This window comes from Mesoplodon mirus (genome assembly GCF_964341445.2).
Source record: "Mesoplodon mirus genome assembly, chromosome: 19".
Taxonomy (NCBI): Eukaryota; Metazoa; Chordata; class Mammalia; order Artiodactyla; family Ziphiidae; genus Mesoplodon; species Mesoplodon mirus.
Genome location: NC_138995.1, coordinates 52,247,180 through 52,369,055, shown reverse-complemented (window position 1 = coordinate 52,369,055; position 121,876 = coordinate 52,247,180). Strand labels below are relative to the sequence as shown.

Genomic DNA, 121,876 nt, shown 5'->3' with positions numbered 1-121,876 from the left:
GTGGACTCAGAGCTGTCCCCTGGTCAGAATCCAGGGCAGGGAGTGGCTTGGAGCCAGAAACCTAAAAAAAAAGCAGCAAGTCTATAGAATGGGGATCAACACCCCTCCTCTGTCTGCACCCCTCCTGCCATGGTGTCCACATTATCTCCCTCCTGGGGTCCTCACCCCCTTCTCTTACACACACACACACACACACACACACACACACACACACATGCCACAGCCAGAGGGGTCTTATGAAAGCTTAAACCCAAGAAATCACTCCCCCACTTAAACCTGCCATGGCTCCCCAGTGCGGGAGAAAAATCCCAGCTGTTTGCCAGCATTAGAGACCCTGGATTTCCGCTCCCTATTCTCCCCCGTCTTAGGGACTTTGCTCAGAAAGTTCTTTCCACCCAGAATGCCCTTCCTTCTCACCCATATCCCCATACTCAGTGGTTCCCAAACTTTAGGGCTCATTCGTTTCACCCAGGGAGCTTATTTTAAATGTTTTTTGTTGTTTTTTTTTTGCGGTACACAGGCCTCTCACTGTTGTGGCCTCTCCCGTTGCTGAGCACAGGCTCCGGACGCGCAGGCTCAGCGGCCATGGCTCACGGGCCCAGCCGCTCCGCGGCATGTGGGATTTTCCCGGACCGGGGCACGAACCCGTGTCCCTTGCATCAGCAGGCGGACTCTCAACCACTGCGCCACCAGGGAAGCCCTTAAATGTGTATTTTCAAGCCCCACTCCCAGGAGTCTAATTCAGTCCCTCTGGGCCCCAGAATCTAAAATTTTAGAAGCACCCACCCCATCATTCCATACTATGAGAAACATTTTTACTTAAATCTGCAGAATCCAGGGGCACAACCAGGGCCATACAAAGCCAAGTGTCTTCAACATTAGATCTCAAACGTCTTCTTCACCTTCTGAGCGGTAAAGGTCCCAGTGTAGGGACTCAAGCTCTGAAAGGCTGTTTTTCAAAAGGGCCAAGGCCTGGATGACCAACACAGCACGCCTCCCCACAGCCACCTCTCATGTGTCATGAAACATTAAAAAGTACGAGCGATGGTGTGACCACTTTGGAAAACAAATTGGCAACCTCTTATAAAACCAGATATGCTCCCACGCTACAACCCAGCCACCCCACTCCTGGGGATTTAGCCATGGCCACCAAAAGATCCACACCCAATGCAGCTTTCCCATGATGACTCCAGAGCAAGCCCACCCAAGTGCCCGTCGACAGGCGAGTGGATAAACCAGCCGTGCTATGTCCACACTGTGGGATGCTCTCAGTAAGAAAATGGAATGACTAGCCAAACATGCAGCCACATGGATGAACCTAAAAATCCTCATACAGACTGACAAAAGCCCCGCAGAAATGAGCACGTACTGTGTGATTCCGTTTCTAGAAATTTCTGGACAAGGCAACAGTAATCTAGAATCAGAGAAACAGGTTGGTGGTTTCCTGGGCTGCGGGGCAGGGGCATGGACTTTCTGGATTGAGAAAAAAAGCCCTATCTTTCTTTTGTGTGTGTATATTTATTTTTTTTATTTTTAATTTTTTTTGGTGGCACCTCAGGGCATGAGGGAACTTAGTTCCCCAACCAGGGATCGAGCCCATGCCCCCTGCAGTGGAGGCGCAGAGTCGTAACCACTGGGCCACCAGGGAAGTTCCCAAAAGTTCTATCTTAATTGTGGTGGTAGTTATATGGGTGTATACATTTGCCCAAACTCATCAAACTGTACCTTTAAAATGGGTGTATTTTCTTGTGTGTAAATTATACCTCAATAAGAAACAAAGCAAAAAGGATATGGTAACTCTCACCACGTACAAACAAGGAAATAGCAACAAGCCTATTGAGTGAAAAAGGCCAGATCTAGAATAGTGGACCTCATAGGCTACTATTTGTGTGAACAAAAAATATATATGAAGAAAACAAGGATCCATAACTTCTCATTGTCCTTTCTACCTTTTATTCTTTTAGCAAATACTTATTAAGCATCCACAGTGGCCAAGCCCTCTGCATTAGGGATATAATGGTGAAAGAACAGATAGATTCCTGTCCCCATGGAGCTTCCTCGTGGGAGGAGGGACAGGCTTCAACAGTTCAACAAGTAACTAATTGACAAGCAGCATGGAATGCTTTGATGGTGAAAAAAGGTTGTGATGACAGGGAAGAGCAGTGGGTGGGAAGCCTGTTTTAGCTGAGGTGGTCAGGGAGGGCTTCTCGGAGGAGGTGACATTTGAGCAGAGACCTGAAGAAGAGGGAACAGCAAGTGCAAAGGCCCTGAGGTGGGACCAGGCATGGTGCATTTGGGGAACAGGAGGGAGGCCAGTGTGGCTGGAATGAAGGGAATGCAGGGAGATGAGATCAGAGAGAGGATGGGGGGGGCAGCTTTGTAGGATTTATCTAAGTGTAATAAATGCAAAGTGAAACTATGGGGAAGTATTTAGCTGGGAAGTGATGAATTAATTGATCTCTGGCTGAGTGAGGGCAGGGAGGGGGCAAGGAAACAATGAGGAAGGAGATGGGGGTGGGCAGGACCAGGGTGGGGCCATAGAGTGACTGGTCGAGGACACATTTAATATCTTTGCTGATTTGACAGAGAGGAAAGGCTTGATTGGACTTGAGGGTTGAGCAATGGGCAGAAGAAGGTGGCACCATTTGCAGAGAGGGGAAAACGAGGTCAGAACAGATTGAGGGTGAAGAGTGGGCAGGAAATCAAGTATTCTGTCTCAGGTGTCAATACTGGACATCTAAAGGGGTGATGTGAGTTCCCTGGCAGTCCAGTGGTTAGGACTCCGAGCTCTCACTGCCGAGGGCCGGGGTTCAGTCCCTGGTTGGGAAACAAAGATCCCACAGGCCGCAACAAAACAAAACAAACAAACAATAGCAATAATGGAGCACTTACTGTGTGCCTGGCACTATGTGCTCTATGTCTGTTAATCAAATGCACCCTCTAAGGTAGGTATTATCATTAAACCTATTTCACAGATGAAGAAACTGAGGCACAGAGAGGTGACGTGTCCTGCCCAAGGTGACACAGCCAGAAAGTGGCAGAGCTGGGATTTGAACCCCCGCTGTCTGGCCCCAGAGTCTGCATCCCCAGGGAGGGGAGGGTGGCCCAGGTTAGGGTCCAAGCTCCTCATGCTAGTGTCCAACTCCCAGCATCATGATCCTTTTCACCAGCCATCTGACCATGGCTCTGCTCTCCCTGAAACCTTTCCCGGCTCCTCAGACCACCCCCCGCCCCAGATCAGATTCTAGTTTGCAGCCCCATTTCTAAGTCATCGAGCTGGTCCCAGTGCACCTCAACCCCACCCCTGCTCCTCTCTTTACATCCCAGCAGCTCTGAATTCCACTCATAAGAAGACTCAGAGCTCTCGGGAAAATGACAGGATGAAGCCAGTGCCGGGCACAGTGACAGGGAAGCCTGGGTGGGCTCAGTCTTCCGCCCGAGGTGGGAAGTCAGGCTGGAGTCCGCTGCTCGGTCTGCCCCATCAGACAGTGGATTCATCTCCTAGGGCTGCTGTGACTAATTAGCACACGCTTGGGGGCTTAAACAACAGAAATGTATTCTCTCATGGTTCTAGAAGCTAAAAGTCTGAAATCAAGTTGGCAGGCAGCTCTCACTCCAGAGGCTCTAGGAGAGAAGCCTTCCTCGCCTCTCCCAGCTCCTGGTGGCAGCCGGCATTCCTTGGTTTGTGGTCGAATCACTCCAGTCTCTGCCTCCGTGGTCACATTGCCTCCTTTGCTCTCAAATTTCCCTCTGTCTCACTCTTATAAGGACACTTATTGAATTTAGGGCTCTTCCGGATAATCCAGGATGATCTCATCTCAAGGTCCCCAACCTAATTATAGCTACAAAGACCCTCTTTCCAAAAAAAGGTAGCACTCACAGGTTCCAGGGATTAGGATGTGAACATATCTTTTGGGGGGACCATCGGTCAACCCACAATGGACAGGGATCCCTCATAGGGCAAGAGCAAAATTGGGGGAGGCAGGAGAGCCTGGTTCAGTGGTTCTCAAGTTTGTGTGTCAGAACAGGAAAAAAAAAAAAAAAAAAAAAAAAGATCGTGTGTTGGAATCCTCTGGAGGGCTTGTTAAATGCAGGCTTCTGGGCTCCACACCCCTGCACTCACACGCGAGGTGATGCTGCTGCAGATCTGGGATCTTGGTGGTGAGAAGCAGAAGGCTGCCTGAGCTCAACAGTCCTCACCCTTACTCCGTGTGTCCTTGGACAAAGGACTTTCCTTCTTTCCAAAGCTTAGTCTATAAAATGGGGCTATCTTCTCCTCCCCACAGTGCTACTTGAGGTGGCCCACGCTTTCCTCCTCACCCACTGTGAGTCCCATATTTTTGTGGGCCTTGACCCTCCAACTTCCTTCTCACCTCAGGACCTTTGCACATGCTGCCCCTTCTGCCTACAAGGCCTTCCACTCAACGCCTCCAGTGGATGCCTTCATCTCCATTCAAATGTCATCTCTTCATAAGGCACACACCCTTCCTTCTTTATTCTACCTAACAATACATTTCGGTAATTGTTCCCTATTGGTTCATATAAAGCAACTTGGGCCCTCCCCAACCAGGTCAATTTTCCACCCCCTGCCACACCCTGTTCTTTCTTTCTTGAACTGAGTGTGGTTTGTAAATACCTGTGAGTACATGGGTATGTTCACTGGGTCATGAACTGTGTCACCCAGTGAGAATGTCAACCTCACCGGGGCAGGGCCTTGGGTGGGTTTGTTTATTATTTGTCCTCAGCTCAGGGTTGACACTGACTGGTTGCTCTATGTGCTGAGCAGGGAGGGCGAGAAGGCCGGTCCCGAACAGGAGGATGAGGCTCTGTCCAGCCCAAGAACCACATCCAACTTGCGCAAGTCTAGCTCCCACGGCTCCTGCTGCAAAACCAGTATCACCCCCGGGAGCATCGGCGCATCCCAGGGCCCAGTCCTGCTGGTACAGAGAAAGAAAGGGGGGGGGGATGTCCTGGAGGGCGGGCATCAGGGCTTGGAGGAGCAGATGGCGGCTTCTCCACCAGGGCTGCAGGGGATGGGAGAGCCCAGCCAGGTCAGGTGTGGGGTGAGGGTGGGAGAAAGGTGTGCTAGGTTGGGTGCCGCATCCCCCAAATATAAACCACTGGGCTCTGAGGAGGCGATATGTGTTGAGCCAGCTTCACCCTGTAGGGGGCGACAGAGAGGTGGGGATGAGTTGGGGTGGAAGGAAGGAAATGAGAAGGGGTGGGAGGAGAGGAGGCGGAGGAGGGACGCTGGTTAGGAGGAAAACAAAGAGACATCGAGACAGAGTGATGACGATGAAGACAGAAGGAAAGAGAGGTAGAGAGATCTAGAGAGGCTGAAGCAGGCAGACAAAAAGAGATGCTTATGGGGACTGGGATGGAGTTGATCAGATCCAGGGAAGGATCCAGAGGGTCAGAGATACCCACAAAACATTACCTGGGACAGAGGGCAGGTGGGAGTCCAGGGGCAAGCAGGGGAGGCGAGGCGTACGCACACCACATAAATTTGCCAAATAGAAAGTACGTGCGAGGTCTCTCCTGTGACATTGTTTAGAACAGCAAACAGCCGCAGGCTGAACGTCCTGAATTCGTCCATCCACAGAGGCTGTTTCAGTGAATCAAGGTTCATATGCGTCACGGAATACTACCCAGCCATTAACAGGAGCGAGGCTGCTTTTTATGTACCAACTGGGATCAACCACTAGAATACATCGTTAGGTCGCAAAAAAACAAGGTGTAGAAGGATGTGTACAGTATGCTAACATTTGCGCAAAGTGGAACATATATCAGTATATGCACGTAGGTATTTCCTGGTATATGCATACATTTCTGAAAGCAGATACAAGAAACTTGCATCAGTGGCTGGCTCTGGGGACGGGGACCGAGAGGCTGGGGATGCAGAGGAAGGGAGGTTGACTTTGCAATTTATTCCCTTTGGAATCTTCTATATTTTGTGCCATGGGCTTCAGTTACCTGTTCAAACACTAAATAAGATTAAATGATAAAATAAGAAAGACAGAGGGAGACAGAAAGTCGGGGATAAAGCTGTGGGGAAGAGAGGGATGGAGGAAGAAAGGGACAGAGAGTTTAACTCTGTTTAATCCAGTGGTCCCCAAACTTCTGTAGATGCCTTTGGTCATCCAGGGAAAGGCTGTGAGGGGTCCTGACCTCCCCAAATGACAGGCCAGGACCCTATTTGCTGCCCCATTTTGTCCCCCTAGGCCTAACACCTCTCAGTCTTCTCCTGGAGTGGCCATCTCTCTTCCAGAGTCTCCTTTTTTGGGGTCTGGCCTAGTTGAGTTGACTGGTAGCCCTGGAAGACAGAGGTTGACCCTTTCCTGTTGAGACCTGTGGTCCCTCAGGTGTGGTTGTAAAGGGAGGTCCTGCTCAGTCTTCAGGAGGCTGTGGCATGGTGATGGCTTTGAACCCTGCCTCTACCACTTTCTTGCTGTGTGACCTCAGGCTGGTGACTTCAAGTCTCTGTTCCTCAGTCTCCCAGCTATAAAATGGGACAAGGAAGGTACTTCCTCGGAGGGCTGCTAGGAGGGTTGTGTTAGTTTCCTGGGGCTGCCATAATGAATTGTCACACACCGGGTTGCTTAAAACAGCAGAAATGTATTCTCTCACAGTTCTGGAAGCCGAAGTCTGAAATCAAGGTGTCAGCAAGGACTTGCTCCCTCTAGAGCGTTAGAGGGAGAAGACTTCTTTGCCTCTTCCTGCTTCTAGTGGCTCCCAGTACGGTTTTGCTCGTGGCCACAGGACTCTAATCTCTGCCTGTCTTCACAAGGTCTTCTCTGGGTGTCAAGTCTACCTCTGCTTTTCTCTTATAAGGACATTTGTCACTGGATTTAGGGCCCACCCAGATAAGCCAGGATGACCTCACCTCAAGGTCCTTAATCACATCTGCAAAGACCCTTTTTCCAAATAAGGTCAGTTACAGGTTCCACGGGGACACGTCTGGTTTTTTTGAGGGGGTGGGGGTGGGGAGGGGACACTAACCCACTATAGGATTAAATGAGGTTAGACTAGGAGCTCAGCAAAGCGCTGGACACAGTAAGGTTTTGATGAATGTTAACTATTCCCTTGATTTTGCTTGGCCCACATGATATTGTTAAATGTTTTTCATAAGTTGCCTACCTTTGAGATTCAGGAGCTTTCACATGAAAATGAGGATCTCTTGAGGAAAATCAGAACATTTTGCATCATTGGACCAAACCCCGCAAGGCCAAGGAGCCCTGAGAAGTGACTGACCTTCGAAGGGGCGTGTGTGTGGCCACTTCCCCAGTCCCCAGTGTCACCTGCCTGGTCCTCGGGCATCAGAGTTGGAGCCTCCTGGACCAGATCTGTCCTGCTCACTGTTGCAGCCCCACAGCCCAGCCTGAGGCCTGGCTCAGAAAGCCAGTGAGGGACCCCGGACTTCAGGCCTGGCCCTCGTAGGATGTGTGACCCTGGGCAGGCCCTTCCCCTCCATGGACCTCAGTCTCCACATCTGTGAAATGGGGGAAGGTGTGAGATGATTACAGGGCCCTTCTCGTTGTGGGGCGTTGGCAGGAGGCAGGCACGAGTTTGAGGTCACCAATGACTTACTGTGGCAGATAAACTGCCATTCTCAATACTGGCTGCATGTTAGAATTGCCTGGATAATTCTCATTTTATATACCTATGACCAGACTCCAATCCGCACCAAAGGGGGTTGGCCTTTGCTCACAGAACAGACCTTCAGCATGGCCTTCAAGGCCTTTATTCCTCCCAAGACCCCTCTCTCATTCTTTCCCTTTAGCCCACTCCTTCTTCCATTCTCCTCACTGCGAGCCATTCTGTTCCGTAAATGAGTCTCTTTTTTTGGTCTTGCCAAATGAGGACTATTCTTTTACGTCCACCAGTTTTGACTTACAGACTTGGTTGGCTTCGCTCCACATTCCCATGGGCACACTTGGTACCTGGCTCCTGATGGCTTCACAGGAGCCCTTGCCTTGCGCCCTCAGATCCTGCATAAATACTGCATGGTCCAGAGGGATAATTTCTTTGGGAAGTCACCCAGGAGCGGAATTACTGAGAGATACGTATGTGCAGCCCTTCATCTGACTAAGCCAGACTTTAATTTTTACCAGATTCGTACTGTTAATATGACAGCTCATCGCTGAATTTGCTTTTCTCTGATTACTAATGGGTTTGAGCACCTGTGCACATCCCTGTTGGCCTTTTAATTTGGTATAATCAAATTGATTTTTTTCTTCATAATTTGTTTCTTTGGGGGAGTTTTCATAAGTCCTTCTCTGCCCCTAGCTCATCAATTAGTTTCCCCTATCAACTTTATAGTTTACCTTTCACGGCGTTTTTTTTTTTTTTTTTAGTATTTGTTTATTTATTTATTTGGCTGCGTCGGGTCTTAGTTGCGGCACGCGGAATCTTCATTGCAGCATACGGGATCTTAAGTTGCGGCGTGCAGGCTTAGTTGCCCTGTGGCATGTGGGATCTTAGTACCCCGATCATGGAACAAACCCACGTCCCCTGCATTGGAAGGCGGATTCTTGACCACTGGACCACCAGGGAAGTCCCCACGGTGATATTTAATCCAGCTAGAGAAAAATACTGTCAAAACAGAACTGAGATAATAGAAGGTTTTCGTATTTCTACTGTCTAATCCTCAGCCGCTGGCCAGAAGCAGCAATTGAACGTGTGAAACGTGGCTAGTGCAACTGTGGGACCAAATGCTTAATTTTATTTCATTTAATTTAAAAGTAAATAGGCACATGTGGCTAGTGGCTACTGTCCCGCATAGCACTGATCTCGGGTTCTCTTTCATTGTATTCTGTAGGGATTGTTTTCTTTTTCTTCATAAAATGAACCAATTTCCTCAACACTATTATTAAACAATCTATTTCCCCCATCAATTTGCTCCTGCATACACTTGGGCCTGCCTCTGGGTTCTCTGGGGTGAAGCCTGGCGAATGTAGTGAATAGCAGGGATGGAGGATCACGATTCTACATAAGTGTTTTTTTGTTTTTGTGGCTTTTCCATGCAGCATGTGGGATATTAGTTCCCCGACCAGGGATCGAACCCGTGTCCCCTGCATTGGGAGCGTGGAGTCTTAACCACTGGACCGCCAAGGAAGTCCCAGTAATAGAAGTTTTAATTAGACACAGAGTCGCCCAGAATAAAGACTACATTTCCCAACCTCCTTTGCTGCTGGGTGTGGCCACGTGACTAAGCTCAGGCCAAAGAGGCAATGGTGAAAGCTTTGGGGTCACATCCTTTAAAAGGAAGGGGTGTGTCCTCCTATTCACGTGGGAGAGGTAACAATCCTAGGATGGAGGAGCAGCAAGATGGAAGGAAGCTGGGACCTTGCTAACTGGGCAGGACTGAGTCCCCCACTCCTTGGCCTCTTACTGAGAGCAACTATAGATCTCAGTGGTTCTCAAACTTGAGGGGGCATCAGAATGAGGCTTCTCACTGCGGTGGCTTCTCTTGCTGCAGAGCACGGGCTCTAGAGCGCAGGCTCAGTAGTCGTGGCGCACCTGCTTAGCTGCTCCGCGGCATGTGGGATCTTCCCGGACCAGGGCTCAAACCTGTGTCCCCTGCATTGGCAGGCAGATTCTTAACCACTGCGCCACCAGGGACGTCCTGCACTATGCTTTAAATCTGTGTTTATCCATCTAGATCATGTGTGTACTTGGCCAGGCTGTCACAGAAACAGTGCCCAGATCCCTGGGGGACTCAGGGCCTGTGGAGAGGGGTGCTGTGGGGTGGGGGCTGACAATGGGGACGAGGCAGGACTAGGTCGGATTCTCTGGCTCCTCTCCACACACTTCCAGCCCACAAACCAGACTGAGGTCCCTGGTGCCGGTGACTCCGGAGGGCTCTGGGAAGGGGGTCCCCTCCTTGGTCTCTCAGTGTCCCCAGGAGGCTGCTGCTGCCCCGACACCTCCCAGGGTGCTGGGAAGGACACACGCCGAGCCCACACTGGCCTGGGGCAGTCACTGCCCAAAATGCAGAAGCAGCGCCGTCTCCTGTCTGGCCGGATTTTCTCCTCTCCCTGAGACCCAGCCTCAGCCTGGAGGGCAGGACATGGCCAGTGGAATATTTCTGAGGCTGGCAGCTCCAGGTCCATCTGTCTTAGCCGACGCCCCAGCAGCCCATCTGCCTGTTGACCAGTTTCCTAACATCAGCTCACCAAGGATCAGTTCCTACCCACTGAACGCACTCCAGACCACCTTTAAAATAGGTTTCCAGCAAACTGGTCATCATGGCACATGGACTGGTAAACTGGCCGCTTCCAGGCCTGGGGGGCATCAATCCAGCCCTGTAACTGGCTGCTTGGACCGGGAACTCCCGCCCACCCACAGACACGGCCCTGGCCCTGAACTGGGCTGGAATCCTGGGGTCAGCCAGGTCTCCCTCCCAACCCTAGAGCCCCTCCCCATCAATTCTCCCCCCAGGACGGCCTGGACGGGGGTTGGGGGGCCTCTATGCACACTGCACACACACAAAACAAGAAACTGGTTTAATTGTAAAACTAAGTTGAGGGAGGGGCGGGCGGGGCTGCGCTGAGGGGGCAGGAACCTGATTCTTCAAGCAGTGGTCCTGTCCCCGGTGCCACCCCGCGGGACAGGGACCATCCGTCCCCAGATGGGGGCTAGAGTGTTATAAAATGACAATATAAATAGACTTCTAGAAAAGAGGAGGCTGTTCCAGGTGCAGTAGTCATGTTCTGCAGAGGCTGGGGGTGGGTGGGAAGCCCTGACCCCCGTCTCTGCATCCAGCCACAGAGAGGGGTGTGGGGCAAAGGGAAAAGGCCACTCTTCAGACATTCATGATCGACCCCCGCAATGGCTCAGGGGGGAGGGGCTGTGGATCAGGCGAGGTCTCAGAGACACGCACTCACAGGCTGGAGGACAGAGGAGCTGGACCTTCTACATGCACACATGCGTGTACACACACACACACACACGTGCGCACGCGCACACACACACACACACACACACACACACACCTCTTTCGTAGTGTTGTCTCCACCCCTGGCGGCCCCCACTGCAGATTTCCAGTGATGGGAAGGCCGCCCGTCCTTCTTGGAGACAGGACAACACTGGGGCGGGCCTGTCCCAGAGGGTTGGCGGGTCCTGGGAGCCTCGTGTGCTCCCACAAGTCCCTGCGTTTTTTTAAAAGTCACAAAATCAAAACGGCAGTTCAGTAGTAGGGTCCCGCACACCCCCCAGCAAGGAGGGCAGTGCCATACAGAGTGTCTCCTGGGCTGGGAGGGGAAGGGGCTGGCCCTCCACTGGCCTCTGGCAGGGCAGGGGTGACCCAAGGGGCTCTTTGGTTCAGGGTCAGGGCGCTGGGCCTCATCTGGTGCGGTTCTGGCGCATGAGGGGCACGATGCTGGCGGGCGGGCCCGCTTTGGCCAGGAATGGGTGCTTGAGCAGCTCAGCCGCCGTGGCCCGCTGTGCCGGGTCACGCACCAGCAGGCGGTCCAGGAAGCCCTTCAGGGATGGCGACACCTGTCAGGAGGAGGACGAGAGGGTCAGGGGGTCTGAGAGCCAGCTCCACTGCTCACTCGCTGTGGGGCCTCAGTTTCCTCCTCTGTCAAATAGGCTGACAACATCTACTGCCTAAGGAGGGGGCAAAGAGGTCCCAGGAGCTTGGCCCCAGGGGCTCATTCCCTCCCCATTTCCAAGGTTCGGCAGGACCCTGGCAGCAGCTGGGCCCTGGAGGCGCCCCTTTCTCACCAGGCAATTCCTCCACCACGAAGGCCCCTCTCCTGGACCTGGCTATGCTGTGTGCGTCTAGCCAGGCCAGCCTAAGCACAACCTCTGGGATGTGGGGTGGTGAGGGCACAGAGCTTACACAGACACTCGAGGCCTGGGGGACACGGGGGCGACCCAGCACACAGCAAGCGCCACCTTGGGAGGGAGCCATCCACACCCCAGTGTGGCCCGCACCCAGCGCTCTGCTTGAGCTCGGGGCTGGGTGGAGCCCTGTCCCCCCACCCCCACCTGCCTGCCGCCTGCGGGAAGGGCCCACCTTGTGCAGGTTCTTCAGTCGGGGTGGCAGGTTGTCCCGAATCATCTTCATGGCTTTGAGGGGCGGCTCATTGAAGTAGGGGGGCTCCCCATCCACCATCTCGATCACCATCACCCCCAGAGACCAGATGTCCACCTGCGGTGGGGAAGGGGCAGCAGGGCTGAGCTGTGCAGCACGGCCAGTGCCCGAGGGACGCCCACAGCGGGACGGCCCTGCTTCTGCCTTTGCCTCTTCGCTCCCGGGATCCTTGGGCCCTGAACACCCTCGCTGATACCCAGCCTGCCGGACGCTATGCACTCCTCACCCAGGGAGCCCTCTGAAGGGTTCTGCCCACCCAGCATCTATCCCCTTCTTTTTTGCTAACCCCCCTCCTCCCCCTGGGTTTCTCTGGAGAACCCCCTCTCCCCTACTTCAGTCCATGGAGCATGACCAGGTAGCCTCATAAGCAAGAGTCCGGACACAGTAATTGGTTCAGGAGCAGGCACAGGACCCAAGCTGAGCCAGTCACAGTCAACCCTGAGACTTCAACCAAAATATTCAGTAAAACAGTAGGGCTCATAGGCAGGGAGATGTGTCCTCGAGTTGCCAGGGTCATGTCTGCTCTGACCAGGGGAGCACCTGCCTGACTGAAGACTACAAGGGGAAAATTCTAGGGACCCACAGCTTTCCATTTTGCTAAATCCGTTTGAGATGGTTTTGTCACTCACAGGCAGTCCTGACTGAGACGGTCCCTCAGAATCTCCTCCCAGCCTCCCCTCCCAGTGTGATCCCACTCCTGCCTGAGGTTCCCCCAAGATATGCTTCCAAGGGTACCTTGGCCAGGCCCTGGGTCAAGCCTTGTTGACTGACTGTGGAGGAATCCTCAGGGCCACAGGCCACAGCTCAAAGACCAGGCAGGTAACGGCAGGGAGTGAAGCAGGTCAGTGTAGGCAATAGAGATGGGTGGGGACTACGGCCAGGACGAAGGCACCCCTGCACTTTCTAATGTGGAGCAGCCCCTCAGCACCTGCTGACTGTTGCCGTGTGGGAATTTGGCCTCCACGTGGCCAGAGCTCTTGGTTTTCTGACAGAGGATAAAATTCAGACTTTCACGTGAGAGCTCTCTTTTTAAAATGCTTCCAAGAGCATCTTCAGAGCACATCGGCCAGTTTGTGGCCTCTGCCCCAGGCTGACAGGCAGGGCCAGGGCCACTTCTGCTCAGCATTCTGTTCCCATTGCTAAGCACTGGCCTGGCTCCAAACTAGAACCCAGTCAGCAACGAGTGCACACAGACATGCCTACTTCTCCCCCAAAACTGACCCCAGGGACTGAGCCCCCTCACCCCCAGCACTCTGGCTGTTCCGGATTGTCACAGCATAAACCAGCGCCGAGAGTGGGATGACCAGCCGCCTCTGACTCACCTCTGGCCCATAGGGGAGGCGGGAGATGAGCTCCGGGGCCATCCAGTAGGGCGTGCCGACCAGGGACTTCCTCCGCGGCACCTCCTTGCTCACCTGGGCACAGAACCCAAAGTCCGACAGCTTCACCTGCAGTAGGACGTAGGCAGTAGGGTCAGAGGTGCTGGTGGGGGCAGGTTGAGCAGAGGCATTTCCTATTTGATTCCTCGGCCTCAGACGCGCCTGGGTCTCCACGATGCTGCCCAGAGGTTAGAGCCTCTGGGGAGCTCTGCCGTCTCCTGGCTGGGGCCCTCAGCCGTGTCACCTGCCCAAGGTCGCACCATCTGCCTCCGTGACAGGGTCTGCGCTGGGGCTCTCGGGGGAAGTGGCCCGAGTCCCAGGGGTACCAAAGGCTGGGCGGGGGCTCAGACTGGGGCTGGCTCCCAATGCTGTGCCCTGGGCCCCTGCTTCCTGGCAGGAAGCACACCTTCAGCTGGCAGGTGTGAGAGGGATGCAACCCTGTCCAAGGTGGATACAAGGGGACACAGCCTGCCTCTGCAACAGCTACGTCCCCAGACCAAGGATTTATACCTTTTTTGGAACTGTGGGCCCTATTCGGACTCTTGAGGATGTCTATGGATCCTCCTACCCCCAGAGAGCATGCTCACACAGTCCCCCAAACACATCTGCAGACATCTTTAGGTGTTTGTGGACCCCAACGGAGACTCCCAGTGAAACTGAGCCTTCCCCCACCCCCGCCTCTGCTGACTGGCTTAATTTTCCTGGGGGAGGGCGGGCAAATCACCAACAAGAATTTGGTGAAAGTCAAGGGCCCCCTCCTACTGAAAATCAAGTTCACTCTTGGAATATAAATGCAGGTTCTGGTTATTGTGAGGCTCATCCATGGACCTCAGACTCAGAACTTCAGTCCAGAAGATGGGAGACAGGACTGGAGTCCACAGCCCACGCCTGGATGCCAGGCTAGCAGCAGGTTCTCACATGGCCGAGAGCTGAGGCTGGTCACCCAAATGGAGTCTCCCCTCTCTGGGCCCAGGGCTAGACTACAGTTCCCAACGGCCTGTGCCGACGGCAGAGCCCCCGCCAGCCTGAGCCCCTGACCGCAGGGGCAGAGGCCCCACTCGCGTGGACCCCCGACTCTGGACTGCTGCACGAGGAACGAAGGAACTTACTGCTCCTCATGAGACTGAACGCGGGGGTCAGAGCGCACCCTACCAGCGGAGGGAGAGCTGGGCAGAGGCGGGGGAAGGCCAAGCCACCCCGTTCCTCACCCTGCCATCGTGGGTCAGCAAGATGGAGTCGCTCTTGATGTCCCGGTGGATGACCCCCTGGGCGTGCAGCACGGACAAGGCCTGCAGCACGGCCAGGCACACGGCGGCGATCTGCTCCTCGTTCATCCTGCGGGGATGGGTGGGTGAGTGATGGGGACAGACAGGGCCCTGCCCTGGGGTTTAAGGGGGACACAACACTGCCCTGGGCTTTGAGGGGGACATGGCGCCACCCTGGGGGCCGGATGGGGACAGAGCCTGTTGGCTCTGAGACACGGCCCCACCCCAAGGGGTCTGGAGGGGGCCAGTCCTATCGTGGGAGAGGTCTGAGGGGACCCAGGTCCACCCTGGGGAGCCGAGGGAGATAGCAGGCCGGCTGTCACACAGTCCAGCTGTCCAGCAGTACCTGGTGTGGGTGACGATGTCGGTGAGGGCGCCTCCCTCCAGGAACTCCATCACCACCCAGAGCTCGTCCCCGACCAGGTAGCTGTTGTACATCTCCACCACGTTCTCATGCTGGTAGTCCCTCATGATCACCACCTGGGCGTGGGAGGCCGGGTCGGCGTGGCGGAGGGAGGACCGCCAGCCCCTGCCACCGGAGCCCTCCCACCTCCCTCTCAGCCTGGGTGTGGGCCCTGCCACACTGCGGGTCCGACTCCTGCTCATCGGGGTCCCCCTGGGCTGTCCTCCCACGGCCAAAGTCAAGAGACCTCAAAGGCAGCGTGGGCCTGACGTCTGCGCTCTATTCCAGGGGTGCTCCCGCCCCGCACACACCCCACACTTCTGACGCTGGTCTCTGACTAGCCCTGAGCTGGGCCGCGAGTGGCTCTGATGGCCAGGCTGGTGTTGGGAGAGGGAGCTGGGACGAGGGCGTCTAAGCACAGGGCTGAGACCAGAAGGCCAAGCAGGTACTAGGCAGGTCAGATAAAAGGCGGTGGTGGGGGGTGGGGGAAGAGAGTTCAGGGGCAGGAAGGCCTAGCAAGGCAAAGCCTCACGGAGCTGGGGGAACACGATGCTCACAGGGGCCACGTTACACTGGGGCAAAGCGGAGTGTGGAGAGGTCAGGAGGCAAGAGCTAGAGTCGGACGACCCGGGTTGTGACATCCTCCTGGGACTCCTGCATCAGAGGCCGGGGGCTGCTCCCAACAGATTCCTCTCGGGAAGGAGCCAGGGGTCTGCCTTTGCAACACGCTCACTGGTAATGAGCCCCCCAAGGGCCAAAGCCTGACGTCAGACAGAAGCGAGGCCTAGATGGGGGCGGATCTCAGATGCACGGCCAAGAGGCCAGGCCTTTGTCTTGAGGGCACCAGGGGGCGCTGCAAAGGGTAGTAAAGGGGTGTGTGACAGCCCTTTGGCTGCGGTGTGCGGAATGCCCAGGGGGCAGGGCCGAGCAGCAAATGGGCTACACGGGGACCTGGATGGGGACGGGGAGGGGGACAGGGACGGGGGAAGGAGTGACAGGCTCAGGGCTGACAAGCCGGGGTGGGGGCCAGGGAGGTCCAGCACTCTGGCCTGGGGACAGGAGTGGCGGGGCCTCTCTGAGACAGGGAACCAGAAGAGGCAGGTTTGGAGTACATGTTTCGGGGCCAAAATGGGACTTGGTGGGTATGAGGGGCCTGGAAGGCACGCAGAGGGTGGGGCTCAGGGGGCTGAGGGAGCCTGGAGCTGGGGCTCGGGGCCTAGCCAGGAACAGGACAGCCGTGGCCGTGGGGACAGAGAAGACAGCCTGGGGAGGTGTGACGCATGAGGACAGGAGCCGGGCCCAGAACCCAGCCCTGGGGAACCCCATCCCCAAAGGCCCTCTCCCCTCCTCACCCCTATGTGCCCTCAAAAACCATGGGGCGGAGGAGCCCCAGGAGGAGAGGTGAAGGGCGGGGGCAGGGGCAGCGGGCCCACCTCATTGAAGAGCAGCTCGCGCCTCTGCTGCTTGCGCAGGTCCATCTTCTTGACGGCCACCAGCCTGCCCGAGCTGCGCACGGTGGCGATGCACACGATGCCCGTGGAGCCCTCGCCGATCTTGATGAAGTTGTCCAGGTAGGAGCGAGGGTCGCCGGGGTCCACCACCAGTTGCAGGGCAGCCCGGAACTGCTCGTGGGACACTCGCTGGGGTTCCCGCTGTGGCGAGCGGGGTCCGGGGGGTCCGGGGGCGGGGGGTGCAGGGTGGGCAGTGAGGGTGCGGGTTGGAGGGGCCAGCTGGGGCTCGGAGGCGTGGGGGCCCAGCACTCCAGGGCTGGGGGGGCCGTGGGCTCGAACGGGGGGCCGGGAGGCGGAGGACGACTGGGGGACGGCCAGGCCCCCCACCGATGGCCCATTGGGGGCCACGTTGTGAGGCTCCCCCTGCAACAGAAAAGAGAGGCGGCTGTCAGTGGAGGGGCCAGAGGGACAGAGACCCCGGCTGTGGGACAGACACATGGTGGTCAGGATGCAGATGGACGGTGGGCTGGGCACGGGTTGGAGTCGGTGGGTGGCAACGGGGAAGCTCCGGGCAAGGGGACAGTGGGGTGGTCCTGGGGCAGGGGGAGCAGTTACCTGGGTGCCCCGGGATGGGTGGTCCGTGTCGGCCCGCGGGTACGTGTTAAAGGGCCGGCCAGCTGCCACTTTCGCCCCGCTGGCCAGACTGACAGGCTGGTGGGGGGTGCCGACGTTGGGCCCAGAGAGGGGGCGCTTGTCCCGGGAGGACTCCTGGGGCCCCCCTGAGCCCTCCCTGGAAGACTTGGGCCTCTTGTCCGGCCCCACCCGCCTCCTGTCTCCACTGCTGCCACCCGCCTCGCTGCGACCAGCGACCCGGCCTTGACCGCCCGCCTTCTCTGGGCCCCCTCTGGCCGTGGCGGCCTGCTCCACGGGAATCCCGTTTTCCTGGCGGGCACGGGCGGGTGGCGGCGGGCTGTCTCTCCGCAGGGAGTTGGAGCGCGTCACCGACATGTTCTCAAACTCGTCGAGCAGCAGCGTGAGGGCCCCATCCTTGGCGCCTTTGCTGCCCCTCACGATGGTCTGGGGTCCGGGGCAATGGCGGGGTGGGGGCCGGGCAAGGAGGAGGGGGACACAGGACGTGTATCCGACACACGAGGACAGGACAACACAACACACACAGAGACAAGACAGAGACGGAATGAAGAAATGCCATGGGTGATGACAGGGTGGGGCGGGGGGGGGCGCAGGAGCAGGGAGGCCCCTGCTGCCCCTCCCCCAGCACCTGGCCATGGGTGGCAGGAGGGGAGCAGGAGGAGAGCCTGCCCATCGGTCAGGCTGTCACCCCCCCACGGGATGCACCCGTCTTTTTCTTGCTCTCCAGACTGGGGGGCGGTCCCTGCCCTGTGGGGTGCAGGGGAGGAAGGGCAGAGACCACGCCACCCCATCATCAGCCCTGGAGAGCTGCAAACTACAGGATGCTGGGGCCAGGGCCCAGCTCGGCACTTCCTCCCCTGCAGCCCGCCAGGGCTGTTAACTCCAAACCATGCTCTCTGTGCCTCTGGAGTCTGAGGGTGGGTTAAAGGGAGAGTCAGAAAAGTTTGGGCCCAAAGTAGAGGGCAGGAGTGCCCCAGGAGCAAGGCTGGCAAATGCGAATGCCTGTGTAAAGCCTGTCCTGAATCCACCCTCACCTGCCATGGCCACCATCCTGATTCAGGTCACAGCCTCCAGGGTTCCCCCTGCCCCTGACTCAGCTCCAGCCACATGGGCCTCCTAACTGCTCCTAAAACACACTGGACACACTCCAACCTCAGGCACTGGCTGTTCACGCCGCCTGGAACGTCTTCTCTCAAGTTTGCCCTGAGCTCCCCTCCCCAGCGCACCCCCCTTTCAGGTCTTTGCTGGAGGCTTTCGCTGACCACCCGTAGTCTGAAACGCCAGCCCCTAACACTCCCTATCCCCCTCCCCTGCTTTCCTTTTCTCTAGAGCACTTAAAACCAGCTGACATAAAGCATGCGTACAGCTGTCCATGGCCTGCTCCCCCAGTGCAATGATCGCGAGGGAGGCCACGGTTTCCTCCTGTCTGTTTCTGTTCTGGCTGCATCCATAGCACCTAGAACAGTGGCTGGTATGCAGAAGGTGCTCAATAAGCATTTGCTGAACCCATGAGTGAGTGAGTAAGGCAGGCAGGCTGGGAGGAGGCTGAGGGGAGCAGAACCCATGCCCCTCAGCCCTGTGCTGTCAATCACTGGCAGGCAGGGACATGGGCTGCAAGACATCCTAAAGCCAGAACCACCTCAAATGTGCAGAAAACACAGATCCCACAAAACCCACCTACAGGCCACCGTACCCGTGGGGCCAGCCCCTGCCCCCTGCCTCTCCTGGGCCTGGCTGCCAGCCTGGAGGCCTGGCCTTGCCCAGGGGCCCAGCCAAGCAAGGGAGACACCTGGTCAGGCTTTGGTGCTGGAAAAAGAGGTTGAGAAGTCCCTGGGGGTTGGGGGAGGGTCTGGGAGGACTAGGGAGTTTCCCAGCCTAGGGCAGCAAAGACGAGCGCCTACAGGGGCCCCAGGAGAGTGCCAGCCTGTGTGGCACCTTTGTGTGACTTAAGGTGCCCCTTCCTCCTGGATAACATAGTCCCAGGTAGGGCTTGTGGCTGGCAGGCCGAGCAGGGGCTAGATTTTAGGAAGCGCCCTAGTGCGGGCATCACCAGCAGACAAGCAGCCACAGGGCCGGGTAGGGGATGGAACTGAGGTGGGCTGGGTGGGGCCTGAGGGCCCAGAAGAGCTGGCAACCCGCCTGCGGTGGCAGCTGCCCCTCCAGTGGCCCCAGCCGATCTGTCAGGAGAAGCCAGAAATAGAGATTTGGATGTGAAGTCTCTTGCTTTTTTAGGCACTGGCAGAGAATTCAAAGTATCCAAAAGCCCCCTGCCTGGGGCACATGAACGCCTCAGTGGGCAGCCAGCTGGAGACCCTGGGGGAGAGCTTCCGCCCACCAGCCCGGGGCAGGGCAGGATGAGTCAGCCCTGGGCCTGCCCCTGGGTGCTGAGCCTGCTGACCAGCCTGCCCATCTCCACCCCTCTGAACAACCCGGGTTGCATTCCCGTGGCCCGTAGCCCTTCCCAGTTCCCACTGCCCTTCGGATAAAGTCCGTGCTCCGAGACAGGAAAGGGGTTAAGAACATGGGCCTTGGAAACGGACCTTGATTCAAATCCCAACTCCGCCCTTTTGCTCAGATGGCAGGGAAAAAACCCAAAGCAAAAAAACCCCAATGCTTCATGTGGGCCGTTTCCTCCACTAAAAGCCCTGACTCTCCACCATTTGCCCCAATGACTCCTCCTCGTCCTCAGTCCTCAGGGCTCAGCTCCGGTGTCCCCAACTCCAAGAAGCTGGCCTGGATCCTGGGGCTGGTCAGGAGCCCCCTCTGGGCTCCCCCAGCCCAGCCCTGAGCACTTGGGGCAGTCACCATGAGGGAACGAGTCTGTGCTTCGCCCTGAGATGGGAGCCCGGTGAAGGCCCAGGACAAGTCTGTGGTGCTGGGGAGCGGAGCACAGAGCTCAGGGCGTGAGGCTCCAGGACAGGAGCACGACTTGGGGCTGGTGTGGGGGACTGTCGGAGGGTCAAGGTCAGTGTAGGGTTCTCAGCAAGGTAAGGGGGGGTCAGCATTGAGGCCAAGTGAGGGATCAGTGGGTGGAGGGGTGAGCGAAAGGTGAGAATTGGGGCGCGGCTGTGTGGAGGTCAGCAAGGGAGGGGGAGGTGTTGGCCGCAGGGTCAAGTGTGGGGTTGAGGGCTGGGGTCACCCCGAGGGGGTAGGCGTGGGTCAGGAGAGGCGGTGGTGGGCGCCAGCATACCTTGGGGGCCCCAGGCTGGATGGAGGTGATGCAGGCAGGGTCGATGAGGGGCTTGGGCCGGCGAGCTGACTCCTCGATCAGGCTCTGCCACTGGCGGGGCAGCCCCGTGAACTTCTGCTCGTGCTGGTCGAAGCCCGTGTGCACGCGGTGCTCGAAGTTAGACGGTGCCGAGATCTCAACCCGCTTCTTCTTCTTCCCAAACATGGCGCCAGGCTCTCAGCGTGGTGAGGGCGCAGATTTGGGCTCCTGCCGGCAGGCCTGTGGGAGGGGATGGCTCGCCAGAACCTGCTATTTCTCCTCGATCCTCCGGCCCAGCCCTGGTGCTATCCATCCTCCTCTCCTCCCTGGTCTCCCCACTCCCCCGCGCCCCCTCCCCAGTCTGTCCCCCACATGCAGCCCAAGGGACCCCGTGAACACCCAAGTCAGGCCCCTTGCTCAGAGTCCTCCTGTGGCTCCACTTCGCTCAGGGGAGAAGCTCAGTCTTCCCGTGGCCCCGCCCCGCCCCATCCCTCCTCTGCTTTCATCTCTCCCTGTCACTCACACTGGCTTCCACACCTCAGGGACTTGCACTGGCTGTTCCCTCTGTGGGGAATACTCTTCCCCGGTATCCACACACATGGTCCCCTCCCTCCCTTCCTTCAGGTGTCAGAGTCGTTGGTGACTCCTTTCCTGAACATCCCAAGAGAAAGAGTCCCCATTCCCCACTGTCCTTCCATCACATTTCATAGCATGTTTAACTTCTGGAAATTCTGCTGCTCAGTCTGTGTTTACTAGTTCAGTGTTTACAACCCCCATCACTAGACTTTCAGTGCCCCAAGCCAGGTCTCACCTGCCCAGTTTCCTGGCGTCCCACTCCCTTGTCTCGGCCACGCCCAGCACACAGTATGTGCTCAGTGACTGGTTCCTAACGGCCGCCGACACTATCCCTGCTTTGCCAGCCTGCACTCTGGGCTGGAAGCACCACATACCTTTGGTTCCTTGTTCAACAAATGGTTACCAAGCCCCTGTCCTATGCGTGACCCGTAGGCAGCCTCACTGCTATATGCCCACTTTACAGATGAGGAGACTGAGGCTCAGAGGAGGGAAGTTCCTCACCAAGATCACAGAGCGGGGAAAGAGCCACTTCATAACAGATACTAACAGACCAAACAGTCCCTGTCTTTAGGGCCTATGGTCTCCAGTCCTGTGCTCAGAACAGTACCAGCACAGAGTAAATGCTCAATAAAAGCGGATTTAAAAACCAAAGGGGCCGAAGAGGACACGTGGGATGGTGGTGTCCCATAGGGGGAACCACAGAAATGATGGGCAGGGGAGCCAGATGGCCAGAGTGCACATCTCTCTCTGTCACCTGCTACGTGTGACCTTGGGCAAGTGACTTAACCTGTCTGTGCCTTGGATCAGCCCCCACAGGGCTGCCGGGAGGATTAATGACTTAGTACAAGCAGAGCTGGGTGCAGGGCTGGGACACGGAGGGGCGGCCCCGTCGGCCTTTGCTCCTCTGATGATTAGGGTGACCGCTGGCCGCGTCTGGGGAAGGGGGCCGGGTGCTGCCCCCCCCGCACGCGGGCCCTGAGTCCCACAGACCTGGTCGGACGCTGGCTGTGCTAAAAGTGCCCGTGGGCACGAGATGTCTCCTCTTGGGGCTTCGGGTTACTCATCTGTAAAGTGGGAAGAAAACATCATGCGTCCATTATGCGTTCGTTCATTCATTCAGCAATAACCCGCTCCTTTGTGCCAGCCTTGCGCTGGCTGGTGCTAGGGGCACTGCGGTGACTGAGACAGCCTCCGACGGCCCAGAGTGCTCGGCGCTGGGGTCACAGAGCGCCAGACCCGGCCTGGAGGGATGGCAGGCTGGGGATAAGGGAGGTTTTCCAGAAGAGGGCCCGTGTGAACTAAGACCCAAAGAACTAGGGGAAATGCACTGGGTGGGGATTTCTGTCTGGTTCATGGCTGGCTCCCCAGAGCCTGGCGCACTGCCCAGCACAGGGTCGGCCCCAAGCTCAGTAAGTCTCGTGACCTAGCGAGGATGCTTGCGTGTGTCTGGGATGCGGCCCCTGCAGCCCCTGGTTCCACTCCCGGCTCCTTTCGCGGAGCAGCTCTGTGAGGTAAGGACGAAGAGGCCGCCATCCCCAGGCCAGAGGTAGGGACATCAGTGGGCAGCGATCCAGGGGAACCGGTTTGGCAGCAGGAGCCGCCCAGTGGGAGGCGGGTGGGGACCCAGCAGCCAACCTGCCTCAACTGGCCTGGGCCTCCCGGCCAGCAGGTGACCAGCGCCAGCGCTCCCCCAGGGTCCAGTTTCCCTGCCTGCTCTGGGGTGGAACAGGCCTGGCCACGGTGAGGGGCCCTCCGCCCCAGCCCCCTCTCTACCCCCCAAGCCAGGAGCCCCTTCAGCGGCGCTCCCGCATGCCAGCCCCCAGAACGCTGCCTATCCCGCCCGCCCAGGCCTCCATTCCTGGCCCACCTGCCAGAGGCCCTGACCTACCCTGTCCTCTCCTCTCTCCAGGTTTCTCTGCCCTCGACTCTCTCCCAGTTCCAGCTCCTAGCCTCATCCCTACAGCCTGACCTTCCCCCGTCTTCCCCGCTCCGCTCTGTCCCTCCAGATGTGTACCCCATGTCTCACCACCTCCGCACTGTCTTCCCAGATTTGCCCCCTTTTGGCACCGGGCCCAGCCTCACTCCTCACCTTGGCCTCTCTCACTCTGCCTGCCCATCCTCCGCCCCCTAGCTCAGGACCTGCGGGCCCCAAGTCAGCTCTAAGCCCTCTGCACGAATAGGGTTAGCCACAGGACCCCTCACTAAACCCAGGAGAGGGAGGGGCTCAGGATCCAGACGGGGTGGGCAGGAGGCAGCCTGGAAGACGCGGCAGCCACCTCTGCACACCGCCCCCGGCCCCGCCCCCAGCTGCCTGTGTGACCTGCAGGGGAAGGGGACAGACGGGCACACCTCCGGATATTTGCCTGGGGCCAGCCCTTCCCTCTGGGCGCTGCATGGAGGGCAGGACAAACAGAGGAACCAACCGTGTTTATAATGATCAGGCGGGAGCCCCACCCTGGGGCACCTCCAAGCACTGCCGGCTCCCCCGACCAGAACCCCCCCTTCCCACCAAGTCCCCAAGCTCCTGACTTTATGGGGGCCACAGAGGGAAGGGAGAGGAGCTGCTACATATAAAGGGGCCTGCGCCAGCAGCAGAGGGGGCGGGCAAAGAGTAGGCGCTGGGGTTCCCAGGCAAGCCCAGAATTTAGGAGTCAGCCCAGGGCCAAGAGCCCAGCTCTCTCTGCCTGTGAAGTGTGGGTGAGCTGACCCACTGTGGGAGCTCACTGCGTGGCCCTGGGCTAGCAGCTCAGCTGCTCTGTGCCTCAGTTTCCTCTTCTGTTAAAAGAGGACCATGACAGCATCTGCTTCCTGGAGTTCTTGTAAGGAGTCACAGAGAACCCAGGCACTGATGGCCTGGCCCCAAGGCCAAGCGCACACAGCCGTCAGTCACCATCACAGCAGCAGCCAACACTTATGGAGCACCTACCGTGCCAGCCCCTCTCCTAAGCACTTGACCTGGAGTCCCTCATTTAATCTGCACGCCCGACCCCAGACAAAGGGGCCCTTTTGGGCTTTGTGTTACAGACAAGGAAGACGAGGCACAGAGAGGGCACCCCACTTGCCCAGGTCACACAGCTTGGGAAGCAGAGTGGACACAAGACTCCAGCCCTGTCTAACACAGAGCCCGGGCCCCGCCAGTTCTCAGAATTACGGCAGGTGCATCCTTGGAGACTTGTGTGTGCCTGGGCCTGCTTGGTGTTCTGTGTCTAATCGCATTCCATCCTCACCGCTAACCTGTGAGACAGGCACGCTCGTCATCCCCAGTTCACGGGTGGGGAGACTGAGGCTCAGAGAGGGGAAATCCTTTGTCCAGGGCACCTAGAATTCGAGGACCAAAGTCCAGGCTCTTACCCACCTGTCCTGAGGTGGTGCTTCGGTTTTTGTCATTGCCATCATGGTCCTGGCCTCCAACCCTTCCTCCCTCCTTCTCCACCCTATCCACACCCAGACCTTGCTCTTCCTCTCCTGCCCTGACCCCACCTGGGGGTGAGGGTCCCCAGCTCCTCCGACCTGCCCAGGCCCCCAGCGGTAGTGTGGGAGGCAGCACAAAGTGGGGCTCCGACCACCCCCACCCCCACCCAGGAATAAGGAATTACTCGCCTTTTCCACGGGCCTTTGGCCTGTCGGTCTGCAGCAGAAAAGCAGTCCAAGAACCAGTCCCCACCACCAAATGTGGTTTACTGAGGCTCAGCCCCAGTACTCACACCCCTACCACCACCACCATCACCACCACCATGGGGGACCCATGACCCTGCGCAGATGCCAATGCTGAGCTCACCAACTCCCTGGCACTTAGGTGGAGTGGCTATGCTATTCTCACTCCCATTTTGCAGATGTGGAAACTGAGGCCCACAAAGGTGAAATCTCTTGCCAAGGTCACCAAGCAGAGGTGGGCTTGGAAGACAGTCTGATCCACTACAGAGTCGACATCCTTAAACTCCTCCCCGTGGCCCACGAGGTCCTGAGAGATCTGCCCATCAGCTCTCCTCCCACACGGCCCCTCCATCACTCTGCCCCAGCCACTCTGGCCTCTTCACTGTTCTTCAAACGTCAGACATGCCCCCACCTCAGGGCCTTTGCACTGGCAGTTTACAACCCCCACCCCCACCCCCCGTGCTGGAACTCTCTTCTCAATGATCTCCATATGGCTCCCTCCCTCCTTCCCTCGACCCTCCCTCCCTCCTTCCCTCGACCCACGTCTGCACACAAATGTCCCTGTTCCTGTCCTGCCACCCTCTATGCCCCTTTCCTTGCTTCATTTTTCCTCATTGCACTCACCATATACTGTGTGTGTATGTGTTTGTGTGTGTGGGATTCTTTAGTGTCTGCTTCTTCCACCAGAATGTCAGCTCCACCAGGGCAGGGCCTGTCCTCTGTCTTGCTGCCCACTGTACCCCAATGCCTACAACACTGCGTGCCAGGCACTCAAGGAACACTTGGTGAATGAACACATTCGCCTGTACCCGCTATGCTACACCCCTGCTCGGACACCTCAGGCTCTGCCCAGGCAGTACCTGTGAAACTCTGGCAGAGAAACCCCTGGAACTCAGAGGCAGAGGGTGAAGCAGTGACCCCAGCGACACGGAACAAAGGAGGACAGGGTGCAGCCTGCAGCCACCAGCCGGGGCACAGATGCCTCTGAAGCCCAGTGTTTGATCTCTCAAATGCAGGCACATTTCCATCCTACTCTAAAATGTTTATTTCAATCAAAAAAAAAGTCTTTTGAATTATTTCACATGTGGGACGGGCAGTTTCCCACCTGTCCTAGCAAAAGCTTCACATTTTCCAGTCACCCCCTATGCTCACGTGTTCTACTATCAGACCTTTCATGAGACAAAAATGGCAGCACCCTCCCCACCAAGGAAATCAGTGGACATGGAAGAGCCAGATCTGCTAGTGTGGTAACACGGTCAAGGGAGTATGTGTGCGTGTGCACGTATATGTGTGCGTGCGTGTGTAGAGAACTCCTTCCCTCCTGCCCTCCACCTGCTCCGGCAGCCCTGAATAAAGCTGCCCCCCTCATCACCCCGGCCGTGGAGGGAGCTGACTCAGCCAGGGCCCCAGGGCGCAGGGGCAGAGCAGAGGATGCGGCAGGGGCCACGGCCACCCCTTCCTAGTCACCAAAATGAAACCAAAGCAGGAAGGGGGCGATGAAGAGGGGCTCACTGGCCCCAGCCCGCAATCAGCGCTTCCACCGCTGGTTCCCGCCCACCCTTCTGCCATGATCTTCACCCACCAGCTCCAGAAGCCCCCTCCCTGCCTCAGTTTACCGCCTATCTCCCTGGGCGGTGCTCTGATGATGGAGGGGGAGTCTGTCTCAACGTGGCGGCCCACGGCAGGCTCTCACTGCCCCCCGAAACCCCACACCGTCCCTCCTTCACTTCCTTTGCTCAGCTCTTGCTGCCCACCTGCGTGTCCCCCCCCCAACCCCCATTCTCCTCCTGCCCTGAGCCTAGTTCCACCAAGGAACCCTCTGGCCCCTTGTCCCCAGACCCTGCCTCACACTTTGGGACTGACACGTGCTCAAGCCCCCTCCTTGGCAAACACCTACTCTACCCACAAATGATCCATCACACTCAGCCCCCCACTCCTCTATCCAATCATCAAAGTCTACCGAGGACTATCTCTGCCAGGCCCGGGGCAGAGCCGACAGCAGAGGCCAGGAGCGTCAGGAATATCCCTGCGCTTGCAGAGCTCACATCCTAGAGGAAGGGAGACAGTCAATAAATGAGATAAATCAGAAAAATAGCTAGTAAGTCAGGTGGTAAGTGCTGAGGAGAAAAATACAGCAGGGATCAGGAGGGTGTGGAGGGTGAGGGGAGGTGGGAATTTTCAATGAAGTGGTCAGGGAGGGCATGGCTGAGGAGGTGACACTTGAGCAGGGACCCGAGTGGAGAGAGGAGAGGGAGCCCTGTGGGTAGCTGGAGGAGGAGCACCCAGGCAGTGGGAACAGCCAGTGCAAATGTCCTGAGGCAGGAACGTGCTTCATGTGGTCAAAGAGCAAAGAGGAGGCCGAGTGGCTGGGGCAGGGTGGGCGAGGGGAGAGAGGAGGGCAGATTGTGTAGGCACTTGTGGGCCATGGGTAGGACTCTGGCTTTTTTTTTTAATTTTTTTTTTTTTTATGTGGACCTTTTTTTTTTTTTTTTTCTTTTTGCGGTACACGGGCCTCTCACTGCTGTGGCCTCTCCCGTTGCAGAGCAAGGCTCCGGACGCGCAGGCTCAGCGGCCATGGCTCACGGGCCCAGCCGCTCCGCGGCATGTGGGATCTTCCCAGACCGGGGCACGAACCCGTGTCCCCTGCATCGGCAGGCAGACTCTCAACCACTGCGCCACCAGGGAAGCCCTATGTGGACCATTTTTAAAGTCTTTATTGAATTTGTTAAAATATTCCTTCTGTTTTACGTTTTGGTTTTTTGGCTGTGAGCCATGTGAGATCTTAGCTCCCCGACCTGGGATCGACCAGGGATCAAACCTGCACCCTCTGCATTGGAAGGTGAAGTCTTAACCACTGGATCACCATGGAAGTCCCCAGGACTCCGGCTTTTACCTGAGTGAGATGGAGCAATAGGAAGGTTCTGAGCAGGGGAGGGATGTGGCCAGACTCAGGTGTTTACAGGCTCCCGGTGGCTGCGTGTGGGGGCAGGGCAGGAGCAGGGACACCTGGGAGGAGGAGGATGCGACAGTCGAGCAGGAGAAGAGGGTGGACAGGACCATGTGGAGCCTATGGAGGCAGAAGGAATAGGCAGGTTCTGGGCACCCTGTAGAGGTTGAGACGGCAGGATTGCTGAGGACTGACACCACCTTTTGCAACAGCTGGAGCGTGAGCTCCACGGGGGCAGGGGCTTGGTCTGGTCTTGCCCATCGCCGCATCCCCCAGAGCCTGGCATCCCGGCATCCAGTCCCTTCTCTCCCAGCCCTTAGCATCACCTAACACGTTACATGGTTACGACTGTGTCCGCTGTCTCCCTGCTAAGTCGGTGGCTCGGCGCACGCAGGAGCGACGCTCTGGCTGGTTACAGGCTGGATCCCAGGTCTCCCCTCAGTGGCTGCTTGGGTGGATGGAGGGGACACACGTGTTTCAGCGCTGACTCTGGCCTATGCCTGCACCAGGCCACAGTGAACCCTCCCAGTGGTTCTTGGGTGTGTGGGTGGAGAGTCCTCTTCCCTCCTGTTTCCCAAACTAGGAAACTGAGGCCCAGAGAGGGGAAGTCACTGCCCAGGGCTGCCCAGCACCAGGGCACAAAAGCGTCGACTCTGACCCACGGAGAAGGCCTGTCACTGCCCCCTTAAGCCTCCTGCTTCCCAGCAGCCCTGGCTCCAGCCAAAGCTTCTACTCCAGACAAAGGACCTCAGAGGTTTATGGGACAGGAACGTGAAGAGAGACAACTCTACTTCCGATGACCAAAACCAAGATCAGAAAGGCTGCTGTGGTTAGCAGGGAATCTGAAGAAATGTTAAACAAAACTCTGCAGGGCTTCCCACCTGGATGAAACTCCCCACTGTGACTCAGCAGTTGGGCCCTGCCACCAAGGGACCCCATCTCCTCCCTGCACTTCACCCCAGCCACGCTGGCCTCCTCCTTTTCAGTCTTGGACACATCAAGCTTCTTCCAGCCTCAGGGCCTTTGCACCCATTGTTCCCTCTGCCCAGAGCTGCATGGCTCCCCTTTCTTGATCTTCAGGTCTCAGTGCAAAGAAAACCTCCTCTGAGAGGCCTTCCCTGACACCCTGACAAAATTTGCACCCCTGCTTTATACTTCTCTGTGGCATTTATTATCATCTGGCATTATATACCTGTTGACTGTTGGTCCCCGCTCCTTCCCCTCCCCCCAGCAGAGTATGGGCTCCCCAGGAACAGGGGCCTTTGTCTGTCTCATTCTTGTCGTACCCCTGGCAGCTAGAGCAGGGCCTGGCACACAGCAGGTACCTGGTAAATATCTGTGCAACGAATGAGTGATGCCATCGCCAAAGTGATGAGGCTGGACCCTGAGGAGGAGCAGGGAAGGGAGGTGGGGCGGAGGGCAGCCAGGAGTCCCCAAGGCCTGTCCACACTGCCTGGAAGTCTGACCTTGATGCCTGTGAAGGAACTGAGCCTCTTGAGAGACTGAATCCGGCTATTTAGTGAATAACCTGGTGTGTGTTCCAAACACAAGGAGCGCCCGGCTGCAAGACCGCTTCCCCAGGCCCTCCCCACCACACGGCCTAGGCTGGGAATTGGAGGAAGTGGTGGTACCTTTTGGCCAGAAGCAAGAAGAACATCATACAGGGGGTGTGCTGCCAGAGATCCGCGTTCCCCACGATGGGTGAAAGCCCGTAAAATGACACAGATCGAGGGCCACCCGAGCCTTGGGGAGCAGGGCCTGGAGTCGGCCATGTGGGAAGTGACGAGCAGCCTCCTCTCTGTGTTCTGGCCACATAAGCGCCATCCTCCCCTCAGCAGGCCTCTGCACTGAGTGTGCCGGACAAGGACTCCGAAGGCAGCCGATGAGTAAGAGCGGACGGCCCAGGCTCGTGCCCGCTCCACCACTGCCAAGCTGTGTGCCCGTGAGCAAGTGACTCTGGGCCTCCGTGTCCTCATCTGCAAACTGGGGGTAATGATAGTCCCTATCTCCTGGGAGTGTTTGGACGATCGAACCAGATGACCCGTGCAAAGCGCTTAGAACAGTGCCTGCCGCCGCGTGGGTCCTCACTACTACAGGCTACCTGCTGTTGTCATTACTGGCTCTGCTGCTGTCGTTCCTGCTGAACGAATAAAGGACAGAGGATGCTGAGCACGGTTTCCCAGAGCAAATGTGCCAGTCTGACTATCTCTGTTTAAGACTTTCCTTCTCCAGGGCTGGGATGGGGGAGCATAATGGGCCCCCATTATGCTCTGATGACCCCTGCCCTCCCAAAGGACAGGGCCTGGGGCCCTCTCAGCCACCCTGTGTCCCCAGCCCTGCCCAGCACAGGGCGAGGCACAGCTCAGAGAGTGTGGCTGAATGCAGAGATGGTGCTTCCTTTACCCCAAGGTGCTCTAAGCCCCCAGGGAGGCCAGGCGGCTCCTGTGGCAGCCCCAGGCTCGGATGCCCCCCTCCCCGCCTGGCCAGGCTCAATAGGGCACAGACACAAAGGGCATTGCTGCTGTCCCTCACCCCCCAGAGGTACCCAGCGTGGGGATGGATGCCACAACAAACCTGAGAGTGTGGGCGAGCCCCCAGGGACTGGGGAAATCAGATTCGACTTCATTCATTCCTCCCCTGAGGTGGGGCAGGAAGGAGGGAGGGGGCAACAGGCAGAAAAGAGGCTCCAGTGGCCTCCCAGGCCCCTCCAACCTAAGTCCTTCCCCACCATACACACACACACACACACACACACACACACACACACACACACACGCCCGAGACACAGAAGCAAATGAAGTCGCTCCACAGTGCACAGCTGTCCTCAGAGACTGACACAGACATGCAACGCAGACGTCCAGCCACATAACCACAGACACACGAGAACACACACACTGGTTGCACGGAAAAGTCCCCAAGCAGCCTGAGACGGAGCAGCCGCTTGCCCCACACTACCCGGGCACCCTGCTGGCGGCTGTACAGGGGCCTGGGCGCAGGAAGGAACATCCCACCCCGAGCCTCAGCTCCCGCCCCAGGAACAAAGGCCCCAGCAAGTGGGCCGGACACAACTGTGAGGTGTCAATGGGAGAAGGTGGGGAAAGCAGTCTTAAGAGGGGCCTGGCTCAGAGGAAGTTCTCAGAACGGAAGGGCTGCAACACTGGGGACCCACGGCTGGGACCCCAAGAAGTCAAGGACCCGGGAGCCCCTCCACAAACAATGTAAAGACCTGTACACCCCAGAGATGGAGGGACTCCGGAGAGACCCAGAGACACATACAAGGATCCTGGGGGAACCAAATGACACAACGATACGGACTTTAGCCACCACCTAGAAACACAGCCACATGCTTGCACACACATAATCCCACAAATGCTCCGTTATGGCTGGACTCACTAGGAAGGCAGACCCCAAGACCCTCCACACACCTAGGAATGCTCCTGAGACACAGTTAAACCATGAGATCCGCACACAGACCCAGGCATGCCCACAGCCAGCTCCAGGGTCACCAGTGGCCCAGGGAGGCACAGCCCCTTGGAAACACCTCCATGCAGACCAGACCCCAGGAATGCGCTCCCACAGAGATGCTCAGGGGAACCCGCGCCGAGGTGTGGGCTAAGCCCCAGCAGAGAGACACCTGCCACCGCCAACACGGACACACACACGGCCACCCCGCCCCTGGCCCTAAGAAAGGTGTGGCCCCTGGCGCACGTGCTTACGCTGGCTCAGGTGGCCGTGTATCTGGACTGCCCTCCCGCACACCCAGGCAGCCCTCCCCCTCCTCCACTCCTCCCCAAGGCCTGGGCCAGCTCACCTCCACCATCCTCTTCCCTCTGTCCTGGGCCACCTGCAGTGGGACAGGCCAGCAGACAGAGGCTTCCAGCTGAAAGATCAGGGAGCTGGGATCAAGGGGTTCCCCTGGCCCACGGAGGAGAGCTGGCTGGACTCTGTGCCCCGGCCTCCCTGGCAGCGGCTGGTGACGACGCGGCCCTGCCCTGGCAGGAGCTGAGCTTGGCTGTGGCTCCAGCCCATAGGAGGGGGAGGGGAAGGGTGGAGGGAGGGAGGGAGGGAGGGAGGGAGGGAGGGAGGCGGGGCTGAGCCTGGAAAGCCCGGGCCACTGGGCCCCCACAACTGTCCCAGCGGAGGGAGGGGCTGGGCAGGGACACAGGAGCAGGGGACCCAACCACAGCCCCTGCTTCGGCAGGGTCAGTCTCCCACCACACACGCACACCCCCATCTCACTCCCTATGCCAGGCCAGGTGCCAGGGGCCAGGGAAGCAGTGGCTCAGCTTGGGGCTGGATGCCCAAGAGTGGCTGGCGGGGCAGCCAGGTGTGAAACACTGGCTGGGGCTGTGGTGCAGGACACAGCGACGCGGGATGAGTGGCCTCTTTGACGGGGAGGGTGGCTGGAGATCCGGGGCTTGCTGTGTCCCCCTCTCCCTGCACACCCAGGCTGCGATGCCAGCAAGAGCCCCAGAGGGTGCGACGAAGGGGGCCCCAGCTGCTCTGCCCGACTCACCCATCAGGATGAACCTGAGACTTGCGGCCTCACCAGGGGAGATCACAGTAAACAGCCGCCACCCCCACGCCACAGCCATACCTAGGCGTGAGAGTGGGGCTGGATGGCGGGAATGTGGAGAGGGAAAGGTGGGGACGGCTGGGACTCCCGTGTCGCTATGCTGGCTGTCTTGCCAGGATGTAACTAACCCTTCTGAAAATAAGTGGCCCAACTTTCCGGAGAACTTCCTCTGGGCCAGGTCCTGCTCTCAGCATCGACACACATTAAGTCACTTTAGCTCACCACTGCCCTAAATGGGCAGGTACTTTATCAGGCCCATTTTACAACAAGGAAACTGAAGCCTGGAGAGGCTGAGTGACTTGCCCAAGTGGGCCGTCTGTCCCACCGCCTGTGTCCTAGACCAGCCGCTCTGAGCAGGAGGCTAGGGGGCCCAGAACCCCTATCGCAGAACAGAGAAAGGGAATCTAGAAGGGGTTGTGCGGGCCCACCCCACCTCCTCCCCGCTTCAGATCTCACTTTCTCTGAGAAGCCTTCCTTGGCCCGGGGCACAGCTCCTGGCACGAAATCTGTTTCTTTCTGTCTCCCCTGTGGGGGGCAGGGGCCGGGGCTGCCCAGTTCATCCCTTTATTGTGGCCCTTCCTGCAGGAAGCTTTCCCTGACACCCCGGGCTCCATCCCCGCGCTGACCCTCAGGCTGTCACCGTCCCTGACCTGTCTGTCTCCCCCATTGGTTCACACATTTGCCCCACTCCTGGCACATACCAGGCAAGCCTGTCGGAGGCCCTGGCAATTCAGCAATGAACAAACCAGACAAAACTCCCTGCCCTGGGGGCGGACGGAAGAGTAGGACTGCTCCCTGACTTGGGTGGGGGGCGGGTGGTCGTGTGAGCGGCGGCAATGACAGGATTCAAGCAGGGTCCTGGGCCCTGGGCAGGTAGTCTGCTGACGGGGAGCCCAGGGAGAACAGTGAGTGAGCAGGTGGCCCGGGCGGCAGGTGGACAGAGGTGCCCGGGTCCTTCCCACTCCCCTGCTCCAGCACCCTACCATGGCTGCTGCCCCAGGCCGACTCCTCCAGGACTTTACCACGGGGACCAGTAGGACTGACTGGCTCCAAGGGCCTGGGAATCCCATCTACCCCCCTTCTGTCTACCACCTGCTCACTAAGCCAGGGGCTTCCAGCCAGGCCTGGGGCTATGGCAGGGCAGGTCTGGCCCCTCCCGCTCCCCCCCCACGCCCCAGATCCCAGGCCACCCCCTCCCCCATCAGGGTGGAGCACCTGTCAGGCAGCCACCCAGAGAAGAGCCAAATGGGGCCGGCTCCCCAAACCGGACCGGCTGGTTTGGGCTCTGGTGAGGGAGGCGGTCAGGACTGGGCAGTTCTGACCAGCCAGGGAAACTAGGTCCCAAGGGAAGGGACAGGGGAGGGGGGGAGGAAGAAGAGAGCACCCCTCCTCCAGGAGGAAGTCTCACTGGAAACATGGGGTCCTCCTGGGGACAGGCCTCAGGGGCAAGGAGAGGTCGGTTCAAGAGCCTCTCACACCGGAACAGATCTTCATTACCAAACTTTATAAACATACCCCAAGCTAGAGACTAAACCAATGAACCCCCATAAAATCCATCGTTTGGATTCTCAACTATTAACATTCTGCCACATTTAGGCTTCGTCTATCCCCTCCCTTTGCTTTCCTTCTCTCCGTCTCAGTCTCTGTCCCTTTATAATATGGAACATAGTTCAAAAGTCAATGGCACCAAAGGGTAAACAGGGACAGGACGATGCCCTCCTGCCCTGCCCCACCCCAGCTCAGCCCTGGAGCCACCTCTACTGGAATTTCTTTGTTTTCTTTCTGAGAGCTTATGCACACGTGTGTGCACACACGCACGCGCACAGAGATGCTTACACACTTTTTAAAAAGCCAGAAATGGCAGCGCACCACACGTACGATGCTTTTGCCAACAGCCTTCCTTGGCCCCTCTGCGCCGCCGGCACCAGGAGGAATTTGGCAGCATCCAGTCGAGGTGAAGACACACTGGGGACCTGGCAAGTGCCCTCCCACGTCTGCTCCCAGGGACACACGTGAGAAGGTTCACACAGTCTGAATGGGGGGGCGAATCGGCGAGGGACTGGAAACAACACAAATGCTCGTCTACAGGAGATGGATGGTGGACTGTGCTCTGCTAGCTCCATGGACTAGTACACGACGGTGAGAATGAATGACCCACAGCTACATGCGGATGGACATCAAAAACAATATGAAACAGAAGAAGCAAAACAAAAACCGATACATCCTAGGACTTTGTTCAGAAATAGTTTAAAACCAGACAAAACGAAATATGCTCTTTAGGGATGCATACAGAGATAGCAAAACCAAAGAGAAAAGCAAGGCAGCGACTGCCTCAAAAGTCAGGGGAGAAGCTGCCTCCGGGGGCCAAAAGGGCTTGGGACGGGCTTCTGGGGGGCTGGAACCTTCTATGTCTTCAACTGGAGGCGGGGGTTATGTGGATCTTCCCTTTAAAGTAACTGGTCATACTATACATTTATGCCTTAGGTAGGCTAATAATTTAAAATTAGGATTAGAAAAAAATGTGTCTAGTGATCTTTCCATGTTTCCATCTCTGCAAAGCACAGCCTTGTTGCTTTAGCAGCTGTGTGGAAGGGCCACGATGTCTTGAGCCAGTCCCCATGGGGCCAGGTCAGTGGTTTCTAGGCATTTGCTCTTACAAACGGTGCAGCAAAGATAAGCGTGTGCAGATGTCACTTCACAGGTGTGCCAGCATGTCTGTGGGCCAAATGCCTACAAGTGGGATTGCCGGGCAAAGCTCAGCACTGCCAAGTTGCCCGTTCTCAGCCCCTCCCTCGGCCTCATGCCCAGGGTGTTGTCAAACTCTCCCATCTTCCCCAGTCAGACAGGTGAAGTCTGGCCCCTCTCAGCCTAGTTTTCATTTGCGTTTTTGTACTTAGTAATTGTGCATCCCTTCATATTTATAAAAGCACCACAATTCCTTTTCTGCTAAGTGTCTCTTCAAAGGCTTTGCCTCCTGCATGCTGCGAGGCGTGGCCAAAAAAAAAAAAGTTTGATTTTGGAACTTTCTGGGTCCGTGCTTCCAGTGCAGGGGGCGCGGGTCTGATCCCTGCTCGGGGAGATCGCACAAGCCATGTGGCATGGCCGAGAAAAAAAAAAAAAGCCTTTGCCTATTTTTCTGCAAGGGTCAGGGAGACCTCTGTAAACCCACCCCAGCTATCCCCACGTCTCCAGCCTCATCGCCCCCCCACCACCCCCAACCATGGGGTCCTTCCCACATTCATGGAGTTTGTCAATAGAAATCCAATGTGCATCCACCAAGTCCAGTCCCGGCTGGTGTGACAGTGCAGCATGGCCCCTGCCCGCTGGGGCCTGCAGTCCAGCATCGCCTGATGAAGTGTGAAATTCCAGCGGAGACGGGTGGCTGGAGGGCTGAGAGTGTTGGGGAGCCAGGCTGGAGCAGGGCAGAAGCCAGGCCACCGGGGAGGCGGGGGAGCAGGGCAGGCGCTGAGGACGGGCTGGTATTTGGGAGATGTAACTCTGGCTGCCTTGTCTGTGGAGGATGGGATCAAGGGGGCCTGAGAGGGTGTGCGGACAAGTGACGAGACGGAAGCAGTGCTCCAGGAGACTGATGAAAGCAGCCAGGATGGCTGGGCACGGAGAGGGGGGCACAGACCAGAGCTATGTCTGCCCCCCAAAAAGCAACGCTTGTTGATGAGTCAGATGCGGGGGCTGAGGGCAAGGCAGGTGTCAGGGGTGACTTTGAAAGTAGGTAAGTCCTGGTGCCATCTTCCACAAAAGGGAGTGTGAGAGGGGCTCCAAAAATGCCAGGCCCAGGCCCTAGAAAAACTCAATTGTGAAAAAGGTGAATAAAATGGGAAGACTCACTTTCCCCAGTAGTTTCCCCGATAGTTTAAGACCAGCTGTACACAGTAATCAAGACAGTGGGGATAAACACAGAGTCCGGTGAACGGAATAGAGAACCCAGAGGCAGACCCTTACAAATACACCCAACTGGTTTTTAAAACATTGATTTTTTTCACTGTGGTAAAATATACATAATATTTATCTTTTAACCATTTGTAAAGTGTACACTTCAGTGGCATTAAATACATTCACAATGCTGTGTAACCACCTTCAAGGCCTATGCCTCAAACTTTTTCATTATCCCCAAAAAAGATCCTTTACCCATTAAACAATAGCTCCCCACTCCCTCCTTCCCCCCAGCCTCTGGTAACCTCTATTCCACTTTCTTTCTCTATGAATCTGCCTACGCTAGGTGGAATACATAAGTGGAATCTCACAATATTTCTCCTATGTCTGGCTTATTTCACTAAGCATGTTTCCAAGGTCCACCCACCTTGTAGCATAAATTAAAACTCCATTCCTTTTTATGGCTGAATAATATTCCCTTGTGTGTATGCACCAAATTTTGTTTATTCATTCATCTGTTGATAGACACTTGGATCGCTTCCACTTTTTAGGTATTGTTAATAACGCATCTATGAACATTAAAGTATACAAATATCTGTTCAAGTCTCTGCTTTCAATTCTTTTGGATATGTACCTAGCAGTCGAATTGCTGGGTCATATAGTAGTTCTATATTTAACCTTTTGAGAAACCACCAAACTGTTTCCCACGGCTGCCGCATCATTTTACATCCCCACCAGCATCCGTAAGGGCTCCAATTTCTCTGCATCCTCACCAATACATGTTATTTTCCTTTCTTCTTTTGATAATAGCCATCCTGGTAGGTGTGAAGTGGTATCTCACTGTGGTAACTTATTTTTGACAAAGAAGCATAAGCAATTCAACGGAGGAAAGACAGCATTTTCAACAAATGGTACAGGAACAATCAGACATCCCTATGCTAAAAAATGAACCTTCATCTAAACCTCACACTTGCACAAACCTTCATTCATAATGGATCACAGGCTTAAACATAAAATGTAAAACTATAAAACTTTTAGAAAACAGACAAATCGTCAGGATCTAGGGCTAAGCACAGAGTTCTTAGACTTGATACCAAAAGCATGACCCATAAAAGGAAAAATTAATAAAGTAGACCTCATCAAAATTTAAAACTTCTGCTCTGCAAAAGTCCATGTGAAGAGGATAAAAAGCCACAGATTGGGAGAAAATATTTGCAAGCCACATATCTGACAAGCGATTAATATCTAGAAGTGATAAAGAACTCTCAATACTCAACAGTAAAAAAAAAAACCAAACAATCCAATTAGAAAATGGGCAGGAGACATGAGACATTTCACCAAAGGGGATACACAGATGGCAGATAAGCTCATGAAAGGATGTTCAACATCATTAGCCATTAGAGAAATGCAAAATAAGCCACAATGAATTATCATTACATGCCTATTAGAACAGCCAAAATAAAAAATAGTGATAACACCAAATGCTGGTGAGGACACAGAAAAACTGATCACTCATACACTGCTGGTGGGAATGCAGAATGGAACAGTCATTCTGGAAAACAGTTTGACAGTTTCTTTAAATATGCATCTACCTTACTTTCCAGCAGTTGCACTTATGGGTGTTTGTCCCAGAAAAATGAAAATTTACATTCACACAAAAACCTGTATGAGACTGTTTATAGCAGCTTTATTTCTAATAGCCCCAAACTGGAAACAACCCAGATGTCCCTCAATGGGTGAATGGTTCAATAAACTATGGCACATCCACTGCTGAGCAAGAAAAAGGAATGAACTATTGACAAAGGCAACAACCTGGATGAATCTCCAGAGAACTATGCTGAGTGAAAAAAAGCCAACACCAAAAGGTGACGTACAGTATGATCCCATTTACATAACGTTGAAATGACAGAATTATAAAAATGGGGAACAGATAGATGAGTGGTTGCCAGAAGTTAGGGACAGGCCAGGGAGGGGATGTGGCTATAAAAAGGCATCAGGGGGGATCCTTGTGATGGAATGTTCTATATCTTGACTGTATCTGTGTCAATATCCTGGTTGTGGTCTTGTGCTAACCATAATTTTGCAAGATGTTGCTATTGGGGGAACTGGGTAAAGGGTACAGGAGCTCTCTCTGTGTTATTTTTTACATGTCCAAGTTAATCTACAATGATCTCACAATGAAAAGCTTAATTAAAAATAATAATTTATTGAAAATGCCAGACCCTTTCCCATCTTAGAAGATGCTATTCATTCTCCTTGGAACGCACAGCTTTCCACACACTAACTCCTACTCCTCTTACAGCCCTCAGCTCAGATGTCTCCTCCTCCAGGAAGCCTTCCCTGATTTCCTAGGGTGGAGCCAGGGCTTGCTTCAAGTTCTCGGGGCCTCCTCCACCAAAGCCATGACACTTGGGCCTGTGCTTTCCTCAGGGTCACTCTGGGCTGTCACTGCTTAGTGCTGTGTCTGTCTCCCATCACTGGACATGAGGGCCGGGCCTCAGGCAGACAGGTCACCATCCTGTCCCAGGCATCAGCCAGCACAGGGCTGGACTCAGAGGAGGCACACGGTGAAAGAGTGAGGGACAATAATGACAATAATACTCTCAGCTAACACTTGTTAAGAGGTTTCTATGTGCTAGCTCTCTTTTGAGTGCTTTACATGGATAAAATAACCTTTATAACAATCTCATTTTACAAATGGGGAAACTGAGGCCGAGGGGGGCTGGAGGGGAGCCATGAGCCCCAGGTCACCCAGCTAGTAGGTGGTGGAGCTGGGCAGCAAACCCAGCCCTTCAGATCCAGAGCCTTTGATAGTCATCTCCACCCCACAGGGCTTCTCCATGAAAGGCAGGATGAGACTGGCTAACAGGGGAAGCAGAGCGGCAGAGGAGGCAGGGGGAGAGAAGAGATCCTCCCTGCACCCAGCCCCCATCCCTTCCCACGTGGAGGGGGGGTCCTCACCCTTCTCCAGGGAAGGCCCCCCTGTGGAACTGACAGACCTGGGATGGTACCAGAACCCCCTTCACACCTTACAGGGGTCAGGGAAGGCCCCTTACAGGTCAAGGGCCTATAGCTAAAACCCAATTGTCAACCTGGGAAGCTGGCAGTGCCCTCCGGACAGGGACTACCCACCTTCATTTGAGGCAGAGGTGTCACACCCAGCTGGAGCAGGGGGTGGCAAGCCGAGAGGAGCCCCAGAGCGCCCTCCTGCGGCTCCACCGGGGCAGGGCTGCTTTCATCTGGCTATGGGGAGAGGCTTCCATCTGACCCATGCTGGGGAGCATTCCCACTGGCATGCGACTTCACTTATCCACCCTATTGAAAGCAAACTGCAGCTGAGTGCTGGCAGTCTGGGACCATTTACAGTTTTAAAACCTGCAGAACAATATGGGATACTATTTATGGAAGCAACAAGGAAGCACAGTGAGTACCTGCGGGAGGGGACCCAGGGGACTTTAACCATGGCAAGCGCTTTTTCTCTCTTAGTTGGGCAACAGGCCCAAGGGAGTCCATCAGGTGATTCTCTGATCTCTTGAGGGCAACTGTGATCTTTCATGATGCACAAATGAACAGGCAACAATTAAAAGGAAGAAAAGAGGGCTGAATTTATTTGATAAACCTGGAAAGAGCACATGAAGGAGGGGGCTTCTAGGGTGCTCGCAATGCTTGTCTTCTTGATCTGGGCGGTTGTGAGAAGGGCGTGTGCTTTATAATTATTCACTAGACTGAACAGGGAGGTCTTACGCGGTTTTCTGTACATGTGTCATATTTTACACTCTGGTGCAGGAAACACCAGGGGTAGCAATTCTGACAGCTGGAAGCTTCCTCCATACCTGCAGGTGTCCACAGACAGTCTCTTTCGCTCTCTGTCTCTGTCTCTGTCTCTGTCTCTGTCTCTCTCTCTCTCTCTCTCTCTCACTCACACACTCCCAAGGCTGTAACTGCTGCCACGATCAGAGCAGTAGCCCTCCTAGGCCCCTTGCAGCTCTTGGCCTGTTTCTTGCAAAGGAGACAAAGGCCTGGAAGCAGCCAGACTCAGCCTCAGCCCCAACACCCAGGTCTCTCCACATGCCCAGCACTTTGGTGTCCTGCGTGGATCACACTCCCCGTGGAGCCTTTCTGGCCAAGGGGAAGTATCTATCCACGGCGTCCCTACCCTGGGGTGCTGCAGCCGGTCACCCAGAGTGGAAGGAGTTAGTCAAGATTTGGTAGAGTCCCCGTGGTGGGGACAGCCCTAGCTGGCTCACCTGTGCCCTGCGCTGGAGACAGAGGACACTAGCGAGGCCAACTACAGAGCCTTACGTGTGCACACCACACTAGTGCAAGACAAGGCAGTGAGCAGGGTGCTGTGGATGCCTCCATGTTGCAGAGGAGGAAAGTGAGGCTCAGAGAGGGGAGGTGCTGGCCCAAGGTCACACAGCATGTATTAGAGCCAGGATTCCATGGCAGGTCTAACCCAGGCCAGAGTCCACTCACTTAACCACGTTCAGGCTCTTATTCGGTCCCGTACTCAACAATTCTTTATTATGCACTCAGTATGTGCCAGGCATTGTTTTAAGCACTGGGGATACAGCAGTGAGTAAGACAGTACCTCCTTCCCAGAGATCACATCCTAGTGAGTGACGGAGTTAAGACAACACACAAGTAAACAAAAAAGTCCGTAACAAGTGGGAGAGGGGACAGTGGGGGGAGGGGTGTCTCTGAGGGGGCGGCATTTGAGCAAGAGCAGAGGAAGTGAGGGAGCCACGTGCGGATCTAGGGAAGAGCTTTCAGGGTGGAAGGAACCACAACTGCAAAGGCCCAAGGACTGAAGCCTGCCTGGCACATTCCAGAATGCCCGAGGAGGCTGGCCAAGGAGGCTGTCGTGGCAGGAAGGGAGGGAGGGTGGAAGGGGAGAGTGGCCCGACTGAGGTCAAAGAGAGTCTACACTAAATGCAGAAGAACAGCAGCTCCTGGCGCCCAGGCCTCTAGACCACAGCCCTCCAAGGGAGGTGTGGTCCCCCTACCAGCATCATGTTACGGAGGAGGAAGCCCGTGGGGGATGGGAAAGCTTCCCAGGGTGGCCCTGCTGGCCAAGGGCAGAGCTGGGGCAGGAGTCCCTAAAGCTTAACCACCAGGCCAGGCTGAAGGATGGGGGTGGGGCTGGGGGTCAGGGATGGCTCTCAGCTGGGGGCCTCTGGTCTCAGCAAAGCAGGAGCCCAAAGCTGTGCACTTATGACGATGGTTCACTGGAAGCCAGGGGCTCACACAGCCCTTTGCTCCCAGGCCCCGGCAGTTCTGGAAGTCAGGCCTTTGGGTTCCTCCCGCTCCGCTCTGCTGTAGCTGGGTACCAGCCTTACTAGGAGTGACTTAAGAACTTTTTTTTCAATCCACTCACTTAAAAAAAAAAAACTTAATTAAATTTAGTTTAAAATAGTCACTCAGACACAAATGTTGGCCTGATGTTCCCACAGAGCACCACCTATGAAATAAGGGAACCTGAATCCAATAGCACCTCTAGGCCTAAGGCCCAACATACAGGAAGTACAGGGGAAAGAGGACCATGTGAAAGGACACCACAAGGATGCATCAGTGAGATCCAGAGTGTGGAAACTTCCAGAGGAGAGAGGACCAGGGTTTTTGATGGATCAGTGACCCAAGAAGCAAGCACAGAAAGAGCCGCCAGGGGAAACCCTATAGACTACAGAAGACTTAAGGGGCCTATCAACCAAACGCAAAGCAGACCTTGTCTGCATGCCAAGTCAAACAAACACACTGAAAAAGGATGATAAGACAACTGGGGAAATGTGAGGACATTAAGGAAGTACTGGTTCTTTTTCTCCTGTGACAATGGTACTGTGTGTGTGTGTGTCTGTGTGTTTTAAAGATTCCTTATCTCTCATAGGCAAAAAAAATCTGAGGTATTTATGGCTGAAGTCTATGATGCTTGAGAACTGCTTCAAAAGAATCAGGGAGGTGGGGATGGGGTACAGATGAGAAAGCCTGGTGGTGACTGATAACTGCTGAAGCTGGGGACGGGGACAGGGACGTGGGGAGGGCATCAGACCATTCTTCAGAGCATGTGTGGACACTTCCATTATACAAAGGTTTTAAATGTTTTGCAAAAGGAAATGTGACCTAGTCATAACAGTGAAGAATTATGGATCGCTCACCCCCTGAACCTTAATTACTAAATCCAAACACATATCCTGCCTCTAATAACTGTAACAGTAATCACGGCAACAGTAACCAGAATGACATAATGATGTCAGCCCTGTGCTGAGTGTTACACATATGCTGACTCACTTAATTCTCCCAGCTACCCTGGGAGGCAACAAGAATCCTTCTCCTCCGGCTCCAAATGGGAACCAGTACAGAGATACCCAGGGCTCAGGGCCTGGCCTCAGGTCACAGAGGAAGCTCTGCTGGAGGTGGGTGAGGCCGGCGGGGGAGCTGCATGCCCAGCCCTTGCTGGGATGGGGTCGGGGAGAGGAGGCCAGGGAGCCCTTGGTGAGTGGGGACACACAGGGGCACTGGACTCTTGGTCCCCCTCGTTCCCATCAAACAATAACGGCTCCTGCAATGCAATATTCACATCTTAGCACAAACCTTTCTGGAAGTTAAACCATGAGCCACCCCACGGGAGCCTGAAATGGTAACCAGCAACAGATGACAACACCAGATCTGGGGCCCACAGGATTTGTTAGGCTCCACCCCCCTGGATGATCCTCCACGCAAGGTTGCAGAGCCAGCCCCAGGAGCCCCCGCCCCTGACCATCAGTGGGATGGGTGCCCTGCTTCCCACCCTCTCCCACACCAGGTGCCAGGAGCAGCAAGGGAGGCTGGAGAGTGGTGACATTAGCATCCTTCCCGTCCTTGTCCTGGGCCTGTAGAAACCATCTCCCCTCTGTGGCTTCAGCAGGATCCTGGCTCTAAACAGGGAAGCTAAGGAAGCCTCTTCAGGGGAGGAGGGAAGCAGAAATTGAGGGAAAGAGGGAGAGAGACAGGAGGCAGGGACACAGGTAGAGAAAGAAAGAAGTGAGGTGGGGAGAGAGATAGCTGCTCAGACAGGGGCCTGGAGGGCCCAGGGATGGGAAGACAGGACAGCGACAGAGGCTGCACTGCCAGGCACGGACGCCTTCTTTGGGCCTCAGCTCCCTTGTCAGTAACATGGGAATAATAATCATATCTTCCTAGTGTGCTTATGGAGGTGACATGACTTAATCACGCCATGTCAGAAACCCAGGAAAGTGCCCAAACCCAGGAAATCGCAAAAGCTAATATATGTTTCCTATCATTCTGTAAGCCAATGGCTCTCATCTCGGTTCAGAATTGCACTAGAGTCACCCAAGGAGTTTTGAAAAAAACCCTCACAAAGTCCAATGCTCAGGCCCCACAGCCAGAGATTCGGATTCAAATGGTCTGACCTTGGACCCCCGCATGGATGCCTGCACCAGGTAACCCTAATGTGTGGCCAGGGGTGAGCATGGGATTAGGGGTGGGGGGCCTGGACACACAGTCCCAGGCCTGTGTCCTCGAGGGGTGGTGTAAAGTGAGACAGACGGAGGGGGGTGTAGGCCTGAGGGGCCGAAAGGGAAAGGGCGGGGCAGGGTGAGCGCCCAGGAGGCCCCCCTCTCTGCCTGCCCACCCTCCCCCACCTTAGCCACCGGGAGTCTGGGGCCTGCTGAAGAATGCAAGGAATGAAGCCAGGCCTGGCACGGCCATCTCCAGGTCCCCGCCCCCTTCACAAACTCCCAAGAGCCCTTCCCTGGTCAGGTCACTGGCCAGATTGCCAACCACCTCCCCCAGGAAGGCCTCAGCAATCACTGGGTCTTCCGGGCCTGAAGCCTGCGCCCAGCCCTCTCCTCAGAGCACCCATCCTGAACCCCTTCTCCTCTTGGGTCCTCCGCAACTCCAATGCTGGACCACAGGGCGCAGCCCAGGCGCGAAGCACTTATCAGTGATGGAGGGAGAGACGCTGACAGCCAGCCTGTGGCTGGCAGAGTTTATCACCTGCTCTGGAGGCAGGAGTGGCCTGAGAAGGCTTCCCAGAGGTGGTAACCTTTAGGCCAGGATCCAAAGAATAAATGAGGTGAGAGCACTAAAAAAAGGCCAGCGAGGCTGAAGTGCAGCCGGCAAGGGAGGGGGGCAGGGCCTTGCTGACCAGAGGAGGGACTGGGTCCCCCACCACCCCAGCAGTGGGAACCATAGAAGGATTTTAAGCAGGGCAGGGACCCACTCTGACCTCACCGGCATCTGCTGTGCTCCACCCCGTTCTCTCCCAGGGATGGAGAACCGCAGCTGGCCTCCTGGGGGTGCCGGGGTATCCCCAGATCCTGCCATGGGGTAAGGGCTGGGCCCTGGCTCCTTCCCGCCATGCTGTAAGGAGACCCCAGCAGTGCTGCTTCCTGCATCCCTGAGCCTGTTTCCCGATAATTAAACCGTAAGCTGATTAGTCAAGGAAAACCTTTAATTAGCCCTTGAAATCATTCAGGAAAATTACAACCTCCTCTCTGGCACCCTGCCTGCCCTCTGCCAGCGCCCAGGGGCGGTGCCAGGGAGAAAGCAGGGAATGGGGGAGGTGGGCTCCTGCCTCTGCTGTGAGAGCCTCACCCAGCAAAGCCAAGCCCAGTGAACAAGGCGCCTCATGGGAGAGGAGGCCACAGGCTCCCCCTGCCACATCACAAAGTGCCTTGGAATAAATCCAGCAAGCGGTGGGCAAGGCCCAGGCTGGAAAAGTGTGATACTTTGCTGAAAGACATCAGAGAAGACATAAGTAAATGGAGAGACAGACCACGTTCATGGACTGGGAGACTCAAAGTCATGTCTGTGTGTGTGGCAAGATGCTCGTCTCATATCTAAATGGAATTATGAAAAGTCAAATGGCCGAGACACTCGGGAAGAAGGACATGTGGAAGGGCTTCCTCTCCACACCATCGAGACTTACTATCAACTACAGAAATTAGGACAGTGGGGTACTGACACAGGAACAGGCAAACCAAGCATGAGAAAGGAAGAAAGTACCCAGAAACAGGCCCACTTATACAGAGAGATAATTTATGACACAGGTGGCCCGGGAGAAACGCTGGTTTGTAATAAATGGTACATGGATGACTGGGGATCCAGATGGAAAATGTGAAACTGGGTACCTATCTCACACCACGCACACACACACACGCACACACACACTCCAATTCTAGCACAAAGGAAGACTAAATGTGAAAAGTAGAACTATAAAACTATAAAGGAAATGGATGATAACTGACTGCATTAAAATTAAAGGCTTCTGGGCTTCCCTGGTGGCGCAGTGGTTGAGAGTCCGCCTGCCAATGCAGGGGACATGGGTTCGTGCCCCGGTCCGGGAAGATCCCACATGCCGTGAAGTGGCTGGGCCCGTGAGCCATGGCCGCTGAGCCTGCGCGTCCGGAGCCTGTGCTCCACAACGGGAGAGGCCACAACAGTGAGAGGTCCGCGTACCACAAAAAAAAAAAAAAAAAAAAATTAAAGGCTTCTGTTCATCAAAAGACACAATAAAAATAGTGAATGGACTTCCCTGGTGGTCCAGCGGTTAAGAATCGGCCTTCCAATGCAGGGGACGCGGGTTCCATCCCTGGTCAGGAAACTAAGATCCCACACGCCACGGGACAACTAAGCCCGCACGCCACAACTACTGAGCCCATGGCCGCAACTAGAGAGCCCATGCGCCACAACTAGAGAGAAGCCTGAGTGCTGCAATGAAGAGCCCGTGTGCTACAAGTAAGACCTGATGCAGCCAAATGAATAAATAAATAAATATATATTTTTTAAAAGTGAAAAGACAGGCCATGGACTGAGAGAAGGCAGGAGTACCATCTAGGAAACACATGTTCTTTACCAGAATCTAGAATTTAACTCACAGAAATTCAAAATAAAAATGCAGACAGGGAATTCCCTGGCGGTCTAGTGGTTAAAAAAAAAAGTACAGACAGCCAGAGGAAAAAGAGGCAAGTGACCCGAACGGGCCCTTCATAGGAGGGGCGCTCCAGATGTTTGAGGAGCATGTGAAAAGATGCTCCAACACCCCAAGGAGATACCACCACATCAGGTTAGCACCAGCCAGCAGGATGGATGCAGCACTCACCACTGGTGCCACCCTCACCTCCCTCATCTCTGAAATGGGTCGAATCCTTCCAGGAAGGACTGAGTAGAAACAGCGTGGGAGTTGTGTGCGGGCACTGGGCCTGGCGTGTGCAAACCCGCGATTAGTTCTCCCTATTAATCAGCCGCAGGAATAAGGACTCCCCAGGCCCAAGGTCTTTTCAGGCCTTCTCTTGCCTGAGCTGGGAGGTTGGGGGTGTGGCCAGAAGGCTAAGAGTCCAAGAGATAGGCTCCATCTGGGTAGCAACTGGGTCTGTTTATCTACCACAGTGTCCCCGGAGGCCACAAAGGGCCAGGCACTCCAGAGTATTTGTTGGAAAAAAGGGTAATAAACCAATCACATTCATATGCCAGGCACTAGGATAAGTATGTTAGGAGCAGAACTTTACACATGCCCTAGGACACGCACAGGAGCCTCAGTTCTACAGGAAGAAACTGAGACATGAAGAGGCCCGAGTGGCTGCCAAGATTGGAATCCAGAGCAGAGGGAGAATGCCAGTCTTCCTTCGACTCCTGGAAGGCGCCTTGCGCTCTCCCGCCTGGGACCTCTGCACAGGCAGCTCCCTCAGCCTCAACTGCTCGTCACCCTCCTCCTCCCTGAGTTCATCCTTCAAGCAGCAATTCCTCCTTAGAAAAGCCTGCCCTGTAACTCTCACGTTGGGGGCGGGGCGGGAGGGTGGGGGAAGGACACCCCCCCACATCATATGCTCTGGCAATGACACTCTCCGCTTATTATGGCTTGTTCATTCATTCCGCCCACCAGTGTTTACTGGGTGACTACTACAAGTCAAGCCCTGAGATATAACAAGGGACGCAAGAATCCCCCCCACCGCCATGAAGCTAAGTTATTCGGGGGGGGGGCGGGCTGAGAGGACACTAACCCACACGCCCACAGTCATAACAGATCAGTAGTGATGGTGAGTGGACCAGGAGAACCAAGCAGGGGAAGGTGGGGAGAGAGAGTGACGGTGCTACTGTAGACAGGAGTCAGGGAGATCTGCCTGGATGCAGGGATGCGAGGTGCTGCAAACACAAGGGAGCAGCATGAACAGAGGGCCTGAGGCAGGACCAGCCTGGAATGTTCCAGGAATAGGGCGGCAGGAGAGGAGTGAAGGTGAGCAGGGAACCTGGGCCAGGATCTTGTGGGGCCTTGGAGGCGTTTCCCAAAAGAGATGAAGCCACGGGAGGGCGCCCAGCAGGGCAGGGAACCCCTGGCTGGGCACGGGGACAGACTGTGGGGGCAGCGGGGGAGTGAGGGGGTGGCCACATGGCCCAGGCAGGAGCAGAGGGCGGCTGGAACCAGGTGGAGATAACAAGGAGTGGGAGGCGCCGGGGTCTAATCAGCCAGCTTTTTTTTTTTTTTTTTTTTTTTTTTTTTGCGGTACGCGGGCCTCTCACTGTTGTGGCCTCTCCCATTGCGGAGCACAGGCTCTGGACGCGCAGGCTCAGCAGCCATGGCTCACGGGCCCAGCTGCTCCGCGGCATGTGGGATCCTCCCAGACCGGGGCACAAACCCGTGTCCCCTGCACCTGCAGGTGGACTCTCAACCACTGTGCCACCAGGGAAGCCCCAGCCGGCTTTCTTGACATCCTGGATGTGGAGGACGAGGACAAGAGGAGCCAGGATGACGCCAGATTCCCGGCCCCATCGAGAGGACGGATGGGGTGCCCGTGAACGAGGCAGGGTTGCTGGGAGGAGATGGGGCTTGGGAGTCTGGTCTATTTTGCCTGTCTCCGTGTCACTCCTTGGTCAAGGTCTGGGTCGCCTGCCAGACTGAGCCCTGCGAGGGAGCCTGCTGTGTTCACCTCCGGGTCCTGGCACCTGGGGCCCCAGCACAGGGCTTATCAAGGAGTAAGCACTTGACGCCCATAGGTGGGATGGGTAAGAGCTGGCATGGATAGGAACCCGGGGAGGAGAAAAGGACAAGAGGACTCATCTCAGCGATAAGAAGCACACGTGTTACTTCTGTAGGAGAAGAGAATATAAAATGTTGCAAGGTCAGTTACAAAGTCTGAGAGACCCAGTGCAGGGGAGGATGAGCAGCCGCTGCTGGACAGGCGCGCAGTTACGGCCACACTGGACAGCTGCGTGGCGGGCTCTGCTAAGGGGGTGAGACTCGACCCTCTGAGCTGAGCACCGCAGCCCGGACGTGATCCCTGGAGAAATGCATGCACACAGGTCCCAGCAGATGCGTTCAAAGAGCACGGTCACCCCCGCGTAGCAGGGGCGGAGAAGTAAGTCATGATTAGAAGGCTGCCCAGCAACGAGGGCGAACGAACCACTCACACCCACAACCACATGGCTGTGCCTCACAGACCAAGGATGAGGGAGGGCAGGCCCAGACGAGGATGTGCTGCAGGAGTCCATTTATGTGAAGTCCCCAGGCAGGCGAGGTGGCAGGCTGTAACTCAGGATGCACACCTGGTAAAACCTCTGGAAAAGTGGGGGCCTGGTGACCCCCAAGGTCAGGGAGGTGGCCTCTACTGGGGTTGTGGTCAAGAGGGCATGGGAGGCTCCTGGGGTGCTGTGTCCGCAGTCTTCGCCTAGGTGTGGTGAAATGCTGCTCACCTCATAATTACATGTTAAACTGACATGGGCACTGATGCACTTTTCTATAGGCATGTTACCCTTCACTACTGTGGAAGGTTTAAAGAGGTGGAATTATCACGGTACATAAATACACAACTAATCTGGGGCCAGATTTGGAGGGAGGGAGAAGGGAGCTGGGGAAGTGGCTGCAGGCAGCAGAGGAGGGGTCCCTAGGGAGAAAGAAAGCGAGAGAAAGAGAGCGCGCGCGCGCGCGCGCGCGCGTGCGTGCGCACAGGACTTGGGGGGTTGTCCTCACCTGGGGGACGGTAGGAGCCCAGCCCTCCCGCAATGCCCTACTTCCTCCCCATTCCCAGCACTCGCGTGGAGGGCTGGCAGGAGGGGCGGGGGAGGGGGAGGAGGCCCAGGCGGCTTCCCCATGTGTGGGAGTGGCTGAAAGCCGCCAGGGGAAGCAAGCCCGAAACTGCCACACAATGCGGCTTTATCAGAGTTTCCAGGGCTGGGCTGGGGCGCTGGGGTGGGAGCAGAGGGCCCAGGAGGGAGGCTCTCTACGTGGGGCCCCTGCCCGGCGTCCCCACCTGCCAAGGTGTGCCCTCCAGAGCTCCGCTGCAGCCGGCTGGGAAGGGAGGAGCCTTCTAATCCCTCTGCTCAGTTAGCGGGTGGCAGAGGGAGCCCGGGGCCAAACCCCAGCCCTAATGGCTCTGACACCAGGCTGGTCTCCCAGGTTCTCCATTTCCTCCCCCTAAAAGCGGGATAATAAGAACATATACATCTAGGACTTCTCTGGTGGTCCACTGGGTAAGACTCTGCGCTTCCACTGCAGGGGGCCCGGGAACTAAGATCCCACATGCTGCTAACAAAAAACAACCACCACCAAAAAAACAAGAACGTCTACATCTTGGGGTTGCTAGGAGGATGTGATAAGTTCGTTCACTCAAAGCACACAAAACAGTGCCTGCTGATACTAATAATATAGAGTAATACTATGAGTAGTAATACTGGCAGCTATCCGTCTTTGAACACTTACTATGCATTTTGTCTGATGAGTATGCATTTATATCCTCAAAACAACCCTATAAAGGAGGTATCATTATCGTCCCCATTTTATAGATGAGGACGCGGAGGCACAGAGAGGTGAACTGACTTGTCTGGGATCACACAGCTAAGAGTGGCAAAGTTGGCTCCAGAGTCTATGCCCTCAGTCTCCACTGCACCCGACAGGTTAAGAGCTCCAGTTGGAGCCACAGGCAGGCCTGGATCTGAGTCCCAAATCTGCCACTCACTCGCTGTGGGGTTTCCAGCCTATGCCTCAGTTTCCTCTTTTTAGGGAAAGCAAAAATATCACAAATAGACAGAAAAGAAGTCCAGATGGCTTTCAACAAACACAAAGATGCTCCCCTTTACTCATATTAAAATCAGGGGACTTCCCTGGTGGTCCAGTGATTGAGACTCTGCGCTTCCATGGCAGGGGGTGTGGTCGGGGGAAATGAGATCCCACGTGGTACGGCCAAAATTAAAATAAAATAAATAACAAGAATGATTTTTAAAAAATCAGAACCACAATAAGGACCACTTATTGTGGCACCTGCCTGACTGGCACCTGCCTGACTGGCAGAGGTCAAAGTATCAGATAACACCCATCCACATGGTAAGAACGTGAGGAGACCGTGGTGCCACCAGACACCGGGGGTGGGGTGCAAACAGGAGCATGCTCTCAGGCAGACTGGGACACTGCCAGCAGAGCTACCGGGGCACACATCTCAGACCCCCGAGCACCTCCAGAGGTGTGCCCACAGCTCACACGCGTGTGGGGGGACACCATGCCATGGAACCTCACACAGCCACAGAAAGCACGAGGAAGCCCTCTACATCCTGACACAGAACTTAAGAGTGAAAAATGCAAGGGGCAGGACAGAATACAAACATGGGAAGTCGGCTCCATGTGAGCAAAAACAAAAGCGGGGGAGAACACGTGCAGGAACAAACACCCAAGAAAGAAAAGAAACCGGGAACAATGCTGTCTCTGGGAAGGGGCCTGACCACTGGGGTGGGAAAGAGACCTTATCGTCGTATATACCCTTCTGTGCTGTGCGTGGTTTCTCAACTGCAAATAGGTAATACATGCAGACAGGGCAAAAATGGGCTTTCTTAAAATTAAAATGCGGTTAATAACACCTCCTCCTCAGAGCTGCGGGCCGAGCCACGGCGGGGTGCTCATAAAGCACACACCTGGCGCCTGGCACTCAGGGACCTGGCGGCCAGCACAGAGCAGGCGAAGAGGAGGCTGCAGCCCAGAGGGGCACACGTACCACGAGCTTTACTACGTACCAGGTAATGTGCTAAGCACTCGACAGCACGGTCTCCAATCCTCCCGATAGCCCATTTAACAGGTGAGGAAGGTGAGGCCCGGGGATGCTCTGGCTCTTCCAGTAGGGGGGGTCAGGCTGAGGGACGTGTGAGCAGAATGTGTGGCCCTGGCAGGGAAGGTGCCATTGGGCAGGACCAGAGGGCCCCGTGAGACGGGCTGCAGTGAGTGGTGGCTTCTGACATATCTGCCGTAGCTGGCTCCCCTGGGACCTGGGAAAGCTCCCCTTCTGACCCTCCCTGCCCCCCTCCACCAGCGTTCCTGTGGGCCAAGGCAGCTGGTAGACAATAAGCCCCAGCCCCGGATGGGTGGCTGGGCCGGGAAGGGTCCCATTTCCCTGGCTGTGACTTGGAAGGAGACTGCTTCCTGCTGGCAGCATCTGTGGCCGCCCGGCTTGGGTGATGGGAGAAACAGCTGCTGGGGACACCCCGACCGGCGTCTGGCCAGGAAGTCTGGCTCAGTGTGAGCCAGCAGGACAAGGAGGGGAAAGGCAGTAGACGAGAAAGGGAAGGGGGCTGTGGGAGGTCCTGAGGGAAGTGGGGATCCAGTGCTCAGAAACCACCCAGGCTGAACAGGCCCCCGAAGAGTTTCTATCTAAACAGGAGCCTGGAAGAACAGGAAGTAGCCTTGTCTTACCAAGACCACTCCCAAAACACTGCAGGGCAACTGCAACAAGCAGTGACTCTGGAGCCCGAAGGCCTGGAGTTCAAGTCCTGCCTCTGCCACTTGCCTGCTGTGTGACCCTAGGCAGGTCACATATCTCTCTGGGTCTCAACTCTCTCATCTCTAAAAAGGGGTTGATAACAGTACCTACCTCGTAGGTTGCTGTGAAGATCAAATGAGTCCATATCGGTAAAGGACTCACAATCTTGGCCAGCACACGGGACCCTCCAACACCGCCACCCTCATGCTACCCACTCTCTTCTGCTTGGACTATCCCAGCAGCCTCCCCCTCAGGTCTCCCGGCCCCCACCCTCCCTGATCTGTGCCCCACATGGCAGCCTGAGCAATCTTTATAAAAGGCAAAGCAGATGTTGCTTAAAGCCCTCTAATGACTCCTATTACACACAGAATGAAGTCCCCACTCCTCACCCCAGCCTGTCACCCCCTGCTGTATCTGCCACACTTCCCCACCTCCTTGACCTCAGTGCCAGCTCTGCCACACTGGCTTCCTTGGTGGGACCTGAACATCCCAAGCTCCTGTGGACCTCAGGGCCTTTGCACTTTCCATATCCACTACCTGTCCTGTTCTTTCCAACTCTTCCCGGGCCTGGCTCCCTCTCGTCAATCAGATGTCTCCTTCTCCAGAAAGCCCTCGTGCTGGCTCCCCAGGCTGGGTCAGACGCCACCTCTGGATTCCTACAGTCCCTGTGCATCCCCCCTCCCAGCCCTAACCATTCTGCTTGTGCATCCCTATCCCAGCCCAACCACTGTGGGCTGTCACTGTCTGGGGACAGGTTTATCTCCTTCACTGTCCTGTAACCCATGAGGGCAGGGCTTTGACTATGTTGGTCACTACTGGGACCAATGATCTGACACACACGAGTGTATCAAGGCTTTGCCCATCCCTTTCCGAGCTGCACCTCCTTCCTCTTTGCCTCCATCCTGAGGAGGTTTAAGTCAGTACCGTTTCCCTTCCCAAATGTCAGCCCTGGGAGATGATCCCCAAGAAGAGTCGGGTCAAAGTTTCAGCCACTGTCCTGGATACCCTAGAGGGCGAAGGTCAAAGCCCAGCCTGCCTTCTCCTCTGGGTGTGAGGGCTCAGCAGGTGTCAGGCCCCAGCTAAGCCCGTCACATGCATGAACCATCCCCGTTTCCAGCCTGGGGTCAGGGCGGCAGGCAGGTGGCGTAAAACCTACCACCTCATGGCTGAGTAAATTGTTTCAGCAAGAGCCGCAGACTTGCCCGAAGCAGGACACGGAGGCAAGGGAACCCTCAAGCACTGCTGGGAAGCACATTGGTACAAATGCTTAGGGGAGCAATTTGGAAGGTCCCGCATTTCCACTGTGAGACATATGGCTAAGACAGACTCTGGCCGTGGTACACAAGGAAACATGTCTAGAATGTTCATTGCAGTGTTGTTTGTTACAGTCCCAGTGGGAACCACCTAAATGGCCGCCGAAAGGTGGACGGGTAACTCCTGTGTGTCACCAATACAAAAAGAAATGCAGAAAGGGAAAACGAATGACCTGCTCTAGACCGACACACGTCCACGTGGAGAAAAAGCCAAACTAACGCAGAGCAGAAGAAGCAGGCTGTTTACTGTGGTACCCTTTATATGACCTGTAAAACTGTAAAACAGTGGGCAACCCTGACTGGCCATCAGAACCACATGCCGATGCTGGCCCCATCCCAGACCAAGGGACTCCAAGCCAGAATCTCTAGGGTGGGCCTGGGCAGCAGTATTTTTGAAAGCTCTCCAGGTGACTGCAATATGTAGCCAGGGTTGAGAGCTATTACTCTATTGTTTGTGAATCCATCGGAGGGCAGGAACAGTAGGAAAACCTTCAGAGGAAGGCTGGACACCAAATCCAGCCCAGCGGCTACCGCTGGGAGGGAGGACGAGCAGGGAGGGCGGGGCAGAGAAGAGGGGCCTTTAACTGTATCCACTGTGTGCTGGACACTGGAAGTGTGGGTGTTTTGCTACATTGAAAGCTCTACTTTTTTCCCTAGTCTGAAGTGTATTCACAGGAACAAAACTGGCAAATAAGAAATCACTTGCCCAAGGTCCCATGGCTGGTAAGTGATGGGGCAGGAACCCGAATGTGGGTGTCTAGTGCCAAAGCCCTATCATTCCCCCATTATCTGTGCCAAGCCCTGAGATGCTGAGCGAGCTGCTGCCGTGAGGGCCTGAGGCTGGCTGGCCTCATAGGGCTGCCTGGCCCTGTACCCACCCAGTGACCCTGCCAGAGCCAGGTAGGGGAGGCGTGGCTGCCAGAGTAAGCCAGGAGGCAGGTGGAGAGAGGCCCGGCCACCACCTCTGAGGCCCTCCTCAGGTAGCAGTAGCAGCAGCAGCCTCAAGACCAGTGCTTACACAGCACCTACGGTGTGCTAGGCCTTGGGCCAAGCGCTTTATGCTCTGCATCCTCACAGCAGTTCTATGAACTAGTCACTATCATTATGCCCATTTTGCAGAGGAGGAAACTGAGGCCCAGAAAAGTTAAGCGACTTGCCCACGGTCACACAGCCTGTGAGTGATGAATGTGAGCCAGGCATCCTTTTTTTTTTTTTTTTTTTTTTTTTTTTTGCAGTACGAGGGCCTCTCACTGTTGTGGTCTCTCCTGTTGTGGAGCACAGGCTCCGGACGCGCAGGCCCAGCGGCTATGGCTCACGGGCCTAGCCGCTCCACGGCATGTGGGATCTTCCCGGACCGGGCACGAACCTGTGTTCCCTGTAACGGCAGGCGGACTCTCAACCACTGTGCCACCAGGGAAGCCCATAGCCAGGCATCCTTGCTCCAGCGTCCTTTCTCTGAACCACTCCCCAGTACTGCCTCGGAGCTCCACACACACAGGGCAGCTACTCATCTGCCCCTGCTCCACTGCCCACCCTCCTCCAAGGCCAGGAACCCTAGGGGTCTCACACAGGCTACATGCTGCCGACAAGCCCCCAACTATGCATCCCTGACCTCCACTCACGCCTTTTCTTCTGCCTGGCACACCCTTTCCCATTCCTCCTATTCATCCTTCAGAGCTTGCCCAGGGGACTTTCCAAGGGACAGAGTACCAGGCCCAGGGTCTGGGCACTCGCCTGGTCCTCTGAGCATGTCCTCGCAGGCCACGTCACTGCTGGTAGAGATGTAGCCATGCAACACTGGCTAGGGGTCTGGTTCCAGTCCGCTCCCACCAAGGGACACTGAGGGCCCTCAGGGGCCAGGGGCTCTGTGTGTCTTGTCCGCTGCTGCAGACCCAGCACCCAGCACCACGCCCAACATTCAACCACCACCCTCCGTGGACCAGGCAGTGATTCAAGTGGGGATTCAGGGAAAGAACAACATGGAGAAATTCCTGCCCGTGAGGGGCCCACATTCTAGTGGGAGGCAGACAAGAAACTGTGTGTTGATAAACAAGTTAAAGACTGAGTGAAAGGCTGGGAGAGAACAATAGTGAGATAAAGAGTGTGTGTGGAGGGCCGCTGGGAGTTCCCTGGTGGCCTAGTGGTTAGGATTCAGCGCTTTCACTGCAGAGGTCTAGGTTTGATCCCTGGTCCGGGAACCATCCCACATGCCACACAGCACGGCCAAATACCACAAAACAGTGTCTGGGGGCAGGGTGGTCCTGGTCAGGCTGTGAGTGAGTGGCTTGTGAGTGAGAGGGTGCAAAGTGGGGAAGGGATTCCAAGCAGAGGGAACACGAAGGTCAAAGACCTGGAGGAGGCATAAGCCTACAGAGCTGAAGAACAGCAAACAGGCCAGTGTGGTTGGACCTCGGGGAGGGATGCGGGAGAGCAGGAGGAAAAGAGGTGGCAGTGACTGAGGATCGTGAGGAGACGCTGGGGTTGTAAGGACAGAGAACACCCAACTTTGTACAGGGTACCACCCAACAACACCCTCCCCAGACAGGAGCCTGCCAGACTCACTTGGACTCCAGGCCACCCACAAACACCCCATCCCATCGGCCCAGGGGACCCTCTCCTCCCAGATCACACCCTTCCACGGAGGCCAAACAGACAATCTGTTCCTGCCCAGGGAGCGGCCCGGCCTTGCCCAGCCCCCTGCTTCCACGAACAGACGTCTGGCAATCTACAGTGTGGCGACCAGGGGCAGAAGCTCTGGAATCATTCAGATCCAGCCTGGAATCTGCCTCCGTCACTTAGCAGAAGCTCTTTGAGCCTCACTTTTTGTGGCTGCAAAGTGGGTGTATCTAGATTGTAGTACAATAAAACCAGGCGCTGAGCACAGGGTCAGCCCTCATTAAGTATTAACCAACATTATGAGTATTTGAGAGGCCGCAGAGCATAGAACTCTGGGCCCAGAACTCCAGAGTTCCAACCTCAGCTGCAAAACTTATTCATGAGGTGGCCCTGGGCAAATCACTTAGCCTTTTAATAATGGCACCAAGCCCATAAGGTTGTGGTCAGGATTAAATACATGGCAAGCGTTTAGAACAGGGCCTGACACATAGTGCTTTATGAGTGCTTGGAATTCTTTTCATTATCTGCGGGAGGGGGGCTTCCTTCTCTCCCACCAGAAAGCACCTTTGATTTCTTTCTTGAATGTCCTACCCCTCCTCTCCAGCAATATGTCCCACTTGGGTTTTAACTTTTGACCCTCGGGAACATCATCTGTCGGGCCATCAGATTCTGATTTTTGCTCGCTTTGGTCACGCCCCACCTTTGATCTCATAAAGATGCCCCCCAACCTAAAACTCCTACATTTGCTCCACTGGCTGCTGCCTTAACTCCAACCCGCCGCCCCCACGGTTGTGACCTCTGACCCTCGTAGGCACATCCTCCCATTAAATTATTAATTTGACCCCCCTTTTTTGACATTCACCCCGTGCCCCTCCAACGAACTCCCACTTCAAATTTCGAATTTTGCGCCCCCCTTCGCCACGCCCCCTTCGTTAGTTTGACCTCTGACCTCCTATACACCTCCCTCCCTCCCGCTCAGCATAGACCCACGACCCCCCGGACGCGACCCTTCCCTCCACAAGTGAACTTTGACCCCAGCGGCCCCGCCCCCTATTCGCCTAAACGCTCTACAACCGCCCGGCGCACCCCAATCCCCTGGCCAGACCGCTTATCCTACCGGCTCGGTACAGCAGTCGCTCGCGGCCTAGCTGCTCGGCCCGGAACTCGGCGCCCTCACGCCGCCCTCAGCTCTCTTGCGCCGCCGCCAGCACGGCCACTGCCGCCGCCATGTTGAATCCCCAACGAACATCCGGGGCTTTCCCCCCTCGCCGTCCACCAGTCCCCATAGCAACGGGGCTGACTGGGCCGGGGGCAGGGCCCGCTCAGGGGCGGAGCTGGGCTTCGGGCAGCGCCGCTCCAGCCTCTGATTGGTGCTGATAGTCCAATCGGAGACCTGCGGGCGGAAAATGCCAAACAGGGATTGGAAAATTTGGAAAGGGTGCGGAGAGGCTGGCTCCCAGCCCACTTGGATTCTTAAAGGGGAAAATGGCTATCCTCTGGTAACAGAGCTTCCCACCTTCCCTCAAAAGGAGTTAGGGGGTGGAAGGCAGTAATGGTAATAATGGCCAGAAACAGTTCGTAAGCATTTACTATGTGTCAGACACCCCGCCAAGTGAAATTTCTCGCTGAATACTCACAACAGCCGTATTGTATATTAATACCCATTTTACAGATAAAACTGAGGTTTAGAGGGGCGAACGAGCTGGTTCGGGATCACAGGAAGTAAATAATGAATTTTGGACGACGTCTGTCAGTCTGTCTGAGTCCGGGAACTTGGCCCGGAATCAAGGCACAGTTTGATTTAATCTTTTTATAAAGTTTTTTTGTTTGTTTTTGTTTTGTTGGTTTTAGTATTTATTTGTAAAAAATTTTTTTGAAAAAAGAAACCTGTAATCTAAACTCGGACATCTTTTTCTGTGATTGCACTTATTGAGCTCCAGCCAGTTTGCTCTTCCATTAAAAAAAAAAAAAAATCAGGTGCTCTCCCACTTCAAGGTCATTGCATTGCCTTTTCCTTCTGTCTGGAATAGACTCTTCCCCCAGGTATCGTCATGGCTACCTCCCTTCTGTCCTTCAGGGTTTTACTCAAATGTCATCTTATCAGTGGGACTGTTCCTGCCCACCCTGACTAATGGAGCAAACATCCCTCTCACATGCGACCAAACCCCTTACCTTGTCGGCTTTTTCTTATTTTCTGTTGCTCAAATCACCTTCTAACATACTAGATGATTAGATAATCATAGTTACTGTTTTTTGGCTCTCTCCCCTGCTGTCGTGTCAGCACCACGAGAGCACTGATTTTTGTCTGTTTTGTTCACTGTACTTGCCCATCTGTTGAATAAACATTTGTTGAATGGATGGTTGGATGAGTTGTAAATCCACCTCCTCAGAGGTACTTTTAAATATTTAGTGCATCTCGCTTGCCCCAGCACAGTATCTAGCACATAGTAGGCAATTAATTAATATCTGCAGAAGCAATGAATGAGTGATTGCCTAATGTCTTTTTTTCTGTGCATTTACCTACCTTTTATTTATTTTTAAAATAAATTTATTTATTTTTAATTTTGGCTGTGTTGTGTCTTCGTTGCTGCGCGCAGGCTTTCTCTAGTTGCGGCAAGCGGGGCCTACTCTTCATTGCGGTGCGCGGGCTTCTCATTGCCGTGGCTTCTATTGTTGCAGAGCACGGGCTCTAGGCGCGTGGCCTTCAGTAGTTGTGGCTTGCAGGCTCTAGAGCACAGGCTCAGCAGTTGTGGCGCCTGGGCCTAGCTGCTCCGTGACATGTGGTATCTTCCCGGACCAGTGCTCGAACCTGTGTCCCCTGCATTGGCAGGTGGATTCTTAAGCACTGCGCCACCAGAGAAGCCCCCTACCTACCTTTTAAAACAGAATTGGAAACACATTTATAAAGAATTTTGTATCTTTTTAAAACAAGATTATAAATATCACCAGTATCTTTCCAGGTCATTAAATATTCTTCAAGAAAATTTGTTTTAATGGCTGCATAAGATGTCATTGTATCAATGAACGCTAATTTGTCTGAACCACTCTTTCTTGTTGAACATCTAAACTGTGATAAATATTTTGCTATTATAAATAATTTATCCCACCCCAAAAATCCAAGCAGTTAAATATTTGTGCACGTCTTTAATTATTTTCTTTGAAAAGATTACCACAGGTGGAACTGCTGGGTCAAAGGAAATGTACATCTTTAAGATTTAATAATAGTAACAGTTCCCATGCTTCAAACATTTCTGTGCACTATACATGGTGCTAAGTTGCATAATTTAATCAGCAGGGGCTGTGATTATCCCTGCTTCACAGAGGAGGAAACTGAGGCTTAGAGAAGTAACTTCATTTGCTCGAAACCACACACTGGGCTCATCCCTAGCTTTGATGCCCAAGTAAGGCTCTCGCTAACTGCCCTCTGCTGCCTCCCCACGGCCTGGGACACACATTGCCAGGTTGTGCTGCAGGGATCCAATACACACACACACCAGTGTTCAGAGGGAATATGCCCTTTAAAGTACCCTTGCCAGCATTAAACATTCTTGTTCTTGTGCTCTTTTGAAGTCTTTCTGCCTTACTGAGTCTCCGTTTTAAAAAAAAAACAACAAGTCTTTGGATTTCCCTGGCGGTCCAGAGGTTAGAACTCCGCCCTTCCACTGCAGGGGACACAGGTTCGATCCCTGGTCCCTGGGCGGGGAACTAAGACTCTGCAACCCCACCTCACCGCCCCCCCAAAAAAACAAGCAAGTCTAGTAGCTGAGACGATGGCACTTTATTCAAGTCACAGTGATGGGAGGATGGCCGGGTACAGCCTTTGTCTCTCTCTTTTTTAAATTTTTATTTTATATTGGACTATAGTTGATTTACAGTGTTGTGTTAGTTTCAGGTGTACAGCAAAGTGATTCACTTACACATATACATATATCTAGTCTTTACCTCTTTAATACCCTGCACCCATTGCAGGGCATCAGGCTCTAGAACCCATGTTTGGGGGAAGCCCTCCTGCAACTTAGTTGGGGATCTCAGTCAGAGATCAGAGTCCTGGAACAAGCCCAGTGGTAGATCTGCTCCAAGGGTTTCCTCAGGATGGGCAATCAGGCCTTTCTACTTCAGGGCCCTGGGAGAGGAAATGGGGCCCAAAGAGCCTCCTATAGCAGGCTTCCTGGAGGGGTTGGTGAGGAGGTGACCCCCAATAGATGGAAACAGGTGAGGAGAGTGAGGAGGATTTGGCCTCATAAAAATGATAAATTTCGGGCTTCCCGGGTGGCACAGTGGTTGGGAGTCCGCCTGCCAATGCAGGAGACACGGGTTCGAGCCCTGGTCCGGGAAGATCCCACATGCTGCAGAGCAGCTAAGCCTGTGCGCCACAACTGCTGAGCCTGCGCTCCAGAGCCCTCGAGCCACAACTCCTGAAGCCCAGGCGCCTAGAGCCCATGCTCTGCAGCAAGAGAAGCCACCGCAGTGCGAAGCCCGCGCACCGCAACGAAGAGGAGCCCCCGTTCGCCACAACTAGAGAAAAGCCTGCGCGCAACAACGAAGACCCAACACAGCCAAAAATAAATAAATAAATAAGTGATAAATGTCAATACATCATGGAAAAAGATCAGTGGCAATATATAGATGGCAAGCAAAGCATCCTGTCCTTTATATGTAAAGAGCATTTACAAATTTGTGGTCCAGTGGTTAAGACTCCACACTCCCAATGCAGGGGGCTCAGGTTCAATCCCTGGTCAGGGAACTAGATCCCACATGCTGCAGATAAGCGTTCACATGCCACAACTAAGGAGCCAGTGAACTGCAACTAAGGAGCGCTCGAGCCACAACTAAGCAGCCCATGTGCCACAACTAAGGAGCCGGTGAGCCGCAACTAAGGAAACTGCCTGCTGCAACTAAGGAACCCGACTGCTGCAACTAAGACCCGGCACAACCAAGTAAATAAAAAAAAAAAAAAAGAAAGAAACTGCAAGGAGCCTTGGGCCTAGTGGAGCCTGGGCGGGAATAAGATGTGAGGAGGCTGAAACTGCATGGCGCAATGGAGGAATACATGTGCCATCACCCTGCAGAGCTAGGGGCTCACAGGCTTCTCTCGGGGGAGCCCTTAGCCCTGGGGCCAGAGCCCAGCCTTTGCCTAGGACTTCTGGAGTCAGATCCTGTCCATCCCCAGCTCAGAGCCCTCCCCTGGTTCCATGTCACTCAGGATAAAGGACAGAGTCCTCCCTGTGACCCACAAGGCCCCACACGATCTGCCCCAGTCACCTCCCTGCCCTCATCCCCACTCTTCCTCTCACTCCCTCTGCCCTCTGACAGGACGGGCGTGCTTCTGTCTCAGGGCCTGTGCATTAGCTGTTCCTCTGCCTGAACTGCTCTGCTCACATGGCTCCCCCTTCAGATTCCTTCAGATCTAAGCATCACCCTCTCAGTGAGGTCTCCCTGACCACCCTCGTGAAAACTGCCACTGCCCCCCACTACTCTCTATCCCCCTTCCTGCTTTTTCTGTGCATTTATCACTATTTACCATTATACGTTTTACTTATTTATTGTGTTTGCTGTCCCACACCCTGGATAGAATGTCGGCTCCATGAGGGCAGACATCTCTGTGTTGTTCACAGCACGGAGAACAGGTCCTGGCACATGACAGGTGCTCAGTAAATACTGATTGAATGCAGGAAAGGAAGAAGGGAAACAGGGGGAGGGGGAAGAATTTAAAAAGGGAGGAAAATGGCAGCTCCGTGAGCTCCTAAGCTTGTCAGCTGCCCCAGTTGGAAGTTAGGAGTGTTCATACTTCCCGCCTTCCAGGATAAGTCAGTGCCAGGTTGGGAAACTGAGGCATGAGGGACACTGGTTACCGCTCCTTGGGCCATTGGAGACAGGCCTCTGATCGGCACTAAGGGCCGGCCTGGAGGAGAAAGTCACCAGCGCCACCTGCTGGACAATAGTGTCATGACAGCCATGCCCACCCTGCTGAGTTGGGGTGGTCAGGAGAGGAGTCGGCCCAGTGGGGCATCCCCAGCAGAAATTCAGAGTCCACGGAGACACAGTCATAAGCCTCTTTATTCCTGAGGCCCTGTGGACACTCTGCCCAGTCAGTGCTATGCAGGAGGGCAGGGCTGTGCCACCCAAGACCTGTCTTGCTTCACTTTGCCTGTACAGCTGCTCTCCCAACACAGCAGGTTGGGACCCCCACCTCTCGGGGAAGGGAGAGCTGCTCCAGCTCCCTCGGGGCTGCATCCACCCGACATGGGACCTAGGAAGGTAGAGGAGTCGAGGACCTCCCTGACCAGCTCCCGGGCCTGGGTACCCCAGCCTAGGTAGCAAGGCCCAGGGTTCCTGATGAGAGCTGTCTCCATCCCCAGAGGTATATCATCCGGCCAAGCAGGGGTCTCACCACCCAGACATCGTCCACAATCTTCCCATCATGCCAGGGACAAAAAAAAAAAAAAAAAGGAGGTAATGAAGGCTGAAAGCCCAGATTCTGGGGCCAAGTGGCCTGAGTTCAAATCCCAGCTCTGCCTCTGATAGGCTGTGTGACCTTGGGTGAGCTATTAGACCTCTCTCGGTGTCCGTTTTCCTCAACTGGAAAGTGAGGATGATAGTAATAGTACCTTCATCATAGATATCGTGAGAATTAAGTGAGATATTTGGAAAAGGCTGAAAAGGGAACCTGGCACAAGGCAAGGACTGGGTAAGTATAGGCTATTATTATTAGAGCACAAACCCTGGAGTCAGACAAAACTCACTTTATATCCCAGGAAAGCCACTCCCTATGTGGCCTTCAGCACATGACCCTACTCTGAGCCTAACTTCCATATTCCATAAAATGGGGAGAACTGAATAGATAACATACACAAGAGCCTGCCTGTGGTATATGGGCTACACGGTAAATAGTAGTTATTTATCATAAAAAGAATATGGTCTTTGGGGTCAGATCTTAGTTCTGCACCCTCTGGCTGTGTGACCCTGGGAAAATTACCTCCCCTTTCTGAGCTGTAAAATGGAAAGAAAATTTGTCGCATGGTATTTTTGTGGTGATTAAAGGGACTAAGTATAAGGTATCCAGTTCAGAGTCTGGAACACAACAGGTGTTCAATCAATCATAGTTATTAGCACCTTTATAAAACTACAATGGCAGAAATAAAGAAAGGTGAGCCATGATTATTTGGGTCCGTCTAACCTTAAGCCATCCCTACTGCACACACATCATATTGCTTTCCCTCTACCTGTCTCCCACAACCTACCTTTTTCTTCCCCTGCTTCATGTTGATAAATACCTATAGAATCGACCGTATCTAAGCACTTTATATATAATATAAATATAATATATAATAAGTAATAAATAAATAGTAAATAAATAATATGTATAATATATATAATATAATATATAATAAGTCATTCAACCCCCATTCAACCCTGTGAGGTAGAAATTATTAACATCCCCATTTTTCAGATGGGAAAACTGTGGCTCAAAGTTGCTTGAGGTCATCCAGCTGGTAAATAGCAGAGACAGGATTTGAACCCAGGATTTCCAGCTCTCACGTCCACTTTTGAAACCACCTGGCTCCAGAGCATGCTAGGCCTGGTTACTCAGGCAGGTGATTGGGCCACTGCTCACTGACCTGGTCATCAGACACCTGCTGGATGTGGACATGGGTTCCATTGAGGATGTGTAGCTGTGTATACCCGTACTCTTTGATGCGCAGGGCACTCCAGGGCTGCGGGAAGAGGGTTAAGGGGGTCAGTCGCTCCTCACAACCCTGCCAGAGAGAATCATTTAGACCCAGGGCTGGTGCAGGTGGAGTACCCACTGGGGAGCAGAAAAGACCTGCCAGGCCGGGACCCTGCCACCCCCAAGGAAGACAAAGTCAATTAAGACTTGACCTTGATAATGCTCACAGTTGAGTGTTTTGACCCAACAAGGCTTCCTGGTTCTTTGACTTCTAGAACAGTGCATGGCTGTACAAAACTGTTCACTGCAGCATTTTCTCAAAAAGCCCTGAGCTGGAAGCCAGCCAAACGGCCATCAGTGGGGGTCAGTTAAATAAATTATAGGGTAGCCATCACAAAGTGGGGCGGTATAGAAAAATGGCCAAGATGTGTGGTTAAGGGGAAAATGCAATTCACAGAACAGAAGAAATTGGTGGCTCTCAACCCTTGCTGCACAGTAGACCCTCCAAGAAAGCTATTAAAATCATCATTGCCTGGGAGAGAGGAAGTGCATATCCTTGCAGTAGAAAGCCAGGTAATGTGAGCAGAAAGGAAGAGGGAGCACCACCCTCAAAAACAAACAAAAAAAATCACCATTTTGCAGCCATCATCATAATAACTAACTGAAGCCAGAACCATCAATCGATGGTCAAAGTAGTGGCGGAAATTTGAGGAATATCAGGATATTTGTGTAGTCTCAAAGTATCTCCAGGAGACACTTGTCAATTTTAAAGGGGAAAATCGTAACTGTGCTGGAGAAGATGTGTAAACTGAGACTTAAAGGGGCTAAAGAGATACCACGCACCTCCTCATAGGGTGCACTGAAAAGAACACAATATCGCTTTTGTCTGTTCTTACCAAAAATGTGTAACTTCAATCTAATCACCAGCAAACATCAGACAAATCCAAACTGAGGGATAGTCTACAAAACAACTTTGCTCTTCAATTTTTTTTTTTTTTTTGCGGTACGCGGGCCTCTCACTGTTGTGGCCTCTCTCGTTGCGGAGCACAGGCTCTGGATGCGCAGGCTCAACGGCCATGGCTCACGGGCCCAGCCGCTCCGCGGCATGTGGGATCTTCCCGGACCGGGACACAAACCTGCGTCCCCTGCATCGGCAGGCGGACTCTCAACCACTGCACCAGCAGGGAAGCCCCTGGCTCTTCAAATTTTTCAAAGTCATGAAGAATGAAGACAGAGTGGGGAAATGTTTCTGATTAAAGGAAGGGAGAGAGAGAAGACACGGAAGTAGAATGCATGATCTTAGCCTAGATTCTGGGCCAGAAAAAAAAATTCTTTAATTTAAAGGACATGGATAGGACAATTGGCTAAATTTGAATGAGATTAGATAATGGTATATTATAAATGTTAACTACTTGAATCTGATTATTATACTGTACTGATGTAAGAGAATGTCCTGTTTTCTTAGGACATACAGATGGAAAGATAAAGGGGCATCATTTCTGCAACATACTCTTCATCGGATCTGAAAGTAATAGTAAAATGTATACACACACACACACTTAGAGAGACAGACAGAGAGACAAAAATAGAGATTGAAACAAGTGTGATTAAATGTTCACATTTGGGAAATCTTGGTAAAGGGGATATGGAACGTCTTTGTATTATTTTTGCTACTTTTCTGTAAGTCTAAAATAATTTCAAAATTTAAAATGAAAGAAAAAAGCTAATCTGCACTGATTAAGGTCAGAATAGTGATCACCTACAGCTCTGAGGAGCCACCTGAACTGATAACATTCTATTTCCTGCTGCAGGTGGTGGCCGCACAGGGGTGGCAATGCCAGGGCCGAGCCCTCAGAGATTCTGGTGTTTGTTCTGGGGTTGGGCCCAGGCACTGGAGTTTTAAAACCTCCCCAGGTAATTCTAACGTGCACCAAGGCTGAGAACTGCTAGGGTATGAAACATGATCCAAGCTGTTTTTAAAAAGTGGGTGATGCCGTAACACATCTCTATTGAGACAATGATTCATTTGCATACATGGAAAATATTCTCAAATGCCACCCGAGATGTAACCATTGAGAGTGGGACTAAGAAGGGTGTGGAGAGTTTTACCTCCTGCCCTCTGTTCTGTTTCAATTTTTATCATGAGAGGTTCTTACTTTGATCTCACTAATTTGTAAGAAACAGCTTAAAAAATAAGCCCTTGCTTCTTGTGGAAGTGACTGATTCCAAGGCTCGGCGGGTGGGGGTAGGGGGACAGAAGATGATCCTGGAGCACCCTGTCAAAAAGTAAGAGAGAGCCCACAAAACGACAGGGACAGGGCTTCCCTGGTGGCGCAGTGGTTGAGAGTCCGCCTGCCGATGCAGGGGACATGGGTTCGTGCCCCGGTCCGGGAAGATCCCACATGCCGCGGAGCGGCTGGGCCCGTGAGCCATGGCTGCTGAGCCTGCGCGTCTGGAGCCTGTGCTCCGCAACGGGAGAGGCCACAACAGTGAGAGGCCCGCGTACAGCAAAAAAAAAAACAAAAACGACAGGGACACATCGAAAGGACACAGGGCTTGATCTGAAGAGTTCCCAGTGGCCAAAGTTAGAGCAATCTAGGCAGCAGCATAAACATCAGGAGTATTGGATTAGAACCCACGGGAGAAGATAATTACCCATGAGTCCATACTAGTATAAATCCATAACTAACTAACCAAATAAATGGGGCAGAAGGGACAACTCTTCCTCATACGAGGAGGAATGAGGGAAATAGAAGATCCCCAGTAGGACACCCCAGTAATCACTGTAACAGACAAGACCCACTGATGGGTTCAAAAATTAGCAGGTGAAAGTTGGAGGAGAAACAGGACATTTGCAGGGTCTAAAAGCATCTCCCCCAAGATGTTTATCAACTAAAAAGGGAAATACAACAACTTTACAGAGGAAGAACCCAGCAGACACTTCCTTAAACAGGTGATTCAGAGAAATCTCTCCAGGAATGAGACACAGTGAGGACAGGGACCCCCCCGGTATGACCCGCTGAGAAGGATAGACCATCATATGTGACTGTGTGGCCCCAAATGTATAACCTGAATCTTGGCAGGAGAAAATATCAGACAAACCCAGATCCAGGGGCATTCTGAAAAAAACAACTGGCCTGAATGAAAGACAAGGGAAGACAGAGGAACCATCACAGTTTGGAGGAGACTAAGGAGACACAATAACTAAATACATTGTGGGATCCTGAAACAGAAAAAGGTCATTAGTGGGAAAGCTAGTGCAATGTGAATAAAGTCTGGAGTTCAGTTACAATGATAATAATAAGCCCTCTGCCCTGGATCCATCCAATAGACCTGGGCAAGCACCCCCTGCCCCCACCACTTACTGATCCTGTGATTCTGAAAGAGTATTTTACTGTCTGAGCCTCTGTTTCCACATCTGTGCAATGGGCATGCTATTGATACTAGGTGTATCTAACCACCTAAGAGATAGCAGCTGTATAAAGGATGAGGCACCCAGGCTGGTACAAGTGCAGCCCTCAATAGATCAGAGGCCAAAGCAGCACCCCCCTTCCCCCCAACCCTGCTCACGGCAGATCCGGTGATGATGTGGACGGGGCCTCGAGGGTGGGTGTAGGGCATCTCTCAGCTGCCGTTAAATACCTGGAGAAGGGACAAAGGGGAGGGGCCTGTCATACCCATCCAGGCCCCGGGCTTCTGACGTTGAGGGGGCGGTCCACTGACACCAGCCACATGGGTCTCAGCCCACCCCAGGCCTCACATGGTAGTTGTAAATTGGCCACAGGTGTTCATAGGAGCGTTCGTGAGCTCACAGCTGCAGGTCCGCCCCGATACAAAGCAAGAGGGGGGTCAGGTCCCTGAATCCAGGAGAGATGGGAGGTGGGGCCTGCGGCTGGGGAGTCCCCTGGGGTCACTCACCGTATTTATAGAAAAGATCCTCCAACTCGTAGAACTTGCCGAGGAGGCCTTTGCGAACCTGGGCCGGATGAGCAAGGAGGTGAGGGGTGACTCGGGCCAACCCCCCCACCTGGATTTCAGCACCTTTTCCCCAGGGAGGGGGTCCTCACCTTGCTTTCATGCCAGGTGCAGTCATCCATATCAGCACTAGAACAGTACATGGGCCAGTGACCCATGGTAATGATCCACGGCGGGGCTGCCGGGTTCTTATTGGCTTTCTGCAGAGAAGGGCGTAGTGTGAGAGGCAGGGGTTGCAGGAGGGGGAGGAGAGGCAGGTCCAAGGGGGACATCCACAGGTTACCTGGAGGTCGCTCTCCAGCCAGCGAAACTGTCTCTCTACCAGGTGGTGCCGTAATGGAGAAAGAAATGTACCTCGGTGGAGAAGGAAATGATGTGTGCCGGGCCCAGCTGGAAGGGTCAAAGGGCAGGGGTCAAATTTGGGGTCTCTCCTGCATCTCCCATCCTTCAGGGGAGGGAGGCCAGTCCCCCAGCTCCCCCAGGTTACCTGTACCACAGGTCTTCACTGTTCCCTGGCATGCAGAAGCGAGCTTTATAGTTGGAGAAGTTGCTGGATAAAAGGAAGTAAAACGGTGGGGGGAGGGTCTGGGTGCCCCCGCCCGCCCCCACCTCCCACTGTCAGGCCAGGCCCAGCTCCCAGCCCAGCCCTCATCTCCTTTCCTTTCACTTCCACAAATGAGCTGCTGCAGCACGAGAGACTAAGGTGAGACACTAGGAAGGACTGTTTTCTTTGGCCAGGCCCTTGCCCACCCCGAAGCCCTCAGGCCTCATTAGTGTTCTTCGTGATTCCCAAGACACGTCACGTATGGCAGGCTGGCGGCCACAGGTTCAATGAGATTCATGAACTTGTCTCTGACGTGAGCATTGTCCTGATCCATGTTGTAGGCAAAGTCTCCTGGGGGGTGGAGGAGAGAATGAGGACCCAGACCTGGCTCTGCTTTCTCCAGATTTGAGAGACCTGGTTGGTCACGTGCAGGCTGAGCAAGTGGTGGTTGCCCCCACCGTGAGGCATCCTGGTTCTCCAATCCCTACCTCACACCCACCCTCATGTGCGCTTGGAACCATTTCCTGAGCCTCTGGCCCCTGAGGACCCCTGCAGGACCTTGCCGGTCTCCTGTGCTCTGAGCACACCAGCCGCCATCTCACCCCTTCTCAGAGTAATAACAACGTTAAGACTGACATAGTCTGGGAACTTCCCTGGCGGTCCAGTGGTTTAAGACTCGGCGCTTCCACTGCAGGGGGCACAAGTTCGATACCTGGTCAGGGAACTAAGATCCCGCATGCCGCTCGGAGGGGCCAAAATAAACAAATAAAATATATAAGGGTGAATTAAAAAAAAAAAAAAAGACTGACATAGTCTAGTCAGGTACTGGTTTTGTACCAGGCACATTTTCAGGTGCTTTACATGCTCGAGCACCTGAATTTTCAAAACGCCCTGTGAGGTGGATGTTATTATCATCCCTGTTTCAGATGGGGAAACTGAGGCCCAGAGGGGTTAAGTGCTCATTTAAGGTCACAGAGCTGGTTAGTGAGAATCCAGGAATCGAACCCTGGGAGCCTGATTCCAGAGTCTACTACGGCTTTGAACTATATCGGCCCCAGTCTCCATCTACCATCTGGTTCCCGTCCTCTCAAATCACAACTGAAATGATCATGACAACAAACACTTATGTAGCACTTACAACAGGACAGGCAATATCGACTTATTTAGTCATCACAAGAGCCCTATGAATTCTAACCTAGTCTTAGCCCTTAAAACAATAATACAGAGGAGAAAACCAACGCACATAGCTCAAAGCGTCAAGACTGATTTAAACCTGGGCAGCCTGGTTGACCACAGCACCGTCTCTGTGGCCAGTCTCATCCCCCATCCTGCAGAGCCACGCTAGCCCCGGCCCAGGTCCCCTCCGCGGTCCTGGCGTTGCCTCCCACCCAAGCTCCCCCTCCCCAACCTCAAACCTCCAGGCGCACCCTGGCCGATGCCTCACCCACGTGAAGAACAGCGTCGTACCTGCCCTGCTGGGTGTCCCTGCACAGTTGGGGTAGGGCCCTAGGATTGTCAGTCCCTATGTCCCCAAACACAGCCAAACAGGAGCTCCAGTGGGGCCCATTCTTCAGGGCCCTGAAGAGGAACCGACGGCTCCAGCCCTGAGTACCGCCTCAGCGGTAAACTGAGGGGAAAGGCAAAGGTCACAGTCGGCTGGGGAGTGGGGTGGGGGGCGCCCCAGGATGTCTCCTTCACCCCCCTCCGTCTTCAGCTGGTGCGGGGATTGAATGGGTCTGCCCTATGCCCCTTCTGTCCACCTCACCCCAGGTCCCCAGCCTTCCATTTTCATCCCAGGGTCTTATACAATAGGCTTGCAGATAAGCAGAAGAGGTACCAGCCCGCCTGAGCCACCTGCCAATAGCAGCTTCTAGCCCACGTGCCACTCCTCTTCCCATTCCCCCCTCAACACCTGGGCCCAGGGCCCATCTCACCATACTGGACCCTGGGCAGCAGCCCCTGCATTGTGACTCAGTCGGTGTATGTATCTCATCCGCCAGAGAATGCCCCCATCCACAAAGGGGCTGAAGGTGCCCTGAGCCCGGAGGGGCAGGGGCCCCCATAGCTGCAGCCCAAACAACTGCACTTCCAAGGGGGTTGGGACCCATGTGGTCCAAGTTACAGTCATGCAGCCTGTCTCACCTGGAGAGAAAGGAAATGGGGGTCGGGCAGTGAGGCCTGGGCAGGGGTGGGGAGGGATGTGCAGAGAGTGAGGGGCAATAACAAGAGACTGAGGGGCTCTTGAATATTTAGTAGTTAAGATCACAGGTTCTGGAGCTTTCTACGTTCAATCCCCGCTCCACCATTTCCAAGCTGTGCTTTCCTTGAGCAAGTCACTTCACCTCTCTGAGCCTCAGTGTCTTTCTCAATAAAATGGAATAATAATAGTATCTTCCCTATAGGGTTCTGTGAGGCTTAGATGAATAAATAAAAGTAAAGTAATAGGTATAACTGATTCACTTTGTTATAAAGCAGAAACTAACACACCACTGTAAAGCAATTATACTCCAATAAAGATGTAAAAAAATAAAAAATAAAATAAAAAAGTAAAGTACTTGAAACAGTGCCTAGTACAGTCAGGGTTACATGAGTGAATGAATATTATGATTAATATCGTTACTGGGTGCAGGCCTGTTCCACATATTTTACACATGACATAGTTTAGGGGTTGTAAACTCAGATGTCTAGAGGCCAGCTAGGTAACATACATGTGGACAAGGGCCAGCTGTAAGGAGTAAGGCAGCAGGGAGACGTGGAGTATGTTGCAAAGCGTAGAGCCTGCCCTGCCTCCGAGAGGAGCCGTCGTTCAGCTCTGGGGATGGCTGCTGTGAATGAAGCAGGCCCGGTACCACTCAATCTGTCAACTTCTAGAGCAAATCCTTATACGGTGTTTTTTTTGTTTTGTTTTGTTTTTTGCGGTATGTGGGCCTCTCACTGTTGTGGCCTCTCCCGTTGCAGAGCACAGGCTCCGGACGCAGAGGCTCAGCGGCCATGGCGCACGGGCCCAGCCGCTCCACGGCATGTGGGATCTTCCCAGACTGGGGCACGAACCCGTGTCCCCTGCATCGGCAGGCGGACTCTCAACCACTGCGCCACCAGGGAAGCCCTATACGGTGGTTTTTATAGCCCCAAAGCATGTAAGAGTAGATATACAAACTTTTAAGTGATAGCTCCTAATTCTTAAACGTCAGCAACCAAATCAAGGTTTTAAAAATACCATGTGGTATAGGATGACATTAAGAGCATGAGCGGGCTTCCCTGGTGGCGCAGTGGTTAAGAATCTGCCTGCCAATGCAGGGGAAATGGGTTCAGTCCCTGGTCCCGGAAGATGCCACAGGCCGTGAAGCAACTAAGCCCGTGCGCCACAACTACTGAGCTTGCGCTCTAGAGCCCGCAAGCCACAACTACTGAGCCGACGTGCCTCAACTACTGAAGCCCGTGCACCTAGAGCCTGGGCTCCACAGCAAGAGAAGCCACCACAATGAGAAGCCTGCGCACCGCAACCAAGAGTAGCCACCGTTTGCCAAAACTAGAGAAAGCTTGCGTGCAGCAATGAAGACCCAATGCAGCCAAAAATAAATAAATAAATTTATTTTTTTAAAAAAAGAGCCTGAGATCTTCCTCCTGCAACATGCGTACAAGAACGCAGGTGCACAGGGTATTCATTGCAGCACTGTTTGTAATTGCAAAATATCGGAAACCACGGAAATGCCCATACATAAGAGAATGACTGAATAAACTAAGTGACATTCATACCATGGAGCACTTCGCAGCTGTCAAAAAGAAAGAGGACAAGTTCTAGGAACTGGTGAATGACGCCCAGGACATAATGTTAAAAGAAGCAAAGTACACAAGAGTATCTACAGTCAGCTACTCCTCACGTAAGAGGATATAAGAAAATACACAAGTACCTGCTTATTTATTTGTACATAAGAAATACAGGAAGAATACACCAGAAACTTAAGAGATGGATTACATGGGATGGATGGGGGACGGGTAGAAAAAAGGGGGAATGGGAATGGAGTAGGTAGTCGGGATGCAGAGGGAGGACACTTCTCTGAGTCTGTCTTTTTCTTATAATCCTGAGTCCTAGAGCTATAGTCCTGTTTCACAGTTCCTCCACACACCCCAAAAAATTAACTAACAAACAATTAAAGCCACCCAGGTTGTGGGGAAAGCCAATATGGAACATAAACACTAACAAATGGCTGTAATTATATTAAAAAACAAATAACCACACTGGAGTGTTGGGGAAGAAAAGTCACAGTGAGCATTAGTGCTTTGACTGGACAGTAAGACTACAGAGAAAAAGGACTGCACATATATGCCATCATCTAGTAATTGTTCCTCACAGGGATACAGGCAAACAATTCTGAAACCACTTTATGCTTATTCTAGCACTGAACGAATAAATAAGTCTATTGTAGATAGGGGGAGCTTGGTTTCTCAATGGTGGAGAAAGAAGTTACAAATAAGGAAAGAAGGCTAAAATAAACCCTTGATGGTGGACTGAAATCAGATGTATCAGTATAATCTCATGGTATTTTATATATAAATATATATATATATACATTCATATATATACAGAAATATAGGTGTGTACAGATGCGTATCCACATACCCACATATACTGTCAAGCTCTGTTTGTGAGCAAGCCTAGGAGCAGCGATGCCTCATAGCAATGAGCACACCTAGCACTCAGATCTTAGTTTCTAAATGCCCATTCTCCCATCAAAGGAACCAGGGCTCCTTGGAGAAGTAGTTGATTCCAGAGATCGGGTAGGAAATACACAAGATGAGTCTGGAATAATTGGTGGTGCCAGAAGGTGAGGCAGTGCCCAAGACATGATGGGAGTGGAGCTGTGGAACGAACACAGAAGCCAAGCTGGAGGATTTCCAAAAGACCAAGTCAGAGACAATTTGAGCCACAAAATAAATAGCATTAGGACTGAGTTTAACTCGTGGGATAAAATAAATATCCGAGAGTCCATACCAAATAAATAAATAATCAAAACAAACAAACAAGTAGAGGGGAGGAGGGATAGCCCCTCCTTATAGTAAAATTTCAATTAGACAGAGAGAGGGAATTAGAAAGTTACAAAATCACAATTAGGCACACACTATGCTAATAATTGTTGCAGACAAGATCCACCAATGAATGCTAAAATTAGTGCACAAGGGCTTCCCTGGTGGCACAGTGGTTGAGAGTCCGCCTGCTGATGCAGGGGACACGGGTTCGTGCCCCGGTCCGGGAAGATCCCACATGCCGCGGAGCGGCTGGGCCCGTGAGCCATGGCCGCTGAGCCTGCGCGTCCGGAGCCTGTGCTCCGCAACGGGAGAGGCCACAACAGAGAGAGGCCCGCGTACCAAAAAAAAAAAAAAAAAGATATAAATCAATGCCTCTCCTCACTATATTCCCTCTCTTTTTTAAAGTGTAGTTATTTTTCATGAAAAATGTCGTCTACCTTACTAATGAATGGGTTTATTTTTGCTCATTTTTAATGATTGAATCAATATTTTTAAATGCCTCCATTTTAGTTTCTGTTATGGCAACTATTATGGTTATAACTCACATAAACTGAAGCTCTCTAAGGTTCTTATAATTTTTTTAGCTGTGCCAAAGCGTCCTGAGACAAAAACGTGTGAGAACCACTGCCACATGCCAAGTTCCCTTTTGCTGCTTCACAGGTGATATTTCACTTCATCGTCACTGTGAGGTCACACTAATATTACCCCATTGTCCAGATGAGGAGGCTGAGGCCAGAGAGGCTAAGTCACTTGTCCAAGTTCACACGGCAGGTAAGCAGCAAAGCTGGGGTTAAAACCCAGGAAGTCTGGGTGCAGGGGGCCCAGAGTCCAAGGTCCTATTACCTCCTTGCACCTCCACCCTAAGATCAAGGACCAGGAGGGAGCTTTGCGGGAACACAATGAGCACTCACACAATGAGCAAGGACAACAGCAGCCCCCTTAGGAGAGCGCTTACTATAGGCTGGGCTCCAGAATCATTTCCCACACAGCCAGATGCACCGCTGCTTAAAATCCCCATTTAACAGAGGTGGACAAATGAGGCTCAGGAAGAACCAGCAACCTAGACTCCCATAGCAATCAGTGTGGGATTCCTGAGCCTCACTGGGAAATGCCCAGGGAGAGGTCGCAGACACTTACCTAGGTAAGACAGGTGGACTTGCTCAGGGGCAACGCTGGGAGCCTTTGGGGACCCCTGGACTCCCAGGGAGAAAAAGAGGAGCAGACAGCAGCAGGACCAGCAGGGACGAGGGAGCACATGGTAGAGGGAAGGTGGGGAGCAGAAAGGGGACGGGGAAGGGTCTGAAGTGTATGAGATCCCATCAGAACAGCAGGAGCGGCTGGGGAGGATGGGGAAAGAATGGGCATCAGGCAGAGTCACACGGAGGGAGGGAGGGCGGCAGGGAGGTCTTCACGGGGACGGTTATCCAGAAGCCGGAGAAAAAACAAAAACAGTCATCACTACTGAGAGGCAAATGCCCTCTGAGCCTCGCTGGCTGCTAAGCACTTTACATAGATTAACTCATGGGAGCCTGACAACATTCCTCTGTGTGGTGGCCACTGTGATCATCAGCCCCATATCACAGATGAGGAAGCTGAGCAACGGAGTGATTCAGTTGCATGGCTCAGCTGTGATGGAGCGGGGATTGGAACGCAGGCGTCCTGGCTCCAGAGCCCTTGCTCTTATCCACCGCTCACTCTCAATGCAAGAGGCTTGGGAGTGGGGCTGGGGGGTCTCAGTGTAGGAAGTTGCCCTTGGCAACCCCATCCCCAGCATTCCACCCTGCCCTCAGAGACCTCATCACCCTCTACTCCATCCTCCAACCTTCCATTTCCATCGTAGTAACCCCAATCCCCCAACTCCATCCCCAGATCGCCCAAGAATTCCATCCCACGTGGAGCAGCCCCGTCCTCCTTGCCCCCTACCCAGCATCCCATTCTGCCTTTAGTGACCCCAATTCCTCTCCATCTCCACCTGTCTCCCCTGGCCCTGCACCTGTATACCCACCCTCCTTCTCCCCAGCCCTCCCCCTCCCGCTCCAGTTCGGTCTCCAGCTCATCGAAGACCTGCCTGTCTGCCTGCTGGGGCAGAGTCAGGCCGGACCGTCAATCTGGGGGCCGGGAGCTGGGGCTGGAGGTTCCCTCCAGGTCCCTGGCTCACCCCTGGGGCGCCAACTCCCAGCATGCGCGTCTTGGGGCACCATTGCGACAGAGGTATTTTATGAGTCTGTAGGCGCTGAGACATCCCGCCGCCCACAGCTATCCCAGCCCCGGAAGAGCCTGCCTTCTCCAGGTGACGGTCTCCCCAGACAGCTGGGGCCCCGGGTTCCACAGGTCCGGCCGGTCTTGGGCGGCCCATGCCCACGCGCCCACCTCCCCACCCCACCCCCCGCTTCCCCGGGCTGGGCGGGGGACCCAGGTAAATTTGATAAGCTGCTGCCACCACCTCCAAGCCGGCCTCCAGGTGAGCGCCGGGACAGGAGGTCTATGCTCGTTCCCCAGGAGCCCCATCCCGCAGCTACGGAGCCCCCAGGGCACTGACACCGGCCCCCAGCTCGGGCCCTGCCGGATCCCGAGGTACCCAGGTGTGCTGGCACCTGCGCCTGCGACCGAGGTGGGTGTGGGGAGATTCTCCCATCCCTTCCCGCGGCGCCTGCTTTGTATTCTTGGTAGTTCCTTCCGCCTTCCTCACTCTGCAAGCTTAGTCCACGCGGGTTCCTCCTCAGGCCCCCGGGAATGCTGAAAACAGAAAATCAAAGTCCACCGAATGACAGTGCTGCTTCCGAGTTGTGCGCCCTAGGCCGGTTACTCGACCTCGCTGGGCCTTGGTTTCTTCACCTGTGAAATGAGGGTGATAATAGTATGGACACTATGGGCTACTGTGAGGATTAAACCAGTTGACACATGAAATTTCACGCTGAGAACAGGGACTGGCCCAGAGTAAGGGCTGGATAAGAATCAGCTGTTATTTTTATTATTATTAATGCATGAGTTCCAGAAATTGCCCTGGGGTCTAGGTGGGAGCAAGTGAGAATTTTCTCTGTAAACCTTTGTGAGCTGTTTGAAGGTTGTGAGTGGCTTGCTGCAAAAATACCCTTGGGTATTTTCCCAGAGCAGCAGGAAAAGTCAGAGGGTCCAGGTTTTAGTTGTTTCGTCTTCCTGTCTGCAGATAAGATGACTCCACGATTTGGCTTTGTCAATTCACGTATAGCAGTGTCTGCAGATTGGGGACACTGATTCCATAGACTGACACTGAGGGTGTAGGGATGGTTCAAGATGGGCTTTTGCACTGTTTGGACTTTTTTCCCCACCTTCTGGAGTCTTCTTTACAGCTTAAAATGTAATAAAAAGCAACTCTCTTGGCTATACTCAAATACCCTTAAGACCCTGCTCACCCTCAGCAATTTTAACTTCCCCTTAGTTCTAGTTTTTCTGGTCGTCTTCCAGGAGCTGTGATTTCGAACATTTTTTTTGCTAAAGTCACCTGTGGCAGGCTGGTGAAGCCCTTCTCCAAATCATGTTTTTACATGCATTAAAAAGAAAAAAAAAACACAGGATACAAAGGAAACGGATGTTATTGCATTACAGATACACGATTTTTTTTGGATATGTAATACAGTAATATATGTACTTCTTTATCAGTGCATTAAACTTCAAGATCTAGGGACAGGTCCAAAAATTATAGTAATTTAGAAATTTTGTTGAGTGTATAGACGATGTTTGAGAGTCTTGTGACGACTACAGTGGGGTTGGAAAACAGCTGTTAATTTCTTCTCTTGACAAAGCCAGAAATCTGCTAACTGTCCTGTGGTTGGCCCTTCCAACACTCGCCCCCGCCCCCCATGGCAGAAGGACCCGGTAAATTTCAATTACAGCAACAGTTCATAAACATTACCCTCGTAAAAATGTTTGAGGACCCCAAAGAGCTTTGGTATGTGTGGGTTATATCTTTTAATACTTACCATGTAAGAAAGTAAATACACATGGCCCTCCCCTACTCTCGGGACAGCCATAGGATCATTTCTAGTTTCTCTTTTTAGATACCTTTGTGTTTTGAGACATATACTCCCATTTCCCTATTTCTTATTCCCTCCTTGGAGAGAAGAATCTTGTGTGGTGAACAGAGCATCTACTCTGGGGCCAGATGGCCTGCATTTAGATCTAGCTCAAGCATTGACCAGCTTAGGGAAATTATTGAGCCTCACTGTGCCTCAGTTTCTCCATCTGTTAAATGGGGATACTAATAGTAACTGTCTTAAAGGGTTGTTGTGAGGATTAAACCAGGTAATAGATATAAACCACTTAGAACAGTGCCCAGCACAGAGCAAGTGCCGCACACATCCCTTCCAATTACTATTATACCTTAGACCTCCAGTCTGCCCAGTTTGTAAGATAAGGCTATGATGAACCTACTTTCCAAGTCATTTTTGACTATTTAAACTTTTTTTATTATGAAATATGACACACATATAGAAAAGTACCTGAAACATAAATGTTCCACTTAATGAATCATGACAAACACACTTGTGTACCCACCACCCAGGTGAGGAAACAATCTTCCCAGGTTTCCACAAACTCCCTCCCGCCTCCTATGGAAGCAAGGACATGGTCAGGGTTGAAAGACTCTAGGAATGCAGGGATTCTGGCCTAAAGGGTGTAAGAAAGAGCTGGTCAGAAGACAAGTTCTACGTCCACCCTATTAATCCCACACATGATCCTTTAACACAAGCAGAGAAATTCCCGCTCACACTTTCTTGCATTCTCTGGTTAAGAACTGCGTTTGTGGTCATGATCAACGAAGCCCAGTCAAACCTTTGAGAGTCACCAGAAGCTGGTGGTCACGATGGCCCAACGGATGAGGCAGTGTCATGAGTACCAGTGTCAGCAGAGCTAAAAAAATGGCCTTTGAGATCAGCAGAGGCAAGAACAGTGAGTAGTAACAGCATCATTGCCTCTTTTGGGTGATGATGAGGGCTATTAAATTAGCCAGGCATGACACATCTGGCAATAGGTACTTGGACATCCCAAAGAATCTCACTGGCAGGGGTTGAAAGATAAGCAAATACCCAAGTACCTCTTCTCTACCTATTATTCTAAATCTTTTTTTTTTTTTTTTTTTTTTGCGGTACGCGGGCCTCTCACTGCTGTGGCCTCTCCCGTTGCGGAGCACAGGCTCCGGACGTGCAGGTTCAGCGGCCATGGCTCACGGGCCCAGCCGCTCCGCCGCATGTGGGATCCTCCCAGACTGGGGCACGAACTCGTGTCCCCTGCATCGGCAGGCGGACTCTCAACCACTGCGCCACCAGAGAAGTCCTGTAAGCATTTACTTTTAAGTCCGTTAAACAGAGCTCTTTTACAAATTAATTTTGATAACACCGTCTGGAGGTAGAGACATAGCATATTTATAACATACACAGACACAGATACATCCAGACAGACACAGAGACCTCATAATTTTCCTGCTTGAACTTAAAAAGCCTCTTTCCCTTTTTTTCCTTCCTTTCAGTTTTAAGTTCTACTAACTGAGCTAAGGCTGTATTCTCAGATGATGTGGGCTGTGCTTACATTTCAAGGATGTAATAAACGTTATAACTTCAAGCTTTCTCCTAGGAATATGTTTTTTTTTTAAACTGGCTCCACCTCACGGCATGCGGGATCTTTGAACCTATGCCCCCAAGCAGTGGGAGCGTGGAGTCTTAACCACTGGACCAACAGGGAAGTCTCTCCTAGGAATACTTTTATTCTCTTGGGGTCAGAACTTTGAAAAGGTGTTTTTTCAAGCTGACTTTCTCTAAAATGTGAAAAGAGCTCCTTCCTGGCCATTTAAGAGTTAAGATAAGTGCTTTTGAGCATTGGCTTTGTTCCAATTGTACATGAAACCAGGCAGAGTTCCTGCGAGTGGCTGCCCATCCAGGAAATGTTTGACCTTTGAGGCATGGTTTCCCATTATTAACTTGGCAGCCTAATTCAGATATGATCTGAACACCTTTCTGAGGGCAGTTGTGATGGAGTGAATGCGTGCTGCTTCTGAGTCTAGTTCACCAGGGGAGTTCTATCCTTGGGTTGGTTCCACTCTCTTACGTGTCTCAGTTTCTCCCTCCGGTGGTCTAAAACTGCCAGGGGTGCTCGGGTCACTAGATGATCAGCCTTTATTACGCCCCAATGACAAGCAGAATTTACTTAATGATTGTAGTGGGAGCCTCTGTGAGACTGCTACAGGTCACGAGGATTGATCCTCAGACACTTCCCCTAGGTTCTCAGTCACCTCAGACCACCTCGTGGCCAGAAGGAGCAGTTGTCCCTTTTTCTTCAGAGCTGTGCAGGCTCAGTCTCTCATTTCACTAGCAAACAGTTTGTTCAGACCATATAACATAATCTTCCCAATTTAAGCCAAATTTTAAAAAAGGACAAGACAACCCAATTCGCTCCAGATTTCCCCCTAGGTCCTTGCCTAGGAAATGTACCTGAACCCCTTCAGGACTCCAAGTCCCAAGAAAAAGAGATGGAGTAAAATTCAGGACAGCATTTAAGCAATGATGTCCAGATATCAGGAGAACTTGGAGAAGCACCTGAGGAATACCAAGAAGCTGGTGGGGCTCAAAGTTTCAGGGTGGGGGGCTCCTGGTGTCCTTCGGTGGGTGTCTCCGATATCCTGCAGACTTCGCCAAGAAAATGTCGATGAAAATTCAATAAACTCTTAAGTTAAAAAAGAAAAAAAAGGGAATTTTCTTCAAGCCAAACAGGGTTATAATGCTGGAAGCAGATTCTCAGAAAGCTCTGAGAACTATTCTGCCTGTTAGAAGTCGAAGGTACAGTCATACATTTTCTAGACAAAGGATTGTACAACAAAATGACATATGCTATTTTACATAAAGTTCACCAAGGATTACCTAGTCCAGGTAAGAATATACAAAACGAGCAGCAAGTCACCATGACCCCCACAGAGCTGGGAAAGAATTCTATTCTTCAGGAAGGTACATTGCAAACGTCAGAAGAAAGGGGAAAGAATGATCTTTACAATTGAGCAGGCACTGCCATCTTTGAGGAGCTCTGGTTGATTGCATAATGCAGGCACACGTTGCATTAGGGAGGGACAGAGGAGGCCCAAAAAAGCACACGGAGAGAATTTTATTTTTAATTTTCTCTCGTCCTGCCTCAAAATATACATTTTATGTCATCACACCACAATCTCACTAACATGGATTTATTGTGATTGTTACTCTTTTCTTCTTGGGGTTTTACTGTTTGTTTAGCCATATGGCTTATCACAGGACACTAAGTACAGTTCTCTGGGCTATACAGTAGGACTTTGTTGTTTATCCATTCTAGATAAAATAGTTTGCATTTGCTAATCCCACACTCCCAATCCTTCCCTCCCCCAACCCCCTCCCCCTTGGCAACCACAAGTCTGATCTCTATATCTGTGAGTCAGTTTCTACTTCGTAGATAAGTTCATTTGTGTCATATTTTAGATTCCATATATAACTGGTATCATATGGTATTTATCTTTCTCTTTCTGACTTATTTCACTTAGTATGATAATCTCTAGGTCCATCCATGTTGCTGTAAATGGCATTATTTCATTCTTTTTTTTATGGTTGAGTAGTATTCCATTGTATATACGTACCACATCTTTATCCTTTATCCGTCCATCTGTGGATGGACATTTAGGTTGGTTCCATGTCTTGGCTATTGTAAATAGTGCTGCAGTGAACATTGGGGTGTATGTATCTTTTGGAATTATAGTTTTCTCTGGATATATGCCCAGCAGTGGGATTGCTGGATCATATGGCAACTCTATTTTTAGTTTTTGAGGAACCTTCATAATGTTTTCCATATTGGCTGCACCAATTTACATTCTGCAGCATGGCCAAAAAAAAAAAAAAAAAAAAAAAGTACAGCTATGGGCAGCAGGGTGTGGTTTCTAAGATTTGCTGCAAATTGCCTGGAGCAGCAAGTGGGTGGGAGAAGAGATGAAACCAGATTGGTCAGGAGTTAACTGCTGGAGCTCCTTACACTATTCCACTTTGGGATATGTTGGAAAACCTCAATAGTAATAATTTTAATGACAGTGTATGTGTCAAAAAGAAATTTGGCCCATATAATAGTCAATCCGTCTCTCAGAATTCAGGATCTCCCCACCCAGATTGCTTATGGACCTTTTCCCCTTGCTTGCTCTGTTTCCCATAGCACTGATCACCTATACTACACACTGCACAATTTCCATGTCACGTCCACTGCTCATCATGGCCCATGTGAATTACAGTCTGATTTAATGTTTATTCCATAATAAAACTCTTTGAATCTTTTCTACAATTGTGAAGAGGATGTTGGGGGTTGGCAGATTTTATTTTTAATGATTTCTCCAACACTATATAACTTGCTTATTCTATCTCCTGTTTACCATGTCTCTCCCCCTTGAAGGTACGTTCCATGTGGGCAAGAAACCATGTCTGGTTTTCCTTGCTGATATTGAAAAATTATATGTGTAGCACACATTTTATTTTTATTGGGTAGAGTTGGTATACAGATTAAAAGCAAGGATTCTAGATGCAGCCTGGTTAGGTTCAACTCCCAGCTCTGTCACCTACTAGCTGTTTGATTTGGGCAGGTCACTTGGCCTCAGTTTTCTCACCTGGGAAGTAGGGACATAGCCATACCTATCTCAGGGGGTTTCTACCCTGACTGGTAGTAAGAGGCTCCATGAAGTTTGGCTGGGGTTATTACTGGTTACAGCACTCATTTAGGGAGTCAGATAGAAATGCATTTGGCTCCTGCTGGAGCCTGCTTTCTCCTGTGCAATGATCTCTGAGTTAGTGATGCTGGATCCTTAAAAGTGATAGGAATTTTTACAGGAACTAAGGAATATTGTTGCAGCAAAAATAGAAATGAAGATTTCCCTCCCCTGAGAACAAGGAAAACAAAGGGAACAGCGAACAGGCTAGAGAAGAAACAAAACCTGGCCTGGAAGAGTTAATCACTCCTTGTTTTACTTTAACTGTCACTAATTCGTAATAACTAGATTTGTACTTTACAAAGCGAACCTCACTCCCTGACACTATGTAATTTACATTCGGCACCTCTCACCCCTAACGCTGTGTGGGTTACATCCCGCGCCCCTCACTCCCTAACCTTATTACGTCGCGGCACTTGTATTCTATACGCCCCTTGTAACAAATCACCTCTTACAGTTTTTGCATTTCAGAGACCAGGTCAGCAGCCGATAAACCGGAGGCAAACGGACGCAATTACCAGGCTGCCGGACCCCAATTACTGCGCGGCCTGACGCCAGCTCTGACCGTTTTGAAATAATGCAAAGGAAAGGAAGAATGCAAGACCTGCACTACTCTGATCCTTATCATATACCCCGGACTTCGAGCCCCACATGTAAAATCTTCCCCGATTCCCAAGGATTCCCACAGTTCTTGAGGCGCTAGCCTGCTGTGTCTTCCCTTCTGCCTGGCCGAAAAATAAAGCTATCCCTCTCTTCCTCTAAAATCCCTGTCTCCGTATTTCTGTTCGGCCTTGGTAAACAGGCAAGCCAATATTTCGGCAACAACATGAGGCCTCCCGTCCGGAGGCCTGACTGAATAACAGCAGTTGTTCAGTACCAAGGGCCTTACAGCCTGGTTAGGGACACTCCAAGGGGCCACTGGGGCGGACGAAGAGCGAGACACTCTGGATCCTGGCGTTCCTACCCCCTCCCTCTTCTGCGGATTCTGTTTGGTAGTTTCCTCGCGATTTGAATACAGCCCAAAGGAGAGGGTGTCTGGAGATTCCTGGAGGCAGGGACGGGAGGTGCTGGCCCGTAAATCGCGGCGAAGCAGAGGGAGGAGGGTGCAGGTCAGTGAGAAGGGAGTGGCGCGCAGAGACTGGCAGTTAGAGGGAGGATGGGGCCGCAGGGTGGTGCCGGCTATTAAGAAGGGAGGGGCGGGTGAATTAAAAGGGGGGAGGAAGAGATAAGGGCACGTGAAGCAAGGTGATGGCCCATCCAGGAGGAGGGCTGGCTGAGATGCAGGGTAGGACTCAGGGGTCCGCGCGGCCCCAGAGCCGGTTGGCTGTCCAGGGCCGTGTTTGGGGCGCATGGTGGAGAGGGGAGGGGATGGGAGCACGGCAAGGACAGGTTGGGAGTCTAGGGACTTGAGGACAAGACTGGGGGTGGTGAAGATGGGGAGGCGGCTGACGGGGTTTGGGGGCTGACAGTCTTGGGATGTGGCTGGCAGGGGCGGGGCTGACGGAGGCTGCAGGTCTCTGACATCTTGGCACTAGTTGTCCCGCAGTCGCAGCGGAGGCTGGCGAGAAGACCTCCTCCAGCCTGTCGGGATCCCCTTGCTAGAGCAGGAACCCGAGGAGCCGCTGGGTCTGGGCCAGCTGCCCACGGAGCTGCTCGAGATGGTGCTGAGCCACGTGCCCCCTCACGTGCTGCTCGGGCGCTGCCGCCGGGTGTGCAGGCGCTGGCACGACCTGGTGGACTGCCAGGCCCTGTGGCTGAGCATCCTGGCCTGGAAACATGGGCACCCTGTGGCCTATCGTCAGCACCTGCCTGCCCCCTGCCGACGACCCCAGGCCCTGCGTCCTGGGCCGCTTCTGCGAGCGCAGACCCATAGGACGCAACCTCCTCCGGAACCCCAGGGGCGAAGGTGGGGAGCCCAGGAAAGGGGTCCTCCTGTGACCTGGTGAGAGGGTGCGGAGGCCTGCGACCGACCTCTAGGGTTTGGAGGGCGGCGATGGACCACAGGGGAACCCCCTGGGACTTATACCTGAGCTGACAGGTGGAGGAAGAACATGGGCACAACATTTTTTTACCACAGCACCATTTTGGGTTTGTATACATGGGAAGGCCGTTCAGGTGGGGGAGGCAGCCCCCCAAAGAGAAAGGGTGGCAGGTCCAGCCTTTAAGGTTTCCCTTCTCCCACAGCTGGATGGAACGAAGAGGCACTAACCGTATACGTATATATCAGCTAATTGTGCAAATTCTGGACGTCAGGCCGTCCTGCATCATTTCTCTTTGAATCCTTTTCCCATCCGGCGGAGGAGGAGAGTCCCCTCTGAGGTCAGTCTCTGTGGGGAAAGGGGTGTGGGGAAAGGATGGTAGGGCCTATGCTGATCTATTGTTGCATAAAAAACTGCCCCCAAATTTAGTGGTTTAATATTGACAGCAGTCATTTTCTCACCTCTCATGAGTTCTATGAGTAGGGCTCTGCTGGGAGTTTCTGGCTCTGGTCTCTCATGTGGCTGCATTTCAGACACTGGCTGGAGCTGAAGGGCAGGGTACGGTGTGAGTGTGTATACAGCAGCTGGTAGCTGGCCAAGCAGCTCTTGGTTTAGTCTCAGAGCTTGGCCTTGGGATCTCTCTGCTTGGTCAAGTTTGGGCTTTCTCATAGCATGGCGGTTTCAGGGCAGTCAGACTGCTTCTTGGTGGCTCAAGCCTCCACCATGAGGCTTCAGGAGAAACCAGCAGAAGCTGCATTGCCTTTCTGACCCAGCCTCGGAAGTCACTTGGCAAAAGTCACTCAGCACCACTTCCACCACACTCTTGGTTACAAGGAAACCCACCCAGACTCAAGGGGATGGGAAGTAGACTCCACCCCTGGAAGAGGAGTGTCGTGATTGTAGAAGTACACGTGGAACTAGAAGTACCTGTGGAGACATTGTCGCAGCCATCTATGGAAAATACCACCTGTCAGGAGGCCCCCAACTCAGTTTTTGAAGGCACAATGAGACTTACCTCTTTTCCTTCCTACAGGTCAACCATGTGTTCTCCAACTTCAAGAAGGGTGTCCGCTTTGTGTCTTGTGAATACTGGGTCCAGGACATGGAGTTCTTGTCCGAACATTATGGAGTCTATCTGCCCAACTCCAGTGTGATTGCGCGGGTCCGTCTGTCCTAGTCGAGGACTGTCCTTGCAAAACTACCTGACTGTGCCTTCCAGGAGCTGGGCCCATTGGCTGGGCCATCTCAATAATCAATGGCTTGTAGCTCCCTGGCATCCTGGGATCTCCTGGGTCCAGTCGAGGGTCTAGATTCTTCTGCATAGGGCAGCAGAGTGGTGACAGTTATGGGCCATGTCAGGAAATTGTTGTCCACCTCTGGGAACAAATGTGACTGCCCACAGAAAATTCAGGAAGAAATTGAGCTTCTGAAAGAAGGCAAGTGACTTGCCCAGCTCAGAGGGGTCTGAACGCCAGAACTGCGCCACCCCTTGGAGAGGTTGGTGTTAGTGGGGATGCGGTTGCCATTTCCCTAGAGAAGTAGACTTCTGATGAGGACTCTGTCTCTGCATGGGATGGGGAGGTCAAGGGCTACGGGGATTCCCCTTGGATGACGGCCAACCTTTCATGACCCTTTCATCCAGGGAACATAATGATAATAACATCAGTAATAACAGTGCCCTCTCCCATCCCAGGCACTTTGCTGCTCATCTTAGGAGCGCTATTTCATCAACTCTTCTCAACTCCCCCTTGATGTAGGCCTTGCTACCAACCCAGTTTACAAAATGAGAAAAAAAGCTTGGGGAGGGCAGCAGCCTGCCCGAAGTCACAGAGCTGAACCCAGGTCCACAGCGGGGAGGCTCCTGAGCCCGCCTCTAACCTGCCGTGCAGGGCATCTGACCAGGGCAGTGACAGGAGGGAGCCAGTTTCAGCCAGGAGCTGGCTCTCGGGGGGCAGGTGGAGGCAGGTGCCCTGAGCCCCAGGTCCTCCACCAGCAGTCCCTGAACTTGGCATGGAGCCTAGAGGAACTATTAGCATCAGTTCTGAAGCCAAGACTGCCAGGTCTCAAACCTTAGCTGGGACAAACCAAACACTCCGTATCTGCCCCCTCCCTCCAATGCCACTCCCCACCCCCAGCCACCATCCTGGGGAGGCACACACTTTGGGTTACGTTCTCCTTTTTCTACATATGTTTGTCTCACAAGCATTTTTTTAATGTGTTCTTAAGTTTTATGGAAATGATATATTGTACTCAACAACCCAAAGCTTCATGTTTGCCCTGAGGATGTGCTTTTGGATTAGTCCATACTGTTACCTGGAGATCTTGTCCTCTTGTGTGTCAATACTTAACTCTTCTTTAATGCCCTTCAATAAAGTTTCATAATTTTTTTCATAAAATATTGCATATCTTTTGTTGGATTTATTCTGAGCCACCTTAAGATTTTGTAAATCGAATTTTAAAAAATGTTTAATAAAAAATATTCTTAAATTGTAAAATGTCAAATTTAACCACCTTAACAATTTTTGAGTTTAATAATGTTAAGTACATTCACATTGTTGTGCAACCCATCTCCAGAACTCTTTTCACCCTGTACAGTGGAAACTCTGTACCCATTAATCAAGAACTCTGCATTCCCTCCACCACAACCCCCAGCAACCACCATTCTACCTAGTCTCAATGAATTTCTCTATTCTAGGAACCTCCTATAGGTGGAATCATACAATTTTTGTCTTTTTGTGTCTGGCTTATTTCTCTTAGCATAATGTCCTCAAAGTCCATGTTGCAGCATGTATCAGAATTTCTTTCTTTTCTGAAGCTGAATAATATTCCACTGTGTCTAAACACCACATTCTGTTTATCCAGTTATCTATTAAGGGACACATGGGTTACTTCCACCTATGGCTGTTGTGAATATTTATGTCAATATGGGTGTAAAAATATCTCTTCAAGACTCTGTTTTCAATTCTTTTGGGTATTTATCCAGAAGCAGGATTGCAGGATCATTTATGGAATTTAAACTTTTTTAACTTTGAAACAAGCTCACTTTTTTTTTATGTTTGTGTTTTAAGTTTTTATTGAAGTATAATGTACACACAGAAAAGTGTAACCCAAACCCATTTATAAACAGCCACTAAGTGAGAAATCAGACACGGCCTCTTGTGCCTTCAGGGTAACTGCTGTCCTGACTTTTAGCAACACTGATGGCGTCTTTCCTGAGGTATATTAAACAGAATCACATGGCACTTGCTCCTTTGCATTGGTTTATTTCCCTTAACCTTAGGCTTCTAAAGTCCATCCATGTTTTTGCAGGTGGCTGTAGCTTGTTTCTTCTCTTTGCTGAATACTCTTGATTTATTCATCTGCTGTGGGTGGACATTGGTTGTTTCTGGTTTGAGTCTCTGATCAATAAAGCTGCAGTGAACATTCTAGTATCTATTTTTTTTTAATTTATTTATTTTTGGCTACTTTGGGTCTGGCTTTGGCAGGCTTTCTCTAGTTGTGGTGAGTGGGGTCTACTCTTCGTTGCGGTGCTCGGGCTTCTCGTTACAGTGGCTTCTCTTGTTGCTGAGCACGGGCTCTAGGCGCACGGGCTTCAGTAGTTGTGGCACACAGGCTCAGTAGTTGTGGCTTGAGGACTCTAGAGCACAGGCTCAGTAGTTGTGGCGCACGGGCTTAGTTGCTCTGCGGCATGTACGATCTTCCCCAACTAAGGATCAAACCCGTGTCCCCTGCATTGGCAGGTGGATTCTTAACTACTGCGCCACAAGGGAAGTCCTCTAGTATCTATCTTTATGTGCACACATTTCTCATACCTGGGAGTACAACTGCGCATGTGAAAATTAACAAAGAGAAACCTCGTTAAATTGGAGTCAGGGGGACTTCCCTGGCAGTCCAGTGGGTAAGATTCTGGTTTCCCAATGCAGTGGGCCCAGTCTGATCCCTGGTCAGGGAACTATATCCCACATGCATGCTGCAGCTAAGAGCACACATGGCACCATTAAAGATCCCATGTGCTGCAACTAAGACACAGCGCAGCCAAAATAAGTAAGTAATACATTTAAAAAATAAAAATAAAATAAAATGGAGTCAGGAGGCCAGAAAGGAGAGCCGTCACACAGGTACCCCTCCATGTCAGATCCCATAAGGAAGAGACCTACCTTGCCTCTCTGGCAGGAAGTGACACTACTTTACTTCAGCCAGCAGGAGGAAGAAAGATTTTCTCCTCGCCTGGCAACAGCTCGGCCAATGAGAGACTGTCACAACTCAGCCAATGAAAAAGCCTCTATACTTAGAACTATCTCCTTTCCTCCAATGGACTTTATTTTTATAACAGTCCCTCCAAACTTGCCCTCTCCTCTATAAAAGAATTCCCTCTCCTTTGCTTTAGAGGACTTGCATGTGGTTCACCATATCTTCATATCCCAAACTGCAATTCTTCGCTGCTTCTGAATAACCTTGTTTTCCTAGTAAAATAACTGGCTGTTTTATTGTTTTAGATGAATACATGTCATGATGTAGGTATATATTCAGCTCTAGTAGGTGCTGCCAAACAATTTTCCAATGTGATAGTACCATGTCATCACTCCCACAGGTAAGAGAGCTCCAATTAATTGCACCTGTAGATGAAACTGCAAAAAAGCCAAACTGAGGATTATAACTCAGGAAGCAGATTCCCACAAAGCTCTGAGAACTCTTCTGCCTTTTAGAAGTCAAAGGCACAGTCGTACACATTTTCTAGACAAAGCATTACACATTTGGCCTCTGATGCCATGGTGGTTGCTTACCTGCTCTGGATCCATCATGTCCTTTGCTGCCAGTCTTAACAGCCCAGTTCTTCCTTTCCTTTTAGGGGTTATGCTAGTAGAATGCTTCACAAGGACTGATAGTCAATTTTATCAGTCAGTTCCAATAGGACTTATGCCAATTTTACCCTGTATGTGCATTGTGCATGCCCTTTTATATAGAGCAATAGATATGATCAATAGTTTCAAGTCATTTAGACATCATTAGTTTCGTTGGAGTTTTGAATATATATACATTGAGATGTACAAGAGATTATTACTCTATAAATGATATAGAACACAATCGCCAGAACCAATAACAGTAACAAAGTCAGAAGTGGAGATTTAAGCCATGAATGCCCAAAACTGAACCATTTACCAAAGATTTCATTTAGACTAGAAAGTGGGTTCTTCAATGTAGAAATGTTTATTTTGTATGAGAGTCATTAGATGGTTATATTAGAGGACTCATCTGATATGAAAGTACAACATTGTCTGGATTCTAGCACACTTCCCCCTGCCAAGCAGTTTTAAAAATCAAGAGCTACTTGCTTTTGCAACATCACAGTCTCATCCCAGAAACTTCAGAATTGTATAAATTAATTGAATGTAGTACCCTTGGAGCTATATGCTGATGGGGAAATTTTTGTAGATTATAGGAACATCTGAAAAGTCAATGATGAGAATAATGAGGGGCTTCTATTGGCCTTATTGACCGAGGAATTTAAGGACAAATCCAACGATCAGTTAAGTTGCCCCCAGTAGTAATACTTTGTGATAGCATTACTAAAGGGTTTTGGGGTAAAAACATGGCTAGAAATAAAAAAATGACTTTGAATTTTGATTTCAAGACAGACTTTGGTAACAGTACATTTGAACTGGTAGGATGGGTCTTCTAGGCCTGGCCCAGACCCTTGGGTCAGCTGTCTGCTACTGCTGTTGTCATCCTCTCTTCCTAACTTGGTGACACCTGTCTTAGTTGAAGTCAGGTGCTAGAAACAGCCGTCAAAGTCCATTCAGGTGGAGAATGAGAGATGTGAATCCTTGAATTAATGTCTCTCAGTTTGGCTGTGCATGGATTAGTTAATAATATCTGAAAAGTTTCTTTCCATCGTGGCTGCAAAGAATCTTTTATTTCATGTCCTTTCCAATAAGCAAAACCCCTGGGTTATAATCCACGATCTATTCCACCTCCTGGGAGCTCTTTGTAAAAGTAGATCCCAATTTTTTTTAAGATTTATTTATTATTTATTTAATTTATTTTTTAATGTATTTTTGGCTGCATTGGGTCTTAGTTGCGGCACACGGGATCTTTGTTGAGGCACGTGGGACCTTTCGCTGCAGCACACGGGCTCTTCCTTGTGGTGCGCGGGTTTCTCTCTAGTTGTGGCATGCAGGTTTTCTCTTCTCTAGTTGTGGTGCGCAGGCTCCTGGGTGTGTGGGCTCTGTACTTTGCGGCTCACGGGCTCTAGTTGAGGTGCGTGAGCTCAATAGTTGTGGCACGTGGGCTTAGCTGCCCCGCGGCATGTGGGATCTTAGTTCCCCAACCAGGGATCAAACCTGTGTTCCCTGCATTGTAAGGCAGATTCTTTACCACTGAACCACCAGGGAAGTCCCCCAATTTTTTTTTAAGTATGTCAATAAGGTCTGCCAATAATGTGATATGTTTCCTTTGAAGCATCATGGGTGAAAGTTTCCAAAATATTGTTTTCCCCATAAAACCGTTTTCTCAGATGCCCAATGGGGTAAAGAATGTACATGCTGGAGTATCGGCAAATTGGGCTTCAATAGACACTGTAAGTTTTGTTTCGTTTTGTTTTATCATATCTAAACCATATTTGTGTGGTGGGATCAAAATACCTCCTTTTTGTTGTTGTATCTGTTTCTCTTCATTAGTGGTGATTTTTTGAACCTGTAGAAAGGAATCTTTTACTGGATGAGCAGGGTTAATGGAGAAGGGTGGACACTTTCAAGGCTGGACAGGATGAATGTTTAAAGCTAACTGTTTGGCTGCAGCATCAGCAAGCTGATTCCTTTTAGCTTCCGTAGTGTCAGATTTGGAATGCCCTGGTGTTTTAATAATTACTAACTGCTTTGGCAGTTATATAGCAATTAATAACTAGGCATCCTGTTTTCTTTCTTTCTTTTTTTTTTGCGGTACGTGGGCTTCTCACTGTTGTGGCCTCTCCCATTGCAGGGCACAGGCTCCGGTCGCGCAGGCTCAGTGGCCATGGCTCACGGGCCCAGCCGCTCCACGGCATGTGGGATCTTCCCGGACCAGGGCACGAACCTGTGTCCTCTGCATCGGCAGGCGGACTCTCAACCACTGCGCCACCAGGGAAGCCCAGTTTTCTATTTTTTTTATAGGTTGCCCTGAAGTTGTTAAAAACCTCATTGTTTTCATGGCATTCCAAAGTTGTGTACCACTACAAAAGCATAGTAACTGTCAGTATAAGTATTTGTTACCTGGTCTTTAACTAATTGACATCCTGGAGTTAAGGAAATTAATTTGGCATGTTGTGCTGACTTCGTTTCTGGTAAATAAGAGCTTTCAATTATGTCCACTGTGGGCGTTATTGTATATCCAGCTCGGTAATGTCCCTGCTCATCCCTTAAGTACGACCCATCTGTAAATCTAATTACATCAGTGCTATCAACAGGTACTTCTTGTAAGTCATTCCTGGGAGTAAGAATATAATCTGTTAACAAAATGCAATCATGATTTTTTTCTTGCTGTGATGCTGGAAGCAAAGTTGCAAGATTAACATTATTACATCAAACCCAGGTAATACTGGGAATTCCCAGGGAATTCCCTGGTTAGGACTTGGTGCTTTCACTGCCGGACACCCAGGTTCGATCCCTGGTCAGGAACTAAAAGTCTGTCACGGCGCAGCCAAAAAAAAAAAAAAAAAGAAAAGAAAAAGGAAAACCAGGGTAGTATTAGGTGCAGAAAGCAACAATACTTCATAAGAAGTTAGTTGGCTTATTGAATTGTGCTGAGCGTGCTGAGAGTTTAGAAGAGACTCAACTGATGGGGAGACAGTTAAAGGAGACCCTATTACCACTTCCTCAGAAGCCTTCCATAGAAGTCATTCCTGGGACTTCCCTGGTGGCGCAGTGGTTAAGAATCCGCCTGCCAATGCAGGGGACGCGGATTCCATCCCTGGTCCGGGAAGATCCCACATGCCGCAGAGCAACTAAGCCGGGGCTCCACAACTACTGAAACCCACCCGCCTAGAGCCGTGCTCCACAAGAGAAGCCACCACAGTGAGAAACACACGCACCGCAACGAACAGTAGCCCCCACTCGCGGCAACTAGAGAAAGCCTGCGCGCAGCAATGGAAGACCCAACGCAGCCAAAAATAAATAAATAAAAATAAATAAGAGAGTCATTTCTGCAATAACCATCATACAAAGTGAAAGTCCCTTTGCTACCAAGTCTAATTTAGTTTTGTAGTGTAAAAGCAAGTCCTCTACAAGCATGTTTGTAAACGCATCAGCGTAAGACAATAACTGTCTATGAATGACAAAAGACTTAAAAAGCATGGTTGAAGACCGATTACCATGCAATTGTCAAGGAAATCTGGCTGTTTCTGTGACATACAACATTTTAAGATAATAACTAGAATTACGACTGACCACATAACAGGATATTTCAAATTTTAGAAACTTCATATAATTTCTAGAACATTTGAATTGATAAATGTCCGACAAAATCTTCCGTGTGGCATTCGGTTCCATATTAACCCCCCAGTCCAAATACAGTCCGATGGAGGGGGTATCTAGAGAATACGGCGGGGTGGGGGGGTGGGAAGATGGGAAGGGCTGGCTTGTAAATTGGTGCAGGGTGAAGGGAGGAGGGGACACGACAGTGAGAAGGGAGGGGCAGGCAGAGACTGGGGAGACAGGTAAGGTGGGGCAGGGGGAGGGGCAGGGGTGTGGGTGGTGCTGGGTATTGGGGAGGAGCAGGCCTATAAAAAGGGCAGACTTGGAGATGGGGGCACATGAAACAAGGCGAAGGCCAGCCTTCCAGGAGCACTGGCCGAGATGCAGGGTAGGACTCCAAGGAGTCAGTGAGGCCACAGAGGGGGTTGGCTGCAGGGGGCTGCAGTGGTCCGCCGGCAAGGACGGGTTGGGAGTCTGGGGACTTGAGGATGGGGCTGGGGGTGGTGAGGATGGGGAGGCAGCTGACGGGCTTTGGGGGGTGACAGTCTTGGGTGTGGCTGGCAGGGGCGGGGCTGTCATGGCTGCAGGTCCCTGACGTTTTGACACTGGCTCTCCCACAGTGGCAGCCGAGCCTGGTGAGGAGACCATGGGTGCCTCGGCTTCCAGGAACGGGCTAGTCGGTGTTTCCGCGCTGGAGCTTGAACCCGAGGAGCCGCTGGGTCTGGGCCAGCTGCCCACGGAGCTGCTCGAGTTGGTGCTGAGCCACGTGCCCCCTCACGTGCTGCTCGGGCGCTGCCGCCGGGTGTGCAGGCGCTGGCGCGACCTGGTGGACTGCCAGGCCCTGTGGCTGAGCATCCTGGCCCGAGACCACGCTGCCCTGTCACCCGTCCTCCGCACCTGCCTGCCCCCCGCCGACGACCCCAGGCCCTGCGTCCTGGGCCGCTTCTGCGAGCTCCAACCCATAGGACGCAACCTCCTCCGGAACCCCAAGGGCGAAGGTGGGGAGCCCAGGAAAGGGGTCCTCCTCAAGGAAGCAGGTGGGAGGGGCCGGATGCGGGGGCCGCTTGGACTCCGTGGGTGGGGTGGAACTGGATCCCAAGGGAGGAGCGGGAGGTGCAGGTCCCCACGGGAAACCCCAGGGGACTTATCCCTGGGCGGGTGGGATGGCAAAGAACTTGGGGAAAAACGTTTTCATTTAACAGAAGGTTTCCTGAAATGGACGGTGCTGAGCAGTGAAGACGGCTGGGCGGCGGAGGAGGAAAACTTGGAGGTCATACCTAGTGCCTATGTGCTGACCAGCTTCCTGTCTGCCCACAGGTGAATGTCCCTCTTCCCCAAGGGAGGTTGTTGAGTACTTGCCTGGTCCTCATTGACCTTTCTCCCTCTTTCCTAGGGGATATCACAAGAAGCAAGTGTTGGACCTGGAGAAGGAGGGCTTCTGGCCGGAACTTCTGGACAGTGGAAAGATTGAGATCTGTGTCTCTGACTGGTGAGTGTGATGATAAAAACAGCACATTATTTATTTATTTATTTGTTTGTTTGTTGATTTGTTTATGGCTGCGTTGGGTCTTCATTGCTGCACGTGGGTTTTTCTCTAGTTGTGGAGAGCAGGGATTACTCTTCGTTGTGGTTCGCTGGCTTCTCATTGCTGTGGCTTCTCTTGTTGCGGAGCACAGGGTCTAGGCGCACTGGCTTCAGTAGTTGTGGCGCACGGGCTTAGCTGACATTGTGCCCTTTAACTTCGTAGTTGGCTCTAAACTCCTCACAGATGTTGATGCCTGGCTCTCTCAGCCTAGACACTCTATTTAATTGGTATAGAGTGTGACCCAGACATTGGGTGTTATAGATATTTTGGGTGATGTATGACAAAACTGGGGAGTCACTGATTATTACAATCAACTGGTACACCATTGCTCAAAGCCACACAGCCATGCTACAATCGTTTGATAAAGGATTAAATTAAAAACAAAAGTTGGGCTTCCCTGGTGGCGCAGTGGTTGAGAGTCCGCCTGCGGAATGCAGGGGACACGGGTTCGTGCCCCGGTCCACGAAGGTCCCACATGCTGCGGAGCGGCTGGGCCCGTGAGCCATGGCCGCTGAGCCTGCATGTCTGGAGCCTGTGCTCCGCAACGGGAGAGGCCACAACAGTTAGAGGCCCGTGTACTGCAAAAAAAAAAAAGAAAAAAGAAAAAAAACATGCACATGTTTTGGTTGTGCAACTCAGTGAATTATTACGAAGTGAATACATTCACTAAATCAAGAACAGAATGTTGCCAGCAAACCCCACCCTCAGCATCCCTCATGCACCATTCCCCATCACTTTCAACCCAAGGGTAGCACCATCCTGAATTCTTTTACCATAGATAAGTCTTGTCCATTTTGGTACTTAATACATATTGAGTCATACAGTATATAGTTTGTATCTCGCTTCTTTCAATCAATAACACATTTGTAAATTCATCCATAATTGTATGTAGCTGCAGTTAGTTTACTTTCATGGCTTTCTAATATTCCATTACATGAGTATACCATAATCTATCCATTTACCATTGAAGGACATTGCATGTTGTGTCTTTGAATATTGCTGGATATCCCATCACCAATTTATCTAGATTCCTCTGGATCCTTGTAAATGGCTAATAAGAAAATTGTATCTTAAAACATCACCGTTGTACACATTGGAAATGACATCTTTTGCCACCAGTGAAATATAGAGTGAGAAATAATATGGGAGGAGGTACCCTGAAGAGCATGGCTTTAGGTCATTACTTCTGAAATGAATGTGCATGCAGACCAGCTGGGGAGAGAGTTTAGTGCAGATGGATTCATTGGGTATGCAGAGGGCCCAAACTCCTAAGTGACACTAATGGTGCCAGTCCCGGGGATCACAAAACTGTTTTGTACTTGCACACATGGGAAGGCCATTCAGGTGAAGCAGGCAGACCCCCAAAGGGATAGGATGGCAAGTCCAGCCTTCAAGGTCTCCCTTCTCCCACAGGCGGAACGACCAACAAGGAACTGACTGTATATATCAGCTAACTGTCCAACTTCTAGATGCCAACCAGGCCATCCTGGATCATTTCTCTCCTTTGCCTTTTCCCATCTGGAAGTGGATAAACAGCGTCTCTCCTCGGGTGAGTTTCTGGGGTGTGGGAAAGGACAGTGGGGCTTATGATAATCTATGGCTGCATAAAAAATTGCCCTCAAATATAGTGGCTTAATAGCATCAGCACTCATTTTATCACCTCTCGTGGTTTCTTTGAGTAGGGCTCTGCTGGGTGCTTCTGGCTCCATTCTCTCATGTAGTTGCCTTCAGACACTGGCTGGGGCCGAAGGGCAGGGCAGGATGTGAGTGTGTGTACAGCTGGTGGCTGGCCAAGCATCTCTTGGTTTAGTCTCAGAACTTGGCCATGGGATCTCTCTGCTTGGTCTAGTTTGGGCTTCCTCACAGCATGGCAGCTTTAGGGCAGTCAACTGCTTCTTGGTGGCTCCAGCCTCCACCATGAGGCTTCTGGAGAAACCAGCAGAAGCTGCATTGCCTTTCTGACCCAGCCTCGGAAGTCACTTAGCAAAAGTCACTCAGCGTCATTTCCACCACACTCTTGGTTACAAGGAAACCTGCCCAGATTCAAGGGAACAGGAATTAGACTCTATCCTTGGATAAGGAGTGTCATGATTCTAGAAGTACCTGTGGAGACATTGTCACAGCCATCTATGGAAAATACCACCTGCCTGAGGACCCCAACTCAGCTTTTGAGAGGAAGCGTATGTCACAATGAGGCTTAGCTCTTTTCCTTCCTACAGGTCAGCCACGTGTTCTCCAACCTCAAGAAGGGCGTTCGCTTTGTGTCTTTTGAATGCTGCATCTGGGACTTGGAGTTCAGAAATGAGCAGTATGGAGTCTCTGTGACGAATTCCAGTGTCATCGTGCAGGTCTGTCTGTCCTAGTCGAGGGTTGTCCTTGAAAACTACCTGACCGTGCCTCCCAGGAGCTGGGCCCATTGGCTGGGCCATCTTAGTAATCAAAGGCTTGTAGCTCCCTGGCATCCTGGGATCTCCTGGATCCGGTCAAAGTTCCTACTGAGCCCTGTCTTCAGATTCTGGAAGCTACTATAAGAAAGTTCCTCCATCAGATTTACTGGCTGCTGCTGCTCTAAGGCAGCCCCTGTTTTACTGAGTGCATACGCAGTGATAAGCACAGGGAAACACTGGATCGTGAGAGGGCTTCTCACCCTCCACCCACACCAGGCCCTCTGTTTCAGCTCCAGAGCCCTCTACCCTTGTCTCCTAGAAGTTCATTCCTATGGCTGAGAAAATTCCAGCCCCCACGGGTGGTGAACTTAACCCCATGGCGTTGCAAGACTGGGATCAGGACTCAGAGCTGAAAGTCAAACTACCTCAAAAAAATGTATGGAGACAGAGGGTTCTGCCCACCCTGTGAAAAATCAAGTGGTCCCCTGAGTCCAGCCTTACCCTGAATTTTATGGTGTATAAACTTATTTTGTTATTTTGAAATTCTTTTCAAACATGTAAAGAATAAGTCAGAAATATATCTGCCAATCATAGGTAATAAAGGTATTATTTTGCCAATATTTGCCAATCTCATGTCTTTTTAATAGAAATACAATGTTTCTGCATTGGTGACTACTTGGTTCACAGTAAGGATTTCTCCCAGTTGAGGAGGGAAAATTGTACAGAAAACACCTATAGAAGGTGTTCTCCATCTGAGAGCATGGAAGTGTTAGCACCCTGTTTCCCAAGCCCTAATAAGGAAATCATGGAGTCAGAGATTATCAATTAGGGTTAAGAGCATTAGGCAGGTGGTGGATGTGGGTACAGTGTCACAGTGACACCACATTTGTGACCTTCTAGTCACGATGAAGGTGAGAGAGAGCCACGCAATAGCAGGATCCGGCTGTCCCCACCTCAGTCCAGGGGTCGTGGCTAGCCTCACTGCTGCAGGATCCCTAAGGAGTTCCAGTCTCCTGATGTAATGCAGGTGAAGCCTGCTGCTGCCTTTGATGTAACTACCCTGAACTGCCCCACCCACCTGCAGTATAAACATGGGACACACCCACTGGGGACAGTGTTTTGCCAGTATCATCAAAAGGGGAGTGTGACAGGTTGAAACAGACCTAAGAATCATGACCACATGTAGTGTGTGGTCCTGGAGTAGATACTGGTTCAGACAATTTAGCTCTGGAGGATATTTTTAGGTCAACTGGAGGAATTTGGATATGAGGAATATGAGACAGGCATTTACAGGATACACTGTAGTTATACATATAGAGCTTTTCCCCCCGAAACATTTAGTACATTTCCAACTTGATGCACCATCAACATCACTGCAAAATCCTTTCACGTGTATTTTCTACAAATACCGACATTCTTCTACATAACTACAATAAAACCATTGGAATAATGAAGGTCACATTGATTAAATAACGGAAGGGCTTGGGCTTCCCTGGTGGCGCAGTGGTTGAGAGTCCGCCTGCCGATGTAGGGGACACGGGTTTGTGCCCCAGTCCGGGAAGATCCCACATGCAACGGAGCAGCTGGGCCTGTGAGCCATGGCCGCTGAGCCTGCGCGTCCCGACCCTGTGCTCTGCAACGGGAGAGGCCACAACAGTGAGAGGCCTGCGTACCGCAAAAAAAAAAAGAGAATGGAAACTTTTTTAAGAATTATATTTTCTAATTGGTCATTGCTATTATTAGAGGAGTCTTAATGATATTTTTGTATGTTGATCTTTAATCCAGCAGACTGGCTGAAATTTCGTTTTTGTTTTTTACAGGGAAGTTTTCTAATTAACTTGGATATTTTTAAGGTTTCCAGTGGGGTCCTTATATCACGCTGATGCTTCCCTTTTACCTCTACTTGGTCACAAAGGTTTTGTTATAAATGAGTGTTGAACTCCATCTAATGTTTCATCTCCCTTAATTTGATAATATGGTGTGTCACATTAGTAGATTAAAAAAATTTTTTTTGATGTGAAATTGTCATAGGTAGGAAAGTGGACTGGTTGCTATGATATGCCACCCGAATCCCCTCTTCAGGATGGAGGAATTCTTTCCACCAGCTATCAGGGGTGTTGGCAGCTGATGGCTTAGAGCTGAGCGTCTGTCTGGGCAACGCCCTCAGCTGAAGAGAACCATCTCGCTTAAGCTTATGTCCCTTTCCTAGGGGCAGCCCATATTCCATGTCTGGTCAATGAGGGGACAAAACCCTGGCTCCAGGGACTTCCCTGGTGGCCCAGTGGGTAAGATTCCATGCTCTCAGTGCAGGGGGCCCAGGTTCGATCCTTGGTCAGGGAACTAGATCTCACATGCCACAACTAAACATCCCACAATGAAGATCCTGCACAGCCAAAATAAAAAATAAAATAAAATAAAATAAAAAAGCCTGGCTCCATGACTCAATTAGGGACAACCCAGAAGGCCATCCCACTCCAGTTTCCCTGTAGGATGGACTGAGGCCCTGCTGCAACCACATCAACTTCTCCCTGTGCCTTTCCCGCCTCCTCTCTTCCTTATAAATGTTGCCCCAGAGAGCTCTTCCCAGAAACCAGCTGTTTGGGCTGCAAATCTCTACCTCAAAGTCTGTTTCCTAGGAAACCCTACGTGTCAAAAATGTGGATGTTATGTGTGTTTATTATTTATTTATTTATTTATTTATTTATTTTTGGCTGTGTTGGGTCTTCGTTGCTGCACACAGGCTTTCTCTAGTTGCGGCGAGCAGGGGCTACTCTTCGTTGCTGTGCACGTGCTTCTCATTAGGGTGGCTTCTCTTGTTGCGGAGCACCGGCTCTAGGTGCACAGGCTTCAGTAGTTGTGGCTCGAGGGCTCTAGAGCGCAGGCTCAGTAGTTGTGGCGCATGGGCTTAAGTTGCTCCACGTCATGTGGGATCGTCCTGGACCAGGGCTCGAACCTGTGTCCCCTGCATTGGCAGGCGGATCCTTAACCACTGTGCCACCAGGGAAGTCCCATGTGTGTTTATTTTTAAACAAAAATAAAATAAATATTTATGTGTCCACCAACTAAGTTCTGGAATAGAACATTGCCAGTGCCTTAGAAGCCCCTTGTGGGTCCTGCCCCATCTTTCCCCTTCCAGCTTACTCAGAGATCATCAACATCTCGATTTTTGGTAATAATCTCTTGGTGTGTGTGTGTGTGTGTGTATGTGTGTGTGTGTGTGTGTTTAGTGTTTTGTATCTATGTATTTCATATATATATATATATCTTTGCTTTTGAATTATACAGCATGTATTCTGTGACCTGCTTCTTTCATTCAGCATCGAAGTGAGATTCACCCATTTTGATGAAATAGCTATCGCCTGTTAATTTTGTTTATTATGTGAATAAACTACAGTATGTGCATCTGTTCCACTCTTGACGGACATGCGTGTTGTCTCCAGTTTGGTGACTATTGTTACTCACTGCTGCAATGAACGTTCTCGTACATGCCTCTGAGGTCATGGGCACAAGTGTCTCTAGGGCAGGGTTTCTTAACCTTAGCACTACTGCCATTTTGGCCTGGATAATCCTTGGCCATAAGGGGCTGTTCTGGGGTTCGTAGAACACTTAGCAGCATCCTTATTTTAATATTTAAACAATCATAAAAAATTTCAATCCGGGACTTCCCTGGTGGTCCAGTGGCTAAGAATCCACCTACCAATGCAGGGGACACGGGTTTGAGCCCTGGTCTGGGAACTAAGATCCCACATGCCATGGGGCAACTAAGCCCACGTGCTCTGGAGCCCTTCAAAATACATGCAAAATCGGCCCCATCTCTGCCACCACCTGGCTCTGGTCCCGGGCAGGATTACCTCTCACCTCAGTTATGATTCATCTAGTTTGGAGACAGCAGGACCCAGGAAGGCGCCCCGCACATAGTAGGTGCTGCATGCAGTAGGTGCTCATGTCCAGGCTGACTGATTTGCCTCCTCACCCCCTCTTGGCTGGGCTGTGAATTCACTTGGCCAGCATCCTGCCATCCTTCCACTGTCCCCCTCCAGCACCCCCCCAAGAGCCCGACCTCTGATCTTCCTCCACGTCGGCCCCTTGCATCCCCTCCTCCAGGCCATGGGGCCTCTGGGGTTTTTAAGAATTTGAACCTAGGGAATTCCCTGGCGGTCCAGTGGTTAGGGCTCAGCGTTTTCACTGCAGTGGCCCGGGTTCAATCCCTGGTCAGGGAACTAAGATCCCCTAAGCCACATGGCACCTCCAAAACAAAAACAAAAACAAAAACAATCTGAGCTCAGCTGCTTCCCCCACACCCAGGGTGGTTAATTCCAGGCTGGTTGTACCCTCGTCACACTGCCATTCCATTGACATAGTAGTGGGCGTTGATCCATCCCAGGGACAATCTCCAAATCTCTGATCTCCAATCCCTGTGGGACCTTCTAAGACATCCCTGTTCATCTCTGGATCACAGCCCTGACTTCAGCTTGGCCAGGAGCAGAGCCAGGCAAAGGGATGCTACATGATGCCATTCACACACTGGACATCATTTAACTATCTCCAGGGGTTATGGCCAGGCCCAACAGTGAGACTTAGGAAAGAATGCAGAATAGAGCTGGGCAGTCAACAGACCAGCTGATGCCAATCCAGATGTGAACAACCCGGCTAGTGCCGCAGACTTCCTCTGATTTCACTGGCTGTGAAATTGTACACATGTCAGGTAATGGTACACCCCGACCTGGGATGCAACCCAGGGGACAAGAACTTGGTAGCCTGTGAAGCCGCTTTGTTCTGGTAGCTATTTAAAAAAGGCCCCGTGGGTTTTTTCATAACCAGCAAGTCAGAGCTCCTGTTCCAGTCCCAAATTCCTGGCCAAGAATCAACCTCACCTCACTAGTAAATTTTTCCTTACGAGTGTCTTTTAATGCCCAGTTAGTTGTAAGAAGGCTTACAACTAACTGGGCATTAAAAGAGAGAAAGTTAGGTGAACCCACTGAATTAATAGTTTTGTGTTATGTTTAAGAATCATCTGGGATATTTGGTATTTAATATATTTGAAATGTTTAAGATAATTTGGCATAGGAGAAAATGTGACGAATGTGTCCTGTAAATGTAAGTCTTCCAACTTTAAGTGTGTAATTGAGTAATACATTATTTTAGACTTGTAATTTGTCACTGAAATGTGAAAGGGAATTTTTCAAACAGAGTAAATGGTACTAGAATATTTAAAAGATCTTGATACTCTTGTAATTTATTGTAAGAGTTAAGTACTTGGGAAGGTTTTGCTTTTTAGAAGCTTCTGTTGAGTGTCCAAAGAAAATTAAACAGTTAAGGACTTCCCTGGTGGCACAGTGGTTAAGAATCTACCTGCCAATGCAGGGGACACGGGTTCGAGCCCTGGTCCGGGAAGATCCCACATGCCGCAGAGCAACTAAGCCTGTGCGCCACAACTACTGCCTGCACTCTAGAGCCCGCGAGCCACAACTACTGAGCCCGTGTTCCACAACTACTGAAGCCCACGTGCCTAGAGCCCGTGCTCCGCAACAAGAGAAGCCAGCGCAATGAGAAGCCCGTGCACTGCAACGAGGAGTAGCCCCCACTCGCTGCAACTAGAGAAAGCCCGCGCGCAGCAAGGAAGACCCAACGCAGCCAAACATAAATAAACATATATATATATTAAAAGTATGTAAGTTGGGGTTTTATTAAGCCACACTGACGAAAGGCTTTGGATTTGACTGTATAGAAACAGGTCCTGCTCAGGGACTTTCCTGGTGGTCCAGTGGTTAAGAGTCCACCTTCCAATGCAGGGGACTCGGGTTCAACCCCTGGTTGGGGAACTAGAATCCCACATGCTGCGGGGCAACTAAGCCCACACGCCACAGTGAAGAGCCCGCGTGCCGCAACCAAGACCTGACGCAGCCAAATAAATATTTAAAAAAGGAAGAGAAAGAAACAGATCCTGCTCAGAACAAAGAGTGCCAGCCTATCTGCTTGTTCAGAGCCAATACCGTGGACAGTCTTGAGGAAAGACCACATCAGTGGGCTGCTGTGGTGGGTGCTCCCCCATCTCCTCACTGGTCCTGAATCATCGGCCATCCCGAAACTGGCTCCACCTCCACCCAAAACCTCAGAAGCTCTGAGGCGATAACTCTGACTCTTTACATTGGCAAATAAACTCATACTTCCAACAGGAAAGAAGAATACACATTGGAACAGCCATCGTAAAGAAACAAATTCAAACCCATGGTGTCGGCACATTTGTGACAGGTGTCAGTACAAGTAATTAGTTTTATAATCATTATAATATCACACAATTGCCTCATGTATTCGTTAAGGTATTTACAACATTTGCAAAGATCTGATATTAGACTTGTGAAGGGTTTAAGTGATTGCCTTTGGAAGGAGAGTTTAATTGGTTAGGAAATTCTGATATAGAAGAAGAACTGCTTAACGATTTTATCAAAGAACAAAGATTAGTTAGTATTCCTGTTTACACGCAAGCCCCATGGTTGTCAGCAAATCCAGCAGCATGGAAAAATGGCTGCTTGCATACATTACTGGTGAGTAATGGGTAATTCTGCAGTAGCTAAGAAAATTTTATGCTGCACATATTTTTTCATAAGTATCACTTTTTTGTTTGTTTGTTTGTTTGTTTGCGGTACGCGGGCCTCTCACTGTTGTGGCCTCTCCCCTTGTGGAGCACAGGCTCCGGACGCGCAGGCTCAGCGGCCATGGCTCACGGGCCCAGCCGCTCCGCGGCATGTGGGATCTTCCCGGACTGGGGCACGAACCCGTGTCCCCTGCCTCGGCAGGCGGACTCTCAACCACTGCGCCACCAGGGAAGCCCAAGTATCACTTTTTTATTGAGATAGAATTCACATAACAAAACAATTAATCACTTTAAAGTGTTCGAGTCTGTGGTTTCTAGTATATTTACAATCTTGTGCAATCATCACCGCTATCTAATTCCAGAACATTACCATCTCCCCGTTCTCTGCAATTTCCCCAGCCCTTGGCAACCACTAGTCTACTTTCTGCCTCTGTAAATGTGCCTATTCTGGTCATTTCCATGTAAACGGAATCAGTACAGCATGTGGCCTTCTGTGTCTGGCTCCTTTAACTTATCAACAGGATTTCAAGGTTCATCCCTGTGGTAACATGTATCCATACTTCATTTCTTTTTCTGGCTCAGTAATCCCATTTCAATAATTCCGTTGCATGGAAATATCACATTATGCTTATCTATTCATTAATTAATGGACACTTGGGTTGTTTCCATCTTTTGGCTATTATGAATAATCCTGCTATGAACACTTGTGTACAAGTTTTTGTGTGGAGATCAGTTTTTCTTTCTCTGCAGTATATACCTAGGAGTGGAATTGCGGGCTTTATGGGAATTCTAAGTTCAACTTTTTGAGGAACTGTCAGATTGTTGTCCAAAGCAGCTACACCATTTTGTTTTCACCAGCAGCAGTGTATGAGGGTTCCGATTTACCTGCACCCTCAGCAACACGTGTCATTGTTCCTTTTTAAAATTACAACCATGCACTGTCTTGTGACCCAGCAGTTCCACTTTTAGAAATATACACATACTATGATGACACACACTGTATATGGCAGCGCTGTTGGTAACAACAAAATGTTAGAAATACCCTATATTTCCATCAGTAAAGGATGAGAGTAAAACATGGGGTACCCCCATACATAAAAGTAAATAAATAAGGAAGCTCTCTAGGTAATGATATGGAAAGATCATCAAAGTATATTAAATGAGGGGAGGTGGGGGAGGGATGGATTGGGAGTTTGGGATTAGCAGATGCAAACGATTATATATAGAATGGATAAGCAACAAGGTCCTACTGTAGAGCATAGAGAACTATATTCAATATCCTGTAATAAACCATAAAGGAAAAGAATTTTAAAAATATATATTATACGGTAAAAGCAAAGTGTCAAACAGGGAGTATATGGTATGTTATTGTTTATTTGAAGAGAGTGTGTGTCTGCATAATTCCTTGTACATGTATAGAAAATCTCTGCAAGAACATGTCTGAATTGAGGGGAAAACTGGAGTAGCTGAGGGCAGTGGTAGAAGAGAGATTAGCCCTAGAAACCTTTTTTATACTTAAAAATTTTTATACCATGTAAATATATTATCCAATTCAAAATAAATACAATGAGAAACTTGAAAACACTGAAAGCTAAACAAAACAGATCTGTAGGGCTTCCCTGGTGGCTTAGTGGTTGAGAGTCCGCCTGCCGATTCAGGAGACACGGGTTCGTGCCCCGGTCCAGGAAGATCCCGCGTGCCGTGGAGCGGCTGGGCCCGTGAGCCATGGCCGCTGAGCCTGCGCATCCGGAGTCTGTGCTCCACAACGGGAGAGGCCACAACAGTGAGAGGCCCGCGTACCACAAAAAAAAACCCAAAAAACAAAAACAGATCTGTAGGCCCGATAGAAGCTGGAGGCGACTTCTGCGTCATCCAGTTTGACCTTCACACCACAAGGAAAATGACAACACAGTGAAACGACAAAGTGACCTGCGTCGGGTCACTCAGTAATCAGCGGTGTCACCAGGAGATAAAGTCTGACCCAGAGCCCCCCGTCTTAGCACCTTAGAGGTTATGATACACTCCCATTTCTATAAAGTAATGGAATAAAAAAGGAAATCAGCTGACAGTGCAAAGGGATGGGGGAGGAGACTGGATTCATTTCCTGTTGCTGCTGTAACGAATGACCATAAACTCAATGGCTTAACACAACAAAAGTTATTCTTTTACAGTTCTGGAGGTTAGAAGTCTGTAAAATATTTTGTGCCACATTCGGCAATATTCACAGGTCCCGAGGATTAGGGCATGGATATGTTCAGGGGGTCTTTATTCAGCCTACTACAGAGACCACCCACATGTAAGAGATTCCCACACTTTTCTGGTAGACAAACCTGGTAGAGGCTTGGGGATATGAAACAGAGTGAAGAGGTCATCGCGTTCAGGACAGGACTGCAGGGAAGAGGGAGCCCAGCATGACCCAGGTTGTAGGAGGTACGCAGGAGTGAGAAAAAATGGCCAAGGCAGGCTCAGATTTTAGTTTTTCCATGCTTCCTGCACCCTCTCCTCCCCTCTTCCCCAGGGCACGGGCCACACAACATTCATGGGCAGGAAAACAAGAACCGAAGGGCGCTTCCCTAAAGAGATCCAGCTCTCTGCCAGCCTGAGGTGGTGACCAGGCTAGGTGTCAGCTTCTGGAAAAAGCCAGTCCTATTTTGGCACTTGTGGAGGAGGGGAGGGGCAGCCGGAAGCGGGGCTTCTGGTCTCTCACCATCCACATGTGAGGCCAGCCCAGCAGCAAGCCCCACACCCAGACACAAAGCTCCCATTCACCCTGAGACCTGGCGGGAAAACAGTCCAACATTTATAACAGGAAGCACAGTCCCATCACCTACCAGACACCAGCCTTGCTCCTCAGTTGAGAATGGCAGGGAACAAGCTAGATCATCAGACAGGAAAAGAAAACCAGCCCCGAGCAAGACAGAACCCAAAGGAAATCACCAATTCAAGACGCAATCAAGGGGACTTCCCTGGTGGCGCAGTGGTTAAGAATCCGCCTGCCAATTCAGGGAACATGGGTTCGATCCCTGGCCCGGGGAAGATCCCACATGCCACGGATCAACTAAGCCCATGTGCCACAACTACTGAGCCCGCGCTCTAGAGCCCGCGAGCCACAACTGCTGAAGCCTGCACACCTAGAGCCCGTGCTCTGCATCAAGAGAAGCCACTGCAATGAGAAGCCCGCGCACCGCAACGAAGAGTAGCCCCCGCTTGCCGCAACTAAAGTCTGTGAGCAGCAACAAAGACCCAACACAGCCATAAATAAATAAATTTATTTATTTATTTATTTATTTATTTATTTTAAAAAAGACCCAATCAAGGTGCACGAACTGGGCTTTCTCTAGTTGCGTTGAGCGGGGGCTACACTTTGTTGCGGTGTGTGGGCATCTCACTGCAGTGGCTTCTCTTGTTGCGGAGCACGGGCTCTAGGTGCGCAGGCTTCAGCAGTTGTAGCACGCAGGTTCAGTAGTTGTGGGGTGTGGGCTCAGTAGTTGTGGCTCATGGGCTCTAGAGCACAGGCTCAGTAGCTGTGGTGCACGGGCTTAGTTGTTCTGTGGCATGTAGGATCTTCCCGGACCAGGGCTCGAACCAGTGTCCCCTGTATTGGCAGGCGGATTCTTAACCACTGCACCACCAGGGAAGTCCTTTGGTTTTTCATACTGACTTTTTTGAAAAGTCCTGGCCAGTTATCTTATGTATATCCCGCGTGTTCAATACTGATTGCTTTCTCATTATTAAATGTAGGTTTAATTTGTTTTTTTAACAAGAATTCTGCTTAGGCAATTTTGTATACTTCCTATGGTGGTGTCACATCAAGAGACCCTTGATGTCATGCTGTCCCACTACTGAGGGTATTATTTGATCACTTGGTTAAGAGGGTGTCTGCCAAAACCCAGCACCCCTCACTAGGTAGGTACATTTTTTCCCCTAGTGAATAAGTCATCTGCTGGGTAATAATTCTGGACTGTTCTCCAACAACCTTTTACCAATGGTTTTAACATCCTTTGATAATCCAATTATTTTATTGGGAATACCCTGAGTTTTTTCTCATTTATCTGTAATACACCAGTATTATGTGTTGAAATAAATCGTTTAGTGCCTGTAAACCTACATAATCTATGTAGCCTGCATCTGGTTCACAGCAGGTGCTTAATGCTATCAATTAAAAAAAAGAGAGAAAAAAAAAAAAACTGGGGGACTTCCCTGGTGGCGCAGTGGTTGAGAATCCGCCTGCTAGTGCAGGGGACATGGGTTCGAGCCCTGGTCCGGGAAGATCCCACATGCCGCAGAGCAACTAAGCCCGTGTGCCGCAACTACTGACCCTGCACTCTAGAGCCCGTGCTCTGCAGCAAGAGAAGCCACCATAATGAGAAGCCCGCGCACCGCAACGAAGAGTAGCCCCTGCTCACCGCAACTAGAGAAAGCCGGCGTGCAGCAACGAAGACCCAACGCAGCCAAAAATAAATAAATAAATAAATAAATAAAGTTTTTTTTTTTTTAAAAAATAGGGAATTCCCTGGAGGTCCAGTGGTTCGGACTCTTCACTTCCCCTGCACTGGGCCTGGGTTCCATCCCTGGTCGGGGAACTAAGACTCCACAAGCTGTGCCGTGAGGCTCAATCAATCAATCAATCAATCAATCAATAACAACTTAAAAACATTGTTATAGTTTCTTACCCACAAACTTTCTTCATAAATTAGGTCCCAATCTCTTCAAGCAATAAGACCTGACTGAACTGACATCAGGTATTCATAACTATTCCACTAAGTAGTTCTTTCTACACACGATTTAACGCAGAAATATCACATGATCATGGAATGCTGCCCTGATCCTGCTGGGAATACTGCAGAATGCTGTATATATGTTATATGCGTTCTACTGCCTTCTAAATTTGAAAAATAAAAAATAAACAATCCAGAATCCAAACCATCTAGTCCTAGGCCTTTCAGATAAGGGACTGTGTGTGGATCGGTACTATAAACACTACCAATAATACAACAATTTTACAACCCACCGCAGAAAATGCTTTGAAAAGCAGATGGTACAAATAATGAGAGCTGACATTTACTGTGCGCTGCAGCCACGGACCTCACGCCGTCCTCACGATGGCGTTGTGGTGCCTTTCTGAGGCTTCCGGCGGAGGGGACCTGGGGAACCGAGGCTTAAACCCTTTCCTCTGTGACCACCAAGCCAGTGACTTGCACCTCGTGAAAAGCCTACGTAGCTCTGGGCCTCAGTTTCTCAGGAGAGGTGTCCATGGAATAATGCATATAAAGCATTTAGCATAGTTGATAGGGACAGAGTAAAGGGACAAAGTAGGTGATTAATTAATCCCACTAGGGGATTTTAAGTAGAGAAAAAAGTATGGGAGACCCCTGTAAGTTAATGATCACTCAGGAAAGCATGTTTGCTTAACTACAAAACCAAGCAGGCTCGCTTAGCAACAAAACTATGCAACAGAAGCATGAGACATGCCCCAAAACAGTAAAACGATGGTGGCATGAGACCCATGTCTTGCCCAGTGAGCTCCGTAGATTAATGATTCCTAGGACATGCTCCTCTGGGCACACTGAAAACAAAAATATAAGGAAAGGGTGACATTATACTGAACCCTGAGATGATTTACCATTTTTTTAGCATACGTTACCGCCTTTTTGCTCATTTCCATTGCGCCATGACAGTCCCGGCTTGACCATGGAGGGACAAGAAAACTCCCCCACCTGACATGGAGGAGGAGCTGATGATGGAAGCTCACCATCTACTCAAGAATGAAGAATAAGGTGGCCTTCTCCCCCTCTCCACTTTTCCTTTGATTATAAAACTGTAGCTCACTAAGTTCTCCAGGTGTGGCACTCCCTTGCCCACCGGCTTGTAGGTCTCACAAGTGTCCTAATACTGTAAACTCTTCTTACCTGCCACTCTGCCTCTCCCTGAAGTCTCTCTGCCGGGAGACAGAAGAACCTACGCTCTACTAAGTACAGAGACGTGTTCAGAGTGCCCACAATGAGTGAGCGCTGGGGTAACTGGCACTGGTGATGATTTCCTAGGCTGTGGGAGGCCTGGAGCTCAGAAGACTGGCTCTGGGGAGGCCAAGTTCAGTCCTTGAGGTTCCTTGCGCAGTATAGGGCAATCCGAAGAAGCTGTGGAGGGCCAAGGGCAGAGGTCAAGAGAGAAATGGGCCTTGGCCCCATCCTTACTGTGAACCTCGGATTAATTACCTTGTCTGCAATTTAGGGGAGGGGGCAGGTTTCTAACATGGGAGCGCCCAGGTTGTATCCTTGTCTGCAGTTTAGGGGAGGGGGCAGATTTCTAATGTAGGAGCGCCAAGGTTGTCGCCCCAGAGAAGTATGTGTGGCAGAGAGGCTCAACTTAAGAACAAGGCTGGGCTTCTGAGACACTACCACCCTGGGGACACAATGTAAATTCGAGAGAATCCCTGTGGATAGAAGCTTCTATCCAAGTGTTTCACACCAAGCCCAGGGTCGAAGTCACGGCTCGGCCATTTACTAGAAGTTGACAGATGGTGGGAGAGATGTTGTGAATGGCGAGGCGGTTGTAGGCAGGTGGCGGGAAAAGGAAGGAAAGACAGGATTTGGGGGGAGTGGGGGCAGCTGGGATCATTCCCACGGAGGGAGGCTCCCCGGGAGGTGGGACTCGCCCACCGGAGGTGCCTGCGCTAAGCTCCGGGGAACCCGGGTCTCAGATCGCCGGGCGCCTGGGCAGCACGTAACCACGTGGAGAAAATGTAGACTCTCAGAGGAGCGGGCCCCGAGATGCACGAGGGCGGGGGCTGGATCCCCTCCCCTCCAGCCTTGCGGCAGCTGGGCCCTCCTCCCGGCGCCTACAGCCTCCCAGATCCCGCCCCTCCCTCGCTCCGGCTTCGCGCAGCCGCCCGCCCGCGGGATCTCACAGCCGTCCGCCCCGGAGAGGACCGACTGCCCAGAGCGCGGGTCCCGGGGCTCCCTGGGCGGGGCCGTTCCCGGGGAGCCCCCCGACTGCCTCTCAGAGCAGGGTGGGGAAGGGGATCCTAGCCCGCCGCCGCCTCCGAGCAGGCCGCCAGGTGAGCGCCGGGACAGGTAGGGACCCAGGTCGGGACCGGTGTCCCGTCCCCACTCGCGGCTGAGGCGCCCCGGGAAGGATTTCCGCCCCAGGCCCTGCCCGGAGGGGCGTGTCCCGAGAGTCCTGCGCCCTAGTGCCCCTTCCCGGCCTGCCCCAGCCAGCTTCTGCCCCTTTAAGTCCAGAGTTACACAATCGCACGTTTGAAAGCCCCAGATCGCTCGGAAAGGGCTTTGCTAAAAGCAGCCCTCTAAAGCCCTCGCCTCTTCGCTCGGCTGCTGGCCCGCGGAGGCCACCATTAAATAAATCCCCCTCCGAAACGTACCCGACCAACACGTGTTCGCAGCAGCTGGTGAAAGGCCAGACCACTTTTTACCAATTCTGGTTTTTGTTTCCTCTGACTGGCAGAAAAATCTGTGAATCAGAAGATCTTAGAGCGCTGTTTCTCGACTTAGCAACTTGGGCACAGTATGTTTTTAGCTGCGGCCGCTCCACCCAATTTAAATTTTGTTCTAAGTTAACTTTTGCAGAGTTCAGTAATATTTGTTAACGCTCCGAATCTTGATCCTTCAACTTTAGACAGCAGCTGTTTACCCACTATTTTGAATATTACCAATATTCAAATTTACAATATTACCAACCTACTTTTAAAATAAATAATAACAATTTTTTAAATGTCCCAGTAACACAAGAACAAAAGACAAACAGGACAAAGCTTTGCATGAAATATCAATCGTTTAAACAGCGCACCCTCCCCCGCAGCCAATTTTAAAACTTTGTAATTAAATTACTATTCAGAAATGGCAAAAGTAACTTGTGATCCGTGGTGCATGGTTTTAAACCTTTCTCTGCTTTTTATTACTCTGGTAGTTACTTCCAAATTTTTAAAGCAAATTCTTCCATTGTTATTTCTTAGTTTATCAACTTTGAGACAATGTCTGTTAATCCTTTGCTAAAAATAGATGGAGACAGCTTTCATCATCTCCACGGTTTCCCTCCTTCCTATATAATCATGACATTCCTTTTAGTTTCTCTATTGGCACTTTTGTAACATGAAATAATTTTTGTAAACTTTTGTTTTCTTGTTCCATTAAATATATCTGTATATAACTATATATATATTTGTTATATATATATGTATATAATCTGTTGACTCCCATTTTTGTATGGTCTGGCTGAGGAATCTACTTAAAAAAAAATATATATATATATATATATTTTTAATTTATTTGTTTGGTTGCACTGGGTCCTAGTTGCGACTTGCGAGCTCCTTAGTTGTGGCATGCGAACTCTTAGTTGAGGCATGCATGTGGGATCTAGTTCCCTGACCAGGGATCGAACCCGGCCCCCTGCATTGGGAGTGTGGAGTCTTAACCACTGTGCCACCAGGGAAGTCCCTAAAATATTTTTACTAAAGTTTTTATATTTATTTAAATGCTAATTTTTCAATCCAGTCAAGTTATACATATGGTTCACAAATCAAATAGAAAAGTCTGCCTTAGTTTTTTCCTATGATAAAAGAAATATAATCTCTTTAAGAAAAATGGAAAAGGCAGGGGCAGTGTTTTAGATTAAAAGAGATTAGAGAGACATGAGCACCCCCAGCAGTGTGTGAACCCCATCTTTGTTAGGAAGATACAGCTCCAGAAGACCTTGGGACAATGGGAAAAAGTGTTCATGGAGTGAAGATTAGATGGTAGAATGGATTTCTCTTAGTGGGTTAAGTGTTATTATAGACTTATAGAGGGTCCTTATTCTTTCTTAGAAGATGCATGTTTAATAGTTCATCAAAAGAGACATTGTAAATCAACTATACTCCAATAAAAAATAATTTAAAAAACAAAAACCCCTATGGATCCCTGAAGTTACCCAAAGTCATCTTGCCTTGGCAACAGTAGCTAGTCCTCTGGAGTCACAACATACTAAGACAGAAAATGTAAAATGCAATTCAAATAAAATGCCACGTGGTTCAAGACCATCAAAAACAAAAACAAGAACAAAAAACAGTTCATCAAAAGAGAGGGAGGGAGAGAAAGCCAATATGGCAAAATATGGAACACACTGAGATATTCGTTTTAACTATTTTTTTCAACTTTTCTGTACGGTGACATTTTTATGGTAAAATTTGATGTAAATAAATTAAGACAGTATAGAGACTCAGAGATGAAGACATGCACAGTGGCACAAACCCTGGAGTCCTCCACCCTGAGGTTCAAATCCCCGACCTGCCACCTTGCTTGTCAGGCGACCTTGGGTCGTTTGCTTCCCTCCTCCAGGCCTCAGTTTCCCCAGCTGAAAAATAGCGCCTGCCTCATGAGGTTGTTGTTGAGCCTTCTGTGAGATCTTGTAAAGCACTTTCCACATGCCTAGAGCAGTTAGTGTGCAGTTAACATTAGCTGTTAGTATTTTGTGAAGGATTTTTCTTAACTACCATGGTCTGCTCACCTGGGAATAACTACTTATAACAACATCACTGCTCTTGGGCCCTTCCTTCTACTCCTTTTTTTTTCCTGGAGATAGATTTTGAACTTGCCATTTTCTTTTTTTAAAATTTAATTTATTTATTTTTGGCTGCGTTGGGTCTTCACTGCTGCACACGGGCTTTCTCTAGTTGTGGCGAGTGGGCGCTACTCTTCATTGCGGTGTGCGGGCTTCTTATTGCAGTGGCTTCTCTTGTTTCAGAGCATGGGCTCTAGGCGCGTGGGCTTTGGTAGTTGTAGCTCGCGGGCTCTAGAGCTCAGGCTCAGTAGTTGTGGCGCACGGGCTTATTTGCTCTGCGGCATGTGGGATCTTCCCAGACCAGGGCTCGAACCCGTGTCCCCTGCATTGGCAGGCGGATTCTTAACCACTGCGCCACCAGGCAAGTCCCAAACTTGCCATTTCCTTTTGCCTTTTCTAAATTCACTGAATGGCTCTGACCTTGCCATTGGTGCAGTTTCACGTCCTGCTGTGTTTCGTTACTCCCTAAGCACGGATCCCCGTAGCCCACGTTCCTCCAGTCATGGTTTCAGTGGCTGCTTGATTCTGACATAAGGAGGTACAGCCACAGACTCCAGTCCCATAGATGGACTTAAGTGCTAATCATAGTCACAACGTTCACAATGGCAGCTAACACTTGTCGAGGGCCAGGCCTTGATCTCACTGAATTTCCCCATCACCATGAGAAGTGAGAGGTAACTACAAGTCCACAGTGTCTTAGCCAAAACTTTTGAGGCCCAATGCATTTGGGAAGTGAATATGAGGCAAGCCATAAGGAACCATCCTGTATATTAGATAAGATTCCTAGTGGGGCTGGAGGATAATCAAACACACGGATATTTCTTCAGTGAAATGCAAGTTCATATCATAAATAAAACCTTCCATCAGTTCCAGGCAGCTCTGCCACCAAATGGGTCTGTGAAAGACTTGGTTTGCAGAGCTTTTGGATTTAGGGATTGTGGACAGGAGATGTGGACCTGCACATTTCCCATTTTCCAGATAGGAAATCTACGCTTAGAGAGGGAAAGCCATATGCCCAAATTCACGAAGAAGTTTGAATTAGGGCTGGGGCTAACCCGGGGCTGACTGAACGTGGAACTGGCAACATTTCACCTCTCCCCAGTGCCAACTCCTCTGCAGGCTGTCACGAGCAGTTCCCCAAACCAATGTCCCCGGCTAGCCCTGTGATGCCCCAGAAATGTCAGTGCTGCTTCCAGGGAATGAGATGATGCACGTAAAGAATTTTTCAGGATGCCTTACACAAAGAAAGCGTCGACAAATATGAACTATTATTTGCACTAAGATGCAGTGTGACTGTTTCCTTCTTTGACTTAAATAATCATGGTGTTCACTGATAGCACTAATAATTGTTAAATGGCGAAATATAACACTCATACAGAAAAGTACATAAAATATACATGTACAGTTTAACAAATAACTATAAAGTATATAACCAGCACCCAGGTCAACAAGGAGAACATTACCAGCCCCCAGATGCGCCTCTGGTTAGCAGCCCTCTCCATCCCCGCAGAGGGAACCAGCGTCCCGACTTTTATAATGCTCGCCGCCCTGCTTGGTTTTTTTAAATATGGTGTTAGTACCTTTTAACATGTGTGTACATCCATAGTAGTATTGATTAGTTTAGCTTGTTTGTTAACTTTCTAAGAGCAGAACCACTGGTGTGAGTATATAATTTATTACCTAAACCAGGGAATTTTGGAAGTGATAGGGGTCACTGTTAACAATGACCCTAATTACCCTGGGACCCTAGGTGTAGCCAGGACTGCCCCAGGCCACCCAGCTGTCTGGTTGCCCTGGTGACTTGTTGTGTCTGGCAAGTTCACCCAAAATTATGCTTTTGAGGTCCGTTTGTGTTGTTGTGTTTACTTGTCGTTAACTCTTTTTTATTGCTACTTAGTATCTCATTCTGTGACTGCCTTAATTTGTTTATACACCCTACAGCGGATGGGCACCTGGGTCATTTCCAGGCTGGAGCTGTTAGGGGCAATGCTGTCGTGAATATCCTAGTATGTGTTTCCTGGCTCTGGGGTCGAATTGCTGGGTCATGGAGAAGGCACATTTCTAACTTCAGTAAAAAACGCCTTGGGACTTCCCTGGCGGTGCAATGGTTAAGAATCCGCCTGCCAATGCAGGGGACACGGGTTTGAGCCCTGGTCCGGGAAGATCCCACATGCCGTGGAGCAACTAAGCCCGTGCGCCACAATGACTGAGCCCACGTGCTGCAACTACTGAAGCCCACGCGCCTAGAGCCCGTGCTCCGCAACAAACAAAAGCCACCACAATGAGAAGCCGGTGCAACGCAACAAAGGGTAGCCCCCGCTCACCGCAACTAGAGAAAACCCGCACACAGCAACGAATACCCAACGCAGCCAAAAATAAATAAATAAAAAATGTCCAACTAGGGAATTCCTTGGTGGTCCAGTGATTGAGACTCGGCACTTCCACTGCAGGCGCGGCGGTTTCAATCTCTGATGGGGAACTAAGATCCCACATGCCCTGTGGTGTGGCCACATAATAAATAAATAAATAATTTTTAAAATGCCCAACTAGTTTCCAAAGTGGTTCCACCAATTTTTACTCTCGTCAGGTGTGTATGGGAGTTCTCACTGGTGACACTTCTCAATGGTGACATTTTAAGTAAATTATGGTGACATTGCACTAGTTGGCTGGTTGGTTGGTTGATTTTAATACGCATGATGTTCATGACATTTAAACTAGAATATACCAAAATCAGAAGTAACTTTGCCTCCCATTTCACCCATGCTGTGGCCCAGAAGGCAGCTGAATAACTGAGAGGGTGATGACAGTGAAAATGACAGAGAAATAGGGAAATTCAGTATCATCTATTACTGTCTGCTGTGAAAGATGGTGTTTAGCTCACTGTGTATTCGCTCCACTAATTTTTAATAATTGTACTTTTTAGAAGATCATTTCTTATTTACCTTTGTAACTTTAAATTTTATGCTTCACTTGTATTTCTTATTCTGACAACTTTTTTTTTTTTTTTTTTTTTTTTTTTTTTTTTTTTTTGCGGTATGCGGGCCTCTCACTGTTGTGGCCTCCCCCGTTGCGGAGCACAGGCTCCGGATGCGCAGGCCCAGCGGCCATGGCTCACGGGCCCAGCCGCTCCGCGGCATATGGGATCCTCCCAGACCGGGGCACGAACCCGTATCCCCTGCATCGGCAGTCGGACTCCCAACCACTGCGCCACCAGGGAGGCCCTCTGACAACTTTTGATTCCCATGATACTAAGTGAGTGAGAGAAGCGTCTTGGCTTCCCCTCCTCCCACCTTTTCCTTTCCCATCTTTTGTCAGTTGTACACTTGCTTTCACACTGTCAAGGTTGATTACTTCTACAGTCTGTTCTGTTACACTATTTAAGTCTTACATGCTTTAACTGTAAAGTTTGCCGGGTTTGGGTTTTTTTTTTTTTTTGACAGCTTTATTAAAGTGCAATTTACATACCATAAAATTCAGCCCTTTTAATTGTACAATTCAGTGATTTAGTGAATTTACAGAGTTTTGCAGCCATCACCACAGTTTTAGAGCATTTCTATCACCTCCAAAATATCCCTTGTGCCTATCTGTGATCACTTCCTGTTCCCATGTCCAGTCCCAGGCAACTACTAATCTTTCTGTATGTCTTTTCCGAACATTTCATATGAATCCATCATACAATATGTGGTCTTTTGTGTCTGGCGCTTTCACTTAGCATACTGTTTGGGGGTTCATTCTCATATTGTAGCATGTACCAGTACTTTATTCCTTTTATTGTTGAACAGTATTCCACTGTATGACTATACCACATTTTGTTTATCCATTCACCAGTTGATGGACATTTGGATCGTTTCCAAAGATATAAGGCTGCTATGCACTTTTGCAGTCAAATCTTTGCGTGGACGTATGTTTTCATTTCTCTTGGGTAGATAGCCTAATAGTAGAATTGCTGGGTTTCATGGTAAGTTTATGTTTAACTTTTTTTTTTTTTTTAATGTTCGACTTTTAGAGAAACTGTTTTCCAAAGAGGCTGTACCATTTTATATTCCCACCAGCAGTGTGTGAGGGTTCCAGTTTCTCCCTGCCCTTGCCAATCTTTTGGACAATAGCCATTCTAGTGGGCATGAAGTGGCATCACATTGTGATTTCAAATTGCATTTCCTTAATGACTAATGATGTTGAGCATCTTTTCATATGCTTATTAGTCATTTGTATTTCTTCTTCAGTGAAATGTCTATTCAAATCTTTCATCAATTTTTAAACTGGATTGTCTTATTATTGAATTTTAAGTGTTCTTTATATATTCTAGATACAAGTCCTTTATCAAAGATATGGTATGCAAATATTTTCTGTTAATCTATAGCTTGTCTTTTCATTTTCTTAATGGTGTCTTTTGAAGTACAAAAGTTTAAAATTTTGATGGCGTTTAATTAATCCATTTTTTCTTTTATGAATCATACTTTTTGTATTGTATCTAAGAAATCTTTGCCTAACCCAAGATCATGAGATTTTTCTCCTGTTTTCTTCTAAAAATGTTATAGTTTTAACTCTTACATTTAGGTCTCTGATTCATTTTGAGTTGATGTTTGTGTATGGTGTGAGGTAAAGGCCTAAATTCATCTTTTTGCATGTAGATTTCCTAGCACAATCCAAAAGATTGTCTTTTTTTGAAAAGACAATCTTTATGTTAAGAGACCAGATCTTAAATGTTCTCACCAAAAAAGGAAATAATTATGTGAAGTGATAAAGGCGTTGCTAATGCTACAGTGGTAATCATATTGCAATATATAAATGTATCAAATCAATAGGCTGGAGAATTCCCTGGCTGTCCAGTGGTTAGGACTCATTGCTTCCACTGCCGGGGGTACAGTTTCAATGCCTGGTCAGGGAACTAAGATCCCACAAGCCACGTGCTGCGGCCAAACAAAGAAAAAAAAAAAAACCAAAACAGGCTGTACATCTTAAATTTACACAATATTAATTATATCTCAAAAAAACAAAAACAAAACCAATATTTTTCCCATGAAAACCAATAAACAGAGCTAGTATAAGGAGAATGCCCCTAGCCTCCAGGTCAAATGGATTCCTTTTTCTTGTACGTTATCAAATGGATATAACATGGATATGGTTTAGTGTATATCATATTTGTGCCATGACTTTCTTAAACAGTTTTTTGTTTTTCCTGCAGTTTTTAAAAATAGCTTTACTTTTTCTCTTTTGAGAGAAGGATTTTCCTGTTTTTAACTCATCCCATCTATTTCTTGGAATTCTTTTTTTCTTCTTGACAACAGTCTTCCTTTTTTTTTTGTTTTTTTTAAAGACATTCTTCCTTTTTTAGTATCCTGTTCTTGTTTTGCTTTGAATTTCTTCTCAAATCTACATGTACTAAGGACCAGCTACATAATTTGCAGGGCCCAGTACAAAATGAAAATGTGGGCCCCTTGTTCAAAAATGATTAAGAATTTCATGTTGGCAGTAGCAGACCATTAAACAAGCATGGAGCCCTTCTAAGTACAACTCCACAGGTCACACACCCATGAAGCCTGAAGCCGGCCCTGAGTGTACTAATTAGGGTTTTTCTTTCCCTTTCCATTCTTTTGGCCCTCTGAACTGTCTCTGTTACCTCTGGGGTCAGTTCACTTTTGCTCTGCATGTTTATCTTTTTAAAAAAAAAAAAATTATTTATTTATTTATTTATTTTTGGCTGCATTGGGTCTTTGTTGCTGTGCACGGCTTTCTCTAGTTGCGGTGAGCGGGGCTACCCTTCATTGCGGTGTATGGACGTCTCATTGCGGTGGCTTCTCTTGTTGTGGAGCACGGGCTCTAGGCATGTCAGCTTCAGTAGTTGTGGCACATGGGCTCAATAGTTGTGGCTTGCAGGCTCAGTAGTTGTGGCGCACGGGCTTAGTTGCTCTGCGGCATGTGAGATCTTCAGGAACCAGGGCTTCAACCCGTGCCCGCTGCATTGGCAGGTGGATTCCTAACCACTGCGCCACCAGGGAAGCCCTGCATGTTTATCTTACTGGTTCTTTTTCAGGCTGCTGGTTTTCTTTAAGCATCTGGTGATCCCTGCTTGTCCAATCACATTTTCAAAGGAACAAGGGGCTGGGTGACTTATTTAAGTAACTGGTATGAAATTTGGGGATTTCGTAAATATGGTCCTGCTTTCCCACTGGCCTCTTTGTCCAGCTGAAGGTATGACTGAGAACCCTGTGTTTGGAGGCAGCACATGTCAGTGATAACTTGGGGGAAACCAGGCTGCTGGGAGCTCACTCCCAGATGCCAGAGTTGGGAAGGCTATCCTCAGGAACACCAGCAGCCTGGGCACTTCCTGGAAGCTTCATGCAATTTTTTCAAAGAACGGTCATCCAGTATTGTTTTGTTTTTCCTGTATGCGAATGTTGGGCAGCTTGAGATCTGTGTGGCAAAGCATGGGGGAGGAAGGTGAGGGAACAGGGAGCCAATAGGCACAGTTTTTCCAAGATGGACTAACCACTGTCCTCCCCCTGCCCTCTTGACTCCTGACCTGCACTTCTACCACAGCCTGGGCCCCTCTGGATCCTCAACTCTGGGTCCAGAGCCTCTGGGGGTCCTTGAGGCTCCACTGTCCCCACCTTGAGATCTGTCCTAGCCCCTACACTTCTTTCTGCTTTTTGTCTTGCAGAAATTTATCAACATTTCTTTCTTGGTGATGATCTCCCTCCTGTTCACTTTGCTTTTTAATTTCTTTGCTGTACATAGGGAGGATGCCCTTTGAGAGGGAGACCAGACTGCCCAGAGTCCCATCGCCACTCCACTTCTGACTGCTGTGTGACCTTTTGTGCATCATTTCACCTCTCTGGGCCTCAGTTTACTCATGGTGTAAAGATCAACTGGGATAATACAGAAGCCACAAAAGGCTACCCCCAATCAGTTCCTGGGTCTGCAGATCTGTCTCACCTGGCCCACACTGTCCTTTATTTATTTATTTTTTGTTTAAATGCACTGCTAATATTTAAAAATTGGGTGATTTCACATAAAAACAGGGATTTCCAATTACTTGACAACCTGGAAAATGTAGCCAAACTGGGCCCACCTTCCTACTGGGCAGTAAATCAGCCAGAGTGAGCACTGGCACAGCCTCCAGGCTGGGCTCTCTCCGGTTTGCTTCCACCCAGTTGGTCTCACTTTGGATACCGCCTGTCTCTTGTAGGCACTTGAACTTGGGATTCCTGGGATTCTGTTTTGAGAGCATCTAGCACAGAACCAGCTATTATTATTATGAGGCCAGCCGGGGGCTTGAATCCAGCCCTTGCTCTGATCACCAGGCTCTGCTACCCCAGGCTTGCATTCACCCAGAAAGGGTACCGTTGTTTAAAAATCTACCTAAAAACTCTTACAGGCAGTAGAGGCTCTGATTATCAATAGCTCAGTCTGCCTTCTTGAACGAGAAGAAACACCAAATCTTTGTACATGCAAATAATTCCAAAAAGCAAAGAATTTTCAATCTTGTTTTAGTGATGATTTTTCTGTAACCATTTGTCACAGGTTAGAAACAACACTGGCACCACAGTTCAGAGTAAAGAGTTAAAATTAATAAGGGAGAGAATTCCCTGGCAGTCCAGGGGTTAGGACTGCGCACTTCCACTCCTGAGGGCGCGGGTTCAGTCCTTCATTGGGGAACTAAGATCCCACAAGCCGCAAGGTGTGGCCAAAAAAAAAAAAATTAATAAAGGAGGATGTCAGGTAGAGGAAAATCTCCCTGGGGCATGAAAAGGAAGCCATTCTGTCTAAAATTGAAAAGGTTCACAATACAACGTGCTGACAACCGCAACTCTCATACATGGTTGATGGGATCGCAAATGGTACAATCATGTTGAAAAAACGACCGGGCGTGTTCTTGTAAAGTGAAATACACACTTACCACATGATCCAAGAATTCCACTTCTACATAGTTACTCATGAGAAATGAAAACATATGTCCACACAAACACTTGTATGTGAATGTTCATAGAAGCTTTATTCATAATAGCCTCAAGCTAGAAACAACCCAAATGTCCATCATGCTGGGTGGGTAAACAGATCGTGGTTTAATCTGTTCAATGGAATACTACTCCGCGATAAAAAGGAGTGAACTCCTGATTGATACATGCAGCGATGTGTCTGAATCACAGAATGTTATGCTCAAGGAAAGGAGACACAGGGACACATTCTATAGTTATCAGTCAGGGTCCAATCAGGAGACTGGAACCACACAGGAATTTGAAGGGAGAATGTTTAATATACAGAATTATTAATTATAGCAGAGGATTCGAGTTAGAGGGATTAGCTGCTAAGAAATAAGAGAATGCTAAAGAATATAGAAGTAGCAAATACAAGGAGCAGCCACTACCCCTAAGATCTAAGACAGAGAGCTTGAGAAAGATGCCAGTCCCAGGCTGTCCGTGGCAGCCCCAGAATCCCTGCTGTTTTTGGAGAACACTTGGAGATGGCTCACTAAAGGGCAAAAGAATCCCTTTGGTGCTGCACCTGTAGAACTTACTGGAAATCCACCCTCTGGAACTTGCCAGAAGTCAGTCCTCTAGGATGCTAGGGAAAGCAGTTCCCAAGGAAGTATCTCACTAGCCGCACTCAGCTAGAAACCAGCTGAGGTGGGTGCCAGGGGAGGGTGCTGGCTGAGGGATGCTGCTGACTGCCAGACACCGGAGAAGCATGCATGTATGCTTGGGAATGGGGCAGGAGAAGCTGCCTATCCCGGCAGTCTGGAAGTGGGAAGCAAAACCCCTTCCTCTGTATGACAGACTCTAGGTCCATCCACCTCACTGCAAATAACACATGTATATGGAATCTTAAAAAAAAAAAAAATGGTACTAATGAACCTAGTGGCAGGGCAGGAATAAATACGCAGACATAGAGAATGGACTTGAGGACACGGGGTGGGGGGAGGGGGAAGCTGGGGCTAAGTGAGAGAGTGGCATGGACATATATACACTACCAATGTAAAATAGATAGCTAGCGGGAAGCAGCCGCATAGCACAGGGAGATCAGTTTGGTGCTTTGCGACCGGCTAGAGCGGTGGGATAGGGAGGGTGGGAGGGAGGCTCAAGAGGGAGGGGATATGGAGATAAATGTATGCATATGTTTGATTCACTTTGCTGTGCAGCAGAAACTAACACAGCACTTCCTCCTGTAATGCCTCTCTGGCTCCCTCTACTGGAAAAACTTAACATGTCAGCCGGCAAAGGGAAAAGATTTACACGCCCAGATTCCAATTTCTCAACTTGGAGCTGTGAGGAAGTAAATTAATAACTGGCACACCATATGATTCCATTTATATGAAATTCTAGAAGAGAAAACTCGAATTTATAATGACAGAAAGCAGATTAGTGGCAGGGATGGGGGTGGGGCTTAACTGGGAAGGGATAAACCTTTTAGAGTGAAAGAAATGTCCCACATCTTGGCTGTGGGCATGGTTGTACAGTTGTACACAGTTGTTAGAACACAAATTGTACACTTGAAGTGTGTGCATCTTACTGGATGTAATTTATACATCCATGAAGGTAATTTTTTTTAAAAAGGTACCCATTCTGGGAAACAGGGCTCCCTGTGTGCAAATATAAATGGAACATGTACATGAACACACACAG

The 121,876-nt window shown here is 51.1% G+C and overlaps 4 protein-coding genes across 10 annotated transcripts in view; 2 read left to right on the top strand and 2 right to left on the bottom strand.

Moving 5' to 3' along the window:
• Positions 1–10,490: 10,490 nt before the first annotated feature.
• PAK4 (p21 (RAC1) activated kinase 4) lies at positions 10,491–57,040 on the bottom strand. 3 transcript variants are annotated; one of them, XM_082607776.1, is made up of 10 exons: positions 56,879–57,039; positions 22,024–22,097; positions 20,440–20,697; positions 17,214–17,675; positions 16,581–17,021; positions 15,091–15,224; positions 14,688–14,814; positions 13,423–13,548; positions 12,023–12,157; positions 10,491–11,499 (listed from the first exon to the last, which is right to left on the bottom strand). In XM_082607776.1, exons 3-10 carry the CDS (start codon positions 20,641–20,643, stop codon positions 11,344–11,346), a joined length of 1,785 nt encoding a protein of 594 aa, XP_082463902.1. In that variant the 5' UTR covers positions 20,644–20,697; positions 22,024–22,097; positions 56,879–57,039; the 3' UTR covers positions 10,491–11,343. The 3 variants fall into 3 exon arrangements, with proteins under 3 accessions (XP_082463902.1, XP_082463903.1, XP_082463904.1); XM_082607777.1 differs by lacking the exon at positions 56,879–57,039 and adding an exon at positions 31,446–31,574; XM_082607778.1 differs by lacking the exon at positions 17,214–17,675 and having other exon boundaries at positions 56,879–57,040.
• A 5,031-nt stretch (positions 57,041–62,071) lies between these two features.
• On the bottom strand, positions 62,072–75,333 carry ACP7 (acid phosphatase 7, tartrate resistant (putative); the record flags this gene model as incomplete). Its single annotated transcript, XM_082606670.1, is given in 19 exon segments — positions 62,072–62,182; positions 63,381–63,518; positions 67,001–67,054; positions 67,058–67,072; positions 67,191–67,238; positions 67,242–67,287; positions 67,345–67,406; positions 67,498–67,605; positions 67,689–67,735; positions 67,738–67,802; positions 67,893–67,955; positions 68,177–68,300; positions 69,394–69,565; positions 69,569–69,576; positions 69,884–69,920; positions 69,925–70,091; positions 74,115–74,314; positions 74,983–75,053; positions 75,136–75,333. Coding segments are annotated over 19 exon segments (1,734 nt in total).
• Positions 75,334–92,551: 17,218 nt separating this feature from the next.
• LOC309794781 (F-box only protein 27-like) lies at positions 92,552–109,778 on the top strand (the record flags this gene model as incomplete). The annotated part of the gene is made up of 6 exons (XM_082606669.1): positions 92,552–93,211; positions 93,528–93,623; positions 95,133–95,268; positions 95,939–96,067; positions 109,402–109,424; positions 109,520–109,778. Exons 1-6 carry the CDS (start codon positions 92,781–92,783, stop codon positions 109,776–109,778), a joined length of 1,074 nt encoding a protein of 357 aa, XP_082462795.1. The 5' UTR covers positions 92,552–92,780.
• The window catches only part of LOC309795438 (F-box only protein 17), a 28,504-nt gene continuing 16,083 nt past the window's right edge, over positions 109,456–121,876 (top strand). For 2 of the 5 annotated variants that reach the window (XM_082607782.1, XM_082607784.1), the window contains exon 1: positions 109,637–109,758. The gene's annotated coding sequence lies outside the window, so the exon portion shown is untranslated. Of the gene's footprint in view, positions 109,775–121,876 lie in introns of all 5 variants that reach the window. The other 3 variants (XM_082607783.1, XM_082607785.1, XM_082607781.1) reach the window with 3 other exon arrangements.

Coding starts and splice junctions, on each gene's coding strand:
- PAK4 (XM_082607776.1), bottom strand. CDS start 20,643: ATGTTTGGGAAGAAGAAGAAGCGGGTTGAGATCTCGGCACCGTCTAAC. Junction 15,225..16,580: donor GCGAGCTGCTCTTCAATGAG/GTGGGCCCGCTG, acceptor TCCCACGCCCAG/GTGGTGATCATGAGGGACTA. Junction 11,500..12,022: donor GACTGAAGAACCTGCACAAG/GTGGGCCCTTCC, acceptor TCCTCCTGACAG/GTGTCGCCATCCCTGAAGGG.